The sequence below is a fragment of the Lathyrus oleraceus genome, chromosome 5, assembly GCF_024323335.1.
Source record: "Lathyrus oleraceus cultivar Zhongwan6 chromosome 5, CAAS_Psat_ZW6_1.0, whole genome shotgun sequence".
NCBI lineage: Eukaryota > Viridiplantae > Streptophyta > Magnoliopsida > Fabales > Fabaceae > Lathyrus > Lathyrus oleraceus.
In genome coordinates, this window is record NC_066583.1 from 325,817,515 (window position 1) to 325,961,693 (window position 144,179).

Here is a 144,179-nt window from a genome sequence, read left to right on the forward strand (position 1 = left end):
CTGCAATGTGTCAATTTCCAAAAGTGTTTCATGAAGACATCAATGATTTGCCGCCAGAGTGCGAAGTGAAGTTTTCTATAGACTTGGTACCTGGTACTATTCCAGTGTCGATGGCTCCTTATAGGAGTCTGCTTCAGAGTTTGGTGAATTGAAGAAGTAACTGGAAGATTTTCTTTAGAAGAACTTTGTTCGTCTGAGTGTTTCACCATGGGGTGCACCGATGTAGTTAGTGAAGAAGAAGGACGGTAGTATGAGGCTACGTGTGGAACATATGAGAATTGTATTGCAAACATTAAAAGTGAACCAATTGTATGTAAAGTTTTCCAAGTGTGAGTTATTGTTAAGAGAAGTGAGTTTCCTTGGTCATGTGCTTCTAGTGGTGGTATAGTTATGGATCTATCTAAGATAGATATTGTGTTACAATGGGAGACTCTGAAGTCTGTCATTGAGATTAGAAGTTTTCTTGGATTGGATGGTTACTACAAAAAGTTCATTGAAGTTTTTCGAAGTTAGCATTGTCGTTGACTCAGTTGACTAGAAAGGGTCAAACCTATGTTTGGGATGTGCATTGTGAAGAGAGTTTCCAAGAACTTAAGAAGAAGTTAACGTCTGCCCAGTTTTGATTTTTCCTAATCCAAGTGAGTCCTTTGTTGTATATTGTGATGCTTCGGAGATGGGTCTGGGAGGTGTGTTGATGCAGAATGGACATGTTATCGCTTATGCTTTGAGGCAGTTGAGAGTTCATGAAAGGAATTATCCTATGCATGATCTTGAGTTGGCAATTATGGTATTTGTATTGAAGATTTTAAGGCACTACCTGGTTGACTCCAAATTCGAAGTGTTTAGTGATCACAAGAGTTTGAAATATGTATTTGATAAAAAACGTTGAATATGAGGCAGAGGAGATGACTTGAAGACATGAAGGATTGTGATTTGGATTTGAGTTACCATTCGGGTAAAGCTAATGTTATAGCTGATTCGATGAGTAAGAATTCCTTTCACATGTCGATGCTTATGGTTAGATAGTTAGAACTGATTGAGCAATTCAGAGATATAAGTTTAGTGCGTGAAGAAACTCCTAATAGTGTGAAGTTGAATATTTTGAAGCTGGCGAGTGATATCCTTAAATAGATCAAAGAGGGTCAGAGATCTGATTTGAGTTTTATAGATCATCTCATATTAATCAATCGGGATATGGGTGGTAACTCAAAATTGATGAGAATGATGTGATGAGGTTCAGAGATATAGTTTGTGTTCCTGATGTACCCGAGCTTAAGAAGAGTATTCTTGACGAGGGTCACAGAAGTGGATTGAGTATTCATCCTAGTGCTACAAAGATGTATCAAGATTTTAAGAGGATGTTTTGGTGGCCAGGAATGAAGGAAGATGTTGTTGAGTTTGTGTATTTGTATTTGACTTGCCAAAAGTATAAGATTAAACATCAGAAGTCGTTAGGTATGATGCAAACGCTGAATATTATATAGTGGAATTGGGATGACATTTCTATGAACTTTGTGAGGCTGCATGGTATACCTTCAAGTATTGTGCGGGACAAAGATATGAGATTTACATCAAGATTCTAGGAGAGTTTGCAAGTTGCATTTGGAACTAAGTTGAAGTTTAGTTCCACTAGTCATTCGCAGACAGATAGTCAGACAGAGAGGACTATTCAGTCGCTAGAGGACTTGTTAAGGGATTATGTACTTAAACAAAGAGGTGCTTGGGATAACATTTACCGTTGATTGAGTTTACATATAACCATAATTTCCATTCGAGTATGAGAATGACACCATATGGGACATTGTATGATAGAAGGTGTAAGACACCTTTGTATTGGTATGTAACCGGTGTTGGTCGAGCTTTGAGGTCTCGAAAACTTATGTCGCATTTTGTTGGTCCTTACCATATTCTACAAAGGATATGGGAGGCGGCCTATTGGATTGCCTTGCCACCGCCACTTGCTAATATTCATAATGTGTTTCATGTGTCTCAGTTGAGGAGATACATTTCAGATCTGTCTAATGTGATCCAAGTGAATGATGTGTAGGTGAGAGACAACCTAACCGTTGAGGCATCACCCATACGAATAGAGGATCAGGAGGTAAAGCAGTTTCATGGTAAAGAGATTGCCTTTGTGAAACTAATGTGAGGAGAACCAACTGGTGGGAGCATAACTTGGGAGCTTAAGAGCCAGATGAGGGATTTGTATCTGAATATATTCACTTTAGGTAATTTTCGAGGGAAAAGTTTTTTTAAGTGGGGAAGAGTTGTAACACCCTAATTTTAGTAATTTATTTTATGTAAGTCATATTGTTAGGATTGTGTATTTTTATGATTATTTTCTGGTTGGGTGTTGGTGGGGTATGTGTCCTGAAGATGAGAGAATAATTAAGGGGTTGTGACCATAGGATTAATCTAGAATAATTTAGATTTATTTTAGATAGTTAAAACAATTATGATTTAATTTATTATTTAATAAAATAATAAGAAAAAGGGAGTGTGTAAAGATTTTGAAGGAAATATTGGGCTTATGTTGAGTAAGTGAGAATAAGATAGGCATTATGGAAAAATATTAAGGTTAAGATGGGGATAACCTAATGAGGAAATTAGGTTTTTAGATAAAAAAAAAGAGAATTGTGAGGGGATAGATGTTACAATACGTGTTTTGGGGAGTTGGAGCAAAAGAGGCAAAAGTAGCATTAGAAACATAGAGTTAAGGGAGAGGGAAGAACACCAAGAAATTCATATTTCTTTTTGTTGCTAGGAGAACCAAGGTAAGGGGGGATATTACTTCTTTAGTGGGTGTTTAATCAGGAGGGGTAGAAGGAGGAGTCCTTGACCTCCAATAGAATTGGGTGTTTTAATGCTTGATTATGAAGTTGTTGTTATAATCGTTGTTGTATGATTAATTTAATGTGAATTTCGTTGCTATCATATGTGCATAAATTATGTTTTGATGAGTTAGAATATGTTTTCCATTGTTGAGAGCTTTGAAGGTTTATGAGATTGATAAAGTTATGAAATATATGATTTAATCGATGCCAATATGTGACAAATTATAAATTTGATGTTTTAACCATTCGATAAGTGTTGGATTCCGAAATCTGAGATCAAGACTTTTTACAGAATCGAAATCGAAGCTCTGGAAGGGATCCATTAGTGAAAAACACATTTTTTCTTCTTCTGGTTTTTAGGTTCATGGCGGTCGCCATGGCGCATGGCGGATGCCATGACATGATGGTGGCGGGTGTCACCAAGGTCGTCACGGCTAGGCAAATTTGGGTTCCAATACAGTTTTGGTCATAACTTTTTATATGTAAGTCCAAATCGAGTATCGTTTAAAGCGTAAGAAAGCTAATGCTCAGAGCTACAATATGATAGTGATAGATAAATTGTTTGAGTATTATTACTATTCATACTTTGTGGGTGAAGTTTTGTTCATATGTTCGGTTAAAGAATTGTTGACATGTCCCGACGATTTTGGTCATAACTTTCATTCCTTAAGTCCGATTTAGATGTCATTTGAAGTGTTAGAAAGATAACACACTGAAATACACAGTAGTAGAGAGAGTTGGGATGATTAAACTATGATTATATGTGTCATTTTATGGTTTTATCGATGATGTTATGAACTATTTAGCGAAACATTAAGTTTCTGTTATTGATAAATTGATGTGGTAAAATTTTAATATAATATCAGGATGTTTAATTATTGTGTTTTGATGACAATATGGGTTGTGATGTATGGTTTTGATGTGAAACTATCTGTAGGTGTTTAATTGGCTGCATTATATGGTAAAACACTAATGTCTTGACTGATGTCATGACATGTATGTGTGACTACATTGTAGTTACTGCAGGACTAGCTAACACAGGATTTATTGAATGTCAAACTGGATGTTGTGACATTCATACCTGTCAACAGATACTAAGGAATAGAACAGCAGGAGTTCTGTTAGAACTTAGTATTCATTTGCAGTCTGGTTATCAAGGAAGAACCAGACCTGGCATAAGGCCTACTGACTGAATGTCAAACTGGATGTTATGACATTCATCATTGAAAGCAGCTGCTGAAGATTAGACAGAGTGGTGTTCTGCTATACTTCAGCATGGAACTTAGTTTGTTCTTCAAGAGAATAACAGAACTAACTTAAGGCCAAATGTGTAAATGTTAAGTTGGACACTTTGACATTTATTAATGTAAGCTGTTACTGTAGTATGGTCATTTTGATCATGTACAGGTCAGCAAAATTGTACAGTCTGTTTTCTGGAAAAACAGACTCAGCATATGGACCTTGATGTCAAGCTGAATGTCGTGACATTCATGCCTGACAGCATATGCTAAATTGTAGGTTGTTCAGTTTTCTGTTTCAGCTTTTTCTTGGGCTATTCTTCAGGAAGTCAACAGCTTAGAGAAAATCCAGGAAACCAACAACCAAGCTACAATTAAGGAACCTAACAAATAGCCTATTTGTTAGCACACTAATATGTGGAAATTAGTTAGAATCCTATGTGGCATTATTTGTGGAGGTCTGGAGATATTTTAGGAACTAAATATGGAGATATTTTAGGAAATAAATATGGAGATATTTTAGGAACTAAAAGATTGAAGACCTTGTTTGTAGCAGAAAGTTTCTGCTGATGTTGTAACAGCAAAGGAGAAGTTTGCTGCGATTTATGAAGGCCCAAATCCACTTGGGTGATTAGGTTATAAATAGCTGATTGTAATCTAGTCTTTGTAAGCCTCCTAGAATGAATTTTTAGGGGTGTGTGTAAGGTAAACCTCCCAATCTGTGGGAAGGTTACCATGTGTCTCTCAGTCGCAAAACCTGAGAGTGTTTGTAACTCGAAGCCTGTAGGCAAGAGTGATTATGTTCTTGAATGAAGCTGTGAAGCAAGTTCAAGGTGTTTTGCATTACGTTGTAATTGTAGTGATAGGAAGGAAATTGGAGGTTTCTATCTAGGAGTTCCTAGGTATAGATTACATTGGGTAGGGATTAAGTGAAGAGTTGTAAACGGGTGAGTTTAGCTCTGAATTGATACTACTAATAGTGGATCTTCTTCCTGGCTTGGTAGCCCCCAGACATAGGTCAAGTTGGACCGAACTGGGTTAACAATTACTTGTGTTTTTACCTTCTGCATGTTATAATTTGGTGTGATATAAAATAAGGTTAACCTGTAATGCTGTAACAGATGATGTTCAAACCACTGTTGAGACATCATGCTGATAACTGTGCAGGATCAACAGAAGCAAGTGCTATGTTTGATCTCTGCTGTGTCTGTGTACCAAATGGACAGAACTGGGTGTTCTTCCATTCTATGGTGATACAGTAGCAGATGTCGTGACATCTGTGAATATGTGCATATCAGTACTGAGTTTTAATTTGTAAAACTGTCTTGCTGTATTTAGGTACAATGTTAGATCAGATGTCATGACTTGAAGTAGAACATCTGAATACTGACTACGCCAAAATTTCAATTGGTATCAGAGCAGGCATCCTGTTCTGTTTCTGGATGAGATCCATGGGTGATACTTTCTGGTATCTTGCAAGGAGTGATGTTAGTACTGATGCTGGAACCTGTGGAAGGTTCTGTGATTACCCCGAATGGTCCCTTGAAGTAGGTGGATGGACTATTCATGACAGGAATGGTGTGTACCTGTCTCTGGAGGGTGGCAATTGGCCTGTGTGTGGGACAGCTGTGCCAGTATTGAATCACATTCAAACTTGGTATGGTCTTGGAGGCTGATTTGGTGAAGTGTGTGTTCATAGGTTGAGTTGTATTATGATTTCCGCTGCATAATACCTGGCAAAACTCAAACTCTGATGTTGTTTCCCCTCATGTGGATGAAAGGCTGCTGTGTTCAAGATCTAATCATAATCTACTGAAGATGTCAAAGATACTTGAGTCCCCTCAAGTCCACTCATCATGACGTTCTCACTTCAGGATGGTAAGAGTCACTTAATCACTGATTCTCTTACTCTCTTGGGTAGTGTATATGAAGACCTTGAAGACCTTCAAGGAAGGTTTGTTCCAAGGAGGTGGAACCAATGTTCTATGTGATGTTAGAACATGTTGTTCAACAAGTATGCAGCTACTGGTTGAAGAGCAGATGTTTTTAGGGTTCAAACAAAGGGATAATTCTGTTTGGAACCTACTCCTGACCTGGAAGAGGAGACATCTGTGTGTGCTAAGTTGACAAGAGCAGGGTCAACTGGGTGTGTGCTCAAGAAGGTCATCCCTAGAAGTTGAGCTGGTTGAGATGTGACATTGTGCAATCTCCTGTTGTTAGGTATCTTCCTGCAGTTTGATCAGGATTGGATAGTTGTTCCCTGAAGTACTATGGTGTGTTGGAAGACAAGTCTCCTGGATGTTAGCAGTCAATAATGGGTAACCTGATTGAGATATCACTTAAGGGGGTTGGAACCATGAATCTTGTTATTCAAACACCACGTTCAGAAGTGGCAGTTCTTACTAGGAGTGAGAATATGAAGATTCAGAGGTTGGTTGAGGTAATATGCTCTGGCAATGCATATCTACTATTGACTGGTGTTGTTTGTCTCACTAGTACTTATGGTCAGCTGAAGTCTGATTGGTGTGATTGGAGGAGTTAGTTGCCACTGGTAAGGGATGGTGTATGTCATGTTGAGACATATGTGTACAATGCATGGATCTTGGTGTGGAGTTTCCATGATTGTTAATTTGAGGGGGAGTTTTGGTTAACCTCCTCAAGTGTGGTCAGCCTAGGGTCTGGTTGGCTGTTGACCTGTGTCACATGGGTTCTGGTTGTTGTGTGACACATTTGCAAGGAAGGATTCATCTCTCTCATTGCTAAGGGTGAATCTAATCTGGAAAGAGTCTCAAGACTATTAAGGTGCTTGCCAGCAGAAGATGTTGACACAAGAAGAGTACTTTCAAAGTATTCTTATGGTGGAAGTATCTGAAAGGAAAATTGGGAAAGGATTTAAGATCAATGTCTACTTGTGCCAAGTACAAGTGTGTAATTGATTATCCTTGGAGGTCAAGATAACGGATGTTCTTAAAGATGTTGGAACATCACTTCTTCAAGACCCTGTGCAGAATCACATGAAGGATAGTACATTGGCTTATGATCTATCTCTTTGGTGGCAGCAAAAGCATATGATCTCTGAAATGGTTTCCTGGCAAGAAACATGTTCATCCTTGGTATGTACAAGAAGAAGAAGACATCATAGTCTTGATGGTGGTTACTTGGATCAGTTTATTTCTGATCTAGGTAAGGAAGTGCATTAGCTTATGCACACTGTGGAGTCAAGAACAAGTGGCAGCAGTCTTGACATCATGGAAACAGCCTTGCCTTAGGATGTGGAATCCTTGGTAGAGCTGAAGGGTTAGTTTCTAACTGGTCCTTCTGAAGACTCATACATCAGAGTGTCTGATGTCTTTGGAGAAGAAGCAGGGATTCATCAAGGTGTGAGCTTGGATGACTTAACTGCAAACGTGCAGGATGGAGGTTGTTTACTCAAACTTGGTTCCACAATCAAGTCTATGAGAACATTGAACTCTTGTTCTGTGAAGGGAGGAAGTTCTTTCAAGTGGCAGAAGAAGGAGCTGAATTCAACAGCTGGATGTCAAAACACAATGTTGTGACATTTGGTTCAACATCAGATTCTTAGTTGGTGAAGTGGCACATCAACTTGAGATAGAAAGGTCTACAGGGTTGTAGATTGGATACTTCAAAAAGCTTGAAGTTCAAGTCTCACTTGGAAGGTCAGAATATCTTTGGGAGAAGTCTGATAAACTTGGGGAGGTCAAAAAGCAGCATTTGACCTTTTCATATGAGGATTCATGAAGGAGGTAATCAACCAGTGGCATTTGGTCTATCTCAGGAGTGAGTTCGAAGAATCAAGATAATCCATATGGCAGCTGATTATTCTTGAGGAAAGTCTGAGACAAATTACTTTTGAGCAGAAAAGTAGTAAGTTGAAGACTAAAGGAGGTGTTTTCTATTCATCCCTTGGAGCTTGTGGTAGGAGTTCTGAGCTATCTATGGAAGATTATCTCTTGTAATGGGATGAAAATGTATATGTCCCAATGTATGTCAGGGTTCTTCGTGATCAACCCGGTGACTCAGTGATATCTGAAGACTATCAGATGGTGTGCCTTGTCCTATAATGAAGGATGTCCCAGTTGATGTTAGAACATCTTGTGAAGTGGTCTTCTGTTCTGGTTAGAAGAGAGATTGACACAGAGTGTGAATGTGTTCAGCTAAGAGGGTTGAACAGAGGGTGTGCTCTTGAAGACATGAAGATGCGTCTTATGTTTTCCATTCATCAAGTGGTCTGGAGTCTCTTTGAATCAGGAAGTATGTGAAGGTCCAACTTTGGGATGTTGGATATGCCCATGTGTGATCTCCAAGCTTCAAGAGGAGAATGGGTTGTTCATGACAGGGGGAGTTCTGTCCTTGCACTGCAAGTAATCATCAAGCTTGTGGTCTATGGGTTCTCAGATAACAAGGTTTGGAAACCTGTTAGCTAGTGGGATAAAGTTGGTATGTGTCAAGGCTGAGTGAGCAGAAGAATGTCTGACCGGATGTCATGACAATATGGAAGCATATGCCAGTAGGACATTCTGGCTGGTACAGGTGCTGGAGTTACAGCAGCTGTTATTTGATGAATGCACAGATTTAGGGGGAGAAGAAGTACCCTTGTGCATGTGTGTATTACTAGTAGCCATAACTAGTAATTGTTTTTGCTCCTGCTGCTGACTAAACTACTATTATGTGGTTTAAACTGCTGATAGTTTGCCTTGTTAACAAAAAGGACAGAGTATTCACAAGATGTCATATGTAATGTCTTAACATAAGATATCTTATGTGCCTGCTGGAGTTCAAGAAAGTGTTCATGCAGGAGTGGATCAAGATGTCAGACTCAAAGTCTTGGAATCTGATATGGTTGTACCTACTGTAAAGCAAAAGTGGGTGATCACTTGATCGAAGCTGTGAAGCAAGATCAAGTGGATGTTAACTTGGTTGAAACTGTGAAGTAAAACCAAGTCTGGAACTCTGTTATTGTGCTCTGGCTATGTTGTTGGCTTTGGCAACATTTTTGACAAAAAGGGGGAGTAATAACCACCACTACCCCTGACAAACAGAGTGGGTCTCTACACCAGACTCTCATGACAGATCTGAAGATTTCCTCCCCTGCAGCAACTGTGTGTTGAAGTTTATATTTAACTTCTGTTGTTGTGCTGCTTTGTGAAGTGTTTATTTAACTTCCATGTGTGTGAGTGTGCTGCCACTCTAAGTATATTAGCTAGTATTATTTCCTGCTAGGTGAGTGATTCCGCTGCTATGAACTCTGTTATGGGGATCAAAGTGTTTTAGCCAAAAATTTGCCAAAGGGGGAGTTTGTAGGTGTTTAATTGGCTGCATTATATGGTAAAACACTAATGTCTTGACTGATGTCATGACATGTATGTGTGACTACATTGTAGTTACTGCAGGACTAGCTAACACAGGATTTATTGAATGTCAAACTGGATGCTGTGACATTCATACCTGTCAACAGATACTAAGGAATAGAACAGCAGGAGTTCTGTTAGAACTTAGTATTCATTTGCAGTCTGGTTATCAAGGAAGAACCAGACCTGGCATAAGGCCTACTGACTGAATGTCAAACTGGATGTTATGACATTCATCATTGAAAGCAGCTGCTGAAGATTAGACAGAGTGGTGTTCTGCTATACTTCAGCATGGAACTTAGTTTGTTCTTCAAGAGAATAACAGAACTAACTTAAGGCCAAATGTGTAAATGTTAAGTTGGACACTTTGACATTTATTAATGTAAGCTGTTACTGTAGTATGGTCATTTTGATCATGTACAGGTCAGCAAAATTGTACAGTCTGTTTTCTGGAAAAACAGACTCAGCATATGGACCTTGATGTCAAGCTGAATGTCGTGACATTCATGCCTGACAGCATATGCTAAATTGTAGGTTGTTCAGTTTTCTGTTTCAGCTTTTTCTTGGGCTATTCTTCAGGAAGTCAACAGCTTAGAGAAAATCCAGGAAACCAACAACCAAGCTACAATTAAGGAACCTAACAAATAGCCTATTTGTTAGCACACTAATATGTGGAAATTAGTTAGAATCCTATGTGGCATTATTTGTGGAGGTCTGGAGATATTTTAGGAACTAAATATGGAGATATTTTAGGAACTAAATATGGAGATATTTTAGGAACTAAAAGATTGAAGACCTTGTTTGTAGCAGAAAGTTTCTGCTGATGTTGTAACAGCAAAGGAGAAGTTTGCTGCGATTTATGAAGGCCCAAATCCACTTGGGTGATTAGGTTATAAATAGCTGATTGTAATCTAGTCTTTGTAAGCCTCCTAAAATGAATTTTTAGGGGTGTGTGTAAGGTAAACCTCCCAATCTGTGGGAAGGTTACCATGTGTCTCTCAGTCGCAAAACCTGAGAGTGTTTGTAACTCGAAGCCTGTAGGCAAGAGTGATTATGTTCTTGAATGAAGCTGTGAAGCAAGTTCAAGGTGTTTTGCATTACGTTGTAATTGTAGTGATAGGAAGGAAATTGGAGGTTTCTATCTAGGAGTTCCTAGGTATAGATTACATTGGGTAGGGATTAAGTGAAGAGTTGTAAACGGGTGAGTTTAGCTCTGAATTGATACTACTAATAGTGGATCTTCTTCCTGGCTTGGTAGCCCCCAGACGTAGGTCAAGTTGGACCGAACTGGGTTAACAATTACTTGTGTTTTTACCTTCTGCATGTTATAATTTGGTGTGATATAAAATAAGGTTAACCTGTAATGCTGTAACAGATGATGTTCAAACCACTGTTGAGACATCATGCTGATAACTGTGCAGGATCAACAGAAGCAAGTGCTATGTTTGATCTCTGTTGTGTCTGTGTACCAAATGGACAGAACTGGGTGTTCTTCCATTCTATGGTGATACAGTAGCAGATGTCGTGACATCTGTGAATATGTGCATATCAGTACTGAGTTTTAATTTGTAAAACTGTCTTGCTGTATTTAGGTACAATGTTAGATCAGATGTCATGACTTGAAGTAGAACATCTGAATACTGACTACGCCAGAATTTCACTATCCTGTTGACGTTGTACAGGAAATTATGCGGTTCGATGTGATCATATTTGTGTTGTTGCAATTGTTATGACATGGTGAATCATTTGAATTGTTTGTTCACTTGTGATTGTGATAATCCAGAAGGGTGGATAACATTGTGCATGTTCATAGTTATGTGATCAATTATGGATCACGACATGAATAATGGCAAGTGTCTCAGTTTCATTTTAGTCATGCCATGCATTCATAAATTGTTGAGTTGGTGGAGATATGCTTAAGCTCGAAGGGGAACGTTAAACTTATCTGGAACTTTGAAGGGGAAGTTCAGGATTATAAAGGGGGAATCAGGTTCGTATGATGAACCATTGATAAACTATTGGTACTACATGCATCAAATCGAGTTATGGAGTTTCATTGCATTTTCATTATATCGCGTGGTGTTTAATTGCGGTGAGAATGTGAATTGTGAATGATTGTGGTGCATTACGCGTGAATACTATTCTTAGCATGTTATGCACTAATTAATTATATTAATGTATTTATCACCGCCTTTTTTTTGTACTCCTTTGGAGTACAGAAAATCAGGTACCTGAGTAGTTGACGATGCATAATATGTTGTTATTGGTCGGGTCTTCTAGTGGAGTCGCTCTGATACGTAACATCGGAGCTGTTTTATCTATGGGATTATTTTACCTATGTGTTTTTCATGTTACACATCTTTAAATAATAAGGATTTTTGTTTTAAACTACTATTATTTGGATGTTTAGGTGAGGCTTTGGATGCCGAACAAAAATTATTTTTAATTCCGCTATAACAATGTGACTTATATGAGTTGAAGTAAACTTCTAAACTTCAAATTATGTGGAGGTGATACCCTACTTGATTTTATTATTTATATTTTATTTATTTATTTGAATCGGGAAGTAGTGTGTTACACACGTCATGACAGTCAGAACTTGGTATTCTCCATTTGTTTTCGCTGTTTTTTATTGTTTCACTGTGCAGAGGCCTCTAACTGATATGTACCTGAAATACAGACAAAATATCAGCATAGCACTACAAAATGTCTATAAAACCAATACTAAAACATGTTAAAATCAAATGAAATAATATTTCATTTTACATGTCATCAGTTGTTTCTCTTTCACTATCAAAATAAGACCAGTGATTGAAAATCCCTTTTTCTACTTCTTTAGGAAGGCAGGGCATGCACCTTTGATTGACCAAATCCTTCATATTCAAAACATTTTGGTCATTTTCCTTTGTTAGAATTTTCTCCATCTTTGTTATTGCTCTGAGGACATATGTCTGACATCTAGTCTTGAACATTTGCCCCCCATCTTTTGTCCAGCCTTCTCAAAGCTTTGTTGAATTTTCTTCGAATAAAAGCTATAGCATCTGAAAAACTTTATTCAGTATCCTTATCACCTTAATCTTCATTCTCTTGGGTATGGGATATAAAAATTACACCTTTGTTATTCTTTAACGATCATCCATTTATAGAAATTTTAAAGGTTTGAATGGAGCCAATGAGTTCATCGACCTTCATATAAGTTTTGGGCCTATTCAATAGTTGTTACCTTCATATCAAAGAATCAGGTCAAACCAAGTGAAAGATGATAAAAAATGAAGAAGAAAGACCAAAGAATGAGGACAAAATAACTAAGTGTGAAGCTTATGGACTTAGTGAAAATTTGGGTGAAAAAATGAGCAAAAAAAGTGTGCAGCTTGGGAAATAATCACATGCACCATCGTGCAGCATCACACGGGCGATAGGGCCATAAAAGCTGCATCACGTGATGCAAGTCATCATGTGTGCAATGGTCCTTTTTTCTGGCGTGTCTGATCTATTCTAAGCTCTATTAGATGGGAATTTTTGCACTTTGATAAGGGTTACAAAAATTAGAGAGCAAAGCACGATTTGGAGAGCATGGAGGGAGATTTTTAGGGCATTTGAAGTCGTTGAAATCTATTACTTCAAGGGAATTCATACTTATTTTCATCTATCAATTATGGTATTATTATCTGAATTATAAGTTGTTAAATTTCTTTAGGTTAGGTTGTGTTATAATGAACCTATTTTAATATTGTTGGGTAATATATTGATTTGACTTTGTATGAACCTTTTGATATATAATGTCATTCAATTACTTATTGTTCTTAATGCTTTTTATGTGAGATACTCTTTTAAATTAATTTTGGATATATAGGGAATACTAACCATTAGTCTATATGTTGGACCTAGAGCAACTGTTGTGCTTACGCTGGTTGAATATGAATAGGAGACCCTAACTAGTGGCATATGGAATTAACATTCAGTACATCATCTAACCCTGCTTATGCGGGTAGACTTGGGATAGAAAGCTCTGAGTAGTGGTTAGTGAGTTCATTTTGAGAGATCGACTATAACGGTTTTGTTAATTTGTCATGGGGTTATAGTGATAAGATCATTCATACAAGGCATCAAATACCAACAATAGAGAAATAATGGATTCTAAAACACAACCTAGCCGCTTTGTAATTATGTTTAATCTCTTATTTACTTTTTGCATTAAAACTCGCCCCCTCCCCCCTTTCTACTAGTTTTATACATTGCACACATTTTGTCTCGTTAGAAGGCAGTCCATGTGGATTCAATCTTTTTATTACTGCTACATTATTGGTACATTTGCCGAGAAGTCATCAAGTTTTTGGCGCCATTTCCGAGGATTATTGATAATTTCAATAAGGCGGCGCTTATGCAACATTTAGTTTTTTTAATTTTATTCTTGTTTTTTATTGTAAATATTTTCAATTGTAAATATTTTATTTTTGTTTCTTCTTAATTTTTCTTTTCTATTTCTTACTCTTTTTAGTTTTATTTTTGTTTAATTTTTTTATCTAATGTAGTGCTGCAAAGGTACTCTTATTTTTGTTTTGTATGTGAGGTCAAGACAATCATGCAAGACGACATCTATGCTACCTTGGCAAAGTTTGAAGCTTATTCAAACGAATTTGCAGCAAAAACTCTAATAAAACAAAACGCGAGAAATTATTCAGAGCCAAAGCCTTACATTGATCATTCATGGGAGGAGGATTCATCATCGCAACTTGAAGAAACCTTGACTCGGTTTATAAAGATGACTCAACTTAATTTTGAGAAAATCAACATGCATCAAGAAACCGTGCGATGTAACATGGAAACATCTTTTGAGAATTTAGAGATGTAACTTGGTCAAATATCCAACTAATTAGCATTAAAACTGAGATCTAATAGGGAAGTCAAACAAGAATGTGAGGTATTCAATGAAAGACCCCAGATAAATGGCCTTTATAAAGCTTTTCGAAAAAAAATCTCGCGTGAGCACCTCTAGTGTCATGTGACTCCTGTGTGGCCTTAGCAAGGTCAACCCATAAATGGGTGACCATCATGTTGACCCTTTCCTCTCATCTGATCCTCCCGTTGTCTAGTAATCTCCCCCTGATGGGAAGATGCAAGAGGCATGAGACATCATCCAAGATAATGGTCATGTCTCTTATAGGCAGGTGAAAATATGACATCTCTGAATGCCACCTCTCAGCAAAAGCCGTCAGCATGTTGTGGTTTATGATCATGTAAGCCAAAGAACATAAATTGGCAAGCCCATAATAACGAATAACATCAACGAAACAAGCAACAATGGGATTTGGCAGCTCTAAAATCTTCCTACTATGGTTAATAAATTTTAAACAATCATGCTAATGTAAAAAGAAAATATAACCATCCATATGGATTTAATTAGTCGACAAGATATGTTTTGCAAAAGAAAAGAAATATACATCTCCATGCCAAATATGCCAAGCATCATGTACTGCATAAAGATGTAGTAAGAGGGTGTCAAATGGGCCTCCTGGGCAACTCTCTAAAGGGGCATCGAGATCGGCAACGACTTCCTCATGGGCTTCAAGGGCTTTTAGGTCAACAGGGGCTTTAGAAACTTCATGTTCTATTGCATGTGAAGTTTGAGAGAGTCGGCTACGAGAACTAGACAGATGAGAACCTCGGGCCTGAAAAGTAGATACACCATCAAACGAGTCATCAGCAACTCGTGGCCTTGTGGTCCTCACTGCGGCCTTCTCACGTCGTACCGACGCAGTTTGAGCCACATGTCTGAGCCTAATCTAACCAGTGTTGTTTTCAGCCATTACACATGTGTTATAAACACAAACATATATAAATAACATGTCCAAATAAGTTCACCCATTTTTATGAGTCCAATCCGGAGATGTATCTCCAAAAACAATACAAAGCAAATCAGGAGATACATCTCCAGACAAACGTACGAGTGTCTCAGCCATGGGAGATACACCATTTCTTCCCTAACAGTCCCCCAAAACCTCAATGCATATTCTTCTAGCCTGCAAATTTTGTTTACACTACTACCTAATGTACCTAAAACAACTAATATATCCTAAAAAACTAACTACAAAGCAAAAGATAAAAGATTTTTTTTTTGGAAAACTAACCAAATGAAATTGATTGATGAGAAGAAGCAACTTGGATGTTATGACTTCCTGGAAAGGAGAAGAAAGAGTTCTATTAATGCTTCAATGAAAGGATGAGAGTCTTCGATGGTTGGGAGAGGGAGAGGTCAAGTGTTTTTTGTAAGAACTTTTAAGAAAATGAGAAAGGAGGAAGAAGGAAGGAAGGAGGAAGAAGGAAGGTTCTGACGTGGGATATGAAAGAAAAGCGTCCAGAGATGCATCTCCGGACCACCCACAAATGTTTGAATAAATGGTGTTTATGGAGATGTATTTGCAGATGCAATATTTACACATACAGAGACACATCTTTGGATTAAATTTTAACTTAAAAGGGGTGCCTATTCAATTTGGTAGAATTGGCTAAAATAGGTGTGTCCGGAGATGCATCTCTGGACGGTGGGGGAGGTGTGAACTTTTCATGGTGGTGTGGGATAAGACATAAGGGTGGAAAGAGTAATTCTCATTTTCCTTTCCTTTAGACCTAACTCATAGACGATCTAGTGCATGTAAGTTAGTTAAGGTTTGTTGGTTAGATAATGGTTGAGTTCTACATAGAAAATGCATGATGCAATTCTAGAATAAGTGTGACTAGATAATGTGAACGGTATGATAAATGATAAATGCATGCTAGAAGTTAAAATCTTTTAATGTTTTATGTTGTAGATATATTATTTCATGTGTTAATTACCGTTTTGAACATGTCTAGATGATAAGTATTAACTAGCAAGATTGTGGTATGACGAGAGTTAGAAATTTCATTAAAAAAATTACAAAATTAAACTTTTGATGTTATAGAATCAAGGAATTGCTTATCCAAATCAAGAAAAAAAACTCATACAATTCAATCTTTAATTCTTCATCTCCTCTCTTTTTTTGAACACTAAATTGTTGTTCAAACCTCCCTTTTATCCCAAAGATGGAACTATCTCTGGAAACATCTCACCACTCTTATACTCCATTCTTTGTATTTTCAAACTTTCAACATTTTCACTAAATCCATCTCTAGGGTTTTATCTCTTCACGACTCTTATATCCCGCTCCACTCGCTTAATTTCGACAAAAACTTTTCCACCAACACTCACGTACTCCATAACATTCACACATGTGCTATTTCACAAAATGTTCAGCAATTATCACTTTTTGTCTGCCATGACATTCCACCTACCATCTTTTCATCTCACACTTTAACATATCTTAAGTTGGTTAACCCTAACAATTTTTTTGGAAAACAAATATCATTTCCAAAATCTCTCAATTTTCCAACATAAACCACTTTGCATATACATAATTTTGCTTTTTGTGTTGTCGATGGTCATGTATACACCGATACCTTTTCAACACTTAAGCGTTTGAATACATTGGTCATTTCATGTTGTACATTGGTAGGTACCACAATCCTCTTGATATCAAGTACCAAGCTCGTCCATTTAAATGTGTATAACTACTCGCCAATGTATTATATAATCAAATTATCTACTCTAAGTCTTTGTACCTTTGCTTTTACGGGGACTCTCGTGCAGTATTTCTCAGAGAATCGTTTTCTCTTAGATGTTGTTTGGTGAAGGCTCATTTGTTTCTACTCTTCTGGCTGCGAGAATTTTCTAATATAACACCATCGACAGTCTCAACAACTACTCTTCATGTACTTCCATTCTATGTATTTTTAAGCTTTATTGTTAGTTACTTCATTCTTAGCATTTTCATTTGACTTTATTAGACTGATTCACTCTCACGCATCATTGCTTAGGTTATCTCCCTATATCCTGATGTATTAAAGCTCAATCATTATCTATTGAGTAAGTTAAATTTATTGAAAGTTAATACGAAACCTCTTGAATATGAATTTTGCAAGTCACTCTTGGAGGCAAAATTATCACAAATTAACACGGAGGAAGAAGTAGATGAATTAAGAAAAGCATTTGAAGTAGGATTGGAACCAACTTCACCCATACCTGGCGGAATTGTGGACTTTCTAATTCAAAATTCACCATTGGATGAAGTTGAAATTATAGATTGATCAAAGGAAAAAGCAATCATCTTCTTAAAGAGAGATTGTTATGATTGGTTTGTCGTTTCTATTTGTTGTTTCTGTTTGCATGGATTTAAAAAGCTTCAATTTTAGATCAATGAACTTTTGTAACAAAAATAGAAAGAACCAAGCAGTTGATAAGTATTTGTTTAGGACTTAATGTTAAGTTTAAGTAGCTCTTTTATTCAATGCACATATAATTTGTTTGTGAAGTCATTATTTTTTTAGGTTTGTTTTTTATTATTGGACGAAATTATCATTGTTTTTTGTGATTGTTATTCACTTAAGAAGTTTAAATATGGGTGATGTTAAATGCATATACCTAACTCTTAAGAATTCCAAGGAAGATAGGAAGACATCTTGGTCTCAAATAGGGATGGAAATTTGACCCATCCCCAGTGGGTACCCACAAAAATACCCACAACAGGTAGGGTAAGAACCCGCATACATGGGTACGGGCATGGGCTCGGGTAATTACCCACTTAAATAAGCGGGGATGAGCACCTTAGTACCCAACCCGCCTCATACCCGCATAATATATATATATATATATATATATATATATATATATATATATATATATATATATATATATATATATATATATATATATATATATATATATATATATATATATATATATATATATATATATATATATATATATATATATATATATATATATATATATATATATATATTAATTTATTATTATATAAAAATAAATGTGTGTCAAATTTTAAAAACAAATCAATTTTAAACTACTACATGTTTAATATAAGTGATCATTTATTTCATAATTCAATAGTAAAAATTTTAAAAACTTTTTAATGTTGCTAAAAACTTAAAATAATATGATATTTTATATTTGACATATTTATTTTTATTAGAAATGCGGGTAACGGGTATGGGTACTGGCACTTACATACCCATAGGATACGTGCACGGGTGCAAATATTGGTACTCAAGCGAGTATGGGCTCGGGTACGGGGATTTTTTCCAACTGCGGGTATGGGGACGGGTACTATAGTACCCTACCCAAACCCTGTCCATTGTCGTCCCTAGTCTCGAACTCCATCAAGTATTCAATATTTCACTTGGTTATCTTCTTACAAATTTTGAAAAAAAAACATAAATCCGAGGAAAATATTCAATTGGATATGATCCAAAATCATAATCTATTGCAGTTCCAGAAAAAACCTATAAACTTCAAACCCACAAATAACAAATAATCAAATAACAAACCAAACCCAAAAACAAAATTCTAACCAAGAAACAAAATTAAACCCAAAAACAAAATTTATCCAAGAAACGAAATCAAACCCAAAAAATTAAAAAAAAAAACCATTTTCCTCAAAATAACATAAAATATTCTAAGCTAAAAAAGACAATGTATTTAAATCAAAAAAAGAGAAGAAATTTTCATTTTCATATAATCCATCTCAAAAGACAATTCATTTCCTAAAATAACCCCAACCCCATAAATTTCTAACAATTTCCATTTTCATCAAATAGAAAAAATGGCAATGTATGTATATACAAGTGTTCCTCATCTTCAACAAATTGAAAGACCGACTGCAAACACCGATGGTATCAACTCTAAACATCAAATCATTCAGATAAAATTGTATTTCGAATGCATACCATTATCACATCCAAGTAAGGGCCACCTCTTCCAACCCAACATTTGCACAAAACAATCATTAATTATAAACACTCTAATATGATTTTCACTCATATCGGGGAATCTCACCCCCCCCCCCCCATTACCCTCCACGGCCGGCCATAAAACTTGGGTTTTTCATGAGAGGAACTACTTTCCCAGGATGCTTTTCCCAATACTTTTCCTGTGATAAAGCAAGATTCATTATAAAGATTAGACTTTAAAATATAGGTTCTCCTAATGCATTTAAAGTTAAAAGAACCTTGTAGAGTTGTTCAGTGATGGCGGTGCCAATTACTCCAGTGTAGAAAGCAACTATATAAGTAACAACAATGGGAGTGAATGACTTAGGCCTTTTGTAAGGTTCAACCATGTCCCATAAAAAGGTTTTCTCCCACTCTGTGTATAAATAATCTATATATTTTCTCCATACATAGCTTGCCATTGACAAATTATGAATTCCACACAATGACCCTTGGTCAATGTTTGTGTGACAAAAAGCGATAAAACATAGTACTGTAAGTAAGCTAGAGAAATAAAAACTTGATTGTAGCGGTAAATTCATGACCATCAAGCTATGGATAAGCTAGACGTCAATTAAACCAGAGTCGCCACCGCGCTTTTATTGTTTCCAAGGGAAAAGGGAAAAGTACGAACAAAACTCAAAAGTAAGAAGTTTTCAAATTAAAACTAATAAAATTCCAGAGATTACAGGTAAGGGGGTTGGTTACACAGAGGGAAGGTGTTAGCACCCAAAGTGTCCTAGGTACTCCCAGGGAGCCCTTTTTTGTATAAAATGATGTTTGCAATAAATAGAGTGGATGGATGAGAAAATAACTCATTAATTATATTTTTGTGTTTGACAAGACCTTCAGACCTGTGCCTACGTACCAACATAAAATGAGGGATCAAAACCTCGTAGTTCGTGGTAACAATTTCAAAGTGGATGCATTGCTTTTAACAAAAAATTAAGTTTAACAAAGGCACAAAAGGCCTAAAAAGTTTTGAATGAGTGTTAGTTCTTTTTGTCTTTTGAACTTTTAAGTCAAGTATAGTTAAGTTTATTTATAAATTTGATTAAGAAAAGAGTTTAAAAATTCAATGGAATAAGGCCAAAGCTTCTAATTTGAAATATGGTCTAAGTTTAGAAAACACAAGCAAAGAAGGTTTTAAAAGAAGGGAGAGATTTGAAATTAAAGAAGTGGGGGGGAAGATGAATAGACTAATCCTAAGCAAAAATTTAAAAGTTAAGAGTTGAAAAGATCTGACCAATGGGCTGTAATCCAATAGACAAGAATGTCATATAGAAACCCCAAATTTCCCTTGGACTTTAGAATCAAGTAATATCAATACACATATAGCAAGATGAAGAGCAAGGCATCAAATAAAGATGGCCACATCCAAGCTTAGCAACTTCATGATCTTCTTCATAATCTCTCATGTATCAAATGAATTCAAAGATAGACACTAGGCACAGGTTCAAAGTAACAACTTCAATAAGGCCATGTAGCATATGAACTCAGATGGGATCACAATACTTGCTTCAGATGAAGTTTCAAATTGCAAGCACTTGGTTTCATGAAAGTTGGAATTGGCCTAGTCCTTTTGCATAGGGAGTGTTGCCTAATTCTAAGTCCAATGTCTTAGAGCAAATCCAACAGTCCACACAAATGTCTTTTAGGGTTTTTGTTATTATTACATACATTAAGTTCAAAAGACCACAAACACAAACAAGTATATACAATCACAATATAATCACAAAATGAGGCTTAAATGAGCAAAGTGAAAATGACATTAAAGTAAATAATTTGAATGGTATGAATAATGGCAAATGAATAAAGACTTAAAATTAAAGTGCATAAAAGTAAATGCCTTAAAATTAAATGTTAATTGTTAGTTGATTAGAAGTTAGTATTGCTTTTGCTTTTGTTTTGTTTAAGTCATTCTTTGGAGAACACTCAACCCACTACTCACTAGCATGGATCCTTGAACCAATACATCTTCCAAAGGAAGGAAAAAAGGCCAAGTTTCCACACAATACCATGAAAGAGGGGAGACTTACAATCTCACTTACTAGAATGTTATGCCTTTTGTGTCAATAATTTAGCGTTATGTTAAGCAATCGTAATTGGACTTATGTAGAAGTAACAACTATTTGAGGTCGGACAATAGAAATTTTAATGTTAATGCATGTTAGAGATATGATATTATGAACCATACTCCTAACACATACCACACTTAAAAATAATGTGCAAAAGGGGTGGACCTAATCTCATCCACACTTATGTTGATTTTGCAATCAACTAGCCTTAGGATATAGAGACATCATAGGTCCATGAAATGAATGAGAAGAGAATGGGATTGAGATGAAGAGGGAGGGGAAATGGAATCAACACAAATTGGTCAAAGGAGGACTTTTATCAAATTAAAATCATTCATTCATTTTGGAAGATGAAATGTATATTTCATCAATCCCCTAAATCCAATGATTTTAACTCAACAAAGTCAAATCAACCTTGACCAAGGCCCAACAACACAAGTCAATATCAAAAGCTCAACACAATTTATTTTACATTTAAACAATTAAAATCAATTAAATAATGCATTAAATTAAATTAAATTATGGTTGGTCAAAATCCTAAAACCTCATCAAAACACCAAATAAATGGCCATGAGATTTATCATAGGTCAAACAAGGTCAAAGGACCTTGGAAATTTTTTTCATTAATTTTAGAAACTTAAGACTATTTTTAAACAATTAAAAATACTCACAAAAACAATTAAATCATAAAAAATATTAATAATAATCCAAAAAATAATTTTAATTCAGAAAATGAAAGAGGAATTTATTTAAAATTATTTGGTGAAACTCTCATATTTTTTGGATCAATATTAAAATTAATATGAATTAATGAAAATAAACCAAATAAAATGAAAAATCATAAAATAGAAAAAACGTGGACCACTTGATCTCCCTCATTAATTGAGGTGGCAGATCAAGTGGCTGCTAGCATACATTCCATGGTGGACACAAGTCAAAGTGTTGCATGGATGGTATGCAAAATCAAGGCACGGGATTAAAACATTTGAAATGGATCATGTGGTTCAGATGAATGTCAGCACACCACCAGAGTCAAGGCTCTGGTCTCCTTCTCTGGTGAGCTTAACCGGACTGGTTCACTCACAACCATCACCAAAATTAAAAAGAAGGACATGAATTTAAAGTAAAAATGCTCAGGAGCTCGAATCTGACCTCAATTTCTTCTAACTCCAAGTATTGAAAGATACAGGGAGTTGAATTTTGAGGTGTATGATCTGAGTTGCTTCGATTTGACCTCAAAGCAACTCAATCTTGTTGCCTACATTGGTAGGACTTCAGAAAACCAAAGATCGAGAAGAATTATAGAGAATTGAGTGAGAATCGAAGAGATGATTTTTTTTGGAAAATACCTTCAATGCAGGTCTGTATTCAATCGATCTTGCTCTTACTTGCTATTGATCTTGCTCAGGACACTTGATGGAGTGGAATTGGATGAACAAAAGGCACATGACTCTTGGAGATTTGAATCTCAAAACAGTGAGATTCAAACTCGATTTCCAATGGAAATTCTCAAGGTTATCCTTTGAATGAGAGGGTTTTGGAAGTTGGGATTCAAAGCTAGCACGCAGGGTCTTTAATTCTGATGGCAAGGGGTTCTATTTATAGCCATATGGATTGATATTTGCACACTTGAAATGGAGATCACCAAAATAGCAATGTACATTGCATGGGTGCATGGGCGTGTGATATGCCCATATAATCACTCCTTCTGGTCCATAATTTAGTACAAACATTGCTGAAGTCATGTTGGAAAGCTATGCAATTGTGTATGAAAGTTTCAAGCTCACTTATGCCAAATGATGATCCAATGTTCAAGCCATACGCAGGTCACTCATATCTTGTCCTAATGGGATGAAATTGGACTTTTTAGAAAGGTTAGATCAAGAGGAACAACTTTCATGTTTAACACTTTTTCATTTGAAGCTTGGATCATGATGAAGTTTGAGGTGGAAGTTGGGAAAATCAAACATGCCAAAAAAAATTCTAAGTGTCAAGCCATATGTTCACTTATTCCACCTTGGCTAACTTTTTATGAGAGTTTCAAATGAGAAAGGTTCCTTCATAAAAGTTATAGATATCTCAAATCAAAGTTTGACCTCATTTGGATTTAATATGAAGGAGTTATGCATTTTTGAAGTTGAGAAAAATCACTTGTTCAATGGCATTGGTCCAAAATGACCTATAATGTATCCTCATATCACATGCATATAAAAGTAGAATTTGATCATACTCCAAACATCAAAGTTAAGGTATACATCTTGAATTTGATTGTGCAACTTGTAAATCTTTCATCTCATAAAAATTGAGCAAGTTATGGCTTTGGGAAGTTAACCTCCAAATTAGGGTTTAGACAAAATGACCTATAATCTTTCACCATAAAAATGCCTTTCTAAGCAAAACTAGCTCTAGACCTCAACATGAAAGTTGTTTGGAATGTCATTTTAGAGTGACAAAACTTGCTCTAGGGGAACCCCAGTTTTGAGATAGGGTCTAGGGAACCCCAGTTTTGATCAGATGAATTCCTCTGGTCAACCACCATGAACCAACTTGCTAGCTTGCCATTCTCTTGACTTTTGGGACTCATGGAGGACCATATATGCATAAGATGATGGAATTTGAAGTATCCCTTGAAATATTTGATCAATAGATGAAGAAGCTTGTTGAATAAGTTACATAAGATACCCAGATGAATTAGGGTTTCCAAGGCAAACCAACTCCAAACTCTTGATGATTTCTTGATCAAAATAACATGTGAAGACTATGGGGATTCATATATGATGCTTAGAGCCATGGTAAACCAATTATTGATTGAACTCCTTGCATTGAGGGTCTTAAACCCTAGATATGAGTTTGATAGATCAAAGGTAAGCATATGCCCTACCTACAAAAGACATATTTTTAGTAAAGATGATAAAATACAAAGTATGATACAATCAAATGTGCTTGGTGATCTCCCAATGCAAACCCAATGAATGAGGGGTAAGGAGGATGCCAAGATGTGATCCCAATGCCAATGCATATGATGAGATAACATGGGGGATTTTAGGGTCAAAATTGGGGTCTTACAGCTGCCCCTATTTAAGGATGTTCTAACTGAGGAGATAAAGGTTAAAATCTTCGCATCGTCTCAGTAGAATGGGCTTAAATAACAACATATAGAAACAAATTTTGGTCCCTAAGAGACCTCGTGATGCATATGAAATGAATGTTAAAATAATCTTTATGGGGAAATGTTGCCACAAAGGAAAAGAAACCGGAGAGACAGAAAGTCCACAGGAGTATAATGCATTTCGAAAGGAAAACTCACTGGGGAGACAAAGACTCTAGGGAAAAAGGGTTGTGCATAGGCCATGCTACTACTTAAAAATAATTGGGGCCTCGAGGGATTCCATGAAAAATAAATCAATGGAAAGACTCAGTCGGGGAATAAACGGAACACCTACATGGGAAACGGGTAAATCAGAACAAAGCTGAAATACTCAAACCAAGCAGGAAACAACGATTCCACAAAGGGAATGCATACTCAAACTCGACTGGGGAAGAAAAGATCTTCAACGCGGGAGGACATCTATTATCCATTACCGGTTACTAGGTAAAGAGATAACAAAAATCTGACAGGGAGGACATTTGTTACCGGTTAGGGTAAATATATCAAGGATGACTCGCTGAAGACAACCAAGAGGAGTATTCGATACCGATTACTAGGTAAGAATAAACTGCTGGGAAAATCCAAAATAGGATTTACAACTACCAGTTACTGGGTAGAAGATCAAAGAGAGAAAATATTCATCACTGGTTAAAGTGAACATATCAAGGATAAACTCAAAGGAAAGAAAATATGTCATCGGTTAGGATGAACATATCAAGGATAGACTTGCCTGGGGATTCTAGGAAGGATATCCGTCATCGGTTAGGATGAACATATCAAGGATAAACTGCCTAAAAAAGTAGGAATTACATCTATCGAATGCTAGATAGAATACCAAAAAGAAGAGAATATTTGTCATCGGTTAGGATGAACATATCAATGATAGACTCAGTGGGATAGTAAGAATTACACCTATTAGTTATTGGATAGAATACCAAAAAGAGAATATCCGTCATCGGTAAGGATGAACATATCAAGGATAAACTCTATAAAAGGGGGGAAAAAGCAGGATTTGTAACTACCGGTTACTGGGCAGAAGACCGCAAAGAGAAGGAAATTTGTCACCGATTAATATGAACATATCAAGGATTAACTCTCTGGGGAATAAGATAGGGATTACAACTACCAGTTACTGGGTAGAGTACCAAAAGGAGAGAATATTCATCACCAGTTAGGTTGAACATATCAAGGATAGACTCAAACAAGGGAAGAAAATATATGTCATCGGTTAGGATGAACATATCAAGGATATACTTCCTGGGAGATGTAGAAACGAATCCGCTGGAGGAACAAGGTTACCTTTGCCAGGTATTGGACAAAAGTGACAAACATGAGAAGAATATTACCAGTTACTGGGTAATAGGCTCTCAGGGGACCAAAAGCATTTATCTAGGAAAAACCTAGAAAGAAAAGTCAATTAAAGACTCAACCCAATGAGGATGTAACTCAAGGGGAGTGGTTCCATCCAGATAATCAACTAGGGAGGAAACTGAAATAATAATCATCCACGAGGAAATAACTCAATGGGGAAAGGAGAAAGGTTAAAGTCTTTCTGCTTAATGGGCTGACACTCTACAATTGAAAGATGACAGACAGACCAAATCTGCATGGGGAAAAAGGTATATCGCCATAGTAGAGGATCAAAACGAACAATGAATCATAAAGTGTAACAATGCAATAATGAAATTATATGAGTGTATATGTATGTGCATATATGATGATTATGCTGACAAAACGATCACAAATGATACAAGTGTCACTGATTTGAATCATCGATACAATCCCTAGCCAATCCTCACAGGAGGGAAACAACTGCTGGAGAGAAACAAACATCTTGAAAGCCCAATCCTGGCTGGGTAAAGCACAAGGAGAGGATCTGCTGAGGAAACTGCTACAAACTCTGTGGGGAATTTTAGGCCAACACCATATTAAATGGGAGACAACCCTGCAGGGGACTAACACAATAGCTGCTTAACATCAGGAGTAACTCTGACAATTTGCAGAGAAACAAAATTCTATCGAAGTCGTGCTAAGTACCGAAATAACATGCCTACAACTCAAGGGAGGCCAACAAACTCGGCTGGGGAAACCAACAGAACTCGGTTACTGAAATGTTGTCGAGGATGAAACAGGGATTACACCCACTGCTTAGGGAGAACCAATATTGCTCAGTATTTAGGGCTTACCGCTCTTCAAACCGCTGCTGATATTCCTTTAAATGATATCGATTGCTTAAAGTAACTATTTTCATATATTTAAGAAAATATGATTTTAATTTAAAATTTAATTTCAAAAATGATCATAATAAAATTTAAATCTATTTGGATGAATTAAACAAGAGTAGAAACAATTGGATAAAAAGCTCAACTTTATTTAATGGAATGGTAGTCTGTAAATGACAAAACTCCATAGATCTTTACAAAAGTTGAAAAATGGTAATTTACATGGAAAAGGGATACAATGATCACTAATCCTTCTACCAACTTTTGATATCCATTGTGCTCTTGGCGACTTCATCGGGGATGGCGAATCAGAAATGACCGATTTGCTCAAGAATGTCTTCAAAACTGAAGAGCAGCAGGATGCAGTTACTTGCCATAATCCCTAATTTTTGCATAAATTTCCCCAAGGTGGGAGTACTCAATTTATCGGGATGATTTTTTCTATTTTTATGTCTCTAATTTTTGCCTGGATCGCCCTTTTGAGTTTCAATCCACCGAGACGCTCATTTTTGCCTAAGCCGTCCTTTCAGGTTTTCAACTTAGCGAGTTGTTCTTTTTTTTAGACGAAGTATTTCATGATTGCATCTGCGTTCACAGGACGAGTGAAATCTTCACCATCCATAGTTGTAAGAATCAAAGCACCGCCCGAAAAGGCTCTCTTAACAACATATGGGCCTTCATAATTAGGAGTCCATTTGCCCCTAAAATCTGGTTTGAAAGATAAAATCTTCTTGAGCACAAGGTCACCTTCTCTGAATACACGAGGCCCGACCTTCTTATCAAAAGCCTTCTTCATTCTCTGCTGATACAACTGACCATGAAACATGGTGGTTAACCTCTTCACTTCAATTAAATTCAGATGATCAGACCTGGTCTGACACCATTCAGCCTCGGTCAACTTGGCTTCCATCAAGACACACAATGATGGGGTCTCAACCTCTACCGGGAGCACAACTTCCATGCCATAGACAAGTGAGAAAGGGGTTGCCCCTGTTGAAGTGCAGACGGATGTACGGTACCCATGCAGAGCAAATGGGAGCATCTCATGCCAATCTTTATACATCACAACCATTTTCTGAATGATCCTCTTGATGTTCTTATTTGCAGCTTCAACAACCCCATTCATCTTAGGTCTGTAGGGAGAAGAATTATGATATGCAATATTGAAGTCTTTACAAAGAGCTTCCATCATATTATTGTTCAAGTTCGACCCATTATCAGTAATGATCTTACTTCGCACACCATAACGACATATAATCTGATTTTTGATGAACCTCACAACAACTTGCTTGGTTACATTCGCATACGATGTCGCTTCAACCCACGTTGTTAAGTAGTCAATTGCCACCAAAATGAAACGATGTCCATTCGACGCTTTATGCTCAATCATGTCAATCATATCAAATCCCAACATGGAGAAGGGTCATGGGGAGGAAATGACGTACAACAGTGTCGGAGGAATGTGAATCTTATTTTCATAGATTTGACACTTGTGGCATTTCTTCACAAACTTGCAATAGTCAGATTCCATTATCAGCCAATAATAACCTGCTCTTAACATTTTCTTAGCCATAGCATGTCCATTGGAATGAGTACCAAAGGAACCTTCATGGACTTCAGTCATCAATAAGTCCGCTTCGTGTCTATCCATGCATCTGAGCATAACTATATCGAAGTTTCTCTTGCAAAGCACATCACCATTCAGGTAGAAATTGCCGGCTAATCTTCTCAAACTCTTCTTATCTTTCAAAGATTCCCCAGGTGGGTAAATCTGACTTTGGAGGAAACATTTAATATCAAAATACCACGGCTTCTCATCTTTGACTTCTTCAACAGCAAACACATGAGATGGCCTATCAAGACGCAACATAGTTAGATTGTGAACTTCATTCCAATACTTCACCATAATCATTGAAGCCAAAGTTGCAAGAGCATCTGCCATCCGGTTTTCATCTCGAGGGATATGATGAAACTCAACCTTTGTAAAGAAAGTTGAAATCTTCCTCGTATAGTCTCTATATGGTATTAAACCAGGTTAATTCGTCTCCCATTCACCTTTGATCTGATTCACAACCAAAGTTGAATCTCCATAGACGTCTAAATACTTGATTCTGGGATCAATGGCCTCTTCAAGCCCCATAATGCAAGCTTCATACTTGGCCATGCTATTTTGTACACTTGAAAGTCAATCTAGCTGTAAATGGAAAATGCGTGCCTTGAGAAGTAATAATCAGTGCCCTAAAGCCATTACCATATTGATTAACAACTCCATCAAATACCATGCCCCAACAGGAACCAGGTTCTGGCCCTTCTGCGAGCAATGGTTCATCACAATCTTTCATTTTCAGGTACAAAATCTCTTCATCGGGAAAATCATATTGTACTGACTGGTAATCTTCAATCGGTTGGTGAGTCAAATGGTCAGCCAAGACACTACCTTTAATTGCTTTCTGAGATCGGTATTCAATATCATACTCTGATAACAACATCTGCCAATGGGAAATGCTCCCAGTTAAAGCAGGCTTCTCAAAAATATACTTGATTGGATCCACTTTGGATATCAACTAAGTGGTATGATTCAACATATATTGACGCAGACGCTTAGCAGCCCAAGCCAATGAGTAACAAGTCTTCTCAAGCATAGAATACCGAGTCTCACAATCGGTGAACTTCTTACTGAGGTAGTTGTTGGTGTAAGCCCTAGAGGCCAATACATTTTGGTACTTGTATCGAATAATAAAAGGCATTCTCTTTATTATGGTTGATTAATAAAGTCCCTGGAATAGATAGTCCGTTTAATGTATTAAGTGTGACTTAATCATGAGAACACATTAAACATAAGGACACTATTCCTAAAGTATCCGTAGTCGAGCTTTAGTGTGAAGTGGGATAACATTAAAGCATTAAGACTATTATGTTTGTAGACTGATGATCACATCTCATGGATCATGGATAAAGAGTTATCAAGTCTTAAACATAGGTATGAATATTAGGAGTAATATTTATACCGGATTGACCCGCTATGAGAATACTATATAGAAAGTTATGCAAAGTGTCATAAGTTATTCTCATGGTGATAATAGTGTATTCCACTCTTCGACCTGAAACCACTATGGATCCTAGATGTAGAGTCGAGTGCTTTATTGCTGATCCAACGTTATCCGTAACTGGATAACCATAAAGGCAGTTGATGGGTACTCCACAAAGCATGCTGAGGGACATGAGTGACCTAGATGGAATTTGCCCATCCTGCATAACAGGATAAATGTCTATGGGCCCAATATTGAACTGGACAAGGATGACACGGTCTATGCCTTGTGTTCAATATAGACATAAGGGAAAAAGGGTAATTATACACATAATTATTATCACAGAAGGAATTGTCAGATCACATGACATTTTCGTGTCTTGGGTAGCAGTGATGTGTTGCTAGATACCGCTCACTGTTTATTATGTTAAATGCGTGATTTAATATAATTGCCAACGTCACGAAAACCTACAGGGTCACACACAAAGGACGGATTGATGAGAGATAGAGTAACTAAGGAATACCGTAAGGTACGGTGCCCTTAAGTGAATTATAGAACATCGTAAGGTACGTTGTACTTGAGTAGAATACGAAATATGGTAAGGTACCATGGGCTTAAGTGATTTTGGGCATATTATAAGATATGGGCCAAAATACACTTAAGTGGGCTTTTTAGCTTGAAGCCCACACAAGTGGTTCTATAAATAGAACCCTTGTGCAGAAGCAAAAATTTGCGGTTGCATTCTTTTCGTTTTCTCTCTTTATCTCTCTCTCACTCAAAGCCTTCATTCATACCAGCTAGCACTGAGATTGAAGGAATCCGTTCGTGTGGACTGAGTAGAGACGTTGTCATCGTTCAACGTTCGTGATCGTTTCGTGGATCTGCATCAAAGGGTTTTGATCGTTACAAGAGATCTGCACCAAAGGTTTCAATCGTCACAAGAGGTAAATATTCTATCACTGATCATGACCATTCGTAAGGATCTCTAAAGGAGAAATTTTAATTTCCGCTGCGCTTTGGGTCGCCAATTCTCCTTCAGTAGTAAATAGCATATTCTTTCTTTCCAATCTTATCTTGCTGACCAAGAACACAACCCATACTCTCTTCAAGCACTGGCAAATACATGATCAAAGGTCTTCCTTCAACAGGCGGAGATGAAATCAGAGGTTCAAGCAGATACTCTTTGATACTATCAAAAGCTTTCTGGCAGTCCTCGGTCCAATCACAAGACTGATCTTTCCAAAGAAGCTTGAATATAGGCGCACATGTGGCAGTCGTGTGTGAAATGAATCTGGAGATATAATTCAGGTGGTCGAGAAAACCTCTGACTTGCTTCTCAGTCCTGGGCACAGGCATCTCTTGTATTGCTTTGACCTTGGCAGGATCAACTTCAATACTCTTCTCACTAACAATAAAGCCCAACAACTTACCAGAACGAACACCAAAAGTACACTTATTGGGATTCAAGCGGAGTTTATACTTCCTCAAACGCTGGAATAGCTTCAACAAATGCTTAACATGTTCTTCTTCATCATTGAATTTGGCAATCATATCATCAACAATGACTTCGATCTCTTTATGCATCATATCGTGAAAAAGAGTAGTCATTGCTCTCTAGTAAGTTGCACCAGCATTCTTTAGACCGAAAGGCATCACTCTATAACAGAATGTTCCCCAGGGTGTAATGAATATGGTTTTCTCCATATCTTCGGGTGCCATCTTGATCTGATTATATCCGGAAAATCCGTCCATAAATGAAAAGACTTTGAATTTAGTTGTATTATCTACCAACATATCAATGTGTGGCAAAGGGAAATCATCTTTCGAACTAGCTTTATTAAAATCTCTATAATCAACACACATGCAGATTTTTCCATCCGTCTTCGGAACAGGCACAATATTGACCACCCACTGCGGATACTCAACAGTAACAAGGAAACCAACATCAATCTGCTTCTGCACTTCTACTTTGGTCTTCACTGCCATGTCAGGATGAGTCCTCTTCAACTTCTGCTTGACTGGAGGGCATTCTGGATTCAACGGCAATTTATGCTCCACAATCTCATAATCCAAACCAGACATCTGAATACTCTCGGAGAAGATCAATCAACCCCTTCTTAACCTCTGGACACAGTTGAGATCCAATCTTGACTTCCTTCACATCATCTTCGGAACCCAAGTTGACTAACTCAATCTGCTCTTCGAATGGATTTTTCCTCGTGCTCAAGTATACAGGACAATTCATCTGAGACTTCTTCATCACTTCCTTCCTCGGCCTCAAACACAAGGAATTCAAAGTTTGACGAAGGAGTAGGATCGTTGTATTCAATGGGTTCAGAAACCAACCTGCATAATGATTTGATATTTTGATTTTAGAAAAGTGAATTGGTGACCAAATATTATGCAGATGGACAATTATATTCATTATATTTTTTGTGATTACCATTTTCTAGAAAAAAAGCAAAAAGTAAAAATAAAAACATTATATATGTGGATGAATAGAATTTAAATTTATTAATGATCAGATTTGAAAATGCCAAACAATGTTCACTTCTCCCTTAGGCATAGGAGAAATATTTTCAAAAACAATAAAAGCAATTACTTAGAACGATGCATAATAATAGGAACATCAACAGCAGTCCAATTGTTGCAAGCTTTTCCATGCGTCACAAAATTGGCGCAGTCTTCACCTTCATCACCCTCGATCACAGCAGTTAAGTGTTGTTCATTACCATGAATGAACCCTCCGCTACGAAAACCGGGTTGCATATCTACAGCTCTAGTCTCAGATGAACCTCGTTGGAATCCCAAACAAGCTCTGCTCTTGTTCTCGGTGACCTCTACCATCTGTCCCCACTGGTCAGAAATATCATCTTCAACAATCTTCTGAGCATCTTTGAAGGAGGACATGAGTGCCCCAGTTCTCTTTTCCTCAACAATAGATAGAGCTTGGAACAGAGTTCCATTCTCATCCTCAGCTTCTACATAAGAGAAAGACGACATGTGGCTTACCAACAAAGCCTTCTCCCCACCGATGATAACAAGCTTTCCATTCTTGACAAACTTCAGCTTCTGATGTAGCGTTGACGTAACGACTCCATCCTCATGTATCCATGGCCTTCCTAACAAACAGCTATAATCCGAGTGGATATCCGTTACTTGAAAAGTAATTTGGAAATCACTCGGACCTATCTTCATAGGAAGGTCCACCTCACCAATCACAATCTTGCGAGAACCATCAAAAGCCTTGACCATCACGCCACTATATCTCATCGGAGCTCCTTGATATGTCAATCTAGAAAGAGTTGACTTGGGAAGTACATTCAAAGACGAATCAGTATCAACCAACACATTTGACAGTCATCCTCTTTTCAATTCATTGAAATATGCAATGCCAAATTGTGATTCCTACCCTCCTCAGGAAGTTCCTCATCACAGAAGCTCAAATTGTTACAGGAAGTGATGTTAGCCACAATATGATCAAACTGATCCGCTGTAACATCGTGCTCTACATAAGCTTGCTCCAATACTTTTTGCAATGCTTCTCTGTGCGCTTCAGAGTTCATAAGCAGAGACAATACTGAAATCTTAGAGGGAGTTTGGAGAAACTTCTCCACCACATTAAACTCACTCTTCTTAATCAACCGGAGTACCTCATCATCATCATTAGGCTTCAAACCGCTGGATTCACCAGACTGACACTTTGGAGCGCTAATTGGATCCACTGCAGGCACTTCCACCTTCTTACTGGCAGATATATCTTCTACATTCTTCGAGAACACATGCCCAAAAACTCGACCGCTACGGGTCACCTTCGTAACATCATTAATGCTCACAACAGAACTGGTCGTAGGCAACGGAACCTCTTGACCATTCTCTAACATAATAGCGTTATACTGATAAGGGACGGCCTTATCAGATGTATATGGGACTCGATGTAACACCCTTCTAAATACCCCAAATTGTTTTAATTAAAATAACAATATATTCATCAGAGTAATTATGCCCCGAAGGGTGTCACACAATCATTTCACAAAATTATCAAAATGTCCTGTCATGCTCATTTATTTAATCAAAATAAGATTCTTTTGCATAATTCGCAGCGGAATAAAATTCAACTCAATGTAAAACATGTAACACAATACATGTAAATCATCAACAACCAATATCAAATCAATTAAGACATCCCCTCCCGATGTTACATCTATCAGAGCATGACCCATAAGAGCTACTCTAGACTCCAAGCATTTGCTTCTACTCAACTCATTTTCTCGTTACCTAAAAAATAGGCGTAAGGGTGAGTTCCTCAATCAATATAATAAGCATTATAGAACAACATGTAATGCCAAGTAATTAACACATTAATTCACCCTAACCAGACTACACACTCAGCAACGGCAGTATCCGTTCAAACATCACATTCAACAATAACATATAGCATATATACAATCTCAACCATACTCAACATCAACAACACAACACACAACACACATATAATACTGGAATACCTCCATTCATATTATATGCCATACATTTATTATGCAATGAGACTCTATGCATGCGGTACCGACTATTTGTGAACATATAGTTCAACCTCACCGTCCAAATCCAGGCACGGCTACCAAGCTCACTAGTCCCACTCATTTGAGACATAGTGACTCACTCACTAATTCCTCACCATGGGAATTAGCTACCACCCCAAATGGGCCATGAAATGCACGCTAATCACCTAGCATGCAAACATCAACAACAACAATCAAATGATATACTCACTAATTCCTCACCATGGGAATTAGCTACCACCCCAAATGGGCCACAACATGCATGCTAATCACCTAGCAATGCAACATCAACAACAATTAAGAATAGACACATGCTCACACTCTAAGCCATAATACAGTCTATTCACAACGTATACATTCACATCATCATGTATACCCTCACACATTATCAACATAATTAATCACAAAAGCATATCATATCATGCCACATAATCAAACACAGTATTAGCCCGCTCTACTAATACCTATACCACTCAAAACAACGGGAACGATCCCTACAACATCATATCTCAGCTAAGTACATCACTCAGCCTAAACAACCAAAAACTGCACAACAACAGTTCAGGAAAATCCCAACTCTGCCCATACGCGTACTGTCCATGCCATACGCGTATTGCCCAAACCTGGCCAACTCCATACGCGTAATGCCTACTCTCTTACGCGTATTGCGCATTTCCTCGCCCAACTCATACGCGTACCACCAATCCCATACGCGTACGCTACGCGTAACAACTTCCCATTACGCGTACCAACAGAGACCAATTCACGTTCAAAATGCCATCTTTTCCACCCATACGCGTAAGGCTTCCCCCCATACGCGTACCAACATCTCATACGCGTATTGCCTAGTGCCATACGCGTATGACCAGAGACCAGAGCTCTCAGATCTGCAATGGCTTTCTCTGCTACGAGACCTATCCAATTCAACCTTCTACAGTCCAAATTTCACACACAATTCATTCATATCATCTAGGCATTACAGAATACTCATAATGTCCATACCTTGTTCTGAAAGCAGTCTTCTGAATATCCTCAGTTTTCACACGTATCTGATGATACCCAGATCTCAAGTCTATCTTGCTGAACACACTAGCACCAACCAATTGATCCATCAAATCATCAATCCTCGGTAAAGGATACCGATTCTTGATCGTCACTTTATTCAATTGCCTGTAGTCCACACACAACCTCATAGTACCTTCCTTCTTCTTAACCAATAGCACTGGTGCACCCCACGGTGACACACTCGGACGAATAAATTTCTTATCCAACAAATCCTCCAACTGACTCTTCAATTCAGCTAGCTCAACAGCAGACATACGATACGGAGCCATCGATATCGGTCTAGTACCAGGTACCAAATCAATCGAGAACTCAACTTCACGTTCTGGTGGCAATTCATTCACTTCTTCCGGAAACACATCAGGAAAATCACACACTACAGCTAGATCGCCAATCACCAGTTTATCTTTAGCTTCCAAAGTTGCTAACAGCATAAACAACTCTGCCCCATCTGCCACTTCCTCATTCACCTGCCTGGCTGATAGAAACAAACTCTTTCCTTCTTCAATCTCAGGAAATATCACAGTCTTATCAAAATAGTTGATAGAAACTCGGTTGAACACCAACCAGTTCATACCCAGAATAACGTCAATCTGCACTAATGGAAGACACACAAGATCTATCCCAAAGGCTCTACCAAAAATACTCAAAGGACAATTCAAACAAACAGAAGTAGTAGTCACTGAACCCTTCGCAGGAGTATCAATCACCATACTTCCAAACATCTCAGATATCTCTAACTTAAGTTTCACAGCACAATCCAAGGATATAAAAGAATGAGTCGCACCTGTGTCAATAATAGCTACAAGAGGAAAGCCATTAATATAACACGTACCTCGGATCAAACGATCATCTGCAGAAGTCTCGGAACCTGATAAAGCAAAGACCTTGCCTCCTGACTGATTCTCTTTCTTCGGCTTAGGACACTGTGGACTGATATGACCCAACTCTCCACAGTTGAAACAAGTCACAGTCTTCAACCGGCAGTCTGCAGCCAAGTGACCACCTTTTCCGCACTTGAAACATTTCTTCTCAGCACTGGTACACTCATGGATACGATGTCCAGCCTGACCACATCGGTAACACTTAGCAGGAGCACTAGAGTCTCCCCCACTAGGCCTCTTCATCCCACTCTGTCTCTGAAAACCTTTGCCAGCAGCATACGGTTTTCCACGATCCATCTGATTCTTGCCTCTCCTATCAACTCTCTGCTGATAGCTCTCAGCTCTTGCCTTGGAATCCTGTTCGAAAATCCTGCAACAGTCAACCAAATCAGAAAACACTCTAATCCTCTGATATCCAATCGCCTGCTTGATCTCGGGACGCAACCCGTTCTCAAACTTCACACACTTGGAAAATTCCCCAGCAGCCTCAGCATAGGGAGTATAATACTTAGACAACTCTGTGAACTTAGCAGCATACTCCGTAACAGACCGGTTACCCTGCTTCAATTCCAAGAACTCTATCTCTTTCTTTCCTCTGACATCTTCGGGAAAATACTTCCTCAGAAATCTCTCTCTGAATACAGCCCAAGTAATCTCAGCATCTCCAGCAGCTTCCAACTCAGTGCGGGTAGCAACCCACCAATCATCAGCTTCTTCTGACAGCATATGTGTACCGAACCTGACCTTCTGGTTATCAGCACACTCAGTTACTCTGAAAATCCTCTCTATCTCCTTCAACCACTTCTGAGAACCATCTGGATCGTATGCTCCTTTGAACATTGGAGGATTGTTCTTCTGGAACTCACTCAACTGACGAGCAGCTCCCATTCCCACAACATTCGGATTTCCTCCAAGTACTCCAGCTAGCATACCCAGAGCCTCAGCAATCGCAGCATCATCTCTACCTCTTCCAGCCATCTCTATTCTGAAAACCCAACAAGCTAAAACAATAAGTACTGATAGGGTTACACAACACCTATCCCGTACAGGGGAAACAGAATAACTACGACTCGACACGACCAACTATGCTCTGATACCACTAATGTAACACCCTTCTAAATACCCCAAATTGTTTTAATTAAAATAACAATATATTCATCAGAGTAATTATGCCCCGAAGGGTGTCACACAATCATTTCACAAAATTATCAAAATGTCCTGTCATGCTCATTTATTTAATCAAAATAAGATTCTTTTGCATAATTCGCAGCGGAATAAAATTCAACTCAATGTAAAACATGTAACACAATACATGTAAATCATCAACAACCAATATCAAATCAATTAAGACATCCCCTCCCGATGTTACATCTATCAGAGCATGACCCATAAGAGCTACTCTAGACTCCAAGCATTTGCTTCTACTCAACTCATTTTCTCGTTACCTGAAAAATAGGCGTAAGGGTGAGTTCCTCAATCAATATAATAAGCATTATAGAACAACATGTAATGCCAAGTAATTAACACATTAATTCACCCTAACCAGACTACACACTCAGCAACGGCAGTATCCGTTCAAACATCACATTCAACAATAACATATAGCATATATACAATCTCAACCATACTCAACATCAACAACACAACACACAACACACATATAATACTGGAATACCTCCATTCATATTATATGCCATACATTTATTATGCAAGGAGACTCTATGCATGCGGTACCGACTATTTGTGAACATATAGTTCAACCTCACCGTCCAAATCCAGGCACGGCTACCAAGCTCACTAGTCCCACTCATTTGAGACATAGTGACTCACTCACTAATTCCTCACCATGGGAATTAGCTACCACCCCAAATGGGCCATGAAATGCACGCTAATCACCTAGCATGCAAACATCAACAACAACAATCAAATGATATACTCACTAATTCCTCACCATGGGAATTAGCTACCACCCCAAATGGGCCACAACATGCATGCTAATCACCTAGCAATGCAACATCAACAACAATTAAGAATAGACACATGCTCACACTCTAAGCCATAATACAGTCTATTCACAACGTATACATTCACATCATCATGTATACCCTCACACATTATCAACATAATTAATCACAAAAGCATATCATATCATGCCACATAATCAAACACAGTATTAGCCCGCTCTACTAATACCTATACCACTCAAAACAACGGGAACGATCCCTACAACATCATATCTCAGCTAAGTACATCACTCAGCCTAAACAACCAAAAACTGCACAACAACAGTTCAGGAAAATCCCAACTCTGCCCATACGCGTACTGTCCATGCCATACGCGTATTGCCCAAACCTGGCCAACTCCATACGCGTAATGCCTACTCTCTTACGCGTATTGCGCATTTCCTCGCCCAACTCATACGCGTACCACCAATCCCATACGCGTACGCTACGCGTAACAACTTCCCATTACGCGTACCAACAGAGACCAATTCACGTTCAAAATGCCATCTTTTCCACCCATACGCGTAAGGCTTCCCCCCATACGCGTACCAACATCTCATACGCGTATTGCCTAGTGCCATACGCGTATGACCAGAGACCAGAGCTCTCAGATCTGCAATGGCTTTCTCTGCTACGAGACCTATCCAATTCAACCTTCTACAGTCCAAATTTCACACACAATTCATTCATATCATCTAACACGAATCATACACTTTCGATTTCACAAATTTTTAACCTTTCTACCTCTAATTCCTACGAATTTCGTCAATTATAATCCAAATTTTCGTTCATCTCAAAAGTTCACAAATTCAACATATATCATCCAATCAGAGGTAAAACAATGGTCTATTACTACCCAGTACATATCCTCCCATAATACCCGTTAATTGATGATAACCCCCCTTACCTGAGTTAATCCGGCAGCCTCTGAGCTCCAAGCTTCTCCTTCCTTCAACCTTCGTTCTCTGGTTCTCTTTTTGCCCTTTCTGCCTCTTTTCCCCTTTCACGTGAAAACCTTTTTCCAAAAATTGGGACTTTTTATTATTCCAACTTATATACTCCAATAATATTATTCCACTAAATAATTATCCCAATAATTATTATTCCAAAATAATAATAATAATTCAAATATTCTAATTAAATTAATAAACATATTATTAATTTAATTTAAATAAATACATATTATTATCGGGGTGTTACAACTCTCCCCCACTAAAAGAGTTTTCGTCCTCGAAAACATACCTCAAGCGAACAACTCCGGATAAGACTCCTTCATCTGACTCTCGAGTTCCCAAGTCACATTGCCACCTGCTGGTCCTCCCCAAGCTACCTTCACCAAGGCAATCTCTTTACCCCGCAACTGCTTCAACTCTCGATCCTCGATCCTCATAGGTGATGTCTCAACAGTCAGGTTATCTCTCACCTGTACATCATCTACTTGGACAACATGCGACGGATCATGAATGTATCTCCTCAACTGAGACACATGAAAAACATCATGCAAATTCGCAAGCGACGGCGGTAAAGCGATACGATAGGCTACCTCTCCTATCCTCTCCAAAATCTGATAAGGACCAATAAATCGAGGTGTCAACTTCTTCGACTTCAAAGCTCGACCAACACCAGTTATCGGAGTAACACGAAGAAACACATGGTCTCCCTCTTGAAACTCAAGTGACTTCCTCCTCTTATCATGATAACTCTTCTGACGACTTTGAGCAATTCTCATCTTCTCCTGAATCATCTTAATCTTTTCTGTAGTCTGTTGAACAATCTCCGGTCCAACCACCGCACTCTCACCGGACTCACACCAACATAAAGGCGTCCGACATCTCCTACCATACAAAGCTTCAAACGGTGCCATACCAATGCTCGAATGAAAACTATTGTTGTAGGTAAACTCAATCAAAGGCAAATAACTATCCCAAGCACCTCCTTTTTCCAAAACACAAGCTCTCAAAAGATCCTCTAGTGACTGAATCGTCCTCTCAGTCTGACCATCAGTCTGCGGATGATATGCAGAACTCAATCTCAGCTTAGTTCCCAAAGCCCTCTGCAAACCTTCCCAGAACTTCGATGTAAATCTAGGATCTCTGTCCGAAACAATACTCGACGGAATACCATGCAAACTTACAATCTTCTCAATATACAACTCAGCCAACCTCTCTAACGGATAATCCATTCTGGTCGGAATGAAATGAGCCGACTTCGTCAATCTATCAACAATCACCCAAATAGCCTCAAAATTCTTACTTGTCCTCGGTAAACCAGAAACAAAATCCATACTGATACTATCCCACTTCCACTCTGGAATAGCCAACGGTTGCATTAGCCCAGACGGCTTCTGATGCTCAATCTTTGACTTCTGACAAGTCAAACAGGAATAAACAAAACTCGCAATTTCTTTCTTCATTCCCGGCCACCAAAACAACTTTTTCAAATCATGATACATTTTCGTAGCTCCAGGATGAATACTCAAACCACTACGATGTCCTTCTTCAAGAATACTCTTCTTAAGCTCAGTAACATCCGGAATACACACCCGACTACCAAATTTCAAAACACCATTCTCATCAACTCTGAATTCGCCACCTTGACCTTGATTCACTAAAGTCAACTTATCAACCAAAAGCATATCGGATTTCTGACCCTCTCTGATCTCATCCAGAATATTACTCGTCAACTTCAACATTCCCAATTTAACACTATTGTGGGTACTCTCACACACCAAACTCAAATCTCTAAACTGCTCAATTAAATCCAACTCTTTAACCATTAACATAGACATATGTAAGGATTTCCGACTCAACGCATCAGCCACTACATTTGCTTTACCCGGATGGTAATTCAAACCAAAATCATAATCCTTCAGAAACTCTAACCATCTCCTCTGTCTCATATTCAGCTCTTTCTGATCAAATAAATACTTTAAACTTTTATGGTCACTGAAAACCTCAAATCTTGATCCATACAAGTAATGCCTCCATAACTTCAGAACAAACACCACGGCTGCCAACTCTAAATCATGTGTCGGATAGTTCCTCTCATGAACCCTTAGCTGTCTCGAAGCATAAGCTATAACCTGCTTATTCTGCATCAACACACCACCTAAACCCAACAATGAAGCATCACAATAAACCTCGAATAGTTCCGACGAACTCGGTAATATCAGGATAGGAGCAGTAGTTAACCTTCTCTTTAACTCTTGGAAACCTTCTTCACATTTTGAGTCCCAAACAAACGCTTGCCCCTTTCTAGTCAACATTGTCAACGGTAACGCCAACTTAGAAAATCCCTCAATGAACTTCCTGTAATAACCAGCCAAACCGAGAAAACTTCTTATCTCAGAAACTGACTTCGGAGCTTCCCACTTAGACACCGCTTCTATCTTAGAAGGATCAACAGCAACACCACCTCTTGAAATCACATGCCCAAGAAAACTAACCTCTTCTAACCAAAATTCACACTTTGACAGTTTAGCAAACAGCTTCTTTTCTCTTAGAACCCCCAAAACCACTCTCAAATGCTCAGCATGCTCTTCTTCAGATTTCGAATACACTAAAATGTCATCAATAAACACCACAACGAACTGATCTAGATACGGATGGAAAATCCTATTCATATACTCCATGAATACTCCAGGCGCATTAGTCACACCAAAAGGCATTACAGAATACTCATAATGTCCATACCTTGTTCTGAAAGCAGTCTTCTGAATATCCTCAGTTTTCACACGTATCTGATGATACCCAGATCTCAAGTCTATCTTGCTGAACACACTAGCACCAACCAATTGATCCATCAAATCATCAATCCTCGGTAAAGGATACCGATTCTTGATCGTCACTTTATTCAATTGCCTGTAGTCCACACACAACCTCATAGTACCTTCCTTCTTCTTAACCAATAGCACTGGTGCACCCCACGGTGACACACTCGGACGAATAAATTTCTTATCCAACAAATCCTCCAACTGACTCTTCAATTCAGCTAGCTCAACAGCAGACATACGATACGGAGCCATCGATATCGGTCTAGTACCAGGTACCAAATCAATCGAGAACTCAACTTCACGTTCTGGTGGCAATTCATTCACTTCTTCCGGAAACACATCAGGAAAATCACACACTACAGCTAGATCGCCAATCACCAGTTTATCTTTAGCTTCCAAAGTCGCTAACAGCATAAACAACTCTGCCCCATCTGCCACTTCCTCATTCACCTGCCTGGCTGATAGAAACAAACTCTTTCCTTCTTCAATCTCAGGAAATATCACAGTCTTATCAAAATAGTTGATAGAAACTCGGTTGAACACCAACCAGTTCATACCCAGAATAACGTCAATCTGCACTAATGGAAGACACACAAGATCTATCCCAAAGGCTCTACCAAAAATACTCAAAGGACAATTCAAACAAACAGAAGTAGTAGTCACTGAACCCTTCGCAGGAGTATCAATCACCATACTTCCAAACATCTCAGATATCTCTAACTTAAGTTTCACAGCACAATCCAAGGATATAAAAGAATGAGTCGCACCTGTGTCAATAATAGCTACAAGAGGAAAGCCATTAATATAACACGTACCTCGGATCAAACGATCATCTGCAGAAGTCTCGGAACCTGATAAAGCAAAGACCTTGCCTCCTGACTGATTCTCTTTCTTCGGCTTAGGACACTGTGGACTGATATGACCCAACTCTCCACAGTTGAAACAAGTCACAGTCTTCAACCGGCAGTCTGCAGCCAAGTGACCACCTTTTCCGCACTTGAAACATTTCTTCTCAGCACTGGTACACTCATGGATACGATGTCCAGCCTGACCACATCGGTAACACTTAGCAGGAGCACTAGAGTCTCCCCCACTAGGCCTCTTCATCCCACTCTGTCTCTGAAAACCTTTGCCAGCAGCATACGGTTTTCCACGATCCATCTGATTCTTGCCTCTCCTATCAACTCTCTGCTGATAGCTCTCAGCTCTTGCCTTGGAATCCTGTTCGAAAATCCTGCAACAGTCAACCAAATCAGAAAACACTCTAATCCTCTGATATCCAATCGCCTGCTTGATCTCGGGACGCAACCCGTTCTCAAACTTCACACACTTGGAAAATTCCCCAGCAGCCTCAGCATAGGGAGTATAATACTTAGACAACTCTGTGAACTTAGCAGCATACTCCGTAACAGACCGGTTACCCTGCTTCAATTCCAAGAACTCTATCTCTTTCTTTCCTCTGACATCTTCGGGAAAATACTTCCTCAGAAATCTCTCTCTGAATACAGCCCAAGTAATCTCAGCATCTCCAGCAGCTTCCAACTCAGTGCGGGTAGCAACCCACCAATCATCAGCTTCTTCTGACAGCATATGTGTACCGAACCTGACCTTCTGGTTATCAGCACACTCAGTTACTCTGAAAATCCTCTCTATCTCCTTCAACCACTTCTGAGAACCATCTGGATCGTATGCTCCTTTGAACATTGGAGGATTGTTCTTCTGGAACTCACTCAACTGACGAGCAGCTCCCATTCCCACAACATTCGGATTTCCTCCAAGTACTCCAGCTAGCATACCCAGAGCCTCAGCAATCGCAGCATCATCTCTACCTCTTCCAGCCATCTCTATTCTGAAAACCCAACAAGCTAAAACAATAAGTACTGATAGGGTTACACAACACCTATCCCGTACAGGGGAAACAGAATAACTACGACTCGACACGACCAACTATGCTCTGATACCACTAATGTAACACCCTTCTAAATACCCCAAATTGTTTTAATTAAAATAACAATATATTCATCAGAGTAATTATGCCCCGAAGGGTGTCACACAATCATTTCACAAAATTATCAAAATGTCCTGTCATGCTCATTTATTTAATCAAAATAAGATTCTTTTGCATAATTCGCAGCGGAATAAAATTCAACTCAATGTAAAACATGTAACACAATACATGTAAATCATCAACAACCAATATCAAATCAATTAAGACATCCCCTCCCGATGTTACATCTATCAGAGCATGACCCATAAGAGCTACTCTAGACTCCAAGCATTTGCTTCTACTCAACTCATTTTCTCGTTACCTGAAAAATAGGCGTAAGGGTGAGTTCCTCAATCAATATAATAAGCATTATAGAACAACATGTAATGCCAAGTAATTAACACATTAATTCACCCTAACCAGACTACACACTCAGCAACGGCAGTATCCGTTCAAACATCACATTCAACAATAACATATAGCATATATACAATCTCAACCATACTCAACATCAACAACACAACACACAACACACATATAATACTGGAATACCTCCATTCATATTATATGCCATACATTTATTATGCAATGAGACTCTATGCATGCGGTACCGACTATTTGTGAACATATAGTTCAACCTCACCGTCCAAATCCAGGCACGGCTACCAAGCTCACTAGTCCCACTCATTTGAGACATAGTGACTCACTCACTAATTCCTCACCATGGGAATTAGCTACCACCCCAAATGGGCCATGAAATGCACGCTAATCACCTAGCATGCAAACATCAACAACAACAATCAAATGATATACTCACTAATTCCTCACCATGGGAATTAGCTACCACCCCAAATGGGCCACAACATGCATGCTAATCACCTAGCAATGCAACATCAACAACAATTAAGAATAGACACATGCTCACACTCTAAGCCATAATACAGTCTATTCACAACGTATACATTCACATCATCATGTATACCCTCACACATTATCAACATAATTAATCACAAAAGCATACCATATCATGCCACATAATCAAACACAGTATTAGCCCGCTCTACTAATACCTATACCACTCAAAACAACGGGAACGATCCCTACAACATCATATCTCAGCTAAGTACATCACTCAGCCTAAACAACCAAAAACTGCACAACAACAGTTCAGGAAAATCCCAACTCTGCCCATACGCGTACTGTCCATGCCATACGCGTATTGCCCAAACCTGGCCAACTCCATACGCGTAATGCCTACTCTCTTACGCGTATTGCGCATTTCCTCGCCCAACTCATACGCGTACCACCAATCCCATACGCGTACGCTACGCGTAACAACTTCCCATTACGCGTACCAACAGAGACCAATTCACGTTCAAAATGCCATCTTTTCCACCCATACGCGTAAGGCTTCCCCCCATACGCGTACCAACATCTCATACGCGTATTGCCTAGTGCCATACGCGTATGACCAGAGACCAGAGCTCTCAGATCTGCAATGGCTTTCTCTGCTACGAGACCTATCCAATTCAACCTTCTACAGTCCAAATTTCACACACAATTCATTCATATCATCTAACACGAATCATACACTTTCGATTTCACAAATTTCTAACCTTTCTACCTCTAATTCCTACGAATTTCGTCAATTATAATCCAAATTTTCGTTCATCTCAAAAGTTCACAAATTCAACATATATCATCCAATCAGAGGTAAAACAATGGTCTATTACTACCCAGTACATATCCTCCCATAATACCCGTTAATTGATGATAACCCCCCTTACCTGAGTTAATCCGGCAGCCTCTGAGCTCCAAGCTTCTCCTTCCTTCAACCTTCGTTCTCTGGTTCTCTTTTTTCCCTTTCTGCCTCTTTTCCCCTTTCACGTGAAAACCTTTTTCCAAAAATTGGGACTTTTTATTATTCCAACTTATATACTCCAATAATATTATTCCACTAAATAATTATCCCAATAATTATTATTCCAAAATAATAATAATAATTCAAATATTCTAATTAAATTAATAAACATATTATTAATTTAATTTAAATAAATACATATTATTATCGGGGTGTTACACTCGACCCGCTAACCGTATTACTAACAGTGATACCGATCTATTGCTGACATTGTTACTGTTGTTACTATCAAATTGAATTACCATTCTCTCTAGTGTCTTGAACACAAGAACTGTAACATTCACATTGTCACCTAAGTGACAGGACTGAAGAATCTGAATCATGCCTTCATCCATCAACCTCTGGATGTCTCTCTTCACAACCATACTGTTGGTGTAAGCCCTAGAGGCCAATACTTTTGGTAATTGTATCGAATTATTTATTAATAATAAAAGGCTTTTTCTTTATTATGTTTGTTTAATAAAGTCCCTAGAATAGCTAGTCCGTTTAATGTATCAAGTGTGACTTAATCATGAGATCCCATTAACCATAAGGACACTATTCTTAAAGTATCCGTAGTCGAGCTTTATTGTGAAATGGGATAACATTAAAGCATTAAGACTATTATGTATATAAACTAATGATCACATCTCATGGATCATGGATAAGGAGTTATCAAGTCTTAAACATAGGTATGAATATTAAGAGTAATATTTATACTGGATTGAACCGCTATGAGAAAACTATATAGAATGTTATGCAAAGTGTCATAAGGTATTCTCATGGTGATAATGGTGTATACCACCCTTCGACCTGAAACCACTATGGACCCTAGATATAGAGTCGAGTGCCTTATTGTTGATCAAACATTGTCCGTAACTGGATAACCATAAAGATAGTTGATGGGTACTCCACGAAGCACGCTGAGGGACATGAGTGACCTAGATGGAATTTGCCCATCCTGCGTAATAGGATAAATGTCTACGGGCCCAATATTGAACTAGACAAGGATGACACGGTCTATGCCTTGTGTTCAATATAGACATAAAGGAAAAAGGGTAATTGTACACTTAAGTATTATCACAAAAGTATTTGTTATATCACATGACATTTTCGTGTCTTGGGTAGCAGTGATGTGTTTCTAGATATTGCTCACTGTTTATTATGTTAAATACGTGATTTAATATAATTGCCAATGCCTCGAAAACCTACAGGGTCACACACAAAAGGACGGATTGATGAGCGATAGAGTAACTAAGGAACACCGTAAGATACGGTGCACTTAAGTAAATTGTAGAACATCGTAAGGTACGGTGTACTTAAGTAGAATACGAAATATGGTAAGGTCCCACGCGCTTAAGTGATTTTGGCATATTATAAGATATGGGCCACATACACTTAAGTGGGCTTTTTAGCTTGCAGCCCACACAAGTGGTTCTATAAATAGAACCCTTGTGCATAAGCATTAGTACAGTTGTAATTTCGTTTCTCTCTCTCTCTCTCTCTCTCTCTCTCTCTCTCTCTCTCTCTCTCTCTCTCTCTCTCTCTCTCTCTCTCTCTCACACACACACACACTCAAAGCCTTCATTCGTAGCAGCTAGCATTGAGATTGAAGGAATTCGTTCGTGTGGACTGAGTAAAGGCGTTGTCACCATTCAATGTTCGTGATCACTTCATAGATCTGAATCAAAGGTTTCAATCGCCACAAGATGTAACGATTCTATCACTGATCATGCCCATTCGTAAGGATCACTAAAGGATGTTTTTTTTAATTTCGTTGCATTTTGGATCGCTATTCTCCTTCAGTGGTATCAGAGCCACTTACGAAACTATGCATCTGATAGTTGTTTAAATGATGACAACGCCTCTACTCAGAATGAATCAAATAATAAATGAGTAATTAAATTTAGCATCATGTGTGTATGATTTGGATGATTGATGTTGACTATGCTTCGGAATCCGACGTTAGTATGGTGAAGTAGCGATACATCGATCATCCATATGTTACGCAATTGAGATCGATCAAGTTATATATATGATATAAGTAATCCTGGTGCAAAATACGGTATATATGATATACTGTTTCTGTTTCGTTCATTCAAACACTTAATGGTTGTTTTCCTTTGAGCGATCAATGGTCATTTGCTTCTTGATTCGACATTAGTATGGTGAAGCAATGGCGTGTTGATCAATCATACTGAATTAACAATCGAGGTGTGTTTGATAGTCTGAAATTGGTGCATTATGGTTAATGACGACGCAAGGGTTGTGCTGTCAAAGAGTTATGCGATTAGGGTTGTGATTGCGCAAGAGTTGTGATTTAAAATATCAAGTGTTGATGCGAAAAACAGCGTCGATTTCAAATGAATTGTTCACTAAAATTTTGCGTCGGGCAGCGGAACCCCCATCCGCTGACCGGGCAGCAGAACCTTCGTTCTTAAAATCCACGATCGTTTCACAAAGAACCATGGACTCATTCACCGATGTGTTAAGGGTGATTTCAGGAATCCCTTCCAGTTGAGGAGTGTTCTCATTGACGACTGGATGAGGAGGAGATTGAGGTTGTTGTTGTTATTGTTGTTGATCATCCATTGTAGAAGGATGATGAAGATGAATATGAACAATTGCAAAGAGGGTGTTTGAAGGTTCGAAAGAGAGAAACGTGTGGGAGTAATTGTGAGTGTAGTGTGAAAAAGTATGTGAAATGGGTTTATATAAGGAAGAATTTGCAAAGATTAAAAACTAAAAATATGCAGACATAAGGGGAAGCGTGAGATATTTTAACCTAATTCCAAGAAATTCAAAACCCAATGTGTCACGCCATCGTCCTGCATGCTCAGAAAGTTAGGCAACTGTTACCACACGATATCAAGCGAAATTACAAACATTAAATGCAATTACTCTTTAGAATCTAGAAGACAAATTGATAAGATTGCTTCTAATCAGAATCTTTCTGATTCTTGAAATATCCTCATTTCATAAAGCTCATGTTTCAGAACCAAACAATCAAACAACAATAAATCCTCAGAACCTAATCCAGACTTTTGAAAGCTTAACATTCTGATAACATCTTTTCATTTAGGACAAAGGTCCATAAACAAAATTTTTAGAATGAAAGTGAATCTAACCTCGGCAAGGGGTTTTGTAAAGATATCAGCCCATTGATGGTCTGTATCAACAAATTTTAAATGGAAAATACCCTTCTGAACATAGTCACGTAAAAAATGATGATTTATCTTAATATGCTTAGCCCTATAATGCAAGATAGGATTCTTGGATAAACAAATAAAATAAGTATTATCACATAGAATAAAAATGTCACTCTCAAAGATCTGATAATCTTCCAGCTGACTCTTTATCCAGAGTATCTGAATGCTGCATCCAGAAGCTATGATATACTCAACTTCGGCTATTGAAAGCGCAATTGTTGACTGTCTCTTGTTGGACTACAAGATCAGATTGTCTCCCACAAACTGAAAACTTCCAGAAGTGTTTTTCCTTTCTATTCTGTCTCTAGCATAGTTAGCATCACAATAGCCTACTAATTTGTATCCACTTGATTTTCTATAAAACAAACCAAGATTAATAATACCTTTTAGATACCTAAAGATTCTCTTAACTGCAGTTAAGTGAGTCTCCATAGGATCTGATTGGAAGCGAGCACACCAACATGCACTCAATTAAATATCAGGTCTAGAAGCCGTTAGATAAAGGAGAGAACCTATCATACCTCTGAATAGCTTGTGATCTACCTTACCACGTACCTCTTCCTTCTCCATAATGCATGTAAGATGCATTTGAGTCTTTACTTGCTTACTTTCTGACAAGTTAAACTTTTTCAGAAGTTCTTTTGTATACTTGCTTTGATGGATGTACGTTCCCTCTAAACGTTGATCAATTTGAATCCCCATAAATAAATTGAGTTCTCCCATCAGACTCATTTCAAATTCTGCCCACATTGACTTAGCAAAATCCTTGCACAATGAAGCATTAGAAGAACCAAAAATAATATCATCAACATAAATTTGCACAACTAGAATATCATTCTTAAAGGTTTTGCAAAAGAGAGTTGTGTCCATTTCCCTCTGGTAAAATCATTTTCCAAAAGGAAGTTACTTAATCTATCATACCAAGCTATGGGAGATTATTTCAGACCATATAACGAATTTTTAAGTTTGAAAACAAATTCAGGGTTTTGAGAACTTTCAAAACCAAGGGGGTGTTGCACATACACTTCTTTAGAAATGCGCTCACTTAAGAATGCACTCTTAACATCCATGTGATACAGAATGATGTTATAATTTACTATAAATGAAACTAAAAGACGAATAGATTCTAACCTGGAAATTGGTGCAAAGTTTTTTGTATAATATATCCCTTATTGCTGACTATAACCTTGTGCTACCAGTCGAGCCTTGTTTCTGATGAATTCACCTTTCTCATTGAGCTTGTTTATGAATCCCCGTCTGGTTCGAATGACATTGACACCCTTTGGTTTCTGAACAATATCCCAAACGTCATTTCTGGTGAATTATATTAGTTCCTCTTGCATAGCTAGAATCCATTCATTATCTAGAAGAGGTTCATCAATAGATGTGGGCTCTATCAAAGATACTAAACCCATAAGAGTTTCTTCAGAAGGTTTTAATGAAGATCAAGTTCTGACTGGTGCATCTTTATCTCCCATAATCAATTCTTCAAAATGAGAAGTTCTTGGTCTACTCTTATTCTCATGAGTTGAACTAACAACAACTTCTGATTGAGTTGCTTCAGAATCTTTTGCTTCAGCTTCTTTAGCTTTGCCTTATGAGTCTTTATCTCCATAACCTTTATCCTTAGACTCTGAGAAATTGATCTTCATACCTGCAAGTTTCTCAACTAGATTTGACTTTTTAGGGTCAAGCTTGTCATTTAATTTAAGATGAATTTATTCTTCGAAAATTTGTTTCTTAGTGTTAAAGACTATGTAGCCTTTTGAGCGTTTAGAATATCCTAACAATAAGCACTTATGTGCCTTAGAATCAAACTTACCAACATTCTCTTTAGTGTTTAACATAAAGCAATCACAACCAAAAAGATGGAAATAAGAAATGTTGGGCTTTCTTTTCTTCCACAATTCATAAGGAGTCTTACCCAAAATTGGTCTAATAGAGATCATATTCTGAATATAACATGTTGTCTTAACTTCTTCTGTCCAGAAATGCTTAGCCATATCAGTCTCTTGGATCATGGTGCAGGCCATTTCTTGCAAATTTCTATTCTTCCTTTCTATAACCCCATTTTTATGTGGAGTTCTAGGATAGGATAAATCATGGGAAATGCCAGTTGCACCAAAAAGATTTTCAAAATTTTTATTTTTAAATTCACCATCATGATCACTTATGACTCTGACTATTTTCCAATCCATTTATGTTTGCACTTGTGAGCAGAAAGTAGAGAACACGGAATGTGAGTCATCCTTGTGTTTCAAGAACTTTACCCATGTCCAACGACTATAGTCATCAACGATGACCAATCCATACTTCTTACCACTGATATAGGCAGTTTTCACTGGCCCAAACAAATCAATGTGCAGAAGTTCTAATGGTCTAGAGATAGAAATAATAATTTTCACTTTGAAAGATGTTTTAAATTTTTTGCCTTTCTGACATGCTTCACAAAGAGCATTCATTTGAAGCGAACTTCAGGTTGGGTAAGCCTATAACTAATTCTAGCTTATTTAGCTGAGAAATACTTATCATGCTAACATGGCCCAAACGCCTATGCCATACCCATTGCTCTTCATTAACAGACACTAAGCATTTTACATTTTGATCCTTAAGATAAAAAAGTCTAATTTTATAAATGTTGTTTTTCCTCTTTTCGTTAAAAAGGATTGTGTCATCTTTCTAACTAACAAACCTATAATACTCTTGACTAAAAATGATATCATAACCATTGTCACTAAGTTGACTAATAAATAATAAGTTACGAATCAAACCATCGACCAAAAGAATATTAGTAATAGAAGGGATATTCCATTTCCAATAGTTCCATATCCAATGATCTTCCCTTTCTGGTTTCCTCTGTAACCAACGAAGCCTTCAGGCTTAAGTTCCAAATCTTGGAACATAGACCTTCTTCCAGTCATATGTCGCAAGCATACACTATGCAAGTACCATGATTGGTGTTTCAACTGAGTTGCTAAGGATGTATGCAACATATATGATCTCATACCTAGGTACCCACGTTCTGGGTCCTCTTTTGTTAGTTTTCTCAGAGTTTCTTACACCCTTGGGTCTTTATGGTACAGGATAATCAAGTGAAATTTATGCATGATACTTAGGTTTCATAACTGAGTTCTTAGCCTTTGTAAGTTTATGTGTTTGTGTAGAAAAATCAAGCTCAGTGCCAGCAGGCACGAAATGCTCATAGAGAGGTTTCAATTTTACCTTCTGACTTTCGTTAGGCTTTATAGTTTTTGTAAAACCTAAACATTTCTTGACATTTCTGCTAACTCCATAGATCAAGGAATCCATTTTGCTTATATTTATGCTTTTAACCAGAAAGTACTGAAATGATCTGGCATATCTGATGACACAATCAATACCAGAAGCTTTTGAGACTATTTTTTCCTCCAGTTTTGAAATTTGGCTTTTCAAAGCGAAGCTGTTACTTTCTAAAGAAAATATTTTTTCATTTAGGGAAGAAATATCTTTCTCAAGCTCACTACGAGTTTCAAAAGTAACTACTTGGACTTATTTAAGGTCCTTGTACTTACTTTGAAGACTCTGGTACTTTTTTAGTATTTAAAGAGACATGACTCCAAATCAGAACGAGATAGTTCAAAATACCTCTTCAGAGTCACAGTTTGATTCTGATTCTCACATCACCCGTCTTTTGGTTCTTTAGAACCTTCTGAATCAGTTGTAATTGCCATCAATGCAAGATTGGCTTGTTCCTCGTCAGAATATTCTTCTTTCGATTCTGAGTCGTCCCATGTAGCCATCAGCCCTTCTTGCCTTTAGAAAACTTCTTCTTAGGCCTTTTGTTCTTTTTCAACTTAGGATACTCATTCTTGTAGTGGCCTAGCTCCTTGCACTCAAAGCAGATAATCTCTTTACCAGAACCTTGCTTCTTCTGTCCAGACAAAGAATCAGAATGACCAGCAGTCCTCCTAGCTCCTTTGGACTTTCCTTGACCATTTTGCCTATGACTCTAGAGTCTGCTGACCCTCATGGAAATCAAAGACAACTCATCATCATCTTCTGAGTTTTCATCAGAAACTTCTGATTCTTCCTCAGCTTGATAAGCTCTTGTCTTCTTAGGCTTAGACTTTAAAGCAACAGATTTACCTCGCTTCTGAGGTTCATCTTCCTCGATTTCTATCTCATGGATTTTCAAAGAACTAACAAGTTCTTTAAGACTAATATTGTTAAGATCATTTTCCAACTTCAAAGTAGTTACCATATGTCTCCATTTTTTAGGGACACTTCTGATTATCTTCTTGACATGGTCAACCGTAGAGTGTCTTTTGTCCAAAACTTTCAGTTCTGCAACAAGCGTCTAAGATCTTGAGAAAATAGTCTCAATGGTTTCAACATCTTCCATTCTTAACGCCCCGTACTTCTGGATTAACGTTAAAGCCTTTGTCTCATTTACGTGAACATTCCCCTCATGAGTCATCCTTAGAGAGTCAAATATAGACTTAGCAGAATCTCTATTAGTTATCTTCTCATACTCAATATAAGAGATAACATTTAGAAATATAATTATAGTCGTATGATGATTCTTGAAATCCATCTTTTGTTGAGCTGTCATAGCACTTATTGCGACTAAGTTTCCTACAACATCTACTAGGTGAACATAGTAATCAACTACAAGATCCCAAAGATCTACATCATATCCCATAAAGAAACTTTTGATTTTGTCTTTCTAGTAATCAAATTTTTCACCATCAAATACTAGTGGTTTAGCCTTGTAGTGATCTTTCTCAATATTTTTACCATCATTGTTGTTAACAACGACCATTGTTTCTCACACAAACTAGAACCGGAGCTCTGATGTCAATTGAAGGTGTGAAAAACACAAGAAATAGGGGGTTTGAATTGGATTTTAAAAAACAAAAGCTTTTTACTAACTCAAAAACACCACACAACAAATGAACAAAGAGAAAAAACACAAGGATTTTTATCCTGGTTCGCTTGAAACTCAAAGATACTTCAGTCTACCTGCCAAGGTGATTTCGCCTTATACACAAGAACTTAATCCACTATAATCAACTGATTACAAAAATCACAAAGAATAACCTTATTTGTCTTCTCAAGGATCCGACTATACCCTAGTCTCCTTAAGGAATCACAAATAACAAATTTAAATAAAGGTTTTGTGTTTACAAGTTACTTCTACACAAGCAGATTTTACACAAATGAAATATAAACACTTAAAGAAAAGTATGCACAAAGTTTAGAGTGTTTTCACGTAGAAAACAGTGTTGTAAAATTGTTTAAATGGTCTTTTTTACAAGTCTCCAATTCCTCTTTATATAGCATGAAAAAGGAATCGTTGGAAGGTAAATCCGGAATAATCAAAATGTAGTTGTCAACTAACGGATTACTGACAAGTGTGAATAATAATATTGTCCTTTGCCCATGATATCAGGTAGTGGAAGAAATATTTGATTTGTACCATGTACTATTTTATCATGTATCCATTTTGATCTTATCTTCAAATTCATTGACTTCTGATGAAAAGTGATGAAGCATGAAATGAAGAAACACACAGCTGGATTCAAAAACTTCATAATCTTCAATCAGAACCTTGACAACGTCAGCAGTCTAGCTTAAGATCTTCATAATATTCAGAATCTTCATAATCTTTAGACTCTTCAGTCAGAACCTTAATAACCTCAACGTCTGGCTTAAGATCTTCAAAATCTTCATCTTAGTAATAAAACTTCAGAAGTTTGCCATTCATCAAAAGCTTGATGATCAGAGTCACATTCAGAAGTAGAAACGGAAAGAACGTTACAGCAACAACATAACGTCTCTTCAGAAACTTCTCTGGAGTGAATCAACGCAGAAGCGAATTTTGGAACAAATGTTCAGAAACTGATGGTGTTGCATGTCATATAAAAACTCAAAGGTATAGATGCAGAACCAAAACTAAAAACAGAGAGAAATAGAAAAGAGCATTTCAAATAGAGAGGAATATTATTGTGAGTAGAATAGGCATTATTGCAGCCCAGGTTTGTAGAGGAGAAGTATGATTACCTCGGCTTCCAATCTTGGAGATAGTTTTAGGGTTTTGCCTTTAAGGATCTGGGCCTTTTTTACACAAGGCAATTGGGCCTTATGAATTTTTTTTCAGATACAATTAATATCTCCCAAAATTTTACTTCATATCCCCTTTTGGATCTATACCCCAAAATTATATGAATTGCTAAAATCAATGTTTTGAAAATCAAACTGAACTTGCTGATTCAACCAGTTAGACTGGGAACTGGAGTTGAATTCGGTCAGTTCAACATTTCAAAACTATTAGTGGGTCTAAACCAGAGTAAAATCGAAAAAATCGGATTGAACCGTCCAAAACCGTTCAAACCAAAGAATCGAGGTTGATTTTGTAAAACGGCCCAGTTAAAAAAATGCATTAAATTGACTATTTTTTTTATAATATAGATTTTTTAAGTATAATATGTTAATATTAAAACTTAACACATTTCTTATTCATAAAAAAAAAATCTTTATTTTTTCTACAACCATTAAAACTTCTAAGTTACATCACTCAGTTATAATTTTTCTTTGAACTACGCCCCATCATCATCACGCCGGCTCTTTCAAACATAGTCACACTGTCCAACTCAATATTACTTGTTGTTCAACTCAATATTGTTTGTCGTTGTTCATGTATGAGTTTTTTGTCGTCGTTCTACTTTAATTTGCTTAATGTTGTTCAAATAAGTATATTTTATTATTGGGTTAAATTGTTTATTGGTCTGTGTAAGTTAGCGAGTTTTTGGTTTTGGTTCCTATAATTTTTTTTGTCCGAGTCCCTATATCTCACTTTTTGTATTGGTTTTAGTCCGTAAAGTCAAAACCCGCATCGGATTTTTCTGTGGATTTTAGTTTTAGGGACTAAAAGCAACACAAAAGTGAGATATAGGGACTCAGACAAAAAAAATATTACAAGAACCAAAATAAAAAATTCGCTAACTTACAGAGACCAAAAGACTATTTAAGCCCTTTATTTTTTATAATTCTATCTTATTTAATTTAAGTATATTTAAACTTTATTTTAAATATTATATTCTACTATTTTAATTTTGATTAGAATTAGTTTAATTTATTTTATTGTAATTCTTTAATTTGTTCAAAGTATTCTTAAATGAATGTTGAAATTAAGTGGAATTATGTTGTGTTATTATGCGTACTATTAAAATTGTTGTATTAAGTTTGTAATGAATTTTTAAAAATATTTATTTTATTAAACTGTGAACATATGATTGTATATCATGAAATTTAGTTTCATATTATTAATTTATTTAATAAACAGTTTGATCATATGTTTAATCGGTTGAACCAATTGAATCTTAAATTGAAAGTTTCACCAGTTAGACCTCTGACTCGGTTTTTAAAATATTGACTAAAATATTCTAAAATTTTAAAAACTAAATCATAATGTTTTTCCTCTAATAACACTTTACTCAAAAAATATATTAAACTTTCAAAAGAATCATAACTTCAACACTTGATAACGCCATTGTAGTTTTCTTCTTGCTCTTCCATGAGACCAAATTACCTCATATAGATGTGAAGTAAGCTAATGTCGATCTCTGGTCATGAGCATCGTTTGCCCAATCAATATCAATGTAGCAATCATGTTTAAATGATTATTTTTGGTGAATATTTCCCAGGGATTTTAAGGTTGATAAAGAAACAATTTCAACCTTACTACTTGATATATGACCCCGTCAACATTTGCAACACTAGTGAGCATTTGTGGAGTGATTTTGATCAATTCACTAGGATCAAAGGTCGTGTGATTAGTTTCTCTTGAGTTTCTTCTAGCCTATCACCATAAAATGTTAGCTGTGTGTTTAGTTAAGTTTTCTTGTTAAAAACAGTGTTCGAATTCATTTTCCTACTGAGACAGGAGTTACACTCTAATGCCCTTTGTTAAACATGTGACTTCATACACAAGGGGGTGAATTGTGGATGTTTGAAAAATGATAGTTTAAAACAAATTCATTTTTTAAACTAGAATTCGAAAACATTTCATAAAAAAATGTTTGAGTAGGCAGTGAAATTTTGAATTAAAGAAGTTAAGCGGAAAATAAGAGAGTTAATGTGAGAGAGATAACACCAGATATTTATAAAGATCCAGTCTTAAAGAAGTTACATACTCTTCTCCCCAATAATTGATCTTAAGAGTATCTAATAATCCTTGAGATCTTTTAGAAGGTTAAGCCCACAAACTCCCTTTGAAATTCTGCTTCGTTCGCAAGACAAATGTTAGACATAATGTTTGGGACAATGTGTATAACTTTGCTTATAACATATTAACATGTAATAGGAAATAAATCATAAATGTATAAATAATACAAAGGATTGTTAACCAAATTCATTGCAATGTCGCTTACATCTAGGAGACTTCCAACCCAAGAAAGAAAATCCACTCTCAATAGTATTAGTACAATTAATTTTAGATGAACAAACATTGTTCAATGTCTTTCTACCTAATACCACCCGTGTCTTTCTATTTAGAAATCCCCCTAAATATTAGAACTCCTCACACTTTCTCTTAATTACTAACCCTAGTAATCAACATATAAAACATGTTTAAAGATTGTTGAATTACAACTGAAGTAACAAAATAACCTATATGTCTTTGATATGGAATTTAGGCTCTATATATAACCACAAATAACAACAAGAACAAAGACTCAAATAACAAACTTTAACACACTAGATATTGAACTCTTACACGTCCTTCTTTCGTTGTTAGGATGAATCTTTATATAACAATTCATCTGTTTGGCTTTTCTTCAACGGACATTTCAATTGATAACGACATATTTAATTTGATTTGATCTTTGTTCACTTTAAATATTCATTTAAATTGATTTGTTATTTGTTATAATTTCTATGCTCATAATCATGTCGAGGGTATAATTATTCGAGTTATGTTGTGAAACTCACATTTTGATCGGGAACAGGGTTTACGTTAAGGCTGAGAGAATTCAGGGTTTAAATTATGGTTAAAGGGACATAAGCGAAGAGATTGGGGTTGGTTTCGTGGAGTCTGGTCCCCCACCGCTGCCGGAGGCGGTTTCCAGCGTGGTGGAGGCGTATTCCGGCCAACTGAGATGAGAGAAGATGTCGTGATGTGTTTACTTAATGAGAGGGTTCATTCTCTCTTGACTCTCCCTTGCATGAGTCTGGCATGCCTCGGCCTAATGGTTTTTTCTTTTTTTTTTCACACTCTGGTCACTTATTCACCCATAGGCCTAATGTTATTTAATTGATTGTATTTCTTAATTAATTAATTGTTTAAGTAGACAATTAGGTACAATTAGGTTGATAAACACATTAATTTGAGACTTGGCAAAGATTAATCAGTAACATAGTCAAAGGCTTCTTTTAGTGTTTTTAGAATATTAATCTTTCATTTTACAATTAAAACTTCTTTTTAGGATTAACTAAAAAGCAATCAAAATCAATACAAAAAATTTAGTTGATTAGTTTTAATCCAGAAATTAACAATTAATTAAGAGTTTAGAAATATTTTTTTAACACTTTTCATTTTCTTTCTTTTAGGAATTAACTATAACAAATGCATATTAGAACTTGGATTTTAATTGAACTTTTTTAGAATAAAATTCCTGTTCACTTTGAATTTCAATTTTCTTGTTCTTTTTAGAGTATAACGATTAGAATAAAATGAATTTAGAACTTAAGTTTAACTAGATTTTTAGGATAATATTCTTGATCATCTTTAATTAATTAAAATATCAATGATTGTTCTTCTTGATTAATTTTGTTTTGTTTTAACTATGCTAATAGGCTAGAAATTTAGCAATTAATTTTGTCTTTATTTGGTTGACTAATTTTAGATTAAATTGAATATTTAATTTGTTAATTAGTCAATTATTTTTTACTCTGATTATTCATTTGAATTTATGATTATTTTGAATGATTAATTGGTCAATTGTATCTTTGGTGACCAATTAATTAATTATCATAATTTAGGTTATGTATCATTTATTCATTTAAGTGTGATTTTTCTCGATTAAGTAATTTTGACCTAAAAGTTAATCAATTTTAAAAGGCAAAGATAAAAATCTTTGATCAAACGTCAAGTGGTCTATTTTTCCAAATTTAATTTAAATTGAATGCAACGTCGAGTACCTCTCCTATTTAATTCAAATTATTTTGTAAACTAACTTCAAACACTTGATCTAACGTCAAGTCATCCATTTTAACAATCATTTTCATAGTATATTGGAATGAAAAAGAAGGTGATTATGTTAGACCTCTTCCCTTCCCAAATACTCAAATATTATTGTAGAGCTCTCTGTTTCGGTATTTGTCTTCATAACATGGTAAGTAAACGAATCTTGATTCGACTTACACTTTTTTCTTAAATACTTTTGGATGAAAAGAGAGCGATTGAGCTTAGACCTCTTCCTTCCGGACATTTGAATAATGATGTAGAGCTTCATTTTGAATGCATGTCTCCATTTAAAAACAACCTAACTCATCAAGTTTCTTATTTTCGCTCATGTGTGACTTTGAAAACCTTTTCAGAAATGAATGTGTTTTAGTCATTCCAACACGGAAGAAACAAAGACTTCAGCCTCCAAGAATGAGTATCAAGTAAAGGTTTAACCGCTCAAATGCGATCTAGTCACATCTCTAAAAGCGAACAAACTAAAAAATAACAAACTTTTTTTTCTTTTTTCCTCATATAATAAGTAGAAGATCGTAAACGATGTCACGCTTACATTCAATCATGAAACTAACTAAATGGGTCTTGTTGAGTACAAAGGATGTGAGGAGTGTTAATACTTTGCCCTTGCATAATTGACTCCCGAACCCGAATATGGTTGTCACGACCATTTCCTTTAGCTTTAGCGGATTTTATTAGATATTTTCTCGTTCCTTTAGAACAAATAAAGATCGGTGGCAACTTTGTTGTTATTCCGAGTGTATGATACGCTTGGGTATTTTTTGCACCTCGACACTCTTTAGCGGGTTTTGATTATTTACTTGATCATGGTGGTTATAGACGTTCGATGAAGTCCTGTTGATATATTTTCAACCATATCTAATGATGAAAACCATTCTAAAATTATCTCAAGCCTCGTCAAAAAGAAGATTCAAAATTCTAGTGAAATGTTAAAGTCAAATATAATGTAGCAAAGAACTCGAAGCTTTAAAGTTTTGAAAGAAAATAAGTGTGAAAGCTTGTCGATCTCAATGACTGCAAGTTAATATTGAGTTCAACTCATCGTTCAATTAAACAAAAATTATAATTGGAGTTTTTTAATTTAAAATTGAAAAAATAAAGGCAAAAGAAAATAATGATAAAAAATAAGGGGTTTGAAGGTAAGAGAAACAATATCAGGTGTATGATTTATCCATGTAACAACACCGAGTCACTCTTGTATCAAGAAATATCAATTACTCTTTCTCAGGGGTATTAAGGTGAAGTTAAGCTTTATTATATCAAGAATGCTCCGATTCATACATGATATCCCTAGTCCTAGGTGATATCTACTGCAGAGTAACCTTATTACCAATGGCAGTCCAACCTAATTGATAACCATCACAATTAGTATGAAAGAGAAAGCATTAAACACATCAAACAGTTACCATAAGAATAATATTATAAATGCAAATATAAACTCAAAGTCATTACAATTCTAAATCAGGGATATCCCCCTAACATTGAATGATTTAGATCTTCAATGGCTTCCGCTCTTGTAAAAACTCTTCTCATATAGTGAAAATCTCTTGGCGGAAGGTGGAAATCTCCAAAACATCCCTGCAACTAAAGTCTGCTGAATTCTAATATAATGAAAATCTCTTGGCGGCTGTGTCAGGCCATTATTTTGTTATTTCCTTGCTAACACACCCCAAGTGACCTGACACGACCATGTTAAACTGACACGGGCGATCGTGTCAAGCCACAATTTTGGGCATTTCTTATACTTTCTTGGCATTCCTTTTGACACGGCCCGTATCAGGTGACACGAGTGGCGGTATCAAATAATTCTTCTTCTTTTTTAACGTCAAAACTTTCCACTTTCTTGCATTGAGTCCATTGGATCTACACCGTGGACCTGGAGAACATAAAGACGACAACCAAAACTAAAGCGTAACATCACGAAAACACAAAATAAAACTAACCATTAATAAAATTACTTTAAGAACTTACAATGAAAGTTAACTTTAAAGATACGATAATATATACACACTTCCTAATAAATTCACTCATTTAATTATATGCTATTTATCAAATAAATATAAACATTTAAGAGACCAATACCACTTACATTGTATATCTTTTATATATATTTATTTACAATCACAACATGATATTTATTTTTACTATTACAATATAAAAAGGACATCATAATTAAGATGTGAATATAAATACTCCTTTCATCTCATAAAATATCAATACAGCATTTATCCAATCATTTTCTTAAGAAAATACTAAACACTATGAAAAGGTAAGTCCCTTATTAATTTTGCTAAAATCACTAAATACAAGTTCAAATAAATCTAAACTAAATTTTAATTTAATATATGTTTGAATATCATAAATTAAATTGAATAGAATGGATTTCAAAAGTGTCTCTTTTATTTCCCCACTTAAAGTTGTCTTTTATTTCCTTCCATTTAAATTTGTGAGATTTTCTAGGTATAGATTTTATAGGTGTTTAGCTTTGTATCGAACGTAATGCTATTAAAACTCTATTAGAATTGAGGGATACTCCTTATGCAATATCAAGAGATAAGCCCAAGAACTAAATCATTATGGAATATCAAATATCACTACTTTATCTCTCTATTATTCAATCTCATGCGCAAAAGCAAAAAAAAAATAAAAGATCAAGAGATAGGCCAAAAATCTAAATCTCTGGAGTCTCTCTAAACTTCATTTGTTAATTTTTCGGTCACACATAACTCCTTCATATTTTAATCCTTCATTTTCCAATGCTGTTATCCCTAATAGATAATAACACCTATTGCATTTTAAGCAACAACTTTAATTTAATCCAACTTCTTAATGGCACAATTATTAACCCTCTGTTCTTCATCGCAGTTGTTTCATCTCAGTAGTAACTTCACATTCCAGGGAACCCTCCAAAACTAATCTAATAATAAAAAGGTAAAAAAATGGGGGGAAAATAACCAAAAAGATTTAGCACGGTCCCTCAAAATAGTCTGTCCATTTAGAGCACAAATAGCCAGCATCAAAATTCAAACGATTCAATGGATGACTCCCACTAGTAAGTATCTAAAATTCTAATGTAATTCAACAAAACCTAATATAAGCATAACTTACATCAGCATCATAAACTTTTCAAGCCCTTAAAGATTAGGTATTTCCGATTAATAAACACAGAAATGGACGAACAATAACATGAAATTGCAAATGCTTGAAAAATGCATTCAACGCACAAATAGCGATTATAAATAGAAGCTTTCATCAAATTCAAAAAAAAAATAAAAGAACTACGGAAAATAATACAAAAATAAATTGAACTCAATAGAGCACCGTTATCTTGTTATAAAAAAAATGTAGGAACATCTGGAAGCATGGGCCTAAGATGACAAATGCACAAAAACTTCCGTTCCTATTAGTATCGGCAACGTACAGCACTGAAATCGCTATAGAAAAGCAAATCAGAGACTCTAAATTGTTGCCTATTCATTCTGAAGAAAAATCATAACGTCTTAGAAAATGAAAAAAGGACAAAATCAGGTTAAACAGCCTCAGATTAAAGAATGGTGTCTCAATCAAAGAACTCTAAAAGAACTCTCAGATGGTACGGACAAATATTCATACATCACAGGCAAATTGAAAAATTAGAAACGGAAAAGGAAAAGAAATGTAGGTCGTTACCAGGCCCTCAAATCAATTCAGGAATCAGAGAGAGCAGACATGCGGACCTAACGATATCAATTTGCGTGCACACAACCATGATTCCTTCATTTTCAAATCCAGACCATCGGCTTATTGTGCACGCATCCATGAATTGTTCTAAATTATCAACATATGCAGCAAAATTAAATAGACATGAGAATAGAGGAAAACGATTTGGAATTAGGTGTGTGAAACCACGCGGCTGCTGCCATGGAAGCTAATTGATTTGCGTTTAGCAGCAGAATTGAGACGGTGAATTTATATAAGGATGAGGAAGAAAACGTTCTAGGGTTTGCCGATTGAAAGGGTCAAAAGTCAAGTTTGGGCTACTTGTTTTCTGAGTTTAGGCCTTACGATATTTGGCCCAATGGAAAACTATATGTTACTAGCACCACCCATTTTCACATTCTCGCTGCTAAGTTATTCTTCTTGAAAATATCTCAACTAGTTCAACTAGTTTATTTTTCATTGAGAATCCTACAAAAGTTAAAAGGGTACGTTTATTTTTCATTGAGAAACATAAATGTACATTGGTTTTGTCTTGGTCTGTTTTGAGTTTCTCAGCTTTGAATAACAAAGTTAAAGGGTAGAATAAAATCAATCTTTAAGAATTAGACAGTAATGACAGTAGATGTAGTTTGTGGAAAAATTTGCCCCATGAACTTTAAGCAACCGCCACTCTAGATAATGAATAGAATCATTCTCTGCATATTTAAATCACGAATTCCTAAAGATCGAAAAATTGATTTTGAAGCAATTTCTCCACATCTGCCCTTCTCTGCATATTGATTTTGCAGAGAATTGATTTTGTAGAGAACTGTACTATAAACAACCTAATCACGTCAATTATAGAAATATGAGTATAATGTTGTCATTTGATGTGTGATAATCTACTTTTACAGAATTTTGTCATGTCCGGATTGCGTTGGGTCTAGATTTATGCACAGTAATCTCATCGCCTGGTGATCAAGGACACTAACGCAACCTTAGATACAAAGATAAGTGGCATATCATTATCATCAAATGATTAGTGTTTTATAATATCATTATCATCAACTAATTATTGTCTCGTGTTTCTAAACATAAACAGTGATAACGGTACCGTTTTGTCGCGGCAATATTCGCGGTCACGAACCGTTTTTTAAAACCTTGCCTATATTCATAAGTATCTTGTCACATGATTTATGAAGTTTAGTTAATTTGAATGACTCGATTCTGTTAAAAAGGATAGAAGTTGTCTCTATTAGCAACTTAGCAATGATGTTAGGTAAACTAGTAGTCTAGTACACCAAATAACACCAAACAAGTCTAGTACACAACAACAGCTAACTGCAATTTAATTACATTTTATTTGTATGATTTTTTATCATGCCCTCAATGCTGAATACATATTAAAACAATTCCCTTCCAAAATCAAATGAATTTGTACCGGTACCCAAATGGATCCCGAAATGGCTTTAGTCGATATCTCTAGTTTTTCGATGCACTTAAACAAGTTTATTGGTTGGACTGTACATCCTAGAGTAAAAGAGGAAGTGGAAAAAACTTGTTTCAAATATTTTATGAGATTCCCCACGGATAAAGTTAAAATCCCCAAGCAAATGATCGCCGATTTACTTCGCTTTTATGATTACGAAAAAGAATACTTTGTGTTTGGGGATACTAAAGTTGATCTTGGTCTTGAAGATGTAATGTATATCACAGGACTTCCCATTGATGGGAAATAGGTATATTTTTTCTTTTATTTTATTTCATTTATTTCACTTAATAGGAATTACTCTTTCTTAAGTTATTTATATACTTGTGACAATTGGTGTGCAGATTTCAGGAATTGAACCAGAGGATCCTATTGAGACAATAGTAAATCATTTGTCCGTAAATTCGGGTGAAGCTAATGATTTGCCATTGCCTAGTAATAAAGGAAAAAAATCTCATGATATAAGTTTAACCAGATTGAAAGTAAAATTTGAGAGTATTGTTGTTACTGAGGAGAATGTAAAATCCCATGTTAAGGCATACCTTTTATTTTTATTAGGAAATGTTATTTTTAGCACTTCTTCTTTTGACGGTGTTTCTGTTATTTATTTACGTTTTCTTGAAGTACTTGATATAGACAATTATGCTTGGGGGGCAGCTGTGCTTGCTACCCTCAAGGTTTCAATGAATAAAGTACGGAAGGGAAATAAAACGTTAACCGGGTTTGCATATCTTCTAATGGTAAGACATTTATCAATATGCATATATCTATATTTCCTTTAATACAACACAAAAATGCTTATTTTTTGTTTTGTTTTTCTTGTAGGTATTTGCATTTGAACGATTCAAATGCCTTCGCAAGATATTTGATTTTACTATACCGAGTCAATTTCCTTTGATGTTGGGGTGGGCGAATCTAACAAATGAGAATCTTAGGAAGAGATCTATAATGCCTAACATGGCAACTTGTTATGATAAGCTTCGGGAAATGACAGATGAAGAGGTAAGTTTGCTACATCTCAATAGTGAATTGTACTTATTTAGAGTATATAGTTCAATGATTATCTATCTTGTTGTATAGCTTAGCTTAGTTAAGTCTAGATGTTAGTAAGTTAAAAACTCAGTTAGTTAGTTAGTGTGTTAGTCTTCTTCCTATAATTGATATATATCCTGTTAATAATAACGGGGCTGATTTCGAAGATTTAGCAATAATTCAACTTCTAACAATATTTTAGTTTATTAATACTTTATTTTATGTTTCAAAGGTGGATTTGTTCCCTTATAAGAGGGATGGTCTAGAAGCTGAATTGCTCGATCAATTCCAATATCAAAGTTGGATGGTATATGCGAAAGTATATATCATCTGCTTTGGTAATATTGCAAAACATTCTGTACATATTTGTTGGAAACAGTTGGGGTTGGAGTCGGAACATGTGAAAAAACGCATTGCTGATTTTAGAGAAATCAAATTAAAGGAAAGAGGCCCGGAAAAAGATAAAAATTGGAAGAATTTCAACAAATTTTACACGCATTGCAATACGCGGTGGGCGGAAAGGAATATGTTCCTTATCAAAAAGGATCTATTCGTGAATGAGCCAATAATGAATTATGCGCAGGTCTGATTTTTTCTTTGTACACGTTCGTAACCGGCATGAAACACAAATGAAATTTGATTATGATTTTTTTTGCTTTCAATACCGTTGTATGCAGGAGGGAGATGTTGATGAAACTGAAACCGAAGAACCTATACAAGAGAACACCTCCTCAATCTCCACTTCCACTCCTAGGTGTAATTTCCTATCACCTACACCTCAAGATGCATCCACCTCCACTCCTGAGTGTAGCTTCTGATTACCTACACCTCGAGATGAAGTAAGTAAGGTTGCATAACACTTTTGGTTCTTATTACTTTTCTTTGAATTGTTATTTTATAATTGTCATGATATGTTATTGTTTATAAGCACAAACAGAATTAGTAAACTATTCAAAACATGAGAAAATAAACTTTTAAACCAAGTTGTCACTAGTTCTTTGGCTTTCTACGCTTTGTTTTCTTTCTAACACGTAATTCTTGTTCCGACGAATACAGTGTACGCCTACGGGGTTCTGGTCTTAGTACTCCTTCACGATAACCACGATTATAATTCTTCACATTATTATTATTATTATGCTGTCAATTATAAAATAGAAAATCAAATAAAAATAATAAATCTCACTCACCTAAAAAGTATTATTAAATAAATCGAATTTACTTAAATAAATAAGGATCACTCACCTCACCCTCATCATAATTAGGATTGTCAACCCCAACATCTAGATCATCATTATTATTATTGCCAACCTCAACATATAGAACATCATTATTAAGATTGCCAACTTCAACTTCCTCATCATTATTAGGATTGTCAACCTCAACATCCTCATCATTATTAGGATTTCCAACCTCAACATTCTCATCATAAATAAGATTATCATCCATAACATGATCGTGATCAAAATAGTCATCTTGAACATTACCAACATTGTCATCACGATCATGATTAGGATTGTTATCCAAACTTTGGTTCGTCAAAGATAAAAATACCGTAGGCTGTGGAGACATCTGGGGGATAAGACTTCTTGAGGCGTCTGGATGGATAAGGCTTCATGCGACAGAGAAGAGTCGAAGAAGGGGGTCTGAACCTGAACCTGAAAAGCAATAGAAACAATAACATATCATGTCAATTATAAAATAGCAATTCAAAGAAAAGTAATAAGAACCAAAATCTATGCAACCTTACTTACTTCATCTCGAGGTGTAGGTAATCGGAAGCTACACTCAGGAGTGGAGGTGGATGCATCTTGAGGTGTGGGTGATAGGAAATTACACCTAGGAATGCAAGTGGAGATTGGGGAGGTGTTCTCTTGTATAGGTTCTTCGGTTTCAATTTCATCAACATCTCCCTCCTGCATATAACGGTATTGAAAGCAAAAAAAAATCATAATCAAATTTCATTTGTGTTTCATGCCGGTTACGAACGTGTACAAATAAAAAATCAGACCCGCGCATAATTCATTAGCGGCCCATTCACGAATAAATCCTTTTTGATAAGGAACATATTCCTTTCCGCCCACCGCGTATTGCAATGCGTGTAAAACTTGTTGAAATTCCTCCAATTTTTATCTTTTTCCGGGCCTCTTTCCTTTAATTTGATTTCTCTAAAATCAGCAATGCGTTTTTTCACATGTTCCGGCTCCAACCCCAACTGTTTCCAACAAATATGTACAAGATGTTTTGCAATATTACCAAACTTGATCGGAAAAATAGCAAGTGTACTATTTTTACAGATGTAGTAATAAGGAGTTTTATTGGTCTGTGTAAGTTAGCGAGTTTTTGGTTTTGGTTCCTATAATTTTTTTTGTCCGAGTCCCTATATCTCACTTTTTGTATTGGTTTTAGTCCGTAAAGTCAAAACCCGCATCGGATTTTTCTGTGGATTTTAGTTTTAGGGACTAAAAGCAACACAAAAGTGAGATATAGGGACTCAGACAAAAAAAATATTACAAGAACCAAAATAAAAAATTCGCTAACTTACAGAGACCAAAAGACTATTTAAGCCCTTTATTTTTTATAATTCTATCTTATTTAATTTAAGTATATTTAAACTTTATTTTAAATATTATATTCTACTATTTTAATTTTGATTAGAATTAGTTTAATTTATTTTATTGTAATTCTTTAATTTGTTCAAAGTATTCTTAAATGAATGTTGAAATTAAGTGGAATTATGTTGTGTTATTATGCGTACTATTAAAATTGTTGTATTAAGTTTGTAATGAATTTTTAAAAATATTTATTTTATTAAACTGTGAACATATGATTGTATATCATGAAATTTAGTTTCATATTATTAATTTATTTAATAAACAGTTTGATCATATGTTTAATCGGTTGAACCAATTGAATCTTAAATTGAAAGTTTCACCAGTTAGACCTCTGACTCGGTTTTTAAAATATTGACTAAAATATTCTAAAATTTTAAAAACTAAATCATAATGTTTTTCCTCTAATAACACTTTACTCAAAAAATATATTAAACTTTCAAAAGAATCATAACTTCAACACTTGATAACGCCATTGTAGTTTTCTTCTTGCTCTTCCATGAGACCAAATTACCTCATATAGATGTGAAGTAAGCTAATGTCGATCTCTGGTCATGAGCATCGTTTGCCCAATCAATATCAATGTAGCAATCATGTTTAAATGATTATTTTTGGTGAATATTTCCCAGGGATTTTAAGGTTGATAAAGAAACAATTTCAACCTTACTACTTGATATATGACCCCGTCAACATTTGCAACACTAGTGAGCATTTGTGGAGTGATTTTGATCAATTCACTAGGATCAAAGGTCGTGTGATTAGTTTCTCTTGAGTTTCTTCTAGCCTATCACCATAAAATGTTAGCTGTGTGTTTAGTTAAGTTTTCTTGTTAAAAACAGTGTTCGAATTCATTTTCCTACTGAGACAGGAGTTACACTCTAATGCCCTTTGTTAAACATGTGACTTCATACACAAGGGGGTGAATTGTGGATGTTTGAAAAATGATAGTTTAAAACAAATTCATTTTTTAAACTAGAATTCGAAAACATTTCATAAAAAAATGTTTGAGTAGGCAGTGAAATTTTGAATTAAAGAAGTTAAGCGGAAAATAAGAGAGTTAATGTGAGAGAGATAACACCAGATATTTATAAAGATCCAGTCTTAAAGAAGTTACATACTCTTCTCCCCAATAATTGATCTTAAGAGTATCTAATAATCCTTGAGATCTTTTAGAAGGTTAAGCCCACAAACTCCCTTTGAAATTCTGCTTCGTTCGCAAGACAAATGTTAGACATAATGTTTGGGACAATGTGTATAACTTTGCTTATAACATATTAACATGTAATAGGAAATAAATCATAAATGTATAAATAATACAAAGGATTGTTAACCAAATTCATTGCAATGTCGCTTACATCTAGGAGACTTCCAACCCAAGAAAGAAAATCCACTCTCAATAGTATTAGTACAATTAATTTTAGATGAACAAACATTGTTCAATGTCTTTCTACCTAATACCACCCGTGTCTTTCTATTTAGAAATCCCCCTAAATATTAGAACTCCTCACACTTTCTCTTAATTACTAACCCTAGTAATCAACATATAAAACATGTTTAAAGATTGTTGAATTACAACTGAAGTAACAAAATAACCTATATGTCTTTGATATGGAATTTAGGCTCTATATATAACCACAAATAACAACAAGAACAAAGACTCAAATAACAAACTTTAACACACTAGATATTGAACTCTTACACGTCCTTCTTTCGTTGTTAGGATGAATCTTTATATAACAATTCATCTGTTTGGCTTTTCTTCAACGGACATTTCAATTGATAACGACATATTTAATTTGATTTGATCTTTGTTCACTTTAAATATTCATTTAAATTGATTTGTTATTTGTTATAATTTCTATGCTCATAATCATGTCGAGGGTATAATTATTCGAGTTATGTTGTGAAACTCACATTTTGATCGGGAACAGGGTTTACGTTAAGGCTGAGAGAATTCAGGGTTTAAATTATGGTTAAAGGGACATAAGCGAAGAGATTGGGGTTGGTTTCGTGGAGTCTGGTCCCCCACCGCTGCCGGAGGCGGTTTCCAGCGTGGTGGAGGCGTATTCCGGCCAACTGAGATGAGAGAAGATGTCGTGATGTGTTTACTTAATGAGAGGGTTCATTCTCTCTTGACTCTCCCTTGCATGAGTCTGGCATGCCTCGGCCTAATGGTTTTTTCTTTTTTTTTCACACTCTGGTCACTTATTCACCCATAGGCCTAATGTTATTTAATTGATTGTATTTCTTAATTAATTAATTGTTTAAGTAGACAATTAGGTACAATTAGGTTGATAAACACATTAATTTGAGACTTGGCAAAGATTAATCAGTAACATAGTCAAAGGCTTCTTTTAGTGTTTTTAGAATATTAATCTTTCATTTTACAATTAAAACTTCTTTTTAGGATTAACTAAAAAGCAATCAAAATCAATACAAAAAATTTAGTTGATTAGTTTTAATCCAGAAATTAACAATTAATTAAGAGTTTAGAAATATTTTTTTAACACTTTTCATTTTCTTTCTTTTAGGAATTAACTATAACAAATGCATATTAGAACTTGGATTTTAATTGAACTTTTTTAGAATAAAATTCCTGTTCACTTTGAATTTCAATTTTCTTGTTCTTTTTAGAGTATAACGATTAGAATAAAATGAATTTAGAACTTAAGTTTAACTAGATTTTTAGGATAATATTCTTGATCATCTTTAATTAATTAAAATATCAATGATTGTTCTTCTTGATTAATTTTGTTTTGTTTTAACTATGCTAATAGGCTAGAAATTTAGCAATTAATTTTGTCTTTATTTGGTTGACTAATTTTAGATTAAATTGAATATTTAATTTGTTAATTAGTCAATTATTTTTTACTCTGATTATTCATTTGAATTTATGATTATTTTGAATGATTAATTGGTCAATTGTATCTTTGGTGACCAATTAATTAATTATCATAATTTAGGTTATGTATCATTTATTCATTTAAGTGTGATTTTTCTCGATTAAGTAATTTTGACCTAAAAGTTAATCAATTTTAAAAGGCAAAGATAAAAATCTTTGATCAAACGTCAAGTGGTCTATTTTTCCAAATTTAATTTAAATTGAATGCAACGTCGAGTACCTCTCCTATTTAATTCAAATTATTTTGTAAACTAACTTCAAACACTTGATCTAACGTCAAGTCATCCATTTTAACAATCATTTTCATAGTATATTGGAATGAAAAAGAAGGTGATTATGTTAGACCTCTTCCCTTCCCAAATACTCAAATATTATTGTAGAGCTCTCTGTTTCGGTATTTGTCTTCATAACATGGTAAGTAAACGAATCTTGATTCGACTTACACTTTTTTCTTAAATACTTTTGGATGAAAAGAGAGCGATTGAGCTTAGACCTCTTCCTTCCGGACATTTGAATAATGATGTAGAGCTTCATTTTGAATGCATGTCTCCATTTAAAAACAACCTAACTCATCAAGTTTCTTATTTTCGCTCATGTGTGACTTTGAAAACCTTTTCAGAAATGAATGTGTTTTAGTCATTCCAACACGGAAGAAACAAAGACTTCAGCCTCCAAGAATGAGTATCAAGTAAAGGTTTAACCGCTCAAATGCGATCTAGTCACATCTCTAAAAGCGAACAAACTAAAAAATAACAAACTTTTTTTTCTTTTTTCCTCATATAATAAGTAGAAGATCGTAAACGATGTCACGCTTACATTCAATCATGAAACTAACTAAATGGGTCTTGTTGAGTACAAAGGATGTGAGGAGTGTTAATACTTTGCCCTTGCATAATTGACTCCCGAACCCGAATATGGTTGTCACGACCATTTCCTTTAGCTTTAGCGGATTTTATTAGATATTTTCTCGTTCCTTTAGAACAAATAAAGATCGGTGGCAACTTTGTTGTTATTCCGAGTGTATGATACGCTTGGGTATTTTTTGCACCTCGACACTCTTTAGCGGGTTTTGATTATTTACTTGATCATGGTGGTTATAGACGTTCGATGAAGTCCTGTTGATATATTTTCAACCATATCTAATGATGAAAACCATTCTAAAATTATCTCAAGCCTCGTCAAAAAGAAGATTCAAAATTCTAGTGAAATGTTAAAGTCAAATATAATGTAGCAAAGAACTCGAAGCTTTAAAGTTTTGAAAGAAAATAAGTGTGAAAGCTTGTCGATCTCAATGACTGCAAGTTAATATTGAGTTCAACTCATCGTTCAATTAAACAAAAATTATAATTGGAGTTTTTTAATTTAAAATTGAAAAAATAAAGGCAAAAGAAAATAATGATAAAAAATAAGGGGTTTGAAGGTAAGAGAAACAATATCAGGTGTATGATTTATCCATGTAACAACACCGAGTCACTCTTGTATCAAGAAATATCAATTACTCTTTCTCAGGGGTATTAAGGTGAAGTTAAGCTTTATTATATCAAGAATGCTCCGATTCATACATGATATCCCTAGTCCTAGGTGATATCTACTGCAGAGTAACCTTATTACCAATGGCAGTCCAACCTAATTGATAACCATCACAATTAGTATGAAAGAGAAAGCATTAAACACATCAAACAGTTACCATAAGAATAATATTATAAATGCAAATATAAACTCAAAGTCATTACAATTCTAAATCAGGGATATCCCCCTAACATTGAATGATTTAGATCTTCAATGGCTTCCGCTCTTGTAAAAACTCTTCTCATATAGTGAAAATCTCTTGGCGGAAGGTGGAAATCTCCAAAACATCCCTGCAACTAAAGTCTGCTGAATTCTAATATAATGAAAATCTCTTGGCGGCTGTGTCAGGCCATTATTTTGTTATTTCCTTGCTAACACACCCCAAGTGACCTGACACGACCATGTTAAACTGACACGGGCGATCGTGTCAAGCCACAATTTTGGGCATTTCTTATACTTTCTTGGCATTCCTTTTGACACGGCCCGTATCAGGTGACACGAGTGGCGGTATCAAATAATTCTTCTTCTTTTTTAACGTCAAAACTTTCCACTTTCTTGCATTGAGTCCATTGGATCTACACCGTGGACCTGGAGAACATAAAGACGACAACCAAAACTAAAGCGTAACATCACGAAAACACAAAATAAAACTAACCATTAATAAAATTACTTTAAGAACTTACAATGAAAGTTAACTTTAAAGATACGATAATATATACACACTTCCTAATAAATTCACTCATTTAATTATATGCTATTTATCAAATAAATATAAACATTTAAGAGACCAATACCACTTACATTGTATATCTTTTATATATATTTATTTACAATCACAACATGATATTTATTTTTACTATTACAATATAAAAAGGACATCATAATTAAGATGTGAATATAAATACTCCTTTCATCTCATAAAATATCAATACAGCATTTATCCAATCATTTTCTTAAGAAAATACTAAACACTATGAAAAGGTAAGTCCCTTATTAATTTTGCTAAAATCACTAAATACAAGTTCAAATAAATCTAAACTAAATTTTAATTTAATATATGTTTGAATATCATAAATTAAATTGAATAGAATGGATTTCAAAAGTGTCTCTTTTATTTCCCCACTTAAAGTTGTCTTTTATTTCCTTCCATTTAAATTTGTGAGATTTTCTAGGTATAGATTTTATAGGTGTTTAGCTTTGTATCGAACGTAATGCTATTAAAACTCTATTAGAATTGAGGGATACTCCTTATGCAATATCAAGAGATAAGCCCAAGAACTAAATCATTATGGAATATCAAATATCACTACTTTATCTCTCTATTATTCAATCTCATGCGCAAAAGCAAAAAAAAAATAAAAGATCAAGAGATAGGCCAAAAATCTAAATCTCTGGAGTCTCTCTAAACTTCATTTGTTAATTTTTCGGTCACACATAACTCCTTCATATTTTAATCCTTCATTTTCCAATGCTGTTATCCCTAATAGATAATAACACCTATTGCATTTTAAGCAACAACTTTAATTTAATCCAACTTCTTAATGGCACAATTATTAACCCTCTGTTCTTCATCGCAGTTGTTTCATCTCAGTAGTAACTTCACATTCCAGGGAACCCTCCAAAACTAATCTAATAATAAAAAGGTAAAAAAATGGGGGGAAAATAACCAAAAAGATTTAGCACGGTCCCTCAAAATAGTCTGTCCATTTAGAGCACAAATAGCCAGCATCAAAATTCAAACGATTCAATGGATGACTCCCACTAGTAAGTATCTAAAATTCTAATGTAATTCAACAAAACCTAATATAAGCATAACTTACATCAGCATCATAAACTTTTCAAGCCCTTAAAGATTAGGTATTTCCGATTAATAAACACAGAAATGGACGAACAATAACATGAAATTGCAAATGCTTGAAAAATGCATTCAACGCACAAATAGCGATTATAAATAGAAGCTTTCATCAAATTCAAAAAAAAAATAAAAGAACTACGGAAAATAATACAAAAATAAATTGAACTCAATAGAGCACCGTTATCTTGTTATAAAAAAAATGTAGGAACATCTGGAAGCATGGGCCTAAGATGACAAATGCACAAAAACTTCCGTTCCTATTAGTATCGGCAACGTACAGCACTGAAATCGCTATAGAAAAGCAAATCAGAGACTCTAAATTGTTGCCTATTCATTCTGAAGAAAAATCATAACGTCTTAGAAAATGAAAAAAGGACAAAATCAGGTTAAACAGCCTCAGATTAAAGAATGGTGTCTCAATCAAAGAACTCTAAAAGAACTCTCAGATGGTACGGACAAATATTCATACATCACAGGCAAATTGAAAAATTAGAAACGGAAAAGGAAAAGAAATGTAGGTCGTTACCAGGCCCTCAAATCAATTCAGGAATCAGAGAGAGCAGACATGCGGACCTAACGATATCAATTTGCGTGCACACAACCATGATTCCTTCATTTTCAAATCCAGACCATCGGCTTATTGTGCACGCATCCATGAATTGTTCTAAATTATCAACATATGCAGCAAAATTAAATAGACATGAGAATAGAGGAAAACGATTTGGAATTAGGTGTGTGAAACCACGCGGCTGCTGCCATGGAAGCTAATTGATTTGCGTTTAGCAGCAGAATTGAGACGGTGAATTTATATAAGGATGAGGAAGAAAACGTTCTAGGGTTTGCCGATTGAAAGGGTCAAAAGTCAAGTTTGGGCTACTTGTTTTCTGAGTTTAGGCCTTACGATATTTGGCCCAATGGAAAACTATATGTTACTAGCACCACCCATTTTCACATTCTCGCTGCTAAGTTATTCTTCTTGAAAATATCTCAACTAGTTCAACTAGTTTATTTTTCATTGAGAATCCTACAAAAGTTAAAAGGGTACGTTTATTTTTCATTGAGAAACATAAATGTACATTGGTTTTGTCTTGGTCTGTTTTGAGTTTCTCAGCTTTGAATAACAAAGTTAAAGGGTAGAATAAAATCAATCTTTAAGAATTAGACAGTAATGACAGTAGATGTAGTTTGTGGAAAAATTTGCCCCATGAACTTTAAGCAACCGCCACTCTAGATAATGAATAGAATCATTCTCTGCATATTTAAATCACGAATTCCTAAAGATCGAAAAATTGATTTTGAAGCAATTTCTCCACATCTGCCCTTCTCTGCATATTGATTTTGCAGAGAATTGATTTTGTAGAGAACTGTACTATAAACAACCTAATCACGTCAATTATAGAAATATGAGTATAATGTTGTCATTTGATGTGTGATAATCTACTTTTACAGAATTTTGTCATGTCCGGATTGCGTTGGGTCTAGATTTATGCACAGTAATCTCATCGCCTGGTGATCAAGGACACTAACGCAACCTTAGATACAAAGATAAGTGGCATATCATTATCATCAAATGATTAGTGTTTTATAATATCATTATCATCAACTAATTATTGTCTCGTGTTTCTAAACATAAACAGTGATAACGGTACCGTTTTGTCGCGGCAATATTCGCGGTCACGAACCGTTTTTTAAAACCTTGCCTATATTCATAAGTATCTTGTCACATGATTTATGAAGTTTAGTTAATTTGAATGACTCGATTCTGTTAAAAAGGATAGAAGTTGTCTCTATTAGCAACTTAGCAATGATGTTAGGTAAACTAGTAGTCTAGTACACCAAATAACACCAAACAAGTCTAGTACACAACAACAGCTAACTGCAATTTAATTACATTTTATTTGTATGATTTTTTATCATGCCCTCAATGCTGAATACATATTAAAACAATTCCCTTCCAAAATCAAATGAATTTGTACCGGTACCCAAATGGATCCCGAAATGGCTTTAGTCGATATCTCTAGTTTTTCGATGCACTTAAACAAGTTTATTGGTTGGACTGTACATCCTAGAGTAAAAGAGGAAGTGGAAAAAACTTGTTTCAAATATTTTATGAGATTCCCCACGGATAAAGTTAAAATCCCCAAGCAAATGATCGCCGATTTACTTCGCTTTTATGATTACGAAAAAGAATACTTTGTGTTTGGGGATACTAAAGTTGATCTTGGTCTTGAAGATGTAATGTATATCACAGGACTTCCCATTGATGGGAAATAGGTATATTTTTTCTTTTATTTTATTTCATTTATTTCACTTAATAGGAATTACTCTTTCTTAAGTTATTTATATACTTGTGACAATTGGTGTGCAGATTTCAGGAATTGAACCAGAGGATCCTATTGAGACAATAGTAAATCATTTGTCCGTAAATTCGGGTGAAGCTAATGATTTGCCATTGCCTAGTAATAAAGGAAAAAAATCTCATGATATAAGTTTAACCAGATTGAAAGTAAAATTTGAGAGTATTGTTGTTACTGAGGAGAATGTAAAATCCCATGTTAAGGCATACCTTTTATTTTTATTAGGAAATGTTATTTTTAGCACTTCTTCTTTTGACGGTGTTTCTGTTATTTATTTACGTTTTCTTGAAGTACTTGATATAGACAATTATGCTTGGGGGGCAGCTGTGCTTGCTACCCTCAAGGTTTCAATGAATAAAGTACGGAAGGGAAATAAAACGTTAACCGGGTTTGCATATCTTCTAATGGTAAGACATTTATCAATATGCATATATCTATATTTCCTTTAATACAACACAAAAATGCTTATTTTTTTGTTTTGTTTTTCTTGTAGGTATTTGCATTTGAACGATTCAAATGCCTTCGCAAGATATTTGATTTTACTATACCGAGTCAATTTCCTTTGATGTTGGGGTGGGCGAATCTAACAAATGAGAATCTTAGGAAGAGATCTATAATGCCTAACATGGCAACTTGTTATGATAAGCTTCGGGAAATGACAGATGAAGAGGTAAGTTTGCTACATCTCAATAGTGAATTGTACTTATTTAGAGTATATAGTTCAATGATTATCTATCTTGTTGTATAGCTTAGCTTAGTTAAGTCTAGATGTTAGTAAGTTAAAAACTCAGTTAGTTAGTTAGTGTGTTAGTCTTCTTCCTATAATTGATATATATCCTGTTAATAATAACGGGACTGATTTCGAAGATTTAGCAATAATTCAACTTCTAACAATATTTTAGTTTATTAATACTTTATTTTATGTTTCAAAGGTGGATTTGTTCCCTTATAAGAGGGATGGTCTAGAAGCTGAATTGCTCGATCAATTCCAATATCAAAGTTGGATGGTATATGCGAAAGTATATATCATCTGCTTTGGTAATATTGCAAAACATTCTGTACATATTTGTTGGAAACAGTTGGGGTTGGAGTCGGAACATGTGAAAAAACGCATTGCTGATTTTAGAGAAATCAAATTAAAGGAAAGAGGCCCGGAAAAAGATAAAAATTGGAAGAATTTCAACAAATTTTACACGCATTGCAATACGCGGTGGGCGGAAAGGAATATGTTCCTTATCAAAAAGGATTTATTCGTGAATGAGCCAATAATGAATTATGCGCAGGTCTGATTTTTTCTTTGTACACGTTCGTAACCGGCATGAAACACAAATGAAATTTGATTATGATTTTTTTTGCTTTCAATACCGTTGTATGCAGGAGGGAGATGTTGATGAAACTGAAACCGAAGAACCTATACAAGAGAACACCTCCTCAATCTCCACTTCCACTCCTAGGTGTAATTTCCTATCACCTACACCTCAAGATGCATCCACCTCCACTCCTGAGTGTAGCTTCTGATTACCTACACCTCGAGATGAAGTAAGTAAGGTTGCATAACACTTTTGGTTCTTATTACTTTTCTTTGAATTGTTATTTTATAATTGTCATGATATGTTATTGTTTATAAGCACAAACAGAATTAGTAAACTATTCAAAACATGAGAAAATAAACTTTTAAACCAAGTTGTCACTAGTTCTTTGGCTTTCTACGCTTTGTTTTCTTTCTAACACGTAATTCTTGTTCCGACGAATACAGTGTACGCCTACGGGGTTCTGGTCTTAGTACTCCTTCACGATAACCACGATTATAATTCTTCACATTATTATTATTATTATGCTGTCAATTATAAAATAGAAAATCAAATAAAAATAATAAATCTCACTCACCTAAAAAGTATTATTAAATAAATCGAATTTACTTAAATAAATAAGGATCACTCACCTCACCCTCATCATAATTAGGATTGTCAACCCCAACATCTAGATCATCATTATTATTATTGCCAACCTCAACATATAGAACATCATTATTAAGATTGCCAACTTCAACTTCCTCATCATTATTAGGATTGTCAACCTCAACATCCTCATCATTATTAGGATTTCCAACCTCAACATTCTCATCATAAATAAGATTATCATCCATAACATGATCGTGATCAAAATAGTCATCTTGAACATTACCAACATTGTCATCACGATCATGATTAGGATTGTTATCCAAACTTTGGTTCGTCAAAGATAAAAATACCGTAGGCTGTGGAGACATCTGGGGGATAAGACTTCTTGAGGCGTCTGGATGGATAAGGCTTCATGCGACAGAGAAGAGTCGAAGAAGGGGGTCTGAACCTGAACCTGAAAAGCAATAGAAACAATAACATATCATGTCAATTATAAAATAGCAATTCAAAGAAAAGTAATAAGAACCAAAATCTATGCAACCTTACTTACTTCATCTCGAGGTGTAGGTAATCGGAAGCTACACTCAGGAGTGGAGGTGGATGCATCTTGAGGTGTGGGTGATAGGAAATTACACCTAGGAATGCAAGTGGAGATTGGGGAGGTGTTCTCTTGTATAGGTTCTTCGGTTTCAATTTCATCAACATCTCCCTCCTGCATATAACGGTATTGAAAGCAAAAAAAAATCATAATCAAATTTCATTTGTGTTTCATGCCGGTTACGAACGTGTACAAATAAAAAATCAGACCCGCGCATAATTCATTAGCGGCCCATTCACGAATAAATCCTTTTTGATAAGGAACATATTCCTTTCCGCCCACCGCGTATTGCAATGCGTGTAAAACTTGTTGAAATTCCTCCAATTTTTATCTTTTTCCGGGCCTCTTTCCTTTAATTTGATTTCTCTAAAATCAGCAATGCGTTTTTTCACATGTTCCGGCTCCAACCCCAACTGTTTCCAACAAATATGTACAAGATGTTTTGCAATATTACCAAACTTGATCGGAAAAATAGCAAGTGTACTATTTTTACAGATGTAGTAATAAGGAGTTTTATTTCCAAGTATCGATCTCAGAGATTGCGTAGGAAATACTTATTTTATTTTGATTCTATCAAAACAAAAAGATAATGGTTTGGTTGTTTTTGGAATTTAAACAATAAACACAAAAGACAATAAAATATAATTGATTAAGATAAAACATGCTAGGGTGAGTGGTTGATTTAACCAGTTATGAATTCAGTCAAGATTTCTTTAATACACATGAAATAGTCAATTACCTAACCTCAGAATGTTCTTCCTTAAGTCCTTAAAGAAGAAACTATTAAACTACCAATTTTTATCAAAGGTCCATTCAATAAATTCTTGGTTTTAATCATAAACAATATCGAGGTTTTCGGTGATTTACAAAAGTTACTAGTCCTAGATGAAGCAATCATAAACCTAATTGTGTGAAAACCCTAACAATCACAATCCTGTTATTGATAGTCGTAGATCAAATTGTATTTGTCCGATACAAAAGCATAATAACATCATACAATTGAATTGAAATATGTAACAAGGTAATAAGGAAATCATTTGTTTAAATTCATAACATACGATCAAATCAGGACCACCCCCCTAACATAGGGGGTTTAGCCTCTCATAGTATTCAAAGAAATCATAGTATAGAAATTAAACATTACAAAGAATCAGGAGATTTTGATCTTCAATAGGTGATGCCCTTGAATCTCGCCGTCTTCGAATCCTCCGTAATAGCTATCTCTTTAGTGCAATGTTTTCTTTCGTACGTCAAAAAGTGTCTTTTCCTTTCTCTCCAAAGCCCTTCTAATAGTTTCAGATGGATTTTCCCCAAGCAAAAAGTCCAAACTACCCTTAATGAGCAGAATAGATCCACGTGACAAAAATTTAAGTTTCTAAGTCACGCCCATCAACACGGGCCGTATGGATTGACACAGGTGCCCGTGTGTGCTCTCCAAAATGAGTACTTTCAGATCAAGCTACAGAGGCTTCAACACGGGCCGTGTCCCTACACACGGGAAGTGTTGTTGCACACGGGGGCCCGTGTTGACCTGCTGTATCTTCATATTTTTGCCTTTCTGAGTATCCACAATCCCACTATTAGTTCTTTTAAACCTGTGCAACGGCCTGTAACAATAACACTACCAAAACGAAGCATAAAAGAGACATTTTTGACATAAAAATGTAATAAAATGAACTGCGATAACAAACTAACAAAACATGATAAATGACTCTGAAACAACTAAAAACAAACACAAATCTTACTAAAGTGATGAAAATATGTCGGATTAATGGTGGGAATTCAATGGAAATGGTGACCGATCACAACCCCAAACTTGTCTCATTACTTGTCCTCAAGTGATGTATTGAATCCAAACAAAGGTCACCCACAAATTCATTTCCCACGATGCAACCTTGTCCTTCACAATTTGTGTTCTTCCTTTCCAATCAAGTTTCCGATATCTCCGACTCAGACAATCCGCCACATTTCCACATCAGAAGTCTCGTTACCTGCAAGCTTTTTCACACACTCACAACATCTCTCATGGTTAGGGTGTGTACACTCACAGCACAGTATGCAATACCAAACTCTTAAATTTGAATACATTCTAATTTCACGACAACAGCAGATTTCACACACTTTACGAGGTCTTTTAGGTTGTAACGGTGCTTGGGAACGGTGGGATAAACACAAAGATGGATAACAAAGGGTTTTGAACTCGGCATTCATGTTGTGTGATCTTTTTTTTTCCGTGCATCACTTATACTCTGGGGGTTAATTTCACTCTTTTGACTCTTTTTCTACTCACTTCTTTGCGAGCATTTTATAAGTGTTAGAGTCTTAAGTCTCGGCAAGTGCATTTTCTTCTTTTGGTTTTTTCTTTTCTTTTTGGACATACATACATCTCTTCCTTTTGTATGATCACTTATTATGCACTTGCCCTATTTTTCAAGATTATCACCCCAAACTTAGCTTTATGCACATCTTATAACTCACAACAATCATGCCGAGTGATGGAAGAAATGAATGGTTAGTGGTTAACATGGGGTTTATTATGAAAAAAATGGCTAAGACTCAACGGGGTTCACGAAGGGAAAACATATAGATAGGGATGGCTAGAAAAGCCCTGGCTAAACAAACAACTTGCCTCAGTGTGTGTTGTCATGCTGTGAAGTGTCAAAAGGACATACGCAAAATCAGAGTGGTAGAGTCATACCTGACTGAACTCTCATGCTGATGTTTAGTGTCTGTCTTTTTGTATTCTCACCATGTTGGTTAGCCTTACAAGCTCTGAAGCTTCCTCGTGTTATGGGGTTTCTTTTCTGACTCGGTTTTACCATACCGCTCTCTTGGTCTGGTGTCACCAAATTGTGTCCGACTTTACTTTCTCATGGTTGCATCAACTTCCGGAGTGCCTTATCAGAATAAGTATGAGGGGTGTCTTTCATCCACTATCATTGATCCCGGATTCGTCCAACCATTTCTCATCACTTTGTACACACAAGTAAACCACACACAAAAAAAATAAACAAAATAATACGACGACAACAAAAACAAAAGCTCAAGAACAAAAACAAATTGAAAGCGAATTAAAACATGAAAGGAACCCCCCCCCCCACACACACACACACTTGAACTAAACATTGACCTTAATGTTTAAATTCAAATACAAAGGAGACTTACGGTGATTACTGTTGTGGAGGAGGCGGAGGATCGTGCGGGAAATGCAACATCAAACGTTGCATCATGGCTTGCATGTCATCCATGAATGTCCCTTGTCGGAACAATTCCACACCTTGTCTGTCCAATTCCGCACCTTGTCTGGTTTGCTCGGTGCGGAGGGTTCCATTTCAGTTTGGATCCAACCCCAATGGTCCTGAGACATAAAGGAAGATCCTTCACCATGTAGGTTGGAATCCTGTGGGGGTGGCATGCATTGCGCTGCTGGCCTCTCATCTTCTTCCATTTCATCACCTGAAAAATCCTGGTCATATTGAGCATCGTCCCCTACATATGGGGTTGAACTTGTATACAACCAGTTAGCAACATTTGCAATGCTAATGGAACCCGGTGTTGGTAAAGCAAGCACTTCCACATTATGAATCACAAGAGAGTAATAAGTCGGCATGATTGCAATCATTTGTTGATTGACGAGAGTGTTCATGTCGATCTTAGTCTTACCCACCACTGCAGCTTCTTCCAACAAGAGGTGACCATACCCAAAGTGGTACGCAATCTGCGTGATCATACCACCCACAGAAATATCATCGGTACTTGCGTGGCCAACTTGCTTCAAATGATTGGCCGCAATAGCAGTTGCATTGACTCACTCATTATTGGCCATGCAGTGAAGGAAAAATAACTCTCTCTTTGCGGCTACCCCAGTGCTATCACCCCGTCCGAACAAGGTGTAGGCTAACCCCTTTTGTGCATATCTGAAGCACGGGTTATGAATCCCAAAAGCTTTTCCCGAACTTGGGTTGTAGCCACTTTTACCTATAATAGCCCTCCAGAAATCAATTGCTGAAAAAGTGTCTGGGGGGGTTCTGGGTCCAGATACCGGGAGTCTTAGAACACCCCTAAGTTCCTCATCAGATAACTCGTGATCCTCATTGAACAATCGGAAAGTCATCTGCCCATAAAATTCCATCTCTGAACAGGTCCACCTTCGTCTCATCTTAAACTCAACCGTACTTAAGAATTCAAGTGTGATACGTGCGAAGGTCGGTGCTTCGAATTGCATGAATTCTAACATACCGATGTTGTGAAACATGTGATGCACCTCTTCCTTTAAGCCTAACTCATCAAGTGTAGCATCACACATATAGCGTATAGGAATGAGCTTACGTTGAGCAAAAATCACATACCTATCTTGGTGATCTGGTCGTTCAAACAAAATGCCATGAGGATTCGGAGTGCGTCTAGCACGTTGCTTCAGCCGGGAAGATGTGGTCACATCCTTTCCTTTGCTTATACGCTTTGGGGGCATAATGGGTACCTCCAAAAATTCCTCAAAACCCAAATAACAGATTAGTGAAAACGGCCACCGTCATTGGGTAGAGGACAGAGAGAGGAACGGTTTTCGTGAAGGGGGGATGGGGTTTTAATGAGTGGAGCTTGGTGAAAAGTGGAGCTTTAGGTGATGGAGACTAGGTTAACAATGGAGGAAGAGGGAGTGAGAAGCTTGCACAATCAGAATAAGTGGTGGAGCAGAGATATAATGCCAAGTGGGTCCCACCATTAAAAGCAACAAATGATGGGACCCACTTGGCATTTTCTTTAAATATTTTTGAATTTTGTTGGGAACCCTCCTTTATGTCTCAGGACTAGTGGGGTTGGATCCAAACTAAGATGGGAACCCTCCGCACCGAGCAAACCAGACAAGGTGTGGAATTGTTCCGACAAGGGACATTCATGGATGACATGCAAGCCATTATGCAACGTCTGATGTTGCATTTCCCGCATAATCCTCCGCCTCCTCCACAACAGTAATCATTGTAAGTCCCCTTTGTATTTGAATTTAAACATTGAGGTCAATGTTTAATTCAAGTGTGGGGGGATTTTTCCTTTCATGTTTTAATTTGCTTTCAATTTGTTTTTGTTCTTGAGCTTTTGTTTTTGTTATCGTCATAGTATTTTGTTTGTTTTTTTGTGTGTGTGGTTTACTTGTGTGTACAGAGTGATGAGAAATGGTTAGACGAATCCGGGATCAATGGTAGTGGATGAAAGACACTCCTCATACTTATTCTGATAAGGCACCCCAGAAGTTGATCCAACCACGAGAAAGTAAAGTCGGACACAATTTGGTGACACCAGACCAAGAAAGCGGTATGGTAAAATCGAATCAGAAAAGAAACCACATAACACAAGGAGACTTCAGAGCTTGTAAGGCTAACCAACATGGTGAGAATACAAAAAGACAGACACTAAACATCAGCATGAGAGTTCAGCCAGGTATGACTCTACCACTCTAATTTTGCGTATGTCATTTTGACACTTCACAGCATGACAACACACACTAAGACAAAATGACATCTTGTAACTCCTCATACATGCTAAGTGATGGAAGAAATGAATGGTTAGTGGTTGTGAGTTACAAGATGTGCATAAAGCTAAGTTTTGGGTGGTAATCTTGAAAAATAGGGCAAGTGCATAATAAGCGATCATACAAAAAGAAAAGATGTGTGTAAGTCCAAAAAGAAAGAAAAAACAAAAGAGAAAAATGCACTTGCCGAGACTTAAGACTCTAACACTTATAAAATGCTCGCAAAGAAGTGAGTGGAAAAAGAGTCAAAAGAGTGAAATTAACCCCAGAGTATAAGTGATGCACGAAAAAAAAAGAGAAAGAAAGATCACACAACATGAATGCCGAGTTCAAAACCCTTTTTATCCATCTTTGTGTTTATCCCACCGTACCCAAGCACCAGTGTATATTAAGGAAATTTTGACTGATCAACCACTCACCCTAGCATGTTTTATCTTAATCAATTATATTTTACTGTCTTTTGTGTTTATTGTTAAAATTTCAAAAACAAACAAACCATTATCTTTTTGTTCGGATAGAATCAAAATAAAATAAGTATTTCCTACGCAATCCCTGAGATCGATACTATGAAATAAAACTCCTTATACTATATCGGTAAAAATAGTACACTTGCTATTTTTCCGATCATACCATCCAACTTTAATATTGGAATTGATCGAGCAACTCAGCTTCTAGACCATCCCTCTTATAAGGGAACAAATCCACATTTGAAACATAAAATAAAATATTAATAAACTAAAATACGGTTAGAAGTTGAATTATTGCTAAATCTTCAAAATTAGCCCCGTTATTATTAACAGGATATATATCAATTGCAGGAAGAAGACTAACACACTAACTGAGTTTTAAACTTACTAACATCTAGGCTTGACTAAGCTAAGCTATACAACAAGATAGATAATCATTGAACTATATACTCTAGATAAGTACAATTCACTTTTGAGATGTAGGAAATTTACCTCTTCATCCGTCATTTCCCGAAACTTATCATAGCAAGTTGCCATGTTAGGCATTAAAGATTTCTTCCTAAGATTCTCACTTGTTAGATTCGCCCACCCCAACATCAAAGGAAATTGACTCGATATAATAAAATCAAATATCTTGCGAAGGCATTTGAATCGTTCAAATGCAAATACCTACAAAAAAAACAAAACAAAAAAATAAGCATTTTTGTGTTGAATTAAAGGAAATATAGTTGTATGCATATTGATAAATGTCTTACCATTAGAAGACATGCAAACCCGGTCAACGTTTTATTTCCCTTCCATACTTTATTCATTGAAACCTTAAGGGTAGCAAGCACAGCTGTCCCACAAGCATAATTGTTTATATCAAGTACTTCAAGAAAAGGTAAATAAATAGCAGAAATACCATCAAAAAAAGAAGTCAAAAGAAGAAGTGCTAAAAAGAACATTTCCTAATAAAAATAAAAGGTATGCCTTGACATATGAATTTACATTCTCCTAAGTAACAACAATACTCTCAAATTTTATTTTCAATCTAATTAAACTTATATCATGAGATTTTTTTCCTTTATTACTAGACATATGCAAATCATTAGCTTCACTCGAATATACAGACAAATGACTATTGTCTCAATAGGATCCTCTAGTTCAATTCCTAGAATCTACACACAAATTGTCACAAGTATATAAATAAGTTAAGAAAGAGTAATTCCTATTAAGTAAAATAAATGAAATAAAATAAAATAAAAAATATACCTATTTCCCACCAATAGGGAAATCTTCGTAATCATAAAAGCGAAGTAAATTGGCAATCATTTTTTTTGAGTATTTTAACTTGTTTAAATGCATCAAAAAACTAGAGATATCGACTAAAGCCATTTCGAAATCCATTTGGGTATCAGTACAAATTCATTTGATTTTGGAAGGGAATTGTTTTAATATGTATTCAACATTGAGGACATATAAAAAAACATACAAATAAAATGTAATTAAATTACAATTAGTTATTGTTGTGTAGTGTACTAGACTGCTAGTTTATCTAACATCATTACTAAGTTGCTAATAGAAACAACTTCTATCTTTTTTAAGAGAATCAAGTCATTCAAATTAACTGCATAAATATGTTACAAGATACTTGTGAACATAGGCAAGGTTTTAAAAAACGGTCCAACGGTACCGGTACCGTTATCACCGGGCGATGAGATTACTGTGCATAAATCTAGACCCAACACAAATCGAAATTCTGTAAAATTAGATTATCAGTTATCAAATGACAACATTAAACTCATATTTTTATAATTGAGGTGATTAGGTGATTCTTAGTACAGTTCTCTACAAAATCAATTCTCTGCAAAATCAATATACAGAGAAGGACAGATGTGGAGAAATTACTTCAAAATCAATTTTTCAACCTTTAGGAATTCATGATTTAAATATGCAGAGAATGATTCTATTCATTATCTAGAGTGGCAGTTGCTTAAAGTTCATGGGGCAAATTTTTCCACAAACTACATCTACTGTCATTACTGTCCCATTCTCAAAGATTGATTCTATTCTACCCTTTAACTTTACTATTCAAAGCTGAGAAACTCAAAACAAACTCAAAACAGACCAAGACAAAACCAATGTACATTGGTTAAAAACTGTACGTTTATTTTTCATTGAGAATCGTATAAATATGCAGAGAATATATATATATATATATATATAACAGTATCATTTAAATGTATAAGAGTTCAATTTTAGCAAAACAAACAATAATAATACAGACAAATATTCATTATACAATAAAAGAAAAAGGGTAAACGATGAAATAAGAATTATAGGAACATCTGGAAGCATAGGCCTAAGATGACAAATGCATAAAAACTTCAGTTCCAATTACTATCGGCAACGTACAGCACTGAAATCGCTATAGAAAAAGCAAATCAGAGACTCTAAATTGTTGCCTAAATTTTAGATAAGAAATCAAAATGAAAAGAGAAAAAAGTTAAGGTAAAAAAGCCTCAGATTAAAGAATTGGTGTTTCAATCAGAGAAATCTAAAAGAACTCTCAGATGGTACGGACAAATATTCATACATCACAGGCAAATTGGAAAATTAGAAACGGAAAAGGAAAAGAAATGTAGGTCGTTACCAGGCCCTCAAATCAATTCAGGAATCAGAGAGAGCAGACATGCGGACCTAACGATATCAATTTGCGTGCACACAACCATGATTCCTTCATTTTCAAATCCAGATCATCGGCTTATTGTGCACGCATCCATGAATACTTCTAAATCATCAACATATGCAGAAAAATTAAACAGACATGAGAATAGAGAAAAACGATTTGGAATTAGGTGTGTGAAACCACGCGGCTGCTGCTGCCAAGGAAGCTAATTGATTTGTGTTTAGCAGCAGAGTTGAGACGGTGAATTTATATAAGGATGAGGAAGAAAACGTTCTAGGGTTTGCCGATTGAAAGGGTCAAATGTCAAGTTTGGACTAGTTGTTTTCTGGGTTTGGGCCTTACGATAGTTGGCCCAATGGAAAATTATATGTTACTTGCACCACCCATTTTCACATTCTCGCTGCTAAGTTGTTTCTCACTCCCATCTCACCTTTTCACCATTTTCTTGAAAACATCTTCAAGTGTTCAAGTATACTAATTTTTTATCCTGCACTTTTCTTTTTATCTTTTTATTTTAATAGCTTTGATTTTTTAATTTTTAATTTTAAAAGTCTGTTTTATAATTTTTGAAAATAATGGTCTCTTCATTTTTATAAATGTGACAATGACATGACAATTATATACTTTTCGACTCTAACTAAATAATATGTCACATATGGTTTAATTAAAATTTAAAAATAATATTCAAAGTTAATAATATATGTTATGATTGAGAATTTAATTTATAATTTTTTTTAGTTATAAAATGATAATAATAATTAAAATAATATATTTAATACAAATAAAGAATAAGCAAAAATAATCTAAAATAATACATTTAATACAAAAAAAAAGTAAATCTTCAATAAAAAATATTATTAATTCTAGCTTTATAATTTTTTAATTAAAATTTCTCCTTAAAAAATACAACATCATTAACATTTTCAAAATCCAAAAAAAAAATGAATTTGAGTTTTAATTACATTGATACAAAATAGATTAAAAAAATCATATTTTAACAACACTATCTTTCAATTAATTAATAATTAAAAATGTTAAATAACACAAATTTATTCATTTTTAACCATCCAATTTAAATATATATATATATATATATATATTTATTTATTTATTTTCATTGACATCAACAATTGTTATCACCAAAAAAACATCTTAGTCGTTTTTCTCTTCACACCACATCCGTCAACTATCCAAAAAAAATATATTCTCTCTCTATTCTTCTTTAGTCAACATCATAAAAATTCCACAATCCATACAACACCATCACCCAAGCATAAAGGAAATTATTCTGGGTCGGCCATATCAATTCCGACCGACCACCACTGAGGGACTTCACTCCTTCCAGAATCTTCTCAACGCACGAGAATTATCATTTTATTGATCACAAAGGATCTCAAATGCAAGTACATTCAACGGTTCTCCGCAATTTTCCTCTCTCTCTCTATACAAGGTCGGTCCTTTGAATTTGGGTGCCTTAGGCGAATAAAAAAAGTGGTGCCCTATAACTTTTTTTAACAATAAATACATAAGGATAAAATAAATAATTGGATAAAAACACACTTTTAATTGACATTATGCAAACAAGAATAAAAGTATGGATCTTTGAATCAATGTTATACTACATCAAAATATAAACCACAATAAAGAGACTTCTTCTTCTTCTTCTTGATTCGATATTTTCTCCTATAAAAAAATTGACCAAACCTTTAAATTATTTAAATAATCCTCTTAACATTTTTTGTTGCAAAATGATTAATAATTCGTTCATAATCAAGGTTCTTCACAAAATAATTTTCAATTGAAATCAACGCAAGACTATTTAATATATTTTATGACATAGTAGATCTCAAATAAGATTTTGATAATTTTAATTTAGAAAAACTTCTTTCAGCAGATGCAACACTGATAGGAATAATCAATATTATTCTGTAAGTTATGCATGCATTAGGAAAACAATTCAAAGTCTTTAAAGAACTCAATATCATATAACTTGATTTTGATTCAACTGTTAAAACTTCTCTAATAACTTTCAATTCTTCAAACAAAATTTCACCATCAGGATCAAGAAAATCGTCATGTTTTAAACAAGTTTCAAGATGTTTACAACATGCTTTCAAGTCCTTATCAGATAATGATCTAAGTCTTTCAATACTAAACAAGAATCCATTTTTTTTCTTATGTGCTATACTGCTTAAATCTTCTATCAAATAGGTCAATTGTTTGATCTACAGTATATAAGAAATAGTGATTTCGAAAAGACTCTTCAGCAGATTCAAGATTCAGTTGTGTGGGTTGAGATGTATTTTCATCATAGTGTTGTATTCTACTAATTTGACGTTTTTGAATAAACACACATTGAATAAACATCACTAGCCTTGGCATTTACAAATCCATATTCTCTATATTTTTTCAAATACTTGATCAAACCTTTTACTAGTTCTATAGCCATGTCAATACGTATGTATTTTTTTTTGCAAACTTTTGTTAATTTCATTAACAACAGTTAACAATTCAAACCAAATAATCATAGCTACTAAAAATTCAAAGTTTCCAATTCCATGAGTTGCTAAAGATTCGACTTCACTTTTAATTTTGTGATCATTATCTTGTTCAGCTAGTTGAAGTTGTGCTTCTCTTACATATGAAGTTTGAGATTTAATTGCATATACATTATTCACATGACTTCCCAAACGTGTTTGTGATAATGGTTTAATAGTTAAACCTTTCACACTGTCTCTAGGAATTTTCAAATGTTTTGTTAAATAAGAAAATATGGTATAAATACGTTGTAACACTCCAAAAAAATCTTTAGCTTTAGTACTAGAATTTGCAATGTCACAAAGTGTCAAGTTAAGGCTATGACAACCAAATGGCGTGTATAATGCTCTAGGGTTAATATCTAATAATTTTCTTTGTACACTTTGATGTTTATCTTTCATGTTTGATCCATTATCATATTCTTGTCCTATCACATTATTAATATCTAGACCAAGAGTTTCCAATACATTTTGTAATTCCTCAAACAATCATTGGTTTGTTGTGTCATAGACTTTCAAAAATTCTACAAAAAACTCTTCAATTTTTATTGGACTTGTATAAACATTTGCACAATGTATAATGGGGGTCATTTATTCTTGATGACTTGCATTAGAAGTACAATCAAGAATCAATGAAAAATATTTTGCTTCTTTGGTTTTTTCGGCTGTTGCACTTTTGACTTCATTACCTAACATGTTAATAAATTCATTTTGAATCTTATGACCAAGATAATGATAATGAATTTCATTGCTCTTAATACTTTCAAAATGTTTTTGCATGACATTATCCCATTCAACAATCATTTCAACAAGAGAAAGAAATTTTCCATTGTTTTCCACATTATTCCTCTTATTTTTTTTCACGAAATGTTAAATTTTGCTCAGCTAGATATCTAGTAACATAAACTATCCTAAGTAAGACATCATTTAAATGCCTTGTTTCATTTCTTATAAGCTCTTGAAGATGTTTATCAATTGTTATATTTTTCTTAAATCTAATTTGTAAGTCAATCCATTTACTCATGAAAGACATGTGTGTACCGCTTGATTCGTGTTCTTTAAGCCTTTCATAAATATGTTTCCAATCATTAAAACTTTCATTTGCTAAGTGATTCATTCTACAACTTATACCAAATAACTTACAGTAAAAACAAAAAACTCTATCCAATTCTTTTGAATAAACAATCCAATTCCTATCTTACTCTTCTCCATTAGAACAATAACGGATATAACATGATGATGAGAAATGCCTACCAGAAGTATCTTTAGAATCATTCATAATTGACACATCTCTTTAAGGATAATTTCTTAGTAATTCATCTCTTAAGTCACTGATAAAGTTATTCCATGTTATTGGATCATAAATGTCCAATAGAATGGACTCGTTAGGTTGTTCAACAACAAAAACAAGGATATGTTCATTTTCATTATTATAACCTTCATCATCAAAATTTTCAGCTTCATCATCATCTTCATTTTCATTGTTTTCAACCAAAATATTTTGCTTTTCAACAATCTTATTTAGTTGTTCATTCTCTAAACTCTCAGAATTTTTGTGTTCAAAGACTTTTGGAACAAATTGATTAGAACTTAAATTGAAGGTTAAAAATCAATATCAGGTATTATTGTTTCATCTATTTGATTGCTTGAAAGGTTCTATTATTTGACATAGAAGCCTTCAAGATTAACTTTCCCTTTGTATTGTTGCCTCTTATTTTCTTGTCTTCTATGGAGATAGTGTAATTATTATCAATCATTTGACTAATGCTTAGAAAATTTTACCTCATACCCATAATATGTAACACTCCTAAAAGTAAGGACTATTCGTTGTCTCTTATCTTGATTGAGACATCCCTAATTTCTTCAGTTACTAGTATGTTGTCCTCTTCAAACTACACCCTGTTTTTGAATGCATAATTGAGCCTTGAAAACTAATATTTTCTTCTAGACATGTGATTTGAACACCCAATATCCAAGTATCATTGATCACCATACTCTATTTCTTATTTGGTTGTTACCGGTAGATATATTGGTTCATCATAATCACCATCATCATCATCATCATCATCATCATCATCATCATCACCATCAATATCCTTCTCATCAACAACATCATCATTAACAATATCATCATCATCATAATCATCATCATCATCATTATCGTCATCATCAATGTCATCATCATCATCATCTTATTTTGGTGATTTGACTTCATCTTCATATGATTATACAATCCATTGATCCACAGTAATGTCATTGTTAAAAATGTTTTTTTTCTCCTTCCCCGTTATAGATTCTTCTTGAAGAAAATCTTAATTACAACCCTTTTTTTGTATTTTTGGTATAGATGCATACCCCCTTTAAATTCTTTAAGTTGTACCTTTTCTTCTTTCAACAATTGATTTATGACTCCTTAACTTTTCTTCATCACACTCTTTATCTTGATAAGCTAATTTTATATGTTGAGGCATACAATTAAAAAGGGCAAAATGAAACCTAAAAAAAATTATTGATGAAATTATATATATGTGATGGATTCTCACACTAGCTTACATTAAATCATTTAAAGTTAATTTATTTTAAATAAAAAAACGGTATCTCCACTCTCCTTATTTTGCTCACAATCTAAAATCTATTTTCCAACAGAGTCGGCTATAGCAGCGCAGAGAGAGAGAGAGAGAGAGAGAGAGAGAGAGAGAGAGAGAGAGAGAGAGAGAGAGAGAGAGAGAGAGAGAGAGAGAGAGAGAGAGAGAGAGAGAGAGGAAATTCAATTAAACGCGTTTAGAGAGAGAGAGAGAGAGGAAATTCAATTAAACGCGTTTTAAGGCTAACTAATTGTTTAGAGCATATTCATAATTGATTAGATATTTGAAATATAATCAATTGTATGTTTATAAAAGGAAAGAAAAGACATCTAGTCGTTACACAAAATCAAGGTGTTATCCTAATTGTTTATGACTCATTTTTTAGATAAACTAATCGATTAGACAAATGCTCCAATCGATTAGATAAGTCAAAATTTTGCCATTGCAAATTTGACGGTTCTTAATTCATATAAGACAAATTTAAAATGTTTTTGTATGTACTATCTTTTGGTAAAATATTTTTTTTTAAAATTGTGTGTGTGCGTGCTTTAGCCATGCGCTTTTACAATAAAGTTCTTTTGTCTTCCAATCGTTCACTCACTTACTAAATTAGGAGATTACCATATTGCTTCAAGACTTTGTCGAATACTTCTATTTATGTTGACACATGCTTGAGTGGCTTGAGGTGAGAGTTGCATTCTTTATTTGTAAATATCGGATAGTCAAATCCACCAAACCTTAATGATAAGGTTTACATCTTTATCTGTTTTATCGTTCATGCTTGACTCATCATAATATGTTTAGTTGTCATCATTAAAAATTGATATCCTTGTTAAAAAAATATCACCTACAAAACAATGTTACACATTTCCTCCTTTATTAGGAACTATTAAAATTGTAAAAAGCAAAATTTTAACTTTTCTCAAGCACAAATTTAAGATGTTTTTTAATGTATTTTCATTTGGTAAAATATTTTGAAAAATAATTGTGTGTGATTTAACCATTGGCTTTAGACACTTCATCTGATCCTTCTCCAACAATCACCATGGTGGACATCAGACAAGGAAATGTTAGAGCGTGCAAAAATTTAGACATGGATGTGGCATCCAAGGTGTGGATATCAATTAAATCTTTGGGGATTGTTGGAGAAGGATCAGATGAAGTGTTTGAAGACATTTCAGAAGCATAGAGGCAAGGGATCTCAAGGGTGCCATTGCAAGGAAGGAGAAATCAAATGGGACATCATGAATATTACATCTATAAACATACGAGGGTGTGGCATGGCCATTCAAAGAAAGAGAATAAGACAATTAATAGTGAAAGTTAAAGTGGATCTAATCTTCATCCAGGAGACAAAAAAAACAAAATATGTCAGAAAATTTGATTAGAGACATGTGGGGGACCCAGGATGTGTTGTGGCCTCTTTTATTTATTTAATGGAAGTAGTTGATTTACCCACTCTAGGTAACAAATTCAATTGGTTCGGTTCAGTTCAGAAGGGAAAGCAAAATGTAGGATGGATTGTTTTCTTGTGTCTGAAGGTATAATTGAATCATGGAATTTAGTTGCTCATGAGATTGGAAGTAGGGATATGTCTGACCATTGTCCAATATGGATCAAAGGAAGCCAATTGAATTGGGGGCCCATTACTTTCAAATCAAACAATTCTTGTTGTTTACGGAAATACAGTGGAAATCCTTTCATGTAACAGGAAAAAAGGCTTTTGTCATGAAGGAAAAACTTAAAATGCTAAAGGTGAGTTTGAAGAAGTGGAACAAGGAGGTTTTTGGATTTCTTGACCTCAAGATTGACAAGGCAATTAATGAGGCCCAACAAATGATATGAAGTAACTTCCACCTGAAGGAAAGTTTGCTGAAACAGAAGTCTAGACATAAATGGATCAAGGATGGGGATCTCAATTCAAGATTCTTTCATGGAATGTTGAATATGAGGAGAAGGAGGAATAATATAGTTGCCCTTGTAACTGGCAGTGGGAGGGTGAAGGAATTAGACCTACTTTGGAAGGGGTGGATTTCAAATGTATGTCTTATGCAGAAAGGTGTAGCTTGGAAGAAGATTTTTCTAGAGATGAAACCAAGGGTGTAATCTGGGACTGTGATGGAGACAAAATCCCTGGACCAGATGAGTTTAACATCACCTTCTTAAAGAAGAGTTGGGACATATTGGGTGAGGAAATCATAGGTCTTATCCAAGAATTTCATTCCACAACTGTTCTTCCCAAGGCAATAACTGCCTCCTTTTTGACACTAATCCCCAAAAGCCAAAACCATCAAAGGATTGATGACTTTAGGCCAATTTTTCTAATTGGTTGTTTGTATAAAATTGTGCCAAAAATTCTGTCTAATAGACTTAAGAAAGTAATAGGCAACATTGTTTCCAAGTCTCAAACAGGGTTCATACCAGGAAGACAAGTTCTAGATGGTGTTTTAGTTAGGGGTGTTTGTGGTTCATGAATTGAATTGAACCGAACCATATTAATGGTTTAATACAGTTTTTAAAAACCACTTTAGCAAAAAGTGGTTAATCTGTTTAATCAATTCAATTCGGTTTAAAACCAATTCAGAACCGGTTCATAATTTTAAACCAGTTTAAAACCAATTTTTTAAAAAATTGGATTAATTTTTTCACCAAATTCCAAACTGGTTTTTTTATATATTTAAAAAAACTGTTTCTTTTTTGTTTTTATAATAAAATTGAATTTAAATATTGAATTCAAATCTGGATTTTTTAAAAACTGTTTCTTTTTTGTTTTTAAAAAAATTGAATTCATATTCATCAGTGAATGCCACAGCCGACAACTTTTTCTGCTATACACTTATATTATATCAGAAAATGGTCCACATACATAATCATGAACCATAAGTTCATCTTAATACATAGTTTCCATGATAAACTCATTGCACATTACAAATGAACATTCCAAAAATGAACCTAAACTAACATGTGACCTAAAAGTTCTAATTTTTAATCTAAGCTCATAAGCATTAACATCCAATTTTCAACCACAATTTCCCATGGCCATCTTCTTCAAAGGCAATCCAAGCCATCTCCAACCTGCAAAATCATCCATGCACGACAATATGAATTTCACCATGTGATATCATTCAATTCCAAGCAAAAAAAAGAAAACAAGTTAGCATGAGGATAATGCCCTACTGCTACACCAGAACGAGACCAATAATTTGTCAGGAAAAAAATTAACACAAACATTGCCCTGCTAACAACATTCTGCAGAATATGCAAAATAATACTAACTTTAAAATCAACTGAAATTCCACTATCAACTGATTCTCAAATTGACTTCGAAACTAACCTAAAATGAAATTACAATTTAAGTCCAAGTTCATTTCAAAATAGATCAATAACTACTGTATTTCACAAGCAGAAACTGAATTTAAATTTACATTTCGCGTGAATTTCATTTGAAACCATTCCACCTAACTTCTCAACATTTCAATCTAATAGAAAAAACCAATTTCCTAACTAACTCTTCACACTAACCAAACCTGCACATTTTGATTCAAAAGAACAAATCGAGCTCCATGATAAGCTAACAAACGCACCACAGAGAGTCGAAACCTCACTAACAGATTTATTCATTTCCAACTAACTGAATAATTTCATGTGAGTTTCATTGGGCCTCCAAAAATAAGTACCCTTTCCACAAAATCATTATACCATTACATTCATTCAAATCAACCTTACCTAACAATCCTACATAATTCAAAATTCAACATCCACATACATAATCATGAACCATAAAGTAATATTGATCTGCACCAAATTGCAGAGAACAAAATCAGTAGCTAACAGAGATTAATTCCAATCCCATTCAGTAGAGATTGATTCATTTAGTAGCCGTGCAAAATGAGAAATACACTAACTGAAACATAAAGTAATATTGATCTGCACCAAATTGCAGAGAACAAAATCAGCAAAAGCACGCTCGGGCGCAAGATCCTGCAGAAGAATGAAGGACTAGATTATTAAAAGAATATATCAAGTGAAAAAAATCTTACCCTCAATCATCAACAACTGACACAAAGGATGAGCAACTTCCGGCATCTGGCGCAGAATATAGTTCTGCAAAAGAAAGAATGAAAATTTAACATGTAATAATAAAGTAATAAGACACTAGTTTTTATATCTTTTGACATCTTACCATCCTCAATTCGATCAATATTATCGAGATCCTCACTACTAAGAAAAGATGGAACTACTCCTTTGAGCCAATCTTCAGTACACATAAGTGCTTCCACACTAGCCGATGTTAAAGAACTACGATATGCATCAAGGATTCTTCCTCCGATACTGAAAGCTGATTCAGAGGCTACACTGGATATCGGTATGGCTAAAACCTCTCTTGCAATGCTTGCAAGTATTGGATATCGGCTTGAATTCACCTTCCACCACTCTAGCACATCAAAATTTGGAGGACGGTTTTCTACTTCTTCTTGAATATACTTTTGTAATTCTGTCTCTGATGTGCTGCACTCATCTGATTGGTAGAATTCAACACAATGGTACGGATCATTAACTGCATTAAAACCACATGATAGATTAATTGAACTACCTAGACGAGACACTGCCCTACCAGAGTATTCATCAAAAATAGACTTCAAATATGAACCCAACTTGGTTTTCAAATATTCTGCATCACTAGTATCATAAATCCTAGTTGCCATCCATACCACAAGCTTCAATTTACATCTAGGGTCTAATACCATTGCAATCAATAACAACATGTTAAAGTGGTCAGGTTTTCCCCAATATTTATTGTACTTTGCCTTCATCTTTATAGCCATTGACCTTACCTTTTGATCTTCCGAATTACACATGTTCAGAATGCTTCTTCCAACACCAAAAACCTCAAGCATATACATGTTGCTTGTCACATAAGAAGATCCTGAAATACGCTCTGTAGCTTCATGAAATATCTGTAGAAATGGAAGGATTAACTCAACATGCTCCCAATCTTCCGGTCTAGGCACTCCTTTGTCCTTACTCATTTCATTAAAATATTTCCGATCTCTGAATTCTAACTCTGTAAAGGTCTTATTATGTTTTAATGCACCCTTTAACATTAGATATGTTGAGTTCCACCGAGTCTCACAATCTCTCCCAACATAACCTTTATATCCAATTGTTTCATGATCAATGCATTTCTTAAATCTCTGAAACCTCGAAGGAGTACGCCTCACATACCTCACCGTTGCACGAATTCTTACAATAGAATCATCAACTTCTTTCATCCCATCCTTTACAATAAGGTTTAATATGTGGGCACAACAATGTGTATGAAGATATTCTCCATTCAAAACTATGCCATTCTGAGAGTGAAGCCATCTTTTGAGATGTTGAATTCCGACGTCATTTGAAGATGCATTGTCCACGGTAACACTAAACACACGATTTAGTTCCCAACCATTTAAGCACTTCTTAACTGTTTTGGCCATAATCTCTCCTGTGTAGTCTGTGACTTGAGTAAAATTCAAAATATTTTTTTGTAGCTTCCAATTGTTATCAATGTAATGCCCTGTGAGACACATGTAATTAGAGTCTTGGGTAAATGTCCATGTGTCTGTAGTGATACAAACTCGGCGACAATTTTGTGACAAAATAGTCTTCATCTTCGCTTTCTCCACGTCCCAATTCTTCAAAATATCACGTGCTAGTGTATTGCGTGATGGGAACTTAAATTTTGGTTGTAAGCCATAAATGAACCTATGTAAATATGGATGCTCTACCTTTTGAAACGGAAGTTCCATGGCTACAAACATTTTTGTCAAGTCCATTCGGATAACTTCTTGGTCAAATTTGGGAGCCGAAGGAGATGAATTAACAACCGCTTCCCTATTTTCCATTGAGCTTGAAGATGGTTCATGCATCGTCACATTCACCGCATTGTCTGGATTATCACTTCATCTTCTCAAATGAGCTAGCATAGCGATTGTTCCACCATTATACTTGATTAAGGAGCCACAATGCTTGCATTTTGCTAACTTTGACATTTCTGTGTTCGACGGCATCGGTGTAAAATGATTCCATGATTCTGACCGATTTTTACGCTTTTGAGGCAACAAACCAGCATTATTAGAAACTGGAGGTGTAGAACCAATATGTTCTTCTGTCTCAAAGTCCATAACACTGTCATGACCATCCATATCGAAGTTACTAGAATTTTGCTGAAAAGTTTTAAGCATCCGTCCGATCTATAAGGAGAAGCTAGCTGCAAAAGCCATAAGATAAATTGTTATTCACTTATATTCTTACAATAATCTTCTTTTGTTATGTAAATTAGAAGCAATTTCCAGCATGGTTTTTTCTAACAATAAGTATTTTACTTTAAAAAGCTATATTAGGCCTCAGTTACTATAATCCGAACATAAACATGGTATGTAAAAATGTCCTGATATGATTCATTATTAGTTTTCCTATCAAAATATAATACAGACCAATCTCTCGATAACGCTGGCCAGCTTTTCAACTCTGTCAGCCTGTCTAAATAAGTTGTAGAATGCTTGAGATTGTCTGTCCCATCTCTTTCTGAAATCCTGTATATGTTGTAGAAGAATTATGAGAAACAAAACCTGAATGTTAATAACAAGACTTAGACTGATAATTTATGATAGAACAAGTTTAAGACTACCTTTACAATAACTTCAACTCCTGCCTCACAGAATCTCAGCAACTCCAAGGCATAACTGCAAGACTAGGAGATAGTTTTGTTAGACATGCAACGCAACACAAATAGTTTGAGGCTTCACCTTTAGTTTATCTTAGAACATTGGAGACCTGAAAGGACAAGAAACAGAAACAAGATAGGAAAACAAAACTACGCAAGAGCACTAGCTCCTCTGGACAAAAACTTCTAAGTACTCTTTCTGTAACAAAATATAAGCAAAAAAGATCCAAAAAAAACTTTAGTCCATAATATAGACCAAAATCATTTGACCTTTTGAATCTCTTTTACTTGTATTTCATTATAGAGGAAGTACATCGACTAGAATTGAGATCCTCCAGGACCTTTAAACCGATCTCATAACTCAAACTCATTAGCAAAAATTCCCTTTGTCAGGAGAACACAAATCAACCAGTAGATTAAAATTCAAATAAAATCCTATCAAGACTAAAAGCAATTTTCAGATATTATTTCAATTCAAAGTGAAATTGAGAGCAGAAAATAACAGGTTTACCTCAAAAAGAGTCGAGACAGGAGTTTCTACGAGCAAGATCCGAGTAGAGAAGGTGAAATCTGGTGAAATCGAAACCGAGTTAAATCGAAACCCAGTGAAAATGGAACATATCGAAAATAAAATCGAGTGAAATTTGAAATCAATTGAAATCGAAATCGATTCAAAACAAATAGAAGGTGAAATTGAAATTGATGTTGAGTTTGAATTGGAGAGAAGATGATTTAGGGTTCATATTTCATATTTGGGGAAGAACACGTAATGTGAAAATGAAAATATTATGATAATAGTAACTAACTAAAAAATATTAAAAGATTATAATTAAAATATTTATCATTTTAATATAATGATTTATTAAGTTTATTGAATTTGTGAAATAATAGTATTTATATTTTAGATAAAATTGTGGAAAGAGTTTATAAGAGTTTAAACTGGTTTTTAAATTCAATTAGATTAATTGAATTGGTTAAAATAAACAATTCAATTTATTAACCATTTAAATGGTTTAAGTTTTTTATGGTTCAATTCAGTTCAGATTAGATATTTGGATCAGTTAACCAAATTTTTGAACACCCCTAGTTTTAGTCACAAATGAGGTAATTGACTTTTCCAAGAGAAGGAAAAGGGAATGCCTACTATTTAAGATGGACTTTGCTCAGGCGTATGACAATGTGTGCTGGGAGTTTTTGAGATACATGCTTAACAGGTTGGGATTTGGCAAGAAATGGATGAGTTGGATGGAGGGTGGAGTCTTCAACAACAACATGTATATACTGATCAATGGCAGTCCAATAGTGGATTTTGTGGTTTCAAGAGGATTAAGGAAGGGAGACCCTTTGTCCCCTTTCTTATTTGTCATTGTTGCTGAAGGTTTGGCTGGCATAATGAAGAAGGCAGTGGAAAATAATTTTTTCAGAGGATTCAAACTTGTTGCAGAATCAGTTGGAACTTCCTATAGTCTTATGCAATTTGCAGATGACACAATTATTATCGGTGATGGATCTTGGAGCAACTTATGGGCTATAAAGTCAATACTTAGAGGATTTGAGATGGCGTATGGTCTTAGGATTAACATGAACAAAAGTAAACTATATGGTATTGGCTTGTCTCCTCACTTCATGTTAGCAGCACCATAATTCCTCTTTTGCAGCATTGACAACATCCCTTTTCAAATTCTTGGGGATTATAGTGGGATCTAATCCAAGAAGATTTGAGGCTTGGAAGCATGTCATCTCTACTATGAAAAGCAAGTTAACAAGTTGGAAGAGCATGTTCCTGTCCACGGGAGGTAGAATCACCCTTCTGAACTCTGTCCTAAACAACTTACCAATACATCATATCTCTTTCTACAAGATTCCTGAGAAGGTGAAGAAGGAACTAATCAGAATCCAAAGACAATTCGTTTGGCATATAATGATAAAGAGAAGTATCATTGAAGAACTTCAACCAAATAGTATAATCTTCTAGGATAGTCAATTCATGACATAACATATAGCAATAATTCCTAAAACACACCAAGATAATTGAAAACACTAGAAGATGTACTAACCTGAAGAGGTTTCTATTATTTGATCATTTGTGAAGAAAAAAAATCAAAGCAACAACATCAAGGGTTGTATTTAGGAATTTCATTTGTTTCCTTTGATCAACTTTTAGCTCAATGACTTTACATTTAATAAATTACTTATGAGAGCATGCATAACAACAATCGATTAAATTTCAACTTTAATTCATTTATAGCTGCATATCTCATTAACTATATTTGAGGACTAAGTTTGCATGCATCTCTTAATGAGTAGATGGCTCATCAAATTTCCTATATATCTTCTCCATCAGTAGGAAAAACATCCACAATGTAAAGTTCAATAGAATCCATTGTCAAATTCAGATATTCACTAGCAAAAGGACGCATGCAAAGAGTAAGCTTCATTTAACTTGTTGTCCATCAAGTCATGGCTTACCAGGCTTGTGATTCCTCGAGTGTGTCTTTGTTGAAGTAACTTGGATTAGGGGTGTTCAAAAATTTGGTTAACTGATCCAAATACTTAATCTGAACTGAATTGAACCATAAAAAACTTAAACCATTTAAATGGTTAGTAAATTGAATTGTTTATTTTAACCAATTCAATTAATCTAATTGAATTTAAAAACCAGTTTAAACTCTTATAAACTCTTTCCACAATTTTATCTAAAATATAAATACTATTATTTCTCAAATTCAATAAACTTAATAAATCATTATATTAAAATGATAAATATTTTAATTATAATCTTTTAATATTTTTTAGTCAGTTACTATTATCATAACATTTTCATTTTCACATTACGTGTTCTTCCTCAAATATGAAATATGAACCCTAAATCATCTTCTCTCCAATTCAAACTCAACATCAATTTCAATTTCACCTTCTATTTGTTTTGAATCGATTTCAAAATGATTCATAACTGTTTCTATATATTTTACCTTCTATTAAATGTTTATATATAACTGTTTCTATATATTTTACCTTCTATTAAATGCTTATATATATCAAAATCAATTTCACATTATATATATAGTTTAATAAATGATTATTAAATGTTGAATAAAATTAAATAATCAATGTCAATTCTAATTGAAAATTTCTAAATATATCAAGATCAATGTTTCTATATTAAGACTTATGAATCCAAATACGTACCAAGATTTCTAATACGGAGTATATACTAAAACTGATACAATAACACCTTTTTATTTTTTATTCTTTTTGTAATCACAAGTTTATGTAGTGTTTTTAAATGTGAAGTCAAATGTTCTGATATGATATAAGTGCATAGCAGAAAAAGTTGTCGGCTGTGGCATTCGCTGTGATGAATATGAATTCAATTTTTTTAAAAACAAAAAAGAAACAATTTTTAAAAAATCCAGATTTGAATTCAATTTTTAAATTCAATTTTATTATAAAAACAAAAAAGAAACAGTTTTTTTAAATATATAAAAAAACCAGTTTGGAATTTGGTGAAAAAATTAATCCAATTTTTTAAAAAATTGGTTTTAAACTGGTTTAAATAAATTAAACTGGTTTAAAATTATGAACCAGTTCTGAATTGGTTTTAAACCGAATTGAATTGATTAAACAGATTAACCACTTTTTGCTAAAGTGGTTTTTAAAAACTGGATTGAACCATTAATATGGTTTGGTTCAATTCAATTCATGAACCACGAACACCCCTAACTTGGATTACCGAATGAAACATTGGAATGAAACATCGGATTAGCATCTTTGAGAACATTAGAAAAAAAGTTACTAATCCAATGAACCTATGTCAATAATCCAATAAACATGTCCATCACAATATTGGATTCGTAACTTTTTCTCCGATGTTTTCGAAAGTGACAAAAGAGAGATAGGCTACATGTTATTCCAATAATTAATTAAAAGGCCAAAGACAGTCCCTCAAACATCTTCGTTCTTTCCATATTCTTCTCTAAATATTTTATAATAATACTCCCCCATTATTTTACTCTACTGCTATGGTCTAATCTTTCTCAGGTGGAGTATGTGTCAAATTTCAGACAGTGGTGAGTAACACTCTTCCCAAGATTTTACTTATTCTAGCTTACGTGAGTATGTTTTGAAAATAAAACCCCTACTACTAAACATAAGCTAAAACAATTTGAATTTGAATGTATGAGATATTTGATCGAACTCTAGTATGGTTGAAGGGTAGTTTTTTGGTTTGACAATTCGATAGGATCTTAGCATACCGTCGAAGTCTGTTCAGATGCTGTAGTCGAAATATGCTAGGATTGTTAGCATGTAAAATTGGGTCTGTTTTATATGCCAAATTGTTTAAGTTAGATTGTTCTCTAAGTTAGCTTTTGTAATATGCCTGTGTGTAAAAGTCCATTAGTTTAGTATATTAGTTTTCTTATAAATAACATACTAGTCTCTCGTCTTTGAATAAGGAAAATACTAATTAGGGTGAGAGAGGTTATTCTATAACACTTGTAATCTTGTTTCAAAGAGAAAGTAAAGAATAACAGTTTATAATCAATTTCATTGTGTTCTTATTGTTTTTTTCTTTTCTACCTTTGTGAGTTTCTTACCGATTAAGAGACCAATTATACTTTGTAATTTCGGCATCGTTTTCACAACAAATTAGTGCGGTGAGCGTCGAGAAGATGTTGTCAACAAAGTATGAGATTAAAAAGTTCACCGGAGTGAATGATTTCGGTCTGTGGCGCTTGAAAGTGAAAATCCTACTGGTTCAGCAGGATTGTTTAGAAGCGTTGAAAGGAGCCGCAACCATGGACGATGCGTTAGAGGATAAATAAAAAATGACTATAATAGAGAAAACCCACAACACCATCTTATTCAGCCTTGGTGATAAGGTTCTTCAACTAGTTTTGAAGGAGACAACGGTGTCGGGTCTTTAGGAGAAACTTGAAAGTTTGTACATGGTCAAATCATTGCTCAATCGCTTGTACCTGAAGCAAGTTTTGGCTAAGCAGTTGGATATCTTCAACAAGCTGATTCTTGATCTTGAAAATATCGATATAAAAATCGAGGATAAAGATCAAGGGATGTTACTCTTGTGTGCTTTGCCCATAACACACGCTCACTTCAAAGAAACTCTCTTGTATGGAAGAGAGTCTCAAACCTTTGAAGCTGAAGTTTTGTGAACCCTGTGTACTTGGAAAATCAAGGGATGTTACTGTTGTGTGCTTTGCCCAATCTCATGTATGGAAGAGAGTCTCATAGCTTATGCCTTAATCTCTGCAAGTGAGGTTCTAGATGAAGAACCTATAAGCTATAAGGAAGTTATGAGGAGTCAAAATTAGACTGAATGGCTGAAGGACATGGATGATGAGATGAAGTATCTTCATGATAACCACACTTGGGAACTGATCAAGAAACCTGTTCGAGCCAGGTTAGTCAACTGTAAGTGGATTTTCAAAGTTAAGGAAGTAATCAAATGAGTGACGTCAGAGAGATACAAGGCAAGATTAGTCGCAAAGGGTTTCACTCAGAAAGAAGGTGTCAACTTCAATAATGTGTTATCTCCTATTATGAAGCATATGTCCATTCAAATGTTACTTGCCATAGTGGCACATTTCGACCTAGTATTGAACAAATGGATGTGAAGAATGCTTTCTTGTATGGAGATCTAGATGAAACAATCCTGATGAGACAACCTGAAGGGTATGCAGAAAATGGTAAGGAAGATTATGTGTACAAGATGAATAGATATTTATATGGACTAAAACAATCTCCTCAGCAGTGGAATAGGAGATTCGAAAAGTTCATGGCATGTATAGGTTTCATTAGAAGTCAGTTCGACCACTGTGTTTACTTTAGATTTCGACCTGAAAATTCATTTTTTATTTTGTTGCTTTATATGATGATATTCTCATAGCAAGCAACAATGTCGAGGATGTAATGAAGGTGATGGCTGAACTCATTAAGGAGTTCGATATGAAGGATCTAGGAGCAACATCCAGGATTATTGGGATTGACATCCGAAGAGACATAAAGGAATCGAAATTATGTTTATCTCAAGAGACATACCTACGGAAGATTTTCGACAAGTTGGATATGTCGAATTCAAATCCTACTGTGACTCCGACAAACCCTTAATTCAAGCTGAGTACAAATTAGTCTCCCAATACTAAGATCAAAAGAGCTTATATGAATAACATCTCATATGCTAACATAGTAGGTTATTTGATGTATGTTATGGTTTGTACTATACCCGACATAGCATATGAAGTAAGTCTTGTAAGAAGGTACATGGAGAATCCTGGAAAGGCTCATTGGCAAGTATTGAAATGGATTCTAAGGTACATAAATGGATCTCTGAATAGAGTCCTGACTTACGGTCATGTGGTAAAAATAGTAAAGCAAAAATCGAAGGGTATGTCGACTCTTATTATGCAGGTTGTATAGATTCCAGAAAATCTAGTGTTCAATATGTTTGGCATAACAATCAGTTTGAAAGCAACACTTCAGAAGGTTGTTGCCTTATCAACCACTGAAGCGAAATATATTGCCCTCATTGAAGATATGAAAGAAGCATTGTGAATTGAAGGTTTTTCTAAGGAACTAAAACTTCAAGGTCGAGTTATCACTGTTAAATATGATAGTTAAAGTGTTATACACCTGTCGAAGAATTCAGCCTATCATGAGCGAATCAAGCACATCGATGCAAGACTACATTTTATCATAGGGGTAATCGAGCATGGAGAAGTCCAAGTGCTAAAGGTTTCGACAAATCACAACGTTGCTGATATGATCACCAAGACATTACGAAGTTGCAAGTTTTTCCACTGTATGCAGTTGATAAAGCTACATGCAGAAAGCTAGTTTATTCCCTTTTATGTTATAGAGTTTGTTCCATGGTGGAGATTTGTGAGATATTGGATCAAACTCTAATATGGTCGAAGGGTAGCTTCTTGGTTCAAAAATTTGACAAGACCTTAGCATGTCGTCGAAGTCGGTTCACATGTTGTAGTCGAAGTATGCTAGGATCGTTAGCATGTCGAATTGGGCATGTTTAGTATGCCTAATTGTTTAAGTTATCTTACTCTCTAAGTTAACTTGTGTAATTGCCTTGTGTGTAAAATCTCATTAGTTTAGTATGTTAGTTTTCTTATAAATAGCATACTAGTCTCTCATCTTTGAATAAGGAAAATTCTAATTAGGGTGAGAGAGATTATTTGCTATTCTATAACACTTGTAATCTTGTTTCAAATGGAAAGTAAAGAATATCAGTTTATAACCAATTTCATTGTGTTCTTATTATTTTCTTTTTTTCTACCCTTGTGGGTTTCTTACTGGTCAAGAAAGGAATTATACTTTGTAATTCCGACATCATTTTCACAACATAATGGTTGCTCCCTGGACTTTTTTGATCGATATATAAATCAATATAACTTCAAATAAAAATCCTAGTTGGACATTATTACTTTGTTTTTATTTACTATTTTTCAATCAACTACCTAATTAAGATTGAAACATACCTTGGATCTCTCTAAATTACCCTTTTGCATAATATTAATTTATACTAAACTATGCTTTTTTTTCTTCCTAATTGACTAATTAACATTGCATGGCCCAATTAAACACCATTTTTCATCCACGTGGCAAGCTTCACACGGGTGCATCATATCCCTCTCTCCACTTAAACCAATTCAACTTATTAGTCTTCTTTTCCCTCTCACCTTTTTCAGACCAAATATCCTTCCTCCTCTCGTGTCTCATAGTTGGAGCTTGAAGAAGCATTTCCTCTCACTAGTTCCAAGTTCTTCTCATTTCCTCTAAGATAAGATGTTCTTTGAACCTGGTTTTTTCTCTCATCACCTTGATTTGATGTTTCACAACTTTCATCTTTAACATCCTTGTCTATTTCTTCTTGATTTTCTGTAAAATTTATTCCCCGTTAATATACTATGTTTCAGGGCTTTCATTATCTTCTTCTTGTGCATTTTTCCGTTATATGGGATTCGTCATTCTGCTTTCATACTACTTTTCTACACATTTAATAACTTCATTGAATTTTATCTTCCTCGTTAAAATAATCTTTCGTTTCAGCTTCCTTTCTTGTGTTTGGAAAAAGATTTGTTTTTTTGTGTTTTATAGTGTTTCAAATGGATTGTTGTTTATCTTTGTTAAGTGTTGACAACTTCTGTTTTTTTTTTTACTTTTTGAAATAGATTTTTTTTTTGTAAAATTTTCAAATGTTTTTTTTCTTATGTGCTTTATATTGTTTCAAATGGACCGATGTTTACCTTTGTTGAGTGTTTGTGTTAACAACTTCTGTTTTTTCTCAAGTATTTGAAATGGTTCAGTTTTTCTATGCTTTATAGTGTTGAAAATCAATTTGTTTTTTTTTTTCTGTGTATAGTGTTGAAAATTGATTTGTTTTTTTTGTTCTTTATAGTGTTTCAAATGGATTTGCTAAGGGTTGTTTTTATTTATTTATGCATGTTATCAATAATTATACAAATTGAGTCTTCCTTCATAGATATTCTATATTTTGCGTCTAAAATAACCTCTATGCAAGTGCATGTATTTCAATCTGCTCTGTCAAAAAATGTTGAGTTCTTACTAAAATATAATGTCATTTGTTGAGATAATTGTCCATCCATGTCATATAATATATATGGCACATACTTTATATTTCAACTTATACTTGTGTCATTTTTAAGTCACTAAAACTATCTCTTATCTACTTCAATGCGTCAGTAGCAAATTTGATATATCAGATTAATTCTTGCTTCATCATACAACTACTGCTACAAACATATTCGGCTCTTGCTGCGTTATTTCGATACATAATATATTCTTGTTGAAATAAACAACTACTTCTTCAAGGATAAATCATGATTGCTCCATATTTTCAATACAAAATATATTCTTGCTTTGAACATATTTTGGCATTTCATGTCACACAAACTATATTTTCCTACATCAATGTATATGCTGACTAATCGAAGTGATTACAGCTTCATCCTTTGTATACTTCTAACAGTTAATTATTTATTGTAAATGGAGTATCAGATACCATATTACATGAACCTGGATGTCATAAACGTTCAATAATTAATACTTACATATAATTTCTATTGATTTCCAAAAATCTCTCTAGACTTGCAAGGATCATCCTAAAATCTACCCTACACACCTAGAAAATCTTATAGAGAAAGACTTTGCTTTTTGTGTGAAGCACCAACCATACTTTAATCAGACGTTTGTTGTCAAGATTACTCATTATCGATGAGTCATCTAAACGGTTACGGGTGACATGGTTCCTACTCAGGTATGTTTTGTTTTTTATTCCAACAGAATGTATCTCGTTTAAATACATGGCTCTATGCAAAATATCAACATTAACATCATAGGAAACAATGTTTGCATTTGTTTATGTCAACTGAACAAACATGAAACCTTGTCCATCAGAGAAGAAATTCACGTCTTTTTTGTTTATTTTTTGATACATGAGATAAAACTGGAGAGACATGATTTAAACACTTGTCTGCCTTGCCATGACTTCTTCCCAACATATATGTGAATTTCTTTGTTTCTTTACTGACTTTTAATGTATCCTAGAAATGCATAAACCATAGCTACCATCATTTCTTTCTCAGCATATTTAACATGATACTTCTTCGAATTTAACCAACATAGTTTTATCTGACTTTAACATATATATAGAAACTTTGGTTTTGTTTGTTAGAGTTCCTTCGTATTTATATATTCTTAATGCCTTATGTTTTGTTTGTTTGTTAGATATATACATCATTGAATTAGTACATGAACTTCTTTGCCTTATGTTTTGGTTGTTTGTTTGGTTTTGTTTGTTTGTTAGAAACTTTGATATTGCTTTAAGAATATAGATATATACATCATTGAATTAGTACATGAACTTCTTTTTTTCTTCAGTTTCTTAAATTCCCATTTTAATGCCTTATTTTTTGGGTAGATATATACATCATTGAATTAATACATATACTTTATTTGAATTAGTACATGAATATGTAACCAACATATTCTATATTCTTAATGCCTTATGTTGTTTTCAGGTGAATTTTCCCCTTTCTTATGTGGTTATTACATACATTATTCAATTTGTTTATATTGTGTACTAGCCGCAAATAGTTCGTCGTAGGATTAGGAATTATACATGGTTTCAAGAATTGCTTCGATATTCGCCGTCTTTACGCAATGCAATTGAAATCCATCCCAAAATTATAAAGATTTGTTTAATCTTCGACCTTTGTCTTTACTGAAAGAGCATTTGGTTTATTGGAAGTGCCTTTGGTGATATTTACTCAAAACTATTTTTATTTAGAATTGTTTTATACTAAACAGGAATGATAATATTTATAAGGATAAAAAAATAATTTAGTTTTAAAATCCTTCCTCTTGCCTTATGAATCAAACACATACATGTAGTTAAAAATCTCTCTCCTCGACTAAGTTCAAGTTTTTTATAATATAGCATTGTGATAAATGGATAAAGGTTATGTCTCATTATCATTAAGTTAAATGGATATGATAGATCTATCATCATTAGTTAAGTTGTTGGTCAATTAGTTAACATAGTGTTTGATTAGCATGAGTTATCTTTGGTTTTGAAAAGGCATTTAAATTACTTAAAATGTAATAAAGTTTTTGGAACTTTAAAATATTTTAAAGGTACTCCTTGTTCCTTTATATGTATAACCAAGACAATCAATAAAGAACAAATATTATGATATTGTTTCCTAATTGACCCTTACTTATTCATTATTCAGCCTACCATTTCTGTTTTCTAGATACTCCATATTTAATGTCTAGATTCCACTTATTACATAGATAACATAACTTCTCCATCTTTCTTAACTTTTTTTTCACGTTAAAGTCTATACATTTTTTTTCTTATTTCATAGTACACTTAAAATTCAACTTCCCTCCAACTTTATTACCCCAAATTTCATGATACACTTAAAATTAAACTTCTCTCAAATTTTATTACCGTAAATTTCATGCTTCCCACCAAAAAGAGTTAAAATCATTAATACTTGAAGTGTATATATACCTTTATATTGTATGTTTACAAAATTTAGAACTCATAAAATATGGCTTCAACCACTACTAGATTTTCATTGTGTGATATAGATTTAAATGTAGAATTTGTTCCTTTGCCAGATTTAAATATTGGTGAAGAAGAAGAAGTTGAAGAAACCAACAATAATATTGATACTGTATTTATTCTTTCATGTGCATTTGTTTTTGTCTCTTTTTATTTTTTTATTTTTGTCTCTTTACATGATTTATGATAGTTAATTGGTGAATATCACAATAATAATAATAATAATAATAATGATATAAGAAATCGTATTAATAACATATTAACTCAAATTTAATTGTTGAGATTCTTTACTTTTTGTCTCTTTACATGATTTATGATAGTTATAGGATGATTTATTGTGTAGGATGTTTTTTTAATGTATTTTTTATATATATTTGATTGAATCATTTATTGAGTAGGATAGTTTTTTAATGTATTTTTTATGAAGAAAACGATTAATATTATTAACAACGTAAATTTTTTGTTTTAGTTATTATTTTTGTTTTTAAAGTCAGTCAGTTTTGATTTTGCATATTGGTAGGAGAGTAATTTTAAAAAAACAATTAAATAGGTAACCGATAAGAACAATAAAAAATAAATAATTTTGGAAGACATTTACGGATATAAATATCAGATTTTTTTTTCTTTAAAATAACCAATTTTTTCAAAAAAAATCGAAAATAACCAATTTTCCAAAAAAAAAATACCAAAATAACCAAATTTGATAGAGGATGCACAAGATGAATTGACGCACCCCCATACCACTAAGAGGAGCCGCCAGTAGCATTGACGCACATGCATTGGGCCTCATGAGGAGGCGCCAATGCTTGTGGCGCCTACATTGACCTCATGAGGAGGCGCCAATGCCTCTGGCGCCTGAGTGTATTTTGCATGGTGGGTGTCAGTTCATCTAGCGCCCGCATGTGATGGTTATGTGGGCGCCAATTCATCTGGCCCCCACGTGGTTTGTCCAATAGATGTTCCGTCTCTATAAATACCACGCCTTGTATACAATTATTTTCACTCAAATTCATCTTATAATACCATAAGTTGTCTAGTTCAACCATCAATTTCAATTCTCTCTGTTTCAACAATGTCTGCATACATTCAGAAACAAAATGCTGATGTAATATTTTCTGCCGTTGCGGCTCCGATACAAGTTCGACTTTGGAACACAGATACGTTTGAACGTCTTAATCGGACGTTGTACAGTTGGTTAGAGGGAGAAATTGGAGAGGGTGAACAGATTAGAAGAATACAATGGCTTGTGTCCACATTCAACCAACACGAAGAAGTGAGTGAATGGGTGGATATTAAGACCGACCAAGACGCTCGTAGGATGATGCATTACATGTTCAAAATTGTTTTGATGGTTGTAATCGCATAGTTTTTGTATTCTAGTTGTTTTAATTGTTTGTGTTATTTTTCATGAACAACTGTCTTTTCGTCACAGACGTCTACTATGAAGTAAATTTAGTTTTCCATATATTGCAATAGAGGTACTATGAAATAAATTTAGTTTTTCATATATAGCAACAGAGGTACATCTGAATTTATCTGGTTGTGCTCGTTCCAGCACTAGGACAATTATTACGATTGTGACCTGATTGACAACATGAACTACATAGTCTAACCATTTTGTTCGCCGTATCCATTTCGGTTCGAATCTGAATGTTGTTAGGGCGACCCTTTTTCTTCCTTCGTATAACTTCGTTGTGCCAGACGATGTCCCCTTGATATTCGGGCCAATAATCCTCTTTTGCCACTACCGAAAAACTAATTTTATAAACATTTGAAAGGCTTACGACTTTGTAAACTTTAGATAGCAAGTAGGATGGATCCCTTCGAACCTTTGAGCACGCCACAATGACATCGGAGCAGGGGGTACGAAAGGCTTGGAACCTTCCGCAGTCGCACCAACCTCTACCTAGTTCGACTTTGTACTGTCCCATCGGCATGCCCTCATTGTGATCCATAAACTCGGCAACACTAAACCAACCTTTAGTTCAGTCAAATACCGTAATCACGTGTGTGTTTGCTTTGGCAGCTTCATGTCTGATGAATTTCATTGAAGCATCACTGAACAACTGTCCAGATTGCAACATTGAACTCCATTTTGAGCGTCTGGTTTCAAACAACGCTCCTAGCCTGAAATATGTAGCCTGCACTAAAGCGGTTATTGGTAGGTTACGGATGCTTTTGAAGACAGAGTTCATTGATTCCACAAGATTTGTTGTCATGTGACCCCAACGTTGACCGTTGTCGTATGCCCTAGTCCACTTCTCCAATGGAATACTATCGATCCACCGTACCGCATCTTCGTTCGACAATCTTATTTCCTCGCGGTAGTGTTTGAAAGAAGGTTCTAATAATGCATAACCTGCATTGACAACCTTCTTACGCAACATCTTATCTTTGATTTGCCGCATGAAATTCTGAGTAATATGTCTAATACAAAACACATATGTCGAAGGAGGATTTTGCCAGCCGTTGTCAATGTTATTATATGCACTGATGATTGAGGGGGTGTCTATCAGAGATCAAACACAAGTTAGGCTGAGGTGCAATGTGCAATCGAAGATTTCTTAGGAAAAAACTCCATCCATCAGCAGTCTTCCCTTCAACTAGGGCAAAGGCGATTGGAAAAATATTGTTGTTCCCATCTTGTGCCACTGCCATCGGTAACGTTCCTTTGTATTTTCCATACAACCATGTACCATCAATTTGCATAATTGGTTTACAGAAAGAAAAACCTATGATACACGGTTGATACGCCCAGAATAGACTGTGAAATATTCTATTTCCAACAACACACGTATCATCTGGTGTATATGCGGGCAATGCTTCCATCTTGACAATTTTCCTGGGAGCATAGTGTTTTAGAGCCAACAGGTATTTTGGAAGTTGTTTGTAAGACTCCTCCCAATTGCCAAACACTTTTTCAATAGCTTTTGTTCTAGCTATCCATGCCTTCCTATATGATGGAGTGTACTCGTACTCTGCCATAATATGCGAGATAATTGTACTCACCTTTAACGACGGATTGTCGCCAATAACAGACAATATTTCATCGCATATTAGTTGAGAGCTTAATTTATGATGATCCTGCATTGGGTTTGTCATCATGCATGTGTGATCTGGACCCATTGATCCAATCTCCCAAGACTCGCTCCTCTTCCGGTACGAAGCTGACAACCTAAATAGGCAGTGCTCATTCGGATAATAAACTTTAAACCTCGATGCGTCAGTTCTGTCAACTCTGAAATCAGCTGATAGTTGCATGTGGAATTTCTTAATGGCTTTTACACATTCCTCTTTTGTGCGAAATGTGTCTCCTTGTTTCAGAGATCCTTGCATTTGCACGTAAGGATTGTACCATACATCTGCCGAAGGTTCATCTGAACCCAAATTTAACCTTGTCATGTGTTGGGGTGGGCAATATACATGACTTGCTGGTATTGGCTCCTCTTCCTCTTCAGCATTCACCATCAAATCAACCATGATCTCAGGTTCTTCTTCTTCGTCGTCTGGAACATTCACCTCAGCTTGTTCGTCATCAGTCTCACAAAACACTTGTGACTGATCAATGTACTGAGACTCCTGTTGTTGATGTGATAATATATACAACTCTATATCGCTGTAATCGGATTGTTCGTGACTGCCAAACATATGCTGAACATCATCATCATCTCGAATCTTCTTCTGATAAAATCTTACCTGGTTTTCAACAAACCAAACCGGATTTTTATAGATGATCTGACCCACATTATTGCACTTCAATTTCTTTTCTATTCTTTGTTTCAGATGTGAAAAATTTGATCGTCAATTTATTGTAAACCGAGTCACCTCTGTGTTTCGAAAACAAAAACCGAACAACTGATGATCAAATATTTCACCTTTGACATGGGCACTGATCATGTAATGTTATGTGGAAGATATTATGTTGAAATATTAAATATATAGATAGTTTGAATGGAATTGGAATTGAATGCATTGCTAAGTTGTTCATCTGCACAACATAAATAGCTTGGTCATTGGTAAGTTGGTCGTTGCATTGATAACTTGGTCATTGTCTGTACAGACTTGACCATGCATGCAGTAGAATGAATCTAGCACGCAGAGAAAAGATTGAAAAGAATACACATGCGCTAGGGAATCAAAGAATCTCTGAGCTCTGTGCCCTAAGATTCCAACCTAGGCGCCCATTCCCCAGGCGCCATAAAGTAACAGAGGCGCCAAAGGGTTGGGCGCCTCTTCACAAAACTAGTCTTAGGCGCCACTAGAAAGGGCGCCCCTTCCAATTGCCCTACACTAAGGCTCAAAGAGGAAGGGCGCATCTTCCTTTCATGTGAGAAATCACATGTAGGCTCCAAGAGGAAGGGATCCTCTTCCCTTGCATGTGCTTTCTTCACATGCGCTAAGAAGATTCCTCACATGCTAGCTTTCTCTTCAATTATGAATTTTGTCATTCTCTTGTCTCCTCTTGCCTTTCCATGAAACCAATCACACTCTTTTTAGGTTCCAAACCTACTCACTCATTCATCTATAAATAGTCTCTCATATCAACAATATCAAATCATCTTCATCAATACTCAAGTATTTTCTTCTACCACACTTCTTTCATCTACAAAACTTAAGCTTTGCAAATTCAAATCATGTCTTTGTTGACTATGGGCGATGAACACAGAGGCACAATCGAGAATATCTCGACATTTGTATGTTATCTCTCTCTTTTAGTTTCTATTTTTGGATTACTACTTATAGATATATTTTTTGTGTTATACTTTTGTTATGTCTCTCTTTTGAGTTTCTATTCTTGGATTACTTCTAATAGATATTTTTGTGTGTTATACCTTTGTTATCTCTCTCTTTTTATTTTCTATTTTTGGATTACTTCTAATAGATATCTTCTTTGTGTTATACCTTTGTAATCTCTCTCTTTTTAGTTTCTATTTTTGGAATACTTCTAATAGATATCTTCTTTGTGTTATACATTTGTTGTCTCTCTCTTTTTAGTTTCTATTTTTGGATTACTTCTAATAGATATCTTCTTTGTGTTATACCTTTCTTATCTCTCTCTTTTTAGTTTCTATTTTTGGAATACTTCTTATAGATGTGTGTTTGTTGAGTATGTATTTCTTCTTCTAATTGTATTTTCTTACTTTTTTGTTATTAGGATCCGAAGCGGTTTAGATGCCGTGTACATGAATATGTACCCCACGATCCTTTAATAGAACCATATATTAGAGGATGTGGATTTGGAAATCTACTAAACATTGTTTCGTACTCGGTGGACTACAAGTTCATTCTGGCTTTGTTGGAGAGGTGGAGACCCGAGACCCACACATTTCACCTTCCGATTGGTGAGTGTATCGTCACACTTGAGGACGTGTACATGTTGTTGGGTCTCCGTATAGACGGAAAGGCAGTGAATGGGCGAGTTAACCAAGACAACAAAATATGCAATGAATTATTGGGTGCCCCTTTGTTAGACGACGAAACTGAGGGAGACACATCTGGTCAAGCAAGGGGACAAGGTATAAATTTAAAATACCTAAAACAATATTATGGCAGTATAGTATTGTCCGACGATTCAACCGAGTATGAGAAAATAATAAAAGCTCGGTGTTATATTATGATTTTATTTGGTAACTTTTTGTTTCCAAAAAGTACAGGTAATTCTGTGAATATAATGTATTTACCTTTATTACGCAACATTAATAAGGTAAACACTTATAGTTGGGGTTCAGTTGTGTTGGCCCATCTATATAGTGCAATGTGTAGAACTGCAAAAAAGAATACCTGTACTTTTTTTTCATGTGCTTATTTGCTTCAAGCTTGGGGGTGGTCGAGAATGTCGTCGCTCGCCCCGATAAATGAGCGTGCATTCGTGTTCCCGTTTGCAACCAAGTAAGTCTAACACTTTACCATTCACCATTTAGTTAATTATATTTATTATTATAATTAATAGTAAATAATATTTTTCACTTCTTTTTATTATCTTAGGTGGTCAGTAAAGGGAATGGACTACAATAGGTGTATGAAACACGCTATTGTAGTCTATCGAAATCTATTGGACCACATTGGACATGACGATGTAATAATCCTACTGTTAGTTGTAATTTTAAGTGTCGGGTTTTTGTTATCGTATCCACAGGGATTGTAAGATATCACCGCCGTTCGATGGTTGTATTAATCTTAGCTTAAGTAACACAGGGGGTTTTGGTTTTTAATCACGTTATCTTGCATAAAAAGGTAATACAATGTGGTAAAAGTTTGATTTGAATATTTGAGAAATATTGCCAAAGTTAGGGTTCAACGATCACTTTGCATGTATTTGTTCGGTCAACAATCTTATAAACTCCTTTAGATGATAAATTATTTCACAAAGTCCTCCCAATGTGTTTCTCTCGAACACACATTGTGAGTTTTCCCATTTTGATCAATTGTTTATCTCTAACACAACCTATCAAAATGACAACTTTTTGGTTCAACCTTATGGTGAACAAAATCATTCATTACTATCTCTAGCTAACAAACAAGATTGGATGAAAACCTAGGTTAAGAGTTGGTAAACATCTCTCGATCATAAACCAACACAAAGAGTTTTGAATAAGAACAAAGTTTTCATCATATATTCACCATTAAAGAGTTTACACATGAAGATCCTTACATTTACACACAAAGCTAATGATCATCTACATCTAACCTTGACAAATGAAGGACTTAGCTACTCATTTTCATGGTAGCTTGGTCGGCAAGTTTCGGAAGAAGGTTGATCAACATCCGAGTCGAATAATCGAGATTGGATGGGAATCCACCTTCTTTTTGTAAAAGATGGTTAAGAGATGAAGAGAAATGAAATTTAGGGCACAAAAGCTTCTAAGAACAATGCTGTAAAAATATCTAGAAAAAGTGCAAAAGTATGGAAAACTAGGTATTGCTCCAAAAAGTGGCACTTGCTACTTATAGAGCTGTACTGGGCTGTCATGCTCGCTAGGCGAGCAGAATGGCTCGCCTAACGAGGGTCTAATTGAGGCACATGAGGCACCTGCGCCCAGAGAAACAACCTATCTCAGACTGTCATGTTCGCCTAGCGAACAAAACCTTCGCATAGCGAAGGACACGCTTCAACCTTCGCCCCAGCGAGGTTGAGAGGTTTTGCTACTGGAATGCTCGCTGGGAACTCGCTAGAGCCTCGCCTAGCGAGTGAGTGTTGGCTGCGCTTTTCACCAAGTCTGGAAGCGTTCGCTGCAACGTTCGCTGGAAGCTCGCCTAGCGAGTTTGGTCATGTTTGCCACTATAAAATCCTGGAGCATTTCGCTGGACCCTCGCTAGACGCTCGCCTAGTGAGTGCTTCGCCACAGACCTCGCCTAGCGAGCAAGCTGATGAATGCTTGTTTTATTTGGTTCCTTTGCCAACTTTCTTGTGTCTTCATTTTCAATTATTTCATGCCTTCTTCCTGCACAATAACACACAAATCAAAGGTACCAAGATCGTTTATCAATGTATTGCATTTCATCTAAAACAAAGGTGGTTTTGACAATTTAGCAAGGAAATGGAGTGAAAGATACCCATATTTGATAGCTCAAATAAGCACTTTTGGGTATCTAACAACTCTCCTCAACTAGATTCTTGCTTGTCCTCAAGCAAAGTATGCCTCTTGAAGGACAAGAGGATTTGCTTTAAGAAAATGGTTTCTCCGAAATTGGATAAAATGGCTCAAACACAAGCGAATCAGTATATACAAGTTTCCAACGGTTCGAATAAAATAATACACAAGAACTAAAACTTAATAGCTATGCGAAATATTTATCTATCTACAACAATATTATTCTGAATGAATCACCCTATCTCTCCTCTTCGAATAAGGAATGAAGAATTTACGCGTTTGCAACCGCGGGAATAATCTCACTCTCTAACAAATAATGAAGAAATCAATTCGATTCATACAATGTCTAACAATTATAAATGGTAATGTGGAAGCACGAAGATCACTAAGGGCTTTTCGGTTGAAGCTTGGTCAGGTTAACAAACAAGGGTCATTTCTAAGGCCATTGAAAACGAAATTGCCGATGCAAAAGAGACATTCACTGTACATTATTCACACATCTCGACTTCGTTCCATTTGTTTCTCATTTGAAACCTTCACAACTCTTATTTCACAACTCAATTTTTATTTTTCACTATTTTTCTTCCAAGCAAGCATTCATTTTCATTCTTTCTATTTTTGTTCTTTTCTTTCACATCATATTTACAAAACAGATGTTTCTTTTCTATATTTTTATTTTCAATGCTTGCTCGTTTTTTCATTTTTTTTTCAAGAGTTGTGGTACTTACTGATTCTCCCCAACTTATTTCTTACTCACCCTAAGTGAATGCTCTTAACTTTTTACGGCAAAAGAACAATAATCAAGATTTTCCGGGTTGTAAAAAAAAGATTTTTGAAATCTCGCTTTATTTCAAGCAGAGATTCAACTGTTTAAGCTCAAAGGGGTTAACGAATACTCTCTCTGCTCACAGGTAAGTTGTTTTTGGATGTAGTTGTGCTCGATAGAAAACAAGTGCCTTGATCATTTCTAATTGCTTCCACATATTCACAATAATAAAAGACAAAGCATGAATCAAATGAATCAACAAAACTTATTAGAATCCAGCATTTAAGTGTATAATGGAGGTTTCCTCACAATTTGTGGTTTTAAGTTCTAGATGAAACATTCATTCAATTATGTTGCAAAAAGACAATATTCAATTTACCAAAAAGAGTAAAGTTCTTAATGCATTCTAAAATTCTAGCCGGAGGTAACCATGTACCTTAGCCTTATTCACTTGTTTATTCTTATCATTGCCATCCAAGCTCGGATGCACCTTCATTGGGTACTTCTTTGAGGAGCAACCAATCTAGAGGGTTTGCCACTCAATCAACCAAAAATTTATTAAAACAACAAAATTTAAAACAGAAATAATAATATAAACTTCAAAATTTAAATTTGTTCGTGGGGGACAAAACACCCCAAAAGTACAAAACCAAAGTCAAAATACAGAATCCGAAAATACAATAGAAATAAACATAAAAACTGAAAAAATACAATAACTTAACCCTCCAAGGGCTCAGAATCCTCCTCGCTACCGGCCTCAGAACCGGTAGCCTCATCATCATCATCATCAACTGCACCACCAGAAGACGCACCAGCGCCCGCCCCCTCACCATACACAGGCCTGTCCACAGGCCAGTTGGCGTTAAGCAGAAACTGCTCACGCGTCATCAAGGCATGAACACCACTTCCCTGCAGCTGTAACCGCTGCATAGAGTCGTGCATATCTATCATGGCACGCTGGGTTGCCGCCATCCATTCAAAACTGTAATCGCACACAGCTTGCAGGTAGGGATCTGGTCCAGGAGTAGAAGTACCAGGACCATCAGAAGCCCGGGTACTCTCTGCAGCTGCACTGCCTCTGGCATTCTTGGCCCTGCAATATTTGGCCACGTACCGGTCATCGATAGGCGACGGGATCCTTACCTGACCCCGAGACGGTAGTTTCACCTTTGCCTGAATGCACAAACTCATGATCAAGCACGGGAAAGCTAGGGGACAATTCACACGAGCCCCCGACTTTAGCCCGCTCTCAATCACGGACTTAAGCTCATTAGCGATGATCCTCGCCACATCGATCTGGACGTTGGAGAGGATATTGTGAACCAAATATGCCACTGGGATCGGCACTGTAGAAGTGTGGGACTTTGGCTGAATGTTTGTCAGAACCAAAAGCAGTATCAGTTGAGCCATGTGAGTCATGTCCTCCCTATGATACCTCATTGGAACCCCAGATGGGTTCAGCTCAACAGATTTCCCTCTTAATAGCAGGGCGGCAGAAATGGCTTCAACATCCCGGTGAAGCCGTAAATCAGTGTGGTATGTGTCTCTCTCCTCAGCTCCCAGCTGGAGCGGCTCACCAAGGACTCGGTTAATGGCATCCCTATCAAATGCAACTGGACGGCCGGCCACTCTAGATATCCAAGTAAAGGGCTCGTCGTCATCAGGCAGTGCGTTTGCATAAAACTCACGCACCGTTGCTATGTCATAATGCTCAAGTGGGGAAATTAACCGATCCCACTTCATAGTGTCTATCAACCCGGCAAATGCTCTGTTTGTGCCTTGGGGGTTGATGAGGAATCGCTTCTCCGGAAGAATTTTCCGTTTCTCCAAAGCAATGTACCTGGCGGCCTGCTTCGGGCCGACAAACTTGTCGTTATCAAATTGGATCGTTACTGGACGGGAAGTGCTCGTTCCCTTCCTCTTCTTTGAATTTCCAGACCTTGATTCCATCTGCAAAATATAAAAGGAAACAACACACACCAAACAGATTAGACAGCAAAACCAAAATTTAAAGAACTGTCATGCTCGCTGCTGCTTCGCCTAGCAAAGTGGCAGCGAACGCTCGCCCCTGGTTCGCCTAGCGAGTGCTAGCGAACCTTACGGGTTTTTGGGTTCTGCAGCATTATCAGAGAATCTTTACCAAAACCCACATTCTAATGGTTTCAATTTCAGAACCTAATGATTTATCAATTAAACGAACGTTCTATGCTATTGGGGATTACACATTTACATGCAAAACCTAAAATCCCCAATTGCAAAACCTAAAATCCCCAATTGCAAAACCTAAAATCCCACATGCAAACCTAAAGTTTCCCATACCACAACTCATCCTAATTGACATCCAAATCGGAAATAACAGAGTTCAAACATACAGAAAATGTAGTAGGGCAAACCTTAGTTACACGGATTGATTGAAATGTGAAGTGGAGTAGGGTTTGCAATCTTCCAAATAGGGATAGAGTGTTAGTGAGAGAGATGAAAATGAGAGAGTGTGGAGAGTGCTCGGTTAGAATTTTCCTCAGCAGAGTTGAAAAACAGAAAAGTTGTGTTTGGGCCAAAATGAGTGCCCTGCTGAGGTTTTTAATAAGTGCTGTCATGCAGCGCTCGCTTCTGCTTCGCCTAGCGAGCAGCTAGCGAATCAGCTCGCTACTGCCTCGCCTAGCGAGCAGCAAGCGAGCATGACAGCAATTGCCTTTTCAAAGGCAGCAGTTCAGGTTCATTCAGCAAGGTGTTAGCACTTCGAATCCCATCACAATACTTCGAATCCCAACAAGCGCTTGTTTAACGTCGGCTAAGCTCGACGGTATGATGCTCACAGAGGAGCATCCAACGGAATTGCACAGCTCTCGCGATCCACATGACCGCCGAGATAAACTTTCAATCGTTGGCCATTCACGATCCAACTATCTTTCTTGTCCATGTCTTCAATGACAATAGCCCCGTACTCCTTCACCTCTTTCACCCGAAATGGCCCGGACCATTTTGATTTCAACTTCCCGGGAAACAATTTCAACCTGGAGTTGAACAATAGGACAAACTGTCCGGGCACAAATTCTTTGCTTCGGAGCTTCTTGTCGTGGTACTTTTTTTGCCTTTTCTTTGTACAACCAACTTGAGTGATATGCAGCATTGCGCATCTCTTCCATCTCAAGTAGTTGCACCTTCCTTTTGTCACCGGCCAACTCATTTTCAAAATTTAAATATTTCAGGGCCCACAAGGCTTTGTGCTCCAATTCAACCGGCAAATGGCAAGTTTTACCAAACACCAATTGAAATGGAGTTAGGCTAATTGGAGCTTTAAAGGCGGTACGGTATGCCCATAACGCCTCATCCAATTTTTGGGACCACTCCTTTTTTGAATTAGACACAGTTTTTTCGAGAATTCTCTTAATCTCTCGATTAGAGACCTCGACTTGCCCATTCGCCTGTGGGTGATACGGAGTTGTCACCCTATGTGATACACCGTAATGTTTTAAAATGCTTTCCAACGGTGCATTACAAAAGTGTGACCCTCCGTCACTTATCAACACTCGGGGGGTTCCGAAACGGGAAAATATGTTTTTCTTCAAAAAATTTATCACCGTTTTTGCGTCCGCCCGAGGTGAGGCAATCGCCTCAACCCACTTAGAAACGTAGTCGACTGCGACAAGCATATACTCGTTCCCATAAGAGGGCGGGAATGGTCCTACAAAATCGATGCCCCAACAATCAAATACTTCGACTTCTTGTATATTTTGGAGAGGCATCTCATCTCTCTTACCTATCCCACCGCTTCTCTGGCAACTATCACAACTTTGCGCATGGGTGTGTGCGTCTTTGAAAATGGTGGGCCAATAAAATCCCGATTGGAGGATTTTAGTGGCCGTTCTCACCCTATTATAGTGTCCGCCGTAAGGCGAGTTGTGACAATGCCAAAGGATGCTCTGCGCTTCATCGCCAGTGACGCATCTCCTTAATAGGTTATCACTACCCAACTTAAACAAGTATGGGTCATCCCAAACATAATACTTGGCATCCGAAAGAAACTTCCTTTTTTGGTTCGAAGTTAGGTCGGGAGGCACAAAACCACTAGCCTTGTGGTTCGCAAAGTCTGCAAACCACGACCTAACTTGAACTTTAAACAGTTTTTCATCAGGAAATTCTTCCCGGATTTCCTTCTCAGACGCTGTAACCTCCACATTCACTAAGCGGGATAAATGATCCAGCACCAAGTTTTCCGACCCCTTCTTGTCTTTGATTTCCACATCAAATTCTTGTAACAAGAGGATCCAACGGATGAGCCTTTGCTTCGAATCCGGTTTGGTTAGCAGATATTTAATCGCCGCGTGGTCGGTATACACTACGACTTTAGACCCTATAAGATAAGACCTAAACTTTTCTAGCGCATACACTATTGCAAGTAGTTCTTTTTCCGTAGTGGCATAGTTTATTTGAGCCTCGTTAAGAACCTTACTTGCATAATGTATCGCATGAAATTTTTTATCTTTTCTTTGGCCAAGTACCGCTCCAACTGCGTAGTCGCTCGCATCACACATTAGTTCAAAATTTTCATTCCAATTGGGAGCGACTATTATTGGAGCGGTAACCAATTTTTCTTTTAAAGTCTCAAAAGCTTGCAAACAATCATCGGTTAAGAGAAATACCTGGTCCTTAGCGAGCAAATTGCTCAAAGGCTTAGCCACCTTTGAGAAGTCCTTGATAAAGCGCCGATAGAACCCGACGTGCCCCAAAAAGCTACGGATGCCCTTCACATTCACCGGAGGAGGTAATTTTTCTATCACTTCAACCTTAGCTCTATCCACTTCAAGCCCCCTTCTAGAGACTTTGTGGCCTAGCACGATCCCCTCGGTCACCATGAAGTGACACTTCTCCCAATTAAGCACCAAATTGGTCTTCACACATCTTTCCAACACCGTTTTCAAGTTTGCCAAGCATAGACTAAAAGACCCACCAAATACCGAGAAGTCATCCATGAAGACTTCCATTGTTTTCTCTATCAGATCGGCAAAAATGACTTGCACACATCGTTGGAAAGTCGTCGGTGCATTGCACAGCCCAAAGGGCATTTTTCGGTATGCGAACACTCCAAACGGACACGTGAAAACCGTCTTCTCATGATCGGCCGGGTCAACCGCAATTTGGTTGTACCCGGAGTAGCCGTCCAAAAAACAATAGTATTGTTGGCCCGAGAGTCTTTCGAGCATTTGATCCATGAATGGGAGTGGAAAATGGTCCTTTCGAGTCGCGGTATTCAACCGCCTATAATCAATACACATTCTCCACCCCGTTGCAACTTTAGTAGGGATCAATTCATCCTTGTCATTTCGGATTACGGTAATTCCACCCTTCTTCGGAACCACGTGCACAGGACTAACCCACGGAGTATCCGAGATCGGGTAAATCATCCCCGTATCCAACAACTTTACAACTTCCTTTCGAACAACCTCCTTCATGGTAGGATTTAAGCGGCGTTGTGGTTGAGCTACCGGCTTGAAATCCTCTTCCATCAAAATCTTGTGCATACAATAGGAGGGACTAATTCCTTTTAGATCGGAAAGAGTCCAACCCATGGCTTCTTGATTTGTTTTTAGCACGGTGATCAGACGGGCTTCTTCTTCATTTGTCAAAAGGTTGCTTATGATGACCGGCTTTGCCTCGGTCTCATCTAGGAATACATATTTCAAAGTAGAGGGCAGTGTTTTCAATTCAATAGGCGCTTTTTCGTCAATAACCTCCTTCTTCAAGTCTTCTTCCTCTACTTCCCACGGTTGTAGGTCGTCTAAACTATCAAGTTCCTTTAAGCATTCCTCAAGAGCTAGCTCTTCTTCAACGGTGAAAACCTCCAATGAGTCGTCAAGAGCTAACTCCATAGGAGATATCTCATGAATATGCTTTGAAACTTCCAAAATAGCGTCTTCGGTCACATCGATGCGAAAGCTATCATTTCTATCTTTTGAGTGCTTCATTGCTTCGAATAGATCGAATGTTACTTCCTCATTTTGGACTCTGACCTTCATTAAACCGTCATCAACATCTATCATCATTCGCGCGGTCTTCATGAATGGTCGGCCCAAGATGAGCGGAGCATCATCATCTTCCTCCATATCAATAACAATAAAATCGATCGGGAAAAAGAATTTGTCGACTTTAACCAAAACATCTTGGGCTACCCCATGAGGATGGGTTGTCGACTTATCCGCCAATTGCAACGTCATTCGGATGGACTTAATTTCGATGTTGCCAAGCCTCTTTATAATAGACAAAGGTATAAGATTAATGCTCGACCCCAAGTCAATTAGTCCCTTCCCGACATAGATATCTCCAATTTTAACTGGCAAAGTAACTCTTCCCGGATCAACCTCTTTTTTTGGAAGCGTCCTTTGAATAATGGCACTACAGCTCGCATCAAGGACGATGGTCTCCGGTTCCGTATACCTCAGCTTTTTTATAAGTATGTCCTTCATGAACTTGGCATACTTAGGCATTTGCTCCAAGGCTTCGGCAAACGGAATGTTTATTTGTAATTGTTTAAAAATATCCATGAACCGGGCGTAATGCCGTTCATTCTCTCTTTTGGACGGGGCATGAGGATAAGGTAGGTTTTGGATTGGAGTAGTGCTCACTACCTCCTTTCCCTTTGCAACTCTAGCACTCCTCCATCTAGGCTTTTTCACTTCCTCCCCCCTTACTTCATCAATCGTATTTTTCTCAATCTCCACACTTTTTTTCTTTTCAACTTCACCATTCTTTTCGTTATTTTCAACTTCTTCCTCCTTACTCCACTCCCCCACTTCACCATCAACATTTTCCTCCAATATTTCCTCCTCATTTTCTTTCTTTTTCTCTCTTTGTTCACTCTCAACTCTTTTGTTATTCTCACTCATCAACTCCTTCCCACTTCTCGTTGTGACCGCCTTACAATGCTCCTTAGGATTTGTTTGCGTATTTGCCGAAAAGGAAGGACCGGTTTGTTGTTCCGCGAGTTGCTTAGCAAGTTGCCCAACTTGAGTCTCGAGATTTTTTATGGCCGCGTCGTTGCTTTTTTGATTTGCCATTGACATTTGCATGAATTGCGTCAATGTGTCTTCCAACTTAGAAGTTACGACCGGCGGTTGTTGAGGTATATAAGGATTTTGGGGAGGGTTTTGACGGTTAGAAGAACCACCTCCATAACCTTGGTTATGGTAATAGTTACTCCTAGGTTGGAACCCTTGGTTCCCTTGGTAATGTTGTTGTTGATTTTGAGGGTGCGGTTGATAAGGTTGTTGTTGTTGTTGTCTCAGTTGGTAGTCCCTTTGGTTTGCCATGTAGTTTACATCTTCGAATCCCGGAGGTGGACAGAATCTGGTGTCATGCTCACCTTTACAAAGCTCACAACAAGCTATTTGTTTAGCTTTAGACGGTTCTCTCAACTCTTTAATTTGTTGCGTTAAGAGTTCCACTTGTTGTGAGATGAGCTTGTTTTGGGCAAGGATGGCATCGTTCGTCCCTAGCTCAACCACTCCCGGATTCTTCAAAGAGTTGCCTCGACTTTGACTCTGAAGATCATTTAGAGCCATTCGATTTATAATGTTTGTAGCTTCTTCGGCACTTTTTGACAATAAAGAGCCACCCGAGGTAGCATCCAACAACGTCTTGCAATTTGGTTGAAGTCCATTTTTGAAGATATGGATTTGAGTCAATTCATCAAATCCATGCCCTTTACATTTCCTAAGCATGGACTTGAATCTTTCCCACGCTTCATTTAAGGATTCATTGATTCCTTGTGCAAACACCGAGATGGCCGTCTTTGATTCCATGAACCGGTTATGGGAGAAGAATCTTTCGATAAACTTTTCTTCTAACACGTTCCAGTCTGTCATTACGGCTGGTGTTTGGTCTAAGTACCAATCTTTTGCTTTGCCGAGCAAAGCGTGGGGAAATAATCTTCGGAACAACGGGAGCTCCTGAGCCTGATCCACTCCGGCCGCCAATGCTATCTCATAAAATTTTGTGAGAAAAGCAAAGGGATCTTCATGGTCCATTCCGGTGAATGGACTTCCATATAATAAATTGAGAGTTCCCGTTTTCATCTCAGCTTGCCTTCCCGTGTGGTTGGCAAACTGAGCGGTGTTTCTTGGACTGTTTATGCATGGAGTAGAAATAGGTGGTGGTGGTGGCTCCATGTTAGGTATGAATGGTGGTGGATTTGTGGTAGAAGAACTTTCTCCTTGCTCTTGACGTTGTCTAGCCTGTTGCCTCCTAGGTCTCGTTTTGCTATTGTTCCTCCTTGCGGTTCTTTCGATCTCGGGATCAAAAAGAAGTTCGTCCACAGGGATTTGCCCTCGCATAAAACGTAAGCTGCACACTAAACCAAACAGATTACAAGCACAAGTCAAAAATTCGAAAGCTAAAAATTAAGCAACCATTGCGATGCTCGCAATATCAATTTACAATCCCTGGCAACGACGCCATTTTGTTAGTTGTAATTTTAAGTGTCGGGTTTTTGTTATCGTATCCACAGGGGGTTTTGGTTTTTAATCACGTTATCTTGCATAAAAAGGTAATACAATGTGGTAAAAGTTTGATTTGAATATTTGAGAAATATTGCCAAAGTTAGGGTTCAACGATCACTTTGCATGTATTTGTTCGGTCAACAATCTTATAAACTCCTTTAGATGATAAATTATTTCACAAAGTCCTCCCAATGTGTTTCTCTCGAACACACATTGTGAGTTTTCCCATTTTGATCAATTGTTTATCTCTAACACAACCTATCAAAATGACAACTTTTTGGTTCAACCTTATGGTGAACAAAATCATTCATTACTATCTCTAGCTAACAAACAAGATTGGATGAAAACCTAGGTTAAGAGTTGGTAAACATCTCTCGATCATAAACCAACACAAAGAGTTTTGAATAAGAACAAAGTTTTCATCATATATTCACCATTAAAGAGTTTACACATGAAGATCCTTACATTTACACATAAAGCTAATGATCATCTACATCTAACCTTGACAAATGGAGGACTTAGCTACTCATTTTCATGGTAGCTTGGTCGGCAAGTTTCGGAAGAAGGTTGATCAACATACGAGTCGAATAATCGAGATTGGATGGGAATCCACCTTCTTTTTGTAAAAGATGGTTAAGAGATGAAGAGAAATGAAATTTAGGGCACAAAAGCTTCTAAGAACAATGCTGTAAAAATATCTAGAAAAAGTGCAAAAGTATGGAAAACTAGGTATTGCTCCAAAAAGTGGCACTTGCTACTTATAGAGCTGTACTGGGCTGTCATGCTCCCTAGGCGAGCAGAATGGCTCGCCTAGCGAGGGTCTAATTGAGGCACATGAGGCACCTGCGCCCAGAGAAACAACCTATCTCAGACTGTCATGTTCGCCTAGCGAACAAAACCTTCGCCTAGCGAAGGACACGCTTCAACCTTCGCCCCAGCGAGGTTGAGAGGTTTTGCTACTGGAATGCTCGCTGGGAACTCGCTAGAGCCTCGCCTAGCGAGTGAGTGTTGGCTGCGCTTTTCACCAAGTCTGGAAGCGTTCGCTGCAACGTTCGCTGGAAGCTCGCCTAGCGAGTTTGGTCATGTTTGCCACTGTAAAATCCTGGAGCATTTCGCTGGACCCTCGCTAGACGCTCGCCTAGCGAGTGCTTCGCCACAGACCTCGCCTAACGAGCAAGCTGATGAATGCTTGTTTTATTTGGTTCCTTTGCCGACTTTCTTGTGTCTTCATTTTCAATTATTTCATGCCTTCTTCCTGCACAATAACACACAAATCAAATGTACCAAGATCGTTTATCAATGTATTGCATTTCATCTAAAACAAAGGTGGTTTTGACAATTTAGCAAGGAAATGGAGTGAAAGATACCCATATTTGATAGCTCAAATAAGCACTTTTGGGTATCTAACACCTACCGAACTATATTTTAATTTAAAAATAATTCTCAAATTATTTTCCATTGAACCATTTGGTATTGTTTTACAGTTTGTTTGGAGGTCATATATGGGTCTGAATCATGATGTGAACCATGACGATGATACAGTTTGGACAACGAAGACATCGATTATCCGATTCACTACAGTGGAAATGCACCAAACTGATCGGGTCAAACTGCAGTTCGGAATGCTACAACAGATTCCAGAATCTCCCACGTGTTTGGGGAATTGGCATCAAAAAAGGGTCGATGCACAGTGGGATTATTCTGACTGGAGAGACTTTGCAAAACACATGTGTCGTCAATGGAGGAATCGACGACAACACATCTTGAAAGAACCAGTCATCCAAGGTGCAAGACCCACTCAACAATATATGGCATGGTTTAGGTCTGTAACAACTCAACAATTTGTATCTGAGCCGCGGTAGTTGATGGATCCACGCCAACTTGCTTCGTCATTGTATGCCCCACATCAATTCACCACCCAACACCAATGTGAACCCACCCAAACCCAACAACCAACCACACAACATCAACCGACCACATACACACAACAACCAAACACCCAACATCGCAACCCGTTCATGCCAACCATCCAACAACCAACCATCCAACGTCGCACCCCGTTCATACCACCCACCCAAACACAAAACCAAGAATCAAACCCCGCATCCACAATCGTCTACAGTCCAGATAATTCATATGGGTCACTTCATCGTAGCCCCCACCAATGAACACCCAACCACTGTTTAACTATAATACACCCCATGAACCATTGCTTCGTTTTCAAAACGACTCAATGGCCCAATTTGGGCAACTATACCGTCCTCAATTCACCTAACCCCAACGCTCTAACTACGATGACATGGGCACCGAACTCCATTACGGGAGCGCTGTTGGCCAGAGCCCCTCCAGATATTGGTAGCAAATGATGACACATCTGTCAAATACCGTCGGAACTTCCGCCAGACCTTCCAACCAGCCATCGCTCGATCAGGTCAGCATCCAAAGACCACCAACACCTCAAGAAAATCGTGGGAGACCTCAGAGACAAACTAACGCACCGGGGTGTGGAACCGGGGGACGTTATAATTGGGCGGGTCATTAGTTTTTTATCTGTCCAATGTAACAAATTATTACATATTTAATGAATTTTTTTTTTCATTATTATTTCTTATGTATTAAATAATAAATATTAAATATTAAAAATTAAAAAACTAAATAAATATAAAAAAATGAAAAAATAATATGAGGGGGTGTATGCGCCAGATGAATTAACGCATACACCCACCATGCAAAATACACTCAGGCGCCAGAGGCATTGGCGCCTCCTCATGAGGGCCAATGCAGACGCCACAAGCATTGACGCCTCCTCATGAGGCCCAATGCATGTGCGCCAATGCTATTGGCGCCTCCTCTTAGTGGTATGGGGGTGCGCCAATTCATCTGTCACATCCTCTACCAAACTTGGTTATTTTGTTTTTTTTTTGAAAAATTGGTTATTTTCGATTATTTTTTTTGAAAAAATTGGTTATTTTAAAAAAAAATCTAAATATGAACTTGATTAAATAGTTTATTGTGTAGGATGATTTTTAATGTATTTTTTATGAATAAAATGATTATCATTAATATTATTTTTATTTTTAAAGATAACCGTTTTGGTTTGACATACCGTAAGACATGTGATTTTAAATAACTAAATATTCGATTTTTCTAAAAAAAAGTCGTATTTGATTATATTTTTTTGAATAAAGCCTAATAAATAAATAATTTTGTTATGTATGATGAATTTTTATGAATAAAACGATTATCATTATTAATAACATTAATTTTTTGTTGTTTTAGAATTATATAAATAGTTTATTTTTTCATGGAGTATTTTTTTGAGAATATGTTGCTCGACTTATATAATTTTTTCCTAGTTTTTTTTTACAGGTATAGAAAATATTGTAGATAACGAATTAAATAATAAAGAGAATACTGAAGTTGCATCAAACAATGAAAAAAATATTAAAGGTGTACTAAATATGGAAGAAAATATTGAAGATGCATCAAACAGTGAAGAAAATATTGAAGGTGTACTAAATATGGAAGAAAATATTGAATATGCACTAAATAGTGAAGAAACTTTTGAAGGTGTAATAAATGGAGAATAAAATATTGAAGATGAACTAAATAGTGAAAGAAAAAAATTAAAAAATTTAGGCAATGAAGAACGCACAACTATTTATCACTAGTTACTACAAAAAAGTGTTGATGGAAAATTACGTAGAGGAATTACAAATGTGGTGGCTTTATCATTTTCTGTTTCTAGGAGAACTATTCAACATATTTGGAAAAGAGCAAAAGAAAGTGAAATACATGATGTGTCGCATAGGAAGACAAAAAATTATGGACGTAAGAGAATTCAAATTGATCCTAATGAAATTATTCAAATTCCTTTGAGACAAAGAACAAACATCTGATCTTTATCTTTTGCGTTGAAAACAAATTTAACTTATGTGTTTAGGCTTTTAAAATCAGGAGTTATACAACGTCACTCAAGTGCCATAAAGCCACATGATCTAATGTTTAAAAGTATGCACAATATTATTCATATTGATGAAAAGTGGTTTTACATGACTAAGAAATCCGAGAACTATTATTTGCTACCGGAGGAGGATGAACCACATCGTACATGTAAAAGCAAAAACTTTATTGCCAAAGTTATGTTTTTAGTTGCTCTTACTCGACCAAGATTTGACTCACAAGGAAATGAGATTTTTTCAGGTAAAATTGGTATTTTTTTCATTTGTTACCAAGGAACCTGCTAAGAGGACAAGTGCTAACCGAGTTGCAACAACAATGGAGACAAAAGCAATAACATCGGTAAATAGAGATGTCATAAGATCATTTCTTATTGAAAAAGTCTTGTTGGCTATAAAGGAAAAATGGTCAAGAGATGATTTGGGTACTAGTACAATACTTATCCAACAAGATAATGCAAGAACTCATATTAATCATGATGATCAAGAGTTCATTCAAGAAGCCACATAAGATGAATTTGATATTCGTTTGATGTGTCAACCTGCAAATTCTCCTGATTTGAATGTCTTAGACCTTGGATTTTTCAGTGCAATACAATCATTACAACACAAAGAGTCCCCTAACTATTGAAGAACTTGTTTGTGCGGTGGTGAAGTCATTTGAAAATTTTTCATTTGTGAAGTCCAATCATATATTTGTAACATTACAATCATACATGATAGAGATCACGAAAGCCAATGGTTCTAATAAATATAAAATTCCATAGTTGAATTACCCGTTCAAATGAAGTGTGATCCAATTTTAGTACAAGAAGTTTTTAAGTACCTAAACACCGAGTAATACTCATTATGACTGGGTTGTAGTCACTTGCACACAATTAAAAAAACCAAGAACACAACTTATAAGTTTCATTCTTTTAATTTTTTAGCATATTTTTTCTTTCATATGATAAATCATTATTAATAAAAAATAAAACCAAAATAAAACCGTGTATCATAAAAACAAAATAATAATAAATATTCTTAAAAACAAATTATAAAAAACAAAATAATAAAAAACATTCCTAAACAAAATAATAATAAAAAAAGAAAATAACATTTTAGGAATATTGTCGCATCTCAAAAAACGCGATCCCTCGCGATGGTCGCGGAAAAAATAGTTTGAACAGAGTCGCCACCAAACTTTATTTATCCTAATGAAGTAATAGGAAAATATCGATAAAACCTTTGAAAAAAATAGAATAATGGTCGTCGCAACCATATTCGGGTTCGGGAGTCGATTACGCAAGGGGAAGGTATTAGCATCCCTCACGTCTGTTGTACTCAACGGGAACCTTTTAGTCTAATTTGCGATTTGAATGTTAGTTGGATATTATTTGTTGTCTTCAAGTGATTAAAGGATTAAGAATAGAGATGGATGGAAACCTCAAAAGGGGGAAAAGGAGGTTTTTTATTAGTGTGCTCGCCAAGATCAAGCAATCTCGTGCCTACGTATCCTTATGGTGCAATAAGGAAATCAGAGCATTCGTAGTTCGGGGAACTACGATTGGTTGGTGTATTTTAATGAACGAATGTTTAGATCATGTTCTAAAGGCTAAACGTTGGGTTGTCTACTCTCGACGGAGGCTTAAGCACTAGTTTGTTGTGTGCATTAGAAAGGATTTAATAGTGTTCTTTTTGAAAAGAGTTTTGGTCACACGGGGGTGACAAGTTGAATTAATATGTTAGATGTTTTGTTTGATTGGTTTTGATCGCACGGGGACGAGAAATTGGGTTTAACGTGTTTGGTATTTTTGAGAAGAACGACAAAAGATTGAGCAATATGGTGCACACCAATCGTTCGATTCTTTCGAGGAATAATAAGGCGAACGCCTTCTACTCCCTTTTTCGTTTAAATTATTATTGAAAGCTGTTTATGGAAATTGAATATGCGCGGTAGTGAGGCGTGCGCCTCCCACTTGCTTATTTGAGGAATAATGAGGCGTGCGCCACATATTCCCTTATCCAAATTTATTTAGCCTATTTCAATCGGAAGACGGAAAAATCGAGCAATATGGCGAGTGCCAATCATTCAATTATTCGAGAGATGGTGAGGCGAACGCCCCTCATCCTTTTCATCCAAAGTTTAAACTATAAAAATGCTCGTATTGATTTTAAAAAAATAATTTGAACTTGCGTCGTTAAGCTTCTAATTGGGAGTCGTCAATTTGAGCAATATGGCGAACGCCAATCATTCAATTATTCGAGAGATGGTGAGGTGAACGTCTCCCATCTTTATCATCCGAAGTTTAGAATTAAAAGGATTTTAGAAATTATGTTTGATTTGGAAAAAATGTTTTGAATATTGTGCGATTAATGTTTTTAATTAGATGACAAGAATTCGAGCAATATGGCGTACGCCAATCGTTCGGGTACTTGAGAAATAGTGAAGTGAACGCTTCCTATATTCTTTTTCATCCCAAGTTTTAATTATAAAAGAATATTCTTTAGAAATTGTATCGGTTTAGAAAAACGACTTGAATTTGCATGGTTAACCGGATTTAAATAAAAATGCTCGGCATTGGACCAAGGTTTTCGCTTATGAGTGAGATTGAGTGGGTTTTGGTTTTGAAATGATGAGGAATGGTGATAGTGAAGGAAATCGATCAATTTTTATTTAACAAAATCAATTGATTAAAATTCAGTTAATCTGTCTAATTAAGGTAATTAAAAGTAATTATCCAAATTATTAGATTAAAAATTGATATAATCCAATAATTAAGTTAATTAAAATTAATTAACAAAATTATCTAATTTAATTAGAATTTTAATTAATTAGTTTAATAGGTGACAATATTGAATCTAAAATAATCGAATTTGAGTTGGAAATCATGTGCTTATAAACTGGTTTGTACATAGCGACAATGAAATTGGAATGTCGTATGTGGATCGAAACGCGGTGAAATGTTCCATTAGTATATTGAAATCTTGGTGGCATAATGACATATATGTGTCGAACCCACAATTCAAATATCTGATTAAAAGATAGAAAGAAATAGAATTCTACAACATCAATTTATTTACAAATGGGAGGTGCAAAAAATACATAATGGGCTCAGAGTGCTTATGAGAAAAACCTAGTTTTTAACCTTATTTCATTTTTTAATAATGATAATATATAAAAAGTAAATGGATAACCAGTACCAATAACAAACACAGGTTTTGACTTTTCAAACCTCCCAAACCAGATTCGCACATATTAGAATGTGAGTTGTCTAACTTTCTCATCTCTTACGAATCAAACAGAGTTTTAAAAAAACGACTTTAAATCCGAGTTTCTTCCTCGACTATCATCACAATCTAAATAAACATTACATGAGAACTCAACCAGAAAATTTCATAACACCGCGACAAATTTGAATTGAGTATTAGTTATATACCTAAAACAACATACACGAACTCAAAGTGCAAATCAAACGGAAATGGAAATAACACAATATGCATAAAGGAGTCTTGATAAGAATGAAAACCAACCAAATTAAGGGTGTTGTTGTGTTGTAATAAGGTGTCTGTAATGGAAAGGAATTTTTCGGTGTCTTGTTGTTAAAGTTGTTGAAGGCGGAGCTGGTGAAGCCTCTTTAAATCATGGCGGTGGAATCCGGTGGAGGGGGTCAGATCATGGACAACGGCGAAGGAAGAAAGAGAGGTGAACGACCGTAAGTGTTGTTATTGGAGTGGATTCAAGCGGCAACGAAGAAGTGAAAGGGGGTTACAGAGTTCTGTTGTGTTTGTAGGTTGTTTCGGTGTTGTGAACATGGGAGATGTTGTTGTTGATGAGGGGTTCACGGACGATGGCGCATTGAAGGTTGGTTGAGAGAGCGATGATAAATCTTTGTCGGAGTGAAACAACAGTTGTTGGTTGGAAGTGTTGTGAAAGTGGGTTTCGTAGGATAACTAACAGCTGTTTGGAGGTTGTGATTTTGGCAGTGGCACGACGAAGGTTGTCGTGTGGAGGGTTTAATGGAGGATGATGTGGGTTATTGGTGGTTAAAGGTGGGTGACTATTTGTTAACGAAGTAGCAGTGAGGGTGGAGAAGGATGGCACGATGGTGAGAACGCACACAGTGAAGGGTGTATGACGAAAGTAGAAGAACGCGGCGGAGGTGGAAAAGAAGAGGAAAACTTTTCTTTTTCTTATTTTTTATTTTGTTTTTTTCGCTCCCAAGAGATAGTGAAGAGTTCTCTTTTTGGTGGCTGGAGGATAGATCTAGAGTTTTGTGGATTTGTGGAGATAGTAATGGAAGGGAGGAACGAGAGTTTCGGGAAGCAAGACTCTCAATTCCTGTGAGTGTTTAAGGAATGAGGATCAATCAACGCCATCGTGAGTGGAAGGGCAATTCTTTTCTATTTCGTTTTTTTTACCGTTAGAGACAAAACCTAACCAAGGGAATCTCAAATTTTGTTTTTTCTTTGCACACAAAACCTATCCATTCCATTTGACGCGTGTCCCTCAATTAAAGGAGGAAATCCTATTTCCTCTATTATATTTTTTAATTTTTTATTTATTGCTTGATGAAATGGTAGCCAGATGGATCACTAATACGGACCTTTGATTAATCTCAATTTAATGGTTGAGATTAAATTAAAGAAACACAAATTATAACTAACTTTTAAAAACCTAAAATGCCCTTTCTAAATGTTTTAATTGATTTAAATGGGATTAAATCAATTAACTCCAATAAAATTCACAACTTTCTAAATAAATATGATAAAAATAAAATGAAGACATGGAAATTCCTATTTAAGTTTCCTGATTATTTTGACAAAAGAACAAAATTAAAATGACTCAAAATGAATAAAAGTCAGGTGGAAATTTGCTCGAAAAAATAAATCGGACGCACTAAAATGATCAGGACGAAATATACTTATTGATAAAATACAACGTTTCTTTAAATTTTGAAATAAATTTTCACCAGTTAAAAGGCTCAGACGGATCAAAATGCGACTGAAAAAGTCGTCAAAAAATAAAGCAAGTATACCAGATTAAGCTACACGGACCGTAGATTAATAATACTGACGTCTGCAAGCTTGATTTTGAAACTCTTTACCCGTTGATTTCTCATGTATTTGGGAAATGATTCAATCAAATTGTCTGTATTTTCAGGGATTTATTCCGACTGATATTTTATATATTATTAATGATGAAATGCATGTCATGATAGACATACGATGCACACTGAAATTAAAATCGGGTTTATGAAATTTTAAAATGTCCGGACAAAATTGGGGTATGACAGTTGCCCCTCTTTAATTAACTTGAACTAGAAGGTAAGAATGAAAACAATCTTCATACGTTTATGGTGGAAGATAATTAAATACGAAAAGACCCGAATATTATCCTTTGAAATGCAATGGAGAGATGCAGAAAGAAAATGTAACGAGTTCTAACAGCACCATGGTATTAGGGTAGAATGTCAAATCAATGCTGTCGCATCCGCGAAAAACAATCGGCGGGCTAAAACAAAACAACACAGAGTCGCCACCGTGCGTTATTTATCCCAAAAGAGGGAAAGGAAACGCTCGAAGTAAACCTGGAAAAAGCATGGTCTCGCGACCAAAGAGAATGGGATCGGGAGTCGCTTATGCGAAGGGAAGGTATTAGCACCCCTACGCATCCGTCGTACTCGACGGGATCCACGCTCAAAAGATAAGAAAAGGTTGCTAAAACAAACATCACACACACACACACACTGAAAACAACACAGGTGGAAAAGAAGGGAAAGGACTCGCTAGGATATCGCATCCTATGCCTACGTATCTCGTCTGGAATGAGAATCAGAGCTACCGTAGTTCGGCTCACGCACGCCGAAACAAAACACACGCACACAGGCAAACATGGAACCCGAACGCCAATCGCTGGACTTACATCAGCTTCCGGACCAAACAAACCCACACTGGAAACCAAATGCCACTTGATGGACTTATATCGGACTCCAAGCACACAACAATAGGATACGGAATGCCAATCGCTGGACTTACATCCGTCTCCTAACACACACAAGAAGAAACAAACAACAAATTACTAAGGAGTCTGGCACTCGAGCCTAGCAACTGTCAAGCAAACACACACAAAAAGAAAAAGGGAGCCCGGAGAGATCTCGTACGATCTCCTGCCTACGTACCTCATCTGGTATGAGGATCAGGGCAACGTAGTTCCCCTGAACATGGGAGAAAGACTAGCCTAACCAGGTACAGAGGGAGACACAACTAGGGAGACTACGACTCGAGCCTAGATGTTATCATGCATATCATCGCTAAGCTAAGGTTGCTATCTATCTTGCTCAGCAGCAAGCTAATCCTAAACAGGCAAAGCAAAGCATGCAAGCATAACCAAAACAAAGCAAACATTCACAATTAGCACACACTATATACAGACAAAGTGGGCTCACACAAGGGTTAGGCTGCAAAAGCAAGCCAACTGTATCAGGTGATGTTAGCTCTTAACCCTAACATTGAGAATTAGGGTGAAGCAGATGAAATAGGAAGTGAGGGGTGTGCCTCACAGCTCTTATCCCTGGCCAGGAAGAGCTTCAGACAAAGGAAGTGTGGGTTCAGAAAGTGGGAACCCTTCTACACTTATGACTGACTCAACATGGATCTTGGGTTAATATCCATAATGCATCAACACCAGTTGTGTGAGCAAAGGGACGACTCGAATGAATAGCAGGAGATGGATTGCATATCTCTTGTATCTGCCAATTGCCTTATCAAAGGTCTTTTCCTGCTTGGGGACAAAGATAAACAATCACAAGCATTGCCTCTTAAGGAGGACTTCAGACAGGTGCCTGGCCAAGTAACAGGCCAGGTCTTCCAGACTACATGGAGAAAAGAAATTCTACCTCAATTGGTTAAGCAACCAAGCAACAACACAAGCAAGTTCAAAATGAACTATAGCAACTAAGGTACCTGAAATCAATCTAACATAATCAGTACACAGACAAACAAAAGTTAAACAGACAAACTAAAAGTCAACAGTTAATTGTACACAAGCAATGCATCAAGCAAAGCATAAGCCAATGCTCAACACAAATGACTTAGAAGCCACCTACAAAACAAACTTAATGTTAATCAACATCAATTAAGCAACTCAAGCCAAGTGAATTAATTCCTCCATGCCATATGCCTTTTGTCCTGAAAACACAACTCAAACATTAAGTACTAACCACTAGGACATGGCCTAGGGTCAAAAGGAGAGAAATATTTCAAAACAGAACATGAAAATTGGCAAAAATCAATTTAAATCAAATTAGAACAACATCCAATTGGTCCCATGTTCAAATCATACACCAAAATTATTTCACAAAGCATTTAAGGCCAAACATGCAATCTAGAAGCTCATTGGACCAAACAGAATGCATCAATCCAAACCCAATCAAAAATAATTCAATAAATCCCAGGAAAATTCATGGCTAAACAGCATTCATAACATGATCATCACACCAAATTTCAGGTCATTTGGACAAATGGAAGCAAGTCAAATAAAATCCCTAAGTCAAAGCAAGGCAAAACAAGCTCATACAAGGCACAAAATCATGCATCAACTTCAAGCAAGCACAAAACAGAGTAGGAACATGATAAATGCACCAAACCAAAACCATGGAAAACTTCAATGTGTCTATAATCACTCCACAAAATTTCAAGTCCATCCAATACATATCAAGAATTTCACAAACCATTTAAGATCGTGACTCACAAAAGGTCCACATTTGGTCAAACAGAAAGGAAATTCTCAAACGAATTGGAAATGCATCCAAAACTTCCATAAAAAATCAATAGTGAACCTAACATCCATAGGCATCATCATGCAAAAATTCAGCTCATTTCAAGTTCATATGGCATGGCAAATAAAATCAGGAAGTTAGACAAGAAATGGTGTGACACAAATTGTCACACCTAGATTCAAATGATCATATCTCACAAACCAGGAATGATAAAATCACAAACTCAAAGCCAAAATGTCACTTAAGGTCTCTAGTTTACACATGCAAAATTTTAAGAATTTTGGATTAAGCATCATCATTTCATGATCAAAACATCAAGCAAGGTGCATGAAGGAACACATGTGAACAAACCCTAGGCCATTCTAAAAATCACACGTGCACAATTCCTGGAAAAATATTCATAAAATAAAGGACATTGCAAGGATCATGGCACAAAAAATTCCAGTCTATTTGGATCAATATTCATAGACTTATGATTTTTGGAATGGAAGGAAAAATTAAAAAAATGATGTGAACAAGCATGTGAACAAGGCATGGCATATGGAAATAAATGCAATAAGGCAAAGTGAAATTGCTCTAGCCAAGGATCGAAGGGAGGGAGATTTCAAAAAGGTGCGCGCGCTACAGTGACTAACACCTACAGCCAAGTAAAACGCGAAAGTATGGATCAAACTACGTTTCTGGAAAATTTTCTTAAAGCTTCATACGCGTTCTTCATAGATTCATCACTCAAGAACAATTCTTCACCAAATTTGACAAACCATACATCAATGGAAAGGTCTTCCCAAGCACAATACGGATCCAGCAATAATTTCAACTAATTCTACTCATGCTCAAAGAATCGATCAAAGAAAGTTTCACATGCCAACATTCAAATCATCATAACTTCCTTGTTTCTCAACCAAATTCAGTGGTTCAACTTGCAGAATTACCTCCTAAACAAGATCTATCTAAAGCATATATCAATTGCAAGAATCATTAAAGTCGAAAACTCACCTTCCAGAAATTGCAGTGGTGAAATCGTGCGTTCTAGGCCATGGCAATGCAAAACAGATGTTCTTTGATGCTTGGATAGGTGAATGAAGCAAGGCTTGGATGCTAATTGTGCATGATCTTGATGAAAATCCAAATTGCCATTGTTGAAGCTCACTTTAACAGTCCTTGAATTGGCTTGGAAATGATGAAATCTTGCTTCAATAAGCTTCCATAATGCACATGGATGAAGGATTGATGAAGATCTTGGCAAGGTTTGTGAAGATTTTTGAAGAAAAAGTGAGAGAAAGAGATGAAGAGTTTTTGGATTTCTAGATCTAGATTTCAATTCTGTTATGGTTAATCAGAAAACAGTTATGATTATGGTTTTATATGTGATGTTAATGATGCTAGTAATCATGATTAGTGTAATTACAAAGGATTAGTGAAAATGCAAGTTTCATGCTAAATGGCCAATTGACCAATCCACCCTCACTTGTGCAAAACCAATGTAACAGTAGAATTTCTGGTTTGGAGCAAGTTTAAAATGATGTTTGTAAGCTAATGCAAGTGGAATCATGTGAAACCCATGCTTATTTTGCAAAAACACCTTTTTCCCTCCAAAATTCAAATTAAGTCCACTTGAAAAATGCACTTTTTGTGTGAGCAAAATTCATGAAATGTAATACTTGTTTTGGATAGAGGACATCAAAAGAAACTTGCTCCAAAAAGTCTCACTCCATTTGGCCTTGTGAATCAAAAGTTATGCAACTTTGAAATTCAACTTTTCTTGATAATGATCAATCCATAACTTGCCAACCACAAATGAGAAATTCATGTTCTTGGACTTTTTGGAAAGGTGAGAGCAAGACCTACAACTTTCATGTTGAACACAATTTCATTTTAAGCATTTTTGGACATGTAATTTTGAGGAGAAAACCTTTCCATTTTTGGCAATTTCAATTACAAGTCACTTTCTATTTTTGGAAAGTTTCCATCTGACTTTATTTTCTTCATTGTTGATGTTTGAAATGTCAAATGAAACTTGTCTGAACATGAATGAAGTGTCTCTAACCTTCTCCCACCTCCAAATCCATCAGTTGACCTTTGGTTGACTTTTTCTGACTGACAGATGAATTGGCTGTGCATTGATCAACTTGAGCTTCAAACTCCTGATGAAATGGCTCAATGATGAAACCCTAGCTTCCACAAGCTCAATGAAACCATAGAATGATCCCTCATCTCAATGAAGACCTCATCTCCTTGACAAGCCCTGATTGGCACAATGCAGATGATGAGGGTTGACCAGAGGTCAAAACCCTAATCTCAAGGCATCTGATCAGGCACAATGAACCTCTTGGTGATGATAAGACCATGATGATGATGATATACCATTTCAACCAAGATAAAGATCAACCTCCTTGAGGAACCAAGAAACCCTAATTTGAAGCACAAACCCTCAGATGATCAGTGATCAATTCATTGAAACCCTCAGCTTGAATCTTTTAACCTCTTCATCTACTGACCAAGACTTAGGAGGATGATTTGCTTGTTGTGGCCATATGATGTGCAAATATGCAATGCCTAATGACCTAAGAAATGATATGCAATATGTTAAGCTAGTCCCAAGAGAGGAGGGCAAATTTTGAGGTGTTACAGCTGCCCCTATTCAATCCACTGTGAACCTGTCGATATGAATAGCCTCGGCTTTCAGATGATCAGGATGAAGAGTGATTGAATACCAAGAACAGACGAACAATTTGCACTCCGATGGGATATAATTAACAACGCCTGTCAGAATCGGCAAAGAAACAATCTCTGAAAGAAGAATCCGTCTGGTACGGAGAAAGTCGGCCGGAGTACCAAAACAGAATGTCGACCTGGATACCAAAATAAATGGTAACACAGGGATAAACCATGGCCTGAACACCACATCCGCTGGGGATTATTATTTTTTACTTTTTCTTGAACCCCGAAAATTTTCTCTTTTTTCGTTTTCTTGAACCCCAAAATTTTCCTTCGTGCAAATGATCCCGGATCACTGCATTTGAACCCCGACATCTTGTTTGCCAAAATAATGAACCCCATTCTTCATTTGAACCTCAATCGCTCGACGATAACTTGTGATCGCCATTGTGAACCCCGTTCTCCAGAAAATGCCGCAACATTTCCCTTTCTCCATTTGAACCCCGCTCTCCAGAAAATGCCTCAACATTTCCCTTTCTCCGTTTGAACCCCGTTCTCCCCTTTCTTGTGATAATTCTGCTGGCAACGCCGTAAGTAACACCAAAAAGCCACTCCGATGGCGACATATCAGAGGACACTCGACCAGACATTGACTGATGACTGGGAAGGAACTCGACGTTTACTGGACATCGAACAATGATGTTTACTGACACCAAAGAAAACTCGACCAGACATTGACTGATGACTGGGAGGAAACTCGACGTTTACTGGACATCGAACAATGATGTTTACTTGACACCAAAGAAAACTCGACCAGACACTTACTGATGACTGGGAAGAAACTCGACGTTTACTGGACATCGAACCATGATGTTTACTTGACACCAAAGAAAACTCGACCAGACATTAACCAATGACCGGGAGGAAACTCGACGTTTACTGGACATCGAACAATGATGTTTACTTGACACCAAAGAAAACTCGACCAGACATTAACCAATGACCGGGAGGAAACTCGACGTTTACTGGACATCGAACAATGATGTTTACTTGACACCAAAGGAAACTCGACCAGACATTAACCAATGACCGGGAGGAAACTCGACGTTTACTGGACATCGAACAATGATGTTTACTTGACACCAAAGAAAACTCGAATTACGGGGATCGACACGACACTTACTAGTATCGCAAGGATGACATCCACATATGTCAAAACCAGGAAGACGCTCGCCAGGGACTAACTGGGAAATACTGTTGCTCCAAAATCACGATGCTGAACTCCTCAGAGTAACACCTTCACCGTCCGGCGAAACCAAATCTCAAGCGGTAACCACGGCTCGAGTCGCGCTCTGATCGCGAAACATTTCCATCTCTGTCCGACGGAAAAGTTTCCTCCAGTATCGTACTACTGGGGAACCTTGCTGATCTGACATCATGATGCTAAACTCCTCAGAGCAACATCTTCACCATCCGGCGAAACCAAATCTCAAACGATAACCTCGGCTCGAGTCGCGCTGATCGCGTAACATTTCCATCTCTGTCCGACGGAAAAGTTTCCTCCAGTATCGCACTACTGGGGAATAACTGCTGATTAAAAATCCTGATGCTAAACTCCTCAGAGCAACACCTTCACTGACCGGCAAAAACCCATTCTTGGATGGTAACCACGGCTCGAGTCGCGCTGATCGCGTAACATTTCCATCTCTGTCCGACGGAAAAGTTTCCTCCAGTATCGCACTACTGGGGAACATTGCTGATCTGACATCATGATGCTAAACTCCTCAGAGCAACATCTTCACCATCCGGCGAAACCAAATCTCAAGCGGTAACCACGGCTCGAGTCGCGCTGATCGCGTAACATTTCCATCTCTGTCCGACGGAAAAGTTTCCTCCAGTATCGCACTACTGGGGAACACAAATCTCAAGCAGTAACCACGGCT

General features: G+C 36.0%; 2 protein-coding genes, 3 long non-coding RNA genes and 6 other non-coding genes across 20 annotated transcripts; 1 reads left to right on the plus strand and 10 right to left on the minus strand.

Moving 5' to 3' along the window:
* Positions 1-60,800: 60,800 nt before the first annotated feature.
* Positions 60,801-64,102, minus strand: LOC127084381 (uncharacterized). Its single transcript, XR_007788695.1, has 2 exons — positions 63,068-64,102; positions 60,801-61,274 (listed from the first exon to the last, which is right to left on the minus strand). It is a non-coding gene; the product is annotated as an uncharacterized LOC127084381 (long non-coding RNA).
* Positions 62,933-63,020, minus strand: LOC127089999 (small nucleolar RNA snoR117). The gene has a single exon (XR_007791543.1). It is a non-coding gene; the product is annotated as a small nucleolar RNA snoR117 (small nucleolar RNA).
* LOC127089978 (small nucleolar RNA snoR100) lies at positions 63,052-63,159 on the minus strand. The gene has a single exon (XR_007791523.1). It is a non-coding gene; the product is annotated as a small nucleolar RNA snoR100 (small nucleolar RNA).
* A 2,659-nt stretch (positions 64,103-66,761) lies between the features above and the next one.
* On the minus strand, positions 66,762-88,348 carry LOC127084377 (uncharacterized). Of its 10 annotated transcripts, none has more exons than XR_007788692.1 (6): positions 88,018-88,348; positions 86,138-86,220; positions 85,875-86,051; positions 79,598-81,379; positions 67,349-67,510; positions 66,762-67,252 (listed from the first exon to the last, which is right to left on the minus strand). XR_007788692.1 is itself a non-coding variant. In XM_051024816.1 (5 exons), exons 2-5 carry the CDS (start codon positions 85,880-85,882, stop codon positions 67,133-67,135), a joined length of 456 nt encoding a protein of 151 aa, XP_050880773.1. In that variant the 5' UTR covers positions 85,883-86,051; positions 88,018-88,345; the 3' UTR covers positions 66,762-67,132. The 10 variants fall into 10 exon arrangements, 7 of the variants coding, with proteins under 7 accessions (XP_050880773.1, XP_050880768.1, XP_050880767.1 ...); XR_007788693.1 differs by lacking the exon at positions 79,598-81,379 and adding an exon at positions 67,606-67,762 and having other exon boundaries at positions 88,018-88,342; XM_051024816.1 differs by lacking the exons at positions 67,349-67,510; positions 86,138-86,220 and adding an exon at positions 79,332-79,502 and having other exon boundaries at positions 79,598-79,754; positions 88,018-88,345.
* Positions 72,792-76,042, minus strand: LOC127084380 (uncharacterized). The gene is made up of 2 exons (XR_007788694.1): positions 75,059-76,042; positions 72,792-73,265 (listed from the first exon to the last, which is right to left on the minus strand). It is a non-coding gene; the product is annotated as an uncharacterized LOC127084380 (long non-coding RNA).
* Positions 74,924-75,011, minus strand: LOC127090000 (small nucleolar RNA snoR117). Its single transcript, XR_007791544.1, has one exon. It is a non-coding gene; the product is annotated as a small nucleolar RNA snoR117 (small nucleolar RNA).
* On the minus strand, positions 75,043-75,150 carry LOC127089979 (small nucleolar RNA snoR100). The gene has a single exon (XR_007791524.1). It is a non-coding gene; the product is annotated as a small nucleolar RNA snoR100 (small nucleolar RNA).
* LOC127089998 (small nucleolar RNA snoR117) lies at positions 87,882-87,970 on the minus strand. The gene has a single exon (XR_007791542.1). It is a non-coding gene; the product is annotated as a small nucleolar RNA snoR117 (small nucleolar RNA).
* LOC127089981 (small nucleolar RNA snoR100) lies at positions 88,002-88,109 on the minus strand. Its single transcript, XR_007791525.1, has one exon. It is a non-coding gene; the product is annotated as a small nucleolar RNA snoR100 (small nucleolar RNA).
* A 7,711-nt stretch (positions 88,349-96,059) lies between the features above and the next one.
* On the minus strand, positions 96,060-97,644 carry LOC127084382 (uncharacterized). Its single transcript, XR_007788696.1, has 3 exons — positions 97,359-97,644; positions 97,216-97,279; positions 96,060-96,250 (listed from the first exon to the last, which is right to left on the minus strand). It is a non-coding gene; the product is annotated as an uncharacterized LOC127084382 (long non-coding RNA).
* Positions 97,645-101,033: 3,389 nt separating this feature from the next.
* Positions 101,034-101,525, plus strand: LOC127080442 (uncharacterized mitochondrial protein AtMg01250-like). The gene has a single exon (XM_051020762.1). It carries the CDS (start codon positions 101,034-101,036, stop codon positions 101,523-101,525), a length of 492 nt encoding a protein of 163 aa, XP_050876719.1.
* The last annotated feature ends 42,654 nt before the right edge of the window (positions 101,526-144,179 follow it).

Coding starts and splice junctions, on each gene's coding strand:
- LOC127080442 (XM_051020762.1), top strand. CDS start 101,034: ATGGACTTTGCTCAGGCGTATGACAATGTGTGCTGGGAGTTTTTGAGA.
- LOC127084377 (XM_051024811.1), bottom strand. CDS start 86,194: ATGAATAAAGTATGGAAGGGAAATAAAACGTTGACCGGGTTTGCATGT. Junction 86,052..86,137: donor GGTTTGCATGTCTTCTAATG/GTAAGACATTTA, acceptor TTTTTTTTGTAG/GTATTTGCATTTGAACGATT. Junction 67,511..85,874: donor GGGAAATGACGGATGAAGAG/GTAAATTTCCTA, acceptor CGTTATATGCAG/GAGGGAGATGTTGATGAAAT.